The 131,326-nt window shown below is 51.3% G+C and overlaps 1 protein-coding gene across 34 annotated transcripts; it reads right to left on the minus strand.

Moving 5' to 3' along the window:
* Positions 1–3,087: 3,087 nt before the first annotated feature.
* On the minus strand, positions 3,088–100,200 carry NFASC (neurofascin). Of its 34 annotated transcripts, none has more exons than XM_054803992.1 (32): positions 100,097–100,200; positions 62,033–62,208; positions 59,033–59,050; positions 57,958–58,063; positions 57,588–57,784; positions 57,122–57,244; positions 56,746–56,916; positions 53,809–53,859; positions 48,814–48,925; positions 47,973–48,157; positions 47,429–47,560; positions 46,968–47,111; positions 46,448–46,559; positions 46,183–46,349; positions 45,447–45,594; positions 44,728–44,852; positions 43,784–43,819; positions 42,908–43,009; positions 42,597–42,794; positions 41,521–41,591; positions 40,676–40,898; positions 38,536–38,651; positions 37,074–37,278; positions 34,951–35,073; positions 34,129–34,302; positions 32,115–32,129; positions 24,921–25,151; positions 22,518–22,634; positions 20,385–20,540; positions 15,408–15,539; positions 14,766–14,835; positions 3,088–8,623 (listed from the first exon to the last, which is right to left on the minus strand). In XM_054803992.1, the coding sequence occupies exons 2-32, from the start codon at positions 62,124–62,126 to the stop codon at positions 8,392–8,394; spliced, it is 4,086 nt and encodes a 1,361-aa protein (XP_054659967.1). In that variant the 5' UTR covers positions 62,127–62,208; positions 100,097–100,200; the 3' UTR covers positions 3,088–8,391. The 34 variants fall into 34 exon arrangements, with proteins under 34 accessions (XP_054659967.1, XP_054659958.1, XP_054659959.1 ...); XM_054803983.1 differs by having other exon boundaries at positions 32,094–32,129; XM_054803984.1 differs by lacking the exon at positions 100,097–100,200 and adding an exon at positions 99,494–99,791 and having other exon boundaries at positions 32,094–32,129.
* Positions 100,201–131,326: the final 31,126 nt, after the last annotated feature.

A 131,326-nucleotide genomic window follows, 5' to 3' on the forward strand; every position in this document is an offset into this window, starting at 1 on the left:
CCCTCCCCATCCCTCCCAGCTCCAGCCCAGACCTGTTAATGATGTAAGTAGATCAGTGGGCGCTGGGGCTGTCCACAGGTTAATGGCCTGCAATTATAGAGGAGTAATTAAGGCATTAGTATCTCTATTGATTGACAAAGCTCCAGCGGTCCAGACTCCTCCAGCAAATGGGTGCAGGCAGGAGGGTGCCTGTGATGGAGCGGAGCGCGTCGCTGGTCCCATCTCCCTTCCCCGGCTTGCCCCGTTGTCTGCTTCCCACTGCCGTTTTGGGTTGAGACTGGGAGAAACTGGGCACAGCCCTTCCCACAGCCCTCACCTGGGATAGCAGGCGGTTTTGCTGGACAGAAAGGAAGAACGGGGTCGGATCCTGACCCCCAGCAAAAGACCTAATGGAGGGAAACCCAAGGGAGGTGATGAGCCCCATCCCCGGTGGAGGGAGGGGGACCTGCCCTCTGCCCCCTCTCTTCCCCGTCTCTGCTATCAGCAGCTCTCCGAGGGTCTCTCCGCAGGTGACATGGGCATCGGTGACCTCTTGGGTGTTCGACTTGCGTAGACGTGTACCGAGAGCACGGCGATAGCAGCTGGGGGAGGAAGCAGCTCTGTAAGGGCTCCCTTGGATATTCCCGGTGCCGGCAGTGGATGGCTCTTAGCTACAGTAATGGGCAATAGGCTGGAGCTGCCTCTCCGAGGAGGAGGAGGGTAATTGGAGGCAGTCTGCCGGCATCGATCCAGTCCTGCCGCCCCACCGGGCGGGCAGAGGTCAAGGAAGATATGGGTGTCATTATCGTGCCATAAAAAGGGACGAGTGCTAATGCGTGCGCGTCTCCCCCTGTATCGATTGCGAGGATGAGGATGGGTCCGTTGTCGCTCGCTCCTGCATGATGAAAATGCCGTGTGTCCTGTGGGAATGATGGAAGCAGCCGCCTGCGCAGCTCTTGGCGAGGCTGAGCCCTTGGGTTCCCGTGCCTGTGGGCAGTGGGAAATGGTGGCTTTGAGGTACTGGAGGGGTCCCTGGGTTCCAGCTACTTTAAATTTCTGCATAAGGGCGAAGTGCAATTCCTTCTTCGTCCACCCTTGAGGCAGGGACTGAGGGTGGCTGGTTCCTCCATCGCCCCAGTCTGCGCGGGGGAGCTCTCCTACGCTGGGCAAAAGGTGCTTTATTTCCTCACTGCTGTTCGAGTAAGTGGTGGGGAGGGGGCAGACAAAGCCCCCGCCGCAGCACCGGAGCAGGAAGCACTAATACTTCCATCCTCTTAGCGAGGGCCGCAGCAATTACATCTTCATTAGCCAAATAGGCTCTGCTGGTTTTCTCCCTTCCTTCAGCCCGTTCTTGTCAAGGCTTTGCACCAGGGAGCCTCTGGTAAGAGCACTTCAGAGCCTCGGGGCCGGGAAAGGCTGGGGAGTGCAGGATTGGCCCCGGGGGGAGGCAGCACTCACTGCTCGGCTTCCAGGACGTGCCGGGTCAGGAGGGGGGAGCTGCTGCTCCCTCCCATGTGATTGCTGGGCCACGGGGGCTTCGTCTCCAGCTTATGCCGTGCGCTTCCCGAGGGTGTTCGTGCTGCAGCTGGCACGGGCAAGGATGCAGAGCTCGCATCATGCCCACGCTCAGGGCTTGCTCCCTGAGCAACCGTTGCTCCTCTGTGCCTCAGTTTCCCCACCTGGAAGGATGCCATCGCTTGCACCAAGGCCTCACTGGCCTCCGAGGTGGTCGGCAAAGGCTTTGGGAGGAGCGTTGTGCTCCTGCCCAGATCGCTGGGAGCTCTTGGAGTGGCTCCTCTAACGCAAACGGATGCTTCTCGTGGGCTGGCGCCTGCGTGCGGTTATTTAAAACTCAGTGGACAGCTAGAAGAGGAGTTAAACTCTGGCTTTCACAGTGCTCGCCTGGACAGACAGACATCAGACCGGGCATCGGATGAAATCCCGGGGGTGCGCTGTGTCCTCTTGGAGGACGGGCTCTTCTCCCCATGTTGGGTGCCCTGCGTGGTGCTGCCAGCCCACCCACCCACCCGTCGGGCAGCGGCACGGCGCTGGCTGGGCTCCTCGCCTCGACGGGTGATGCGCAGTGAGATGTGCCGGCACCCCACCTCCCCGCCTGCGCAGCCGCTCTCATCCCGTTCGCCCGGGATCCTTCGGATGGACTCGTCCTGGCACTTCAAGCTGCTCCCGTGTTTCAGCCTCTAACAGTTTTTAATGAGCGAAGCGTTTCCTGGGGCTCAGCAGATCTGGCTGTGGGTGGGAGATGTCAGAGCACCCAGTGCAGGGGGGGGCTGTAAAAATACCGGTGGGAGAGCTGCCCTGCTTGTGCCAGCTCAGCCCCGCAGCCTGCTCAGGCGCACCAGGAGTGAGGACCTGCTGCTCCCCAGACCTTTTCTGCAACCTCACGTGAACCTCTCGTGCTGTGTCGCAGCAGCAGAAATGCAGGAGCTGCTGCACGGAGCTTGCACGGGCTTTGGGAACCGTCCCCTCTGCCCTTAGCCCGCCGAACGGCCGTGCTGAGACAAACTGGGGGGTGGGGGGGCTGTGCTGGAGGGTTTGCTCCCGTCCCACCACCCTGGCTGCTGCTTTCACATCTCAGTGCGGTCCGAGCTCCGCACCTGGCTGTTGGAAGATGCTTCTAAAAACGAAGCATCCACGGCGTCTTGTTGCTGCCAGTCTTGGCCCAGGGCTTGTACCGCTTTGCCTAGATAAACCGAGGGCTAACGAAATGGTCTAGCGGGGTAGCAAGGGAAACACCGAGGTTTTTAAGCCGCTCGGTCAAATTTGCTTCGGGAGCAGCGCTGACCTGCTGGGAGGGTGCGCCGCATCTCCGCAGCCGTGTTGGGGCAGGGCAAGGCGTCCCCTTCGGATGGCTCCAGGGCAGCGTCCTTCGTCCTTCGGAGCGGCCGTGCCTGCCTGGGGAGGGGCTGGCGAGGGAGGGTGCTGCTGGGGGACACTGGGGACCGGCGCGGTTTGGTCGGCTGTGAGGGGCTGCGTGTTGGGCGCTGGCGGTGGGTGAGCAGTGGTGCCGGCTTTTACCCCAACAGAAAGGAATCGCAGGCGTAGCATGAGTTTTGAACAATGTTTTATTATATGTTTAGTGTTCTCTATACAAAAAAATCCAGTCTTTTCTTTTTACAGTGATTCAAAAAAAATGATATCTGAGTATTTTGACCTTCTTTTATCTCTCATGCAGTCGGTTTATAAGTCCTTATATTAAACATTTTTTTCTGTAGTCCATAAATCTTCTCGCTGTAAACTGTTAATTTTACAGCTTCAGCTATACATTTCTCATTGGAACACGTGGGTTAAAGCAAAGGTGGGGTGGGTTTTTTTTGCTTTAAAAAAAAAAAGGCAAATAAATACATAGAATACTTTAGAACAACCGGGAGGTTTTACAGAGAGGATGGATGGATGGCGATATATTTACAAATTAAAGAAAAACAAAACAGTCCAATACTTTCTTTCTGATGTGAGCAGGAGGAACGAACATTTAAAACACTGCACTGCAAAGGAAGGAGGCTGTTCTGCGGGTTTCACACGGGGTTTAGACTGCGTTTGACAACCAAAGCCCGATGCCCACTGGCGAAGGACGTGGAGAGACGGGTGCTGCTGGGCAAGGGGGAGCTACTGATGCCGTGGGGTTTTCGTTAGGACCAGAAAAGCATCGTTATTCTCGTTAATAAAACAGGTCTTAGTGCAAGAAATAGAATGTGGTCTTTTTTTTGTATTTTTATTTTTTTTTTTAACAAGGTTTGTTTATTGCTTAACTGAAATCATTTGCTGCTAGTACACAATTAAGCCTGGTATGACGGATGTTACGTTGCAGGTTGAACTCGCAGCTCTGCTGGGACCCGCGCGCCGAGGAGAGGCGTGGGGACGGCCGGTGGCACGGATGGAGCGAGTGCTGCGTGCCAGGTAAGGCACGGCGAGGAGCACGGCTCCGGTGATGGATGGTGCTGTGCGGCTCTGCCCTCACACCCATCCTGCTCCCCCGGCGCGATGGCGGCAGGAGCTGTGGCTCCTCATCGACAGGGTGATCTCTCGGGTCAGAAGCGACCGTGACACACGGACTTGGGGTCTGCCATCTGCGAGAAGGCGATGCTGCCGGGGGGTGTCCGGACCTGGTGTCCAGGGTGGGGTTTCTGTGAGCAGGATTTCAGGGCTCATACCAAAACTCGATTTTTTTTTTTTTTTTCCCCCTTGCCGCTTTTCTGTCTTTTACTGCAACATCACGTCAGGGAGAACAGGAGCAGCCTCAAGATCACGTAAGCACAGCAAATGTCCTCTTGTGTCCCACGCTCGTGCTCCTGTGGTTCATATCAGCTGTTGCACGCGTGCAGGGCTTCACATAGCGCAAGGCTGCGTGTCGGGGGGGGCAGGCTGCGTCCCTGGGCTCGGAGGCAGCGGGCAGAGTCTGGATCCCTCTCCAGAAGATGGATGAGGTTTTGGCTCAGACTGTTTTAGAAACAGGCTCAAATTTGCAAGTTGGGAGTTGGACCCAAATTGCTTTTTCCCCAGCTTCTGAGAGCACTTGATTTTGGGTCTGGCTCTTCTTTCTCTATTTATTTATTTATTAAGCGTTGGCCCCTAATTTAAACACTTTATGAAGATGTATCTTCTGGAAAAGAAAAGGTGAAAGTGTGCCCCAGTCCAGAGAGGCTGTGCGGGTCCCGGGGAGGGACAGTCACCCCTGGGATGGAGACCGACCCCTTTGAGCAGAGGGTGGCTGATACAGGGCCCTGGTTGAGCATCTCTGCTAATCCTGGGGGTTACGTGGGAGACGAGGTGACTGACCCGTCCCCTCCGGAGAGGGACAGCTGGGGATGGAGAAGCAAAGCAGCTCCCACAGGGTGACACTGGGGACAGGCAGACACAACCGCCGGCACGACGCGCACCCAGAGAGGCGGAGACGGGTGGGCAAGACCCGTCAGCACCACCGGTCCTCGTGCGGGTCTCCATCCATCTCCTAGTGCTCCGAGGACACTCACTCGGCGGCAGCGTGGCCACGATGCCCGGGTGGGTGCAGCCTGGCCCTGGCTGTTTCTGGGGGGCAAATGGATTTTGGGGTGGTGCGGGGTCACCCTGTCAGAGCCGTGGTGGTTTTGGTCTCCCCGCGACGCAGTAACTGCACGTGCAAACGTCTACCGAATCTTTATTAGAGGGAGTAAAAACTGCTAAGCTCAGGGTGAGTTTTGTGCTTGGTGAGAATTTTCTTTGGGCTCCAAAACTCTAGGGGAAGTTTCAAAGAAATGGGGAAGTTTTTACTATACCTTATAATTTTTTTGAGTCATTTGTACACCAAGCTAATACAAGGCTACGAGTAACTTACACCGAGCTGTTTGTCCACCGGGCCCTCTGCACACATCTCCTTCCTTTTCCGGTTACTTAAAGTAACGTGGTGGTAGGACTCAAAATGTTTTTGTGAGACTTTTTGGGGCAAGGACAGGTCTGGCTGGGCTGAGTCCAGCTCCTTCCCTCCCCGCTTAGCCGAGGCACGCGCTGCAAAGCTACGGGGTGAAACGCTTCTCCATTTCCAAATGCACGCGAAGAGGTTTGCTCAGTAAAATGGGGGTTCACGACAGGACAGAAATACAGGCTTTAATACAAATGGCACGTAATACAGATACATGACACGGACCGCCCTGCTTCCAGTAATGCTTGACCAATTTTCTTGAGGTTTGGGGGTGTTGTGTGGTAGCCAAGGGTCTTGTGGTCCCCGTTAGCGGTTGGTCCACAAAGCAGCGAGGATCTGGTGTGCTGGGTGTGGATGAAGATGCCCAGCTCCAGCGGCAGAGGCTTTTCCGCCCTGGAGGCTGTAGGTTCTTTCTCTCATTTCCACTGGTGCTTGAGCAAGAAGTTACGCAAACTCGACGTTGTAAGGACAGCCGTAGGCTTGGGAAGCGATTATCCCCGTGACCAAGGGCTGCGTTACGTTTGGCCTCATGTGTTTGCTTAAAAACTGAATGCGTGTCCTGGGAACGGGCTGGGAGATGCTTTCCTTAAACCGGATCAGTGGCGAGTGGCAGCAGTAGAAATAGGCTTGTTGCATGAATGCATTTACAGTGACGGTAGCAGAGCAAGACGTATGGCTCCTACTCTGTAAGATGGCAGGGATGGAGGACCCTGGCAGGTGGGTTCCAGTGCGGTGGAGAGGGGACACCCCTGCGCTGCCCTGGGGTAGCAGGAGCTCCCCCAGCTCTAGGAGGGGGCTCTGCCTCTTAACACCAGCCTAACCCCTCCTTGGCTCGTACGGCGCGTGTAGTTCCTTTGCTGTTTGGTTTACATCCAGCGTTCTCCTGTTTTCTCTGTGTGATCCAGCAGCGGGTGCTGAGCGGGTCCGGGCTCTTCCCCGAAGCGCAGGATAGTTGTGCCATTAGCAGCTTAAAGAATGTGGCAAAGTCCATCTCAACAATCCGTGTTAGTAGAAGTGTTCTTGTTAGCATTATGTCTTCATAGCAAACCAGCTTGAAAGCTAAAAGAATAATTGCATTAATCCTATTGCATTTAATCCATTATGCTGAACGAAAACATCCTCCTTAGAAAAAGAAATGAAAGAAAAATCCATCCTAACATCATTCACCGTCTGTGAAACGGTCCGAAGAAATCCAATCTCTCTCAGCGAAGGTACCTTTGGTTTCAAAAGTGCAGGAAGTGGGAGAATACACATGGCATCGGCCACTAAGTACGGTCTATTATAAAACTCTACCTTCTACAATGATCCATGCTGTCTCAGCTGGGAGAGCTGCCCAGGCGTCCTACTCCTACTGGTCTGGCAGATCGAAGACCATCGCGTTAGGGGCGCGTAAGCGGTGGGGGAATAGTATCAGTTTATTAAACTTCACGGGAAGTTCGAAGCTGTGTAAGGCATGTGAAGGAGCACTCCTATCCGAGACGCTTTGTTACAGCGCGTTAACGGGTTAACTTAAATCGCGTGTTGTCTTGATATGTAAATAAGACAGCGGAGGGGAGTCCCGCGGTGCAGGCGCTGGCTCGTGGAAGGGTCTCGCTCAGGCGGATTGATGGAGGGGGGGGGAAAGGCCACTGTCAGAAATGAGGAGGAGAGTTTAGTGGAAAACACCATCGATCTGGCTCATCCCCGGTGCCTGGGGGAGACGTGGACCTCGGGTCCTGCGCTCCTGCCGTGCGTCTCCCGAGGGACGTGCGTCCCTGAACCCTTCAGGCTGCTGATCGGGAGCTGCGGTGCAGGTCAACAGCGGGGGATCCTCCACCTGATCCCGGCGGGTGCTTCTCATCCTGACCGGGTGCCTTTGATTCTTTTAAAAATAAGTGATTTCTGGTCCCCTCGTCCTGTGTTAATACTGGTCCTGCTTCCACTCCCTCTTGCTACATAAGATTTATGGAGTTGCCTTTAAAAGAAAGCAGGCGTCGTCTGGGGACAGCTTCCCCCCCAGATTCTTACAAAGCAAAGACTAAACCAAAATGGTTGGCCTGCTATTACCCAGGCAAGCAATGCTGTTATCCTGGACTCGGAGCGTGAGCGGCACCTCACTGTCCTTCCACGAATCCCACAAGCTCTTCTGCAACCTCTTGTCCTCTGAGGATGCTCCGGAGCCCCGCGGGGGTGGTGGGTGACCTCCCCGTGGGCTTTGCAGGGGGGACGGACCGCGGAGCCTCGGCACTGATGCGGGTTACGGTGCCAAGGGAAGCCGTAGGGGACCTGCTCTTCCCTGCGTAGGTGCTGCTTGATCTTTCGGGAAGGAGGTTGTGGTGCTGACGAATTTGGGAGAGGCTATGGGCAAGATGCTGCCGTGAGGATGGACAGCTCAGTAATGCAGTGCCGTGGTGTCCTTACCCAAACGTCCACCGCTTGCCTCCTTTCATGCATTTATGTTGCTCTTGCTACTCTGCCCAGGCCCCGCTCACCCCTCTTCCCAAAACTATTTCCTCCCCCCGCCTTTTTTTTTCCTCCTCCCCCTCTTATCTAGAACCTTCCTGTAAAGATTAAAAAAAAAAAAAAAGAATTTTTAACTCCCTCCCAAAAGAACAAAAAGGGCCTTGGGGAGCCTGGGTGGCTGAGCCCATCGTGGCCCCCGCCGGGCTGGCTCTGGGCGCTGGGTCAGCCCCGAAGCTGGGGTGCAGCTCGAGCATCCCGCTCCTCCTCCAGCCCCTCTGGCTCAGCCCAGGTTTCAGCTACAGCTACAACCCATCCGCGCCCCGCGAGTCCTTGCCGTTCGCTCGTTTGCTAAGGATAAGATGGCATCGGCAGCCACCTGGTCTGCCTGTTTGCTTGGATTTTTTCTATTTTTTTTTCTTTTTTTTCTTTTTTTTTTTTTGTCATTGTTGGTTGGTTTCATTCACACGTTTCTGTTGGAGGTAGTGGCGGCGGTGGCTGTTGTTTAACCCCCATCCACTACAAACACCTCGGGCTGTTTGTGGTTTCAGGGCATTGCGCTATGCCAACGAGTAGATAGCATTGACTGGGGAGGTGGCTTCCGAGCTCTCGTTGCCTTCGGTCTCCTCTTTGTCCTTCTTCACCGTGTACTGGCCGATAAAGGAGCCGTCCTCGTTAAACTGCCCTTCGCCCCCCTCTCCATAGTCCACCAAGCTATCGTCACTCTCCTGCTGCTTTATCGTGCCGTCCAAGGAGGTCTGGCTGTTTGGCAGGGGTTTGTTGTCTTCATCGCTGGGTAGCAGAAGACAGACAGACAGACACAGTAAGGGTTGAGAATGGGGCTTACAACCTTCGCCCAAGGTCTGGATATTCAAAGATAAATCCAGTGTGCAAATATACTGACCAGAGACCGCAAATGCGAGGTGCTCTGAGTGCAGACAGCAGGTCGTGATGTGTCTGACACGTACGTGAAGGTGGGGAGACCGTCCCACAGCTGCCTGTGCAATTGGTGCTGTGGTTGGTATTTCTGCACGCCCAGCCTTCGTGCTTTTTCTTTTTAGAAAGCAATTTTTTTTTTAAACCTGTATTACAAGTGATGCTTAGATCAGTCCAACTGGATGTACGTTATAAATATCCTTTCCTTGTCATTGCTTATACTCTTTCTTTCTCTTGGCGTTTTAGCCACCTTGGTGTAACCTGGTTTAGTGAGGTTTGTTTCCAGATTTCCTTGCAAAAACCACACTCAGCTGTTTAGGTAGCTACATGCAATGGGGAGCACTCTCAAAGCACTGCGAGGGGGCATGTAAAGGATGCCAAGTTCTGTGCAGCTTCCAAAACTCATGGGAATTTACCTTTTCAAGCTTATTTCTGAGCATCTAAGCTTGTTTGCTCAATTCTTTATCCTTTTCTTTTTTTTCTACTAGAAAGATTAAGCCAGGTCACTGAAAAATAAATAGTCCGACCGACAGGAAAAAAACCAATCCTTTAAAGAAACCCTTTTAACAAAAAAAAACCAGGGAAAAGCTGTTTTCTCTCTGGAGGGCAAGGGCTGGTATCTCATAAATACAGATAACATTGCGTGGAGGATGAGTGGATTGCTATATATAAAAATTAATTTTCACATCAACTAGTCCTTAGTTCATGTTTGATCTTATGTCCAGCATGCAAATTCTGTAATATTCCTAACGGTATCACATATGTACCTTAGACACTTGTTCTCCCACCTCCATTCCTGTCTTTTTATTGTTGTTGGTTTAGCTTGAGACTCATCAGACTCGGTCCCCACCGTGGCACTCTACTCTGTTCCTTTAGTTTTCTTACAATTGGTAAAAGCACTGGGCTTTGATTCCAGCCCTTGGCAGTCGGTGTCCACACGAAGGTGTTTGCCTCCCGCGAAGGCACGAGAAACACTTTGCTTGGGCCAGGGAAAAAAAATGCTTTTCAGCTGGGGAAGGCATTAAATCTCTCTCATGCCATTTAATTAATGGCATCAGCTCTCTACAGTGGGAGAGGAATTTGGTATCACAACCAGCAGCTTTCTAATGTATTTCCTTGTATCAGCACTTTGTGAATTAAGCGATAATACAAACCCAATATTTGAGGCCTTGTGTTAACTTGGCATCACAATAAAAAATAACTTGTTAGCTTTGAAAGCAGCTTCTTTCTGGGGGGGGAGGAGGAAGAGAATTCAGTCTGCAAGCAGGACTGCCAGTTAGAAAGCCCAATAAATGCCAAGTAGAGAGTGGCAAAACCCAGACCCCTTTATTTGCAATATCCTTTCCCACGGTTTGGGGTTCAGTTAAAGCTGAATCTAAAGCCAGATTTTCCCTAAGGGGGGGGGGGGTGTTTGCAGCACCAAACACCCCGGCAATGCGTTTCCAGAACCTGCCCCCTGGTTTTACCTCTCTCCAGTACTATTTATCCTGTTAGTGCATTAGGAGGGCGAAGCAGATATTCATCAGCATCTTGATGCAATATAACCCTGTTAAAATGGATTTCTGTGGGGTTTGCTGATGTGTGCATTAGAGAACCAGAGCACCCAGATGAAAACCATTTGGGAAACGTTGTCCTGAGTTGCATAAATCATCGAGAAGAGGGGAGAGGCTTGAGCTGGAGGGAGGATTTTCAGGACTGAGACAAAGAGGTGGGCAGATTGTTTAGGATCTAGCATTTTTTTTGCTCGTGTCCCTTGCCACCATCCCCTGGGTGTCCGGCAGCAGGGCGCTGAATGCACGAGGGCATCGTCCCCAGGTCCAACCCTTGGCTGGTCCCGCTGTGCCAGGAGGGATCAGCCTGAGCGTGGGGCTGGGGGGGGGGACCTGGCTGGTGCTCGGGGGTGCCCCCAGCCCACAGAGCATTTCCAAGCAAGATGCAGCTCGCTGGACATGGGGGTACCCACCCCCCCCGATGCCAGCAGGAGTTAGAGGGATCTTGTTTAATGTGTTAGGTGGAGGCAGGTACACAGGAATAGGGAGGGGAAGGTATAGTTTCAGCTATAAAGAAATAAATAGCTAGAAGGAAAATAAAAAAAGCTAAATGTGCCGGACTTCTGGCAGCACGTGGTCCTACCTTTCAAGAGACCTTCATGGTCCATGTGGATAGACCAGGTGAAAAGGAGAAGAAAGAATGGGAATAAAACAGAGAGAAGCAGAAAGAGCCTGATCAGAGAGAGATATGATGAGGTCTGCATTTACAGGGGCAGTGCTAAAAACCAAAAAGAAATGTCTCTGCATTCCTCATGGACCTAATTGCCTCGTTATACCAAATGGAGCCAGTGTAATTGTTCAGAGCTGGATGAGCCTCATCGGCTTCCCCGAGAAAACTGATACAGAGCAGCAGTGGACGGCGCAGGTGGGAAGCGGGCTGTTTGCCGTCGGGCTGTTCGGAAAGGGCTTGTGGTTGAAGTCCGTTAGCGAGCGGCTGTAGGCAACAGCAGTCGCTGCTGGGAACTGACATGCAGCAGGACAAGGGCCAAGCGAACGGGTGGCTCAGTTTCCCCTCCAGCCTTCTGCTGGGTTTCCATGATATAGTCATGCACCAGTACCATGTTATCTGTTAACAAGCCTGCACCTCCCCAGGCTCCTTTGCCCGGACCTCTCCTGCCCTTGCCAGGCTCGGAGGATGGCTGTGTGTCCTCCTGTCTCGATGTCTGCTGAGATGGTCCGTGCAGGGCAAGCTGGCACTGCCTGCAGCGTGTAAGCTGTGCCACAGGACGCTATCCGGAATCTGAACTGGAGTCCACAAGGTAAAACCGCTCAACTTTCCCTTCCCAGCGGCCAGGGTTTCCAGCCAACTCCCCCACGTGCAGCTTAAACATTTGGTATAATGAGGCACAGTCACTGGCACAGAACATTGTCCAAGGATAATGGTCTCCTGCTTTGAAAACAAGCTTCTCAGCTTAGCCTCTGCTCAGGAAAACCATTATTCTGTTAGTGGAACAGAAAGATGTGACAGTATCTCTTAATTATAGGCTGCAGAGATTTGAAAGTTGCATGCACAGGGCATTAAGGACGTGAGATATGATGAGAGCATATCAGACATGCTATGTGGAGGTGGGGAGGGAAACCAATGAAGAACTCACGTCAGCTCAATTCCTGTCCTTGCTTGAAATACTAATTGCTACCCTCCTTGAGCCTAACATCGCAATCATTTTGAATCTTAATCAGCCAACAGCGTTTCATATCAATCCTTCAGGTTCACCTTCCTTTCTGCCTCCTTGCGGGAAGCCTCCTATTACTTCTCCCAGGAAACCTGTTGTTCCTGAGAAGGAGGGGGCAAAGTTTTATGGGTTGTTGGGTTTGTTGTTGTTGTTGTTCAGTTGGGGTTTTTTCCCCATCTAGTCCATGGGACAGTGATTGAAAATGCGGGAGCATCTTGGAGCTTGGTTGTTGCCCTTCTACTGACCTCTGCCTTTAGCTTGCAAACTTTTGGAAATAGGGCTGTCAATAAAAGTTTGAGCTTCAGCTAAGCAGAAGCTGCTGGGTAGTAGCATGAAGGATTTACCCCATTCCTTCCCATTGCTGGGAAGGCAATGCCCCTTGGATGGTGCTTGGGCAGTAAATGCAGCATTGCTGACCGTCGCAATGCTGGCAGCCATGCCAAGAGCTTGGTTTTCCTTCTATGCAAGGCAAGTGGTCCCTGGCAATGCAGCTGCCCTAGGAGCAATGGGGGTGAGGAGTTCTTGACTGCAAACACCTCAACGGACTCTTGAGAAGCAGATCTCTGAAATTGGTGCGTACTGCCAGAAGCTCGGCTGTGGAGACCTTGTCTGAGATCCAGGTGATGGAGCTGAGCCTGCAGGGCCGTGGGTGGGTAGCTCCTGGGCGATGAGATGTTTTGGGCTTGCTACATGGTATTTACACCATCCCACAAATCTGGGAACCAAGAGGACCCCTATCATGACTCAAGGTGTTAAGGGGACTTGTTTGGGTCAAAGTATGGGCACTAGATGTGCAGCGTGCACTTATGGTTACGGCTGGTATCTGCACAGGGAGCGCTGCCTGCGTTTGTAAAATCATGCCTGGGAAGAGACGCATTTGATCCGGGGCAAAGCCTGCAACAGGACCAGGCTGAGCTAATTTCTTCTCTGCTGTTCTCTGCGTCCTGGCCAGGAATCTGAAGGGAACATCCCCAGACTGCGACTTGTTTGTGGATTTAATGTAATTGCCCTGGTGTGGCTCGTCACTACTAGAAGTGATAACCAAATCTCGCAGGGAGGTGAGGAAGGTGTTGCCCCCAGGTGTTGTTTAGGGTGATAAAGAACGGTGACCTTTTCCTACAACATGTCGCTTATTCTGGTTCTTGCTGGGGTGTATTTGTGCTATCAGAAGACTGGGGAGCTTTGCACTTATGACATCCTTTGGAGAAAAAGAGTTGGTACTGAAATAGAGTTACCACGCTGCTAACAATATGAATGCGATCGTATTGCAGGCTGCAGTCGTTCTGCTTCCATTTATGTATTGTGTGCAGGCAGATAGATTCATTTTGCTTCCTCTAAAGTCTTTGGCAGAACACGTGCGTCTTGTTACGTCCCTTACTGAATCGTAAATACATTCTTCCTATCTTTGCTACCTCAATTTGTAATGCTAGGAGTGTTGGTAATGACATGGGGTTTAATTAACCCCCGTTTCGAAGTCAGGAGAAAAATTCCTGCTAGCCTAATTGAGCTTTGGATCCAGCTCAGATGGATAGATGCATTTTAATTCTTTAAAGAAAAGCAAAGCCCACTGTAGGCACTCAAAGGGCAAGCTGGGTGTGCTGCAATACATCCCTGTCACCTGTCAAGTGTGGGCAACCCAATGAGACCTGACATCGGTACCTGCTGCTGCTCCTTGGGGGCAACCGTTAGCAGCAGAGCTGTGAATGCTGCATCGCACCTGAGCAGGCTTGGGAGAGCGCTTGCCCCTTTCTGAAATATCCTGGGAGTATTCCTGGAGTAAAAACGGGCACTGCTGCTCTCCAAAAGATGCCATTTATGTGTGCAAGCAGCTGAGTGGAGGCGGGAGGAAATCGGAGCGGTTTTAGCAGAACCACTGCTCGGCTGTGCCGCAGCCCTCAGAAGGTGTTTCTGTAGGGTTTGCCTGGGGACCTTACGGAAAAGCCGTGATTGGAATGGAGAGAAGGAGACCTTATCACTCTCTACACCTGAAAGGAGGTTGTAGCCAGGTGGGTGCTGGTCTCTTCTCCTAAGTAACAAGTGACAGGACAAGAGGAAACGGCCTCAAGTTGTGCCAGGGGAGGTTTAGATTGGATGTCGGGAAAAATTTCTTCACCGAAGGATTGTCAAGCACTGGAACAGGCTGCTCAGGGAAGTGGTGGAGTCACCATCCCTGGAGGGATTTAAAACATATGTAGGTACTTAAGGACGTGGTTTAGTGGTGGGCTTGGCAGTGCTGGGTTAATGGTTGAACTTGATGATCTTAAAGCTCTTTTTCAACCTAAACAATTCTATGATTTCTCCCCTGGATGCTCTCTTATGGGTAGGAGAGAGGCTGAGCTACAGGTTGGTATACCTGAAATATCCTCAGACTGCTTCGGACTTTAAATTTTGGGGTTTTTGTCTGTGTTAGGAGTGTCATTAAGGTTGATCTGCACGTGCCGAGAGCTGTGTCCGGGGCAGCTGATGCTGGAGTCCCAGCTCTCTGCCCGGACGGATCCCCCCAGGCTGAGACGGGGAAAGGAGGAGACCTTAGCAGCATCCTCGCAGCCTGGTTACTCTTCCAGGGGATTTAAGGCAGGAAATGTTTCCTTTGGTAGAGGGCTTGCAGAGGGAAGGAGGCAGGAGGAGGAAGGTGGGAGAAATAATTTAAGAGGCTGTGTGGCACCGCGGTGCTGCGGTTATGTGGAGGGGTAGCGCGGTGAGGTCTGTGATGGCTGGGAGTGGGGCTGATGGCGAGACGTGGTCGTGTGGGTACACATGCCAATGGAAGCATACCTGTAGTCAAACGACCCGTCTTCTACGTTCTTGTCTTCGGGATTTAGATGCTCGTCTTTATTGTCTCGTACTATAAACAAGCACATCCCCGACATTCACGTTAAAAAGCAGTACAGAAGATAAAAGCTTTACGAGGCCCTAACAGCAGCTGGCGTTGAGGCTGTCTTTGTGAAATCCCTGCGGGGTGAAGTACGCCTTTTCATTGACTCGGTAAAAAACCCACACCTGGGAGGGCTTGCGAAGGGCACTGCTGCTCTGGCACCAGGGCACAGGCGCTCCAGATAGCGAGAGAGGGATGTATTAATTGGTGAATTCTCTTAAGCCTTCGCTTTGGAAAAAATTTAATGTGATTTTTGCCTGAAAAGATCTTTTTCTAGATGAGGGCAAGCAAACTTGCATTGTAGAGGTTGGGTCATGCATAGCAGGAGTGTCCAGCTCCGCAGCCTAATGCCTGCGCAGAGCCCTCACCTGACCTTTAATTAACTGAAATGCTTCCCACTAATAATAGCGTTCCCACTACAGAGAAAGAAAAGCCCTTGTAATCACGAGCATCTATCTGAGAGCAATACAACTTGATTAGCCCCCAGAAGCCTGGAGATGTTTAAACCGCGAGCACAAACGATTGCCATGCAAGGCTCTTACCTGGATATTTCCCGCCTCTGCTCCTCTTAATGAAGCAGACGATCAACAGAATGAGGACCAGGAGAGCTATGGCACACATCAGCCCGATGAACCAGCCCTGCGTTGCGATGTCCACGTGATTCTTGGTATAAGCTGGGAGGAAAATTGAAAGGGGGGGAAAAAAAAAAGCTATAAGGGACAGACCAGAACAACAGAGGGAAATAGATGACTAGTAAGACTCAGTTCACCAGTTTGGAAATTATCTTTAGCGCTGCATTTGCGTGTGTCTGTGTGTGTGTTGACCAGGTTATCTGAGACTGTAGCGCAGGGATCTGTAGCTTTTTGGTTTTGTGGTGGTAGGTCAACTCAACATTTTAGCGGGAGCTACAAACAGCGAAGGGTCACAACATAAAGTAAAACCTAGCAGAGCCTGGTGAGAAAAGTGCGTTGCAAATAATGGCAAAAGAAGCCGGGTAACAGATTTGATCTTTCATTTACTGTGTCCAAAAACTGTCCTGGAAGTGAGAAGGCCTGAAAGAAACGTGCCCAAGCGGGTCCGGTCCCTGGTGTCCGGTGAGGCTGAGCACCATCACTGGATCCGGAGGGTCGCTGAGCCCCGAAGGGCTCATGAGCAGCCTCGAGAAACCCCAATCGCAGAGGGCAGCCTTGCCCAAGCTGCAGAGGCGATGGGCAGCGGCTCTGCTGCCGTCACTGCCGGGGTCCTGCTGCCTTTGGGTGGTTGTGGGGGGTCTCCAGGGCTGAAGCCCACCAAGACTTGGCCAGTGCACGAGTGGGGGACGCAGCGGTGGGAACAGCCCTTTGAAGAATCGCAGCTGGGTGCCGGCTAGTTGAAAGGTGGTCTGAAAGCACTGGGAAGTCTTTTCTCCTGGGGTAAACTCCTTGACACTGCTGCTGCCAGCACCCTCAAAGGCTAGTGAGTATTAATGCGATTAATCCCAAGCAAGGAGGTGTCTTGTTCCCTGAGCAAAGCTCCAGCTCCTAACTGCCGTGTCCTCCCTCACGTACTCTGAGTTCTTGTTTGCAGCTCCCGTACGCGGTCAGACAGACAAATCCACGTCCTATAAATAGCAACAAGCTGCCATTTTCTGGCTCTCATTGACATGCACTTTGCATTCAGCAAGACAGAGCAGAGGAGAAAATAACCTTCAGCGCAGCAGGGGGGCTAAATTTAACCAGACTGCGATGCAAACAGAGATAGGTATTCCTGGCAGGAGCGCGGAAGATCTGAGCTGGATGGGATTGAGCTGGGATTTAGCAGGGCTTTGCCTGAAATGGGCAGGACAGCGCAGTGAGCATCCTTTAGTGGTGCCCCCGTGACAAAACCCAGGATGGTCCTTACAAAGAAAGCATAAAAGATAGCTCTCTGATAATGTCTTCTGAACGAAAGGCTCTTGTAAGAGAGACAACAGCTTTAAAAAATGGGTTGAACTGGTAAACTTTCCTAACCCACACCATTTCAGGGCTGTAAGCGTATACTTATTCCATCAAAATTGAACCCGAGAGAAGAGGTGCTTTCCTTAGGATGAAATCTAAGCCACGTTGTCAATAGGTAATTGCAGCCAAACGGTGACAAAGAAATTCAGATAAAAGAGGAGAATGACAAGAAAGAGTACCATTTGCTAAAGAAATGATGTCGGACCCTGAACGCTCTGTGTTTGTGAGCGGCACCGAGCTCCTGGGGAAGCCGGGTGGAAGCAGCTTCGCCTAATGATGCCTTGGCTCCCTTTGGCTGCTTTTTCTCTAATCCTGCCGCATTTAATATTTACCTTTAGCACAACCTGAGCTACGTAGTCCTCAAAGATGCACTTTTTTTTATAATGGAGAGAATAAGATTATAACAGAGCGGAGCTGAGAACTGGATTCAATTAGCTGAGTGCTTGGGGAGGAAAGGGGAAGAAAGCTTTACTGGAGAGCTTTGAAATGGCAAGAGATTGTATTAGCAGTCCTGATGGGATGGGATTTGTACTGAAACCAACGCTAAGGGGGTCTTCAGGGTACAAAATGCCAGAGCAGCCTGAGAGGTGGGTCGGTGCCACCGCGCAGATTGGGGCTGAGTTTTACAGGGAGGGAGGATTTTGAGTACCGAGTCACCGGGGGATCTTGCAGTAGGATCATGGCACTGCCTATCGCCAAGGTAGAGGTATAATTGCCATCCTTCCCAAAAAAGCAACACACGATGACAAAATTATAGTCACAGCAATCTTGTAGTTAGAGTAAACGAGTGACTGTCATTGCAGCATTCAGAGAGAGAAGATTAAGTACATGGCTGTCAGAGAGGATGTTTTGATTTGCTTTAATATAAGGCCAATGTCAAGGGGAAATAGTGGAAAGCAGCTGTGTAATCCAACAGGTATTGATTTGAAATGCAACTGCAGTGACCTTTTTTTTTTTAAATTAATTATAACTTTGTGGCAGAAAACATGTTACCTAACAGTCATAGTTCCATGCCAATAGCAAAGCTGACTGTGTTCCACCAACAGAAGATCAGCAAAATTTTTGTCTGTCTTTGTAAAGCAGACCGTTGGGTATGTAAAGTCTCACTAGCTCCAGCCTTGCGTGATCCTCTTCCCGGTCTTTGTACAGGCTGGGGAATTTTTTTAATTTTTTTTTTTTATTTATTTAGAAGGTATCTTTGCATTAAGCCATGTTTGTAGTTTCAAAGTGTCCTTTACTACTGGAAGGAACTCTGTTGGGTTATTGAGCTGTCAGTTCATTGGAAGCAAAGCGGGAGGGCAGTGTCCTGCAGCCACAGTGCAGGTGGACTTCTTATTGATCTCCCCTCAAACTGAAGAAACCTAGCTATTTGCAAAACATTTAAAAAAACAACCCCACAAAAAAACCCAAACAGTGCTTTTTTTTTTTGTCAAAAACATTCCTGATGGCATATGATTGTCAGCAGGGGCCAAACACTTGTGTCAGCAGTATCCAGCCAGCAAAGAAATGGATCTGCAGCATTTATGCACGCAGGGACGGCGATAGCTCCCTGCATCCCGCAGTGATAGGGCTCAGGTCACCAATCGGCCGCTATCACAGGGACAAGGGTGGCCCCATCCTTTAGTCTCAAGGATGATATCAGTAGGAACCCCTCAGTTACAGAAAATAGACACATCGAGACTGCCAGCATCAATCAGCCGAGGATATTGCTTTTTTTAATCCCCCTCTTTCTAACGATTCCTGTCCCTCCGTGTCTGTTGTGCAGGGGGCTGCACCCTCTCTGCCCAGATCCCAAAGTGGGCGAAAAGCAGGAGAGAAAAGAAAAGAGACGGGTCCGGATTGGGAAACAGTTACCCAGAAAGGCAGGTTGGGGCTGGGGGCGAGTTCTGAGTCAGGGGAGGGTCCAGAAGCAGAAGTAAAACTGGGGATGCAACACTGCAGCAGGAGCTGTTCTGGAGAGAGTCAGAGTTGAAAAATCGTCTCTGTTATTGTCTGGGGTCAGAATCAGCCTCTGCGATGCAGGAAAGGGCTGGGAGCGCAGGGACTCGAAACCTGCAGACAGTTTGCGTGTCTGCGAGCCGAGCCCTGCCAACGCAAAGCTGTGAAAACTCCCGAGGCAAGGCAGCCGCGCCGTGTGGCACGTACAGCAGCGGAGCGATGGGGAAAAACCCCGGGGAAAATAAATCCTTTTTGAAAACACGGCTCTCTGCAAAGCCGAGCGTGTTCCAGGGGGCCGCTGTGCCGTGGATTTGAGCACGTCACAGGGTGATGGAGCAGTCTGAGGAGGCACGTGGGACCTCAGCACGGGCAGAGGCAGGACAGAGCCAAGGTCAGCTCTCGCTGGTTATTTCTCAGTGTTGGACAGCATTAGACACGCGGAAAAACCAGCGGTTGCCATCTGTCCCTGTGTCCTCTTGGCACGACAGAGAATTACTCGGTGGTGTTATGGCTTGCCAAATTTTTGGACATCAAATGAGATGTGCGCGGGGGTGCGCGGGGAGGGATGCTGCTCCTCACCTCCCCCTGCAGCGCTCCCTTGCTGTGAATTACATTTTCCTTTTGCGCTTTTCGGCAAAGAGACTGGGAAGTGCTTGAGCTTTCCATTACACAGCTGGATCTGAGCAAAATAATTTTAGCTCTTTGAAAACCACAGCCTCTCCCTACTACATCTGTCAGTGTGGGCTGCTCCGGTGTTGCTCGCTCCTTGGTTTTTCAGCTGTTTAGGCCCGTGCTTTGACAGACGTTGTGCACAGATCCCTACGGCAAAACCCCCGGGTGAATACAAAGGGAGTTTGTTATAGCTGCTTTGATTTACTGAAACTCATCGAGTGTGAACGGTGGAGTTTTATAAATGCACAGAGCCCGATTCAATGCCTGCGGAAGTCAATGAGGGTATTTCTCTGGCATTCGGTGGGCAGTGTAGGAAGCCCGTAATTAGAAAGCTGTAAAAATCACTCAGGTGCTAAGCTTGGAAAATTGCTTGTGCAATTAAATGCGAAGTTGCCAGAGGAAAGGTACCTGGAGGAAGGAAAGCCCTAGGCGTACGCCACACGTGGCTGTGACCCAGGTCTTCCGCAAACACCACGTTCCCCCTCCCGGTCCTGCCCCTCCGCCATACCCTGGGGCCGGACGCCTGCACGCTCTCCGGGGCCAAAGCAACCACCATCACCACGAGTCGTAGCGACAGGCGGGTGGAAGTGCAAACGCACGGTGGCGGGGCTTCAAGCAGAGCCGCGCGACAACACGAGCATCTTCTCCAAAGACCTTTCCTTCTAAGGGATCCCCGTGCCCTCCTGGGGCTCCCCTCCTCCTCCTCCTCCGTGCAACGTGGAGCAACCTCCCGGCGATGCTGGGGGTGGCTCTTTAATAAGGGCAGAGATGGGGGTGGGGGGCTGCCGGGGCGGGAGGGGGTGGGGGTGGATGAGGGTTGTTCCATGCAGTCATGGTCAAACCACCTCCCGCCACCACGCGAATGACGTCGGCGGTGATGGATGTGACATGCCTCGGAAACGTACCCCGCGGCGGGGCTGAAGCCCGTCTCACCTGAGCTGGTGGTAAAGGTTATGTACGAGTGTTCGCTGGGGCTAGACCATATGGGGAACACCCACAGCTTGTACATCATTCCCGGCGTCAGATTCGCCAGCTGCACAGAGGAAGGGGTCTGAGCTTTAACAGGGATAGATTTCTCTGTCTTGTTACCTGAGAAACAGAAACCGCACATCAAACCCAGCCGCGGGAGGCTCGGAGAGATTACCGTGTTGACACTGCAGGCAATGCATTATGCTATCCCTAGCCGCTGAGCAGAAGTAATACAGCTTGATGGTCAAGGAGCTATTAACGGCTTCGTGATTATTACTCACTGAGAATAGAAGAAAATCGGCGATGCAGGAATATGGTGTGGGTTTTGCTGCATCCCTGCTTGCCGTACTGGAAAAAATCCCAGTAGCTTGTTCAGATCTCTCCCTACTTTTACGACCCAATAGGTCCTTTATCTGCCCAGCCTCAGGTCTGGATATTTGGGTGTTTACTGCAAAAGGTCTGGAATTTGCCTGGTCCCGCTCAGCTGGGTGAAGGTGCTACAGGACTCAGTAAAGGAGCCAATTCTTGTGCTTTTGGGAGCGTTACCTGCGCAGCAGTTTTGCTGGTCGGTTAAGGAGGCTTTGAATGAGCTGGACGGTGCAGTAAACGTGCTGCAAGACTGCTCGCCCCAGCCGGCAGATTGCTGCTCTTGGGGGCGAGAGGGGTCCAGCCCTTCAGCTCAAGGAGGGATGTTTGTGGGCTGATGGATCCCAGGGTCTATCCAGGGATGACCTGTTCTTTGCACCGTGCCGGGAATCGTTTGCTGATGAGCTTAATGCTGAGCATTAAACCACTGAATTCTAAGAAAGCCTGCAGCGGGGCTTTGATCTGTGGCTCTGGAGGTGCGCGCCTCCCAGTTCGGCAGTGCTGCGGGGAGGGAGAAATGTGGCTTTGAGGCCAAAAGCATGCTCCTTGCTTCAAACGCCACCAGGAAGGGAGGAGAGGCACGGCTGGTTGGGAAGGGCTGAAATCTCCGAGATTTCGTCCCTCTCGGCCAGGTCCTGATGAGGGTAAACCAGGGCACTGCTGCCGCATCCCGAGCCCAGACTCAGCGCGGGGGCTCTGGAAGGGAATCGCCTGCGCTTTGGGCTTCCTGGCGATGGGGAAAAAACCAGGGCTGGCACCAGTTTGGGAGGTGGGATGCATGGCATCTAGGGCTCGGAAGGCTGATGGGTATCCTGAATTATGGAAACCAGTTCAGAGGGGGGAAGGCTGAGCACAGCCCAGCCCGCGCTGCATAACAAATCCCTGCGGGCTGCGGAGCGAGACCAGGCACTGGCTGCGCATTAGGAATTGTCTCAAGGAGAAAGCAAGGTCATCTCTTAAACGACGTTGTAAATGACCGAACGTGGTTTGCTGTTGATGATTACCCCTAGTTGGTTTATTTTAAATGCCGATATAAGACCGGCACACCAGATGATGTGAGGGCCGAAATGGCTGGGAAATAAAGTCGGAGATAAGCAGTAGTCATCACTGCCTATCTATTAAAAAACCCCAACCAACCAACAACATGTAAACATCTTTTCTAAACAAGTACTACACCCAGAAATACTGGCTTTGAGTTTCCAGACTAAGTACGTAGCCTTAAAATTTTAAGAGACAACGATATCCCATACGACAGGAGGTTTGGGATCATAGATGATTCTGCCAACTCCGGGTTCAAGAAGCCCATCTTGAAAGGCATTTAAAACTGCTCTCCAATTTAGGTAGGTTTCATTTGTTTTCCCTCAAAGTTTTGTCCCCTTTCACATATATATATACAGACACACATATTTAAGGCTCTTTACGTAGTGACTGCGTACAGCCCAGCTCAATGAACAGTTCACAAATGAACGACCTTGCTCGTCTACATATCATCAACACCTCGCGACAGTCGGTGCAAGGAGGGGGACTCGCTAAGTGCCAGGATGAGCTCTGGTGCGCTCTAAACAGCCGTGACCATGACCTGCCTTTTCCTCTCCCATCCTCCACGTGGCCATAGAGCATCGTTCCACACACAGTAATTAAGACCGAGTAATAGGTTGCAACCATGGGAGCTGGCAGGATCTCTACTGGCATCACCACCCTATAGAGTTCCCCACGCGATCTGATGCTTACTGGTGATATACTTAACCACAAAGTCAGTTCCTGCAGAGTAATTGTGGCTCCAGGTGATGTTTGCCCAGTTACTATTAGCCATAGCTCTTATGTCCCATATGGACGATCCATTGGTGGCTGGTGGACAGGTTAGAACAGGAGTTAGTATTTTGGATTATACACGAATGAAACCTCACCTAGCATCTGGTGTTGGTAAAAACCTTACAAAATCATTCCTGAAGTTAATGCTTTGATCTTAACCTACAAGCGTGCCTAAGGACGTATTTGTTCCTGTCAAGATCCTTAACTTTAAACTTTCGGGGGAAGTTTGGTAGCAGAAGCTCCTGGCGTATTGGTGTTTTAGTCCAACTGCACTCAGCTTATCTTTGGAGTCTGAAGGCTTCTGTGGCACTTCCCTGAGGATTTCGGTCAGCAGGGAAATCTCCTGACTAACCTCGTGCCCAAACGGACGCGGGAGACGCCTGCATGAGTGCACACGGACTCACTGTGACAACCGGGAAGGAAAGACTGGGAGAGAATATCGTCACGTTACTGGGTCTGGAGACAGCCAGTGGGGCAATGAAGTCACTCGTTTCTGATTTTGAAGTTAAGGATTGTCGACGTTGCTTTGGAGGGCGGATGAACTTCGTTTCTAGCGAAGTAGAGCTAATCCACTAGTTTAGTGGGTGTTTAAGTGATGTCAGATAAATTACACCTTGGTTTCACGATGATGATTCTTATTATTATTTACTCCAGGGTGTAGCTCAGGTTTTGGTTTGACAAAACACGGGTTAGTAACCGCAGTCCCTGGGGCGAGGCCAGCTACGCGGCTTTTAGGGAATTGCAGGGACCCGACGCTGCGGGGTCGGGGACGTGACCTGGAATCCCTGGTACAAACCCAACCTGTGCCGCCCCACGGTCGCCCTGTCTGCCCGCATTACAGCTCAGCACCTTCCCTCGTGTCCCCAGGCTGGTCGGGACGCGCACGGTTTCTCTCGCAGCTCTTTTCCTCCCGTCTCCTCTCCCTGCTCTGCGGCAGCGTGCGCTCGCCACTTAATTGCCTGTTTTCAATTAGCAACGTTTTCCCACATAGTCACTAAATAGTAACTGCGTTGTGGTAGCAATCTTGCTTCGTTGCTATGGCCTGACATAGAGCGATGAAGCTGCCTCTGGATTTCTTGCACCAGTTTTTAAGGCGATTTTGTTTTGAGCTCCCTGCGTGCGTTCCCTTTACTTGCAGCCGGCAGCTTTGCGCAGCGTAAGGCTGCTCTGGCCGGGGAGGTGCTGGAACCCAAACTCACAGTTCTCAGTTCAGGTCTGCGTCTTTAGTAAGGAAATCAGTGCAGAGCAGGAAACGTGCCGCTGATTCGCAAATCTGTTGTACTGCGGAGGGTCAGGCGGAGGCTGGTCCTCCCAGCGTTGTGTTTTTGGTGGGTATTTTTTTTAGCCATCCTGAGCTAATCTTATGCAAGAATATAAAGAAAAGGGTCTGAACTGCTTTAATCAAACTCCTTGAATTAAATGGGTGTCAACTTTGAGATTCATTACTATTATTTTCATTTCCTCTTTATGAAGAGTTAACAAAGATTTCTGTAGCTTTTGCACGTGCGTTTTTGAGTGTATCCTCTCCAGCTGCGTAACGGAATTCTTTTGATTGCATTGCCTTTTGCTGCTAGTTTTATTTAGTTTTTAGTAACCTGACTGTAACTATCCATAATTATTTATTAACTGTAGATACCATTATAGCGGTGTTTTAAAAACAAGGCTCAGCGAGATACATCTCTCTCTACCTCTCAGTAAAACACGTATAGCAGAGAATATGCCTCCACCAAAACAGAGTTTGATCATCCCGCTCTAGCTGATTGCATGAGAAGTTTATCTTGACCTGATAAATACCTGGCACACACCTGCGTGTTGTAACTTAAACGCTTCCCCAGCTCTCCTGTGGGCTATGGCTAGGGTACATCGCAAAGAGCCGGAGCATAAACCAAAAGACTCGTATAAATGATGACAGGTCTCTCAGCTACCGGCCGATGTGCTAAATTTGAAGTGACATCTTCTATAAAAGTAACAGAACCCCTTTTTAATGGCAATAAGAAACAAGATAATACTTTTGTAGGGCCTTTCACCTCCTTCCCAAACACTGATGCTAATTCAGCATCGCGACACCCCGGGGAGGACTGTGTTATCCCTGAGACCGAGACCAGGAGGGTGGCACAGAGACCCCCCCCCCAAAATTGCCGGGAACCACTTGTGCACCTCGATTCCTGAGCCTGTGCCACCTCCGGCTCCTCGCCAAGCCCTTCGCAGAGCACGGGATCTCTTAAATTTTCCCTGTGCCCGTTATTAATCCTTGCTCTGAGCAAGATGCGGGGAAGGTCCCGGTAGGGTTAGAGGGGTTAGAGGAAAAGGAAAGCGCAGTACCCAACTCCTGCTTTGTGGTGGCTGCCGGAGCCCTCTCTGTAGCTGCTGTAGTGCTTGCGACGGTGGTGGCGGGTGGAGAGGTGGCGGCTGTAGTGGTGGTGGTAGTTGTGTCGGTAGTAGTGGTAGTTGTGTCGGTAGTAGTGGTAGTTGTGTCGGTGGTGGTGGTGGTAGTTGGGGCTGTTGTAGTAGTACTGGTTAGACCGATTGTAGTTGGAGGCAACCCAGTTGCAGCTGGGAGAGGGAAACACTGGCTTTTTAGACGAGGTGATGTCTCAGCCCCGAGGGTTGGACGCGCAGGCACACGAGAGAAAGCGGAGCAGCACAGAGCCGGGGGGAACGGGGAGGGAGGCAGCAAACAGCACCGAGAAACACGAGGCTGAACCGCTTTTCCCTTCCCCATCTGCGTGCGGGGACGGCCAGGCGCCGATGGGAGCGATGCTGGGGGCGAGGAGGGGCAGCGAGCGGGGGCTGCCCCCGGCAAACTGCTCCTGCGCACCCACCGCCCACGGTTTGATTCCTTTTCCAGGGCTGAACGACCTGCTTCTCTTTTGCTTTTGCTCTGCTGCTGGTGCCCCCGCCGCCCTGGGCTTAAATCGCACGGAGGGCACGGAAGGGGAAAGCGAGGGGGGGCTGGGGGATGCACAGGGCGGGCTGTCCTCGCCCCGTCCTCCCCCGTGCAGAACTGCACTGAGAGCTCTCAGGGCTCCCTGAAATAAGAAACAGGATTTATCTCTTAAGAAAACATAATAATCCCATTTGTTGTGGGCCGGGCAAGCCACAATTACATTCATTCAGCAGCCCCTGGACTACACCTCCAGCATTTTCGAGCTGCCAATTCAGCCTGCAGCTTCTGAGCTGTTTCCTTCCTGGCTCGTCTCTGTACTAATGCTGCAGTCTGGTGATGGAGCGGCTTTAGCATTAACGTGGGTTTTAGCTCATCGGCGAGTGATGTGTCATCACCGCCCCTCACAATTTACATTGAAATTAGGACAAAGGGGTTGGCACACCCCAAGCTGTCCAGGGGGAAAGTCTGAGCAATTTGTAATTGTTCACATCAGATGCAAACCCCGCAGCGCGCTTGAGAGGGTCCTGAACGCCACCAAAGGGGAGTGCGTTGGCTTGGGCCCGAAAACCCCTCAGCAGAAAACGCAGCTGAAAAGCTGCTTAAACTACCGAAGGTAAATGAGCGGAGATGTACCCTGCGCTGCTTACCTTGAGTTATATTGACTTACTGTAATCAGGGGATTACAAATCCCCCGGTTAGACAAATGAAACCGGCTATTTTAAACATCACCCACAAACAAGAATAGCTCTAGGAAAGTACTTTAAAAGGCATCTCAGAACCGAGCCAGGGCTTGCTGTTTCACCGAGCCCATCCCCAAGGAGGGCCAACCTCTCAAGCCTCAGCCTTTCCAGAGATCCAAAAGCAGAGAAGAGCAGTAGGTCGCTCAGTCCAGCTCCCTGCCGAGCGCAGCTGCAATAAAACCAGTTACCGGCACAAACGGGAAACGCCAGCCCACCCCAACGCGTGCCCGGAGAGGTGGTACCAACGCAGCATCGCAGCCAGCCTCATGCAGCAGTGCAGCCACCGAAATAAAGCACACCCCCCACCCCCCCCACACGCCCCCGAAATAAAGCACACCCCGAAATAAAGCACCCGCCTGGCACAGCCCGTTGCTGCCCCACGGCCAGGCAAGGGGCTGGATGGGGGGAGCGGGGATGGTGGTGACAGGGAGGGGACCCAGCCTGGGTGGGAAATGGCATGGCTTTGTCCTGGGGTGTTGGTCGTGTCGGGGGTTTCGCTGTTCTGCGTTTCTTCCCCCCGGTTCCCGATGGAGGGCTTCGCTGTGTCCTGAGGCTACACATTACAAAAGCCTTTCTTGGGGTGTGTGAAGTATTAACATCCAGCTTTGCTGAGTCACAGCGGGTTTTTTTTTTTTTTTGGAAGGGTAAGAGATCAGTGTCACTAGGTTAACGTCACCATTAACCCGATTAAGCTGCAGCTCCTCACAAGGTTTGCAGTGTACACAATCAACCAGCACCGCAGACACCAGTTAGTAGCTAACGTGGGCTGAGGGGTTCCCCTGTGAATCCCTGGCTGCCCCCTAAGGAAAACAGGACCCAACAAGGCACAAAGTAACTTGCCGAAAGGCAGGAGCTGGTGGGAACCCTAGGAGGACCCCCCCCCCCCCCCCAGCTCCCAGGCCTGTTACACATCTCTGCATCGCGCCTCTCCCGCACGGCACCTTTGAGGACTGGGCGCATCACCTAGCGCTGATGCAACAGCTTTAGCAGAAGGAGAGATTCAGCTTTAATGCACCTCTAGACCCTAGATGGGAAGAGATTATCTGGGCTAAGTCAAGGCTTCACTATCCCTCGCGTAGGGTATCATCATCTTCATGCGCAGGTGAAGCTGCAGCACCGAGACCCTCCTGGGTGCTGCATTGACCGAAGCGATTCGGCATCAGCCTGAGCTGCACTGCTCCGCTCTGCCCGATGGTGAGGCCAGGCAGGATTTGCCCACGCCGCTCCAGCACGCTAGTGGAAGCGATCCCCGCGAGCGGGGCTATCACATTGCATCAGGATAACGCGGGCTCGCTCCCGAGCGGGTCCCTGCATGAGATTGGGGGTGGGGGGGGGTTGGCACCGGGAATAAAAATTATCCTGGCAGGACTAGGAAAAGGTGAAAACGTGGGATTGGGTGACCCTGGAAAGCAGTAGTTGAGAGGGAGGAGGATGGGGAGAGCATCTGCGGCAGCACCGTGCTGCAGGACGGGACCGGGCGGTGGGAAGCGGCACTGCGGCCAGCCAGGGCTCCCGCGGCCATGGGGGGATTTAGTCCTAAGCTGCCCCGGGATTCAAAGCTGCGGCCTCATTTGTGTTTGAATATGAAATGTATGCGGGAGAAAAGCTCAGCTGGGAGATTTGGGGGAGAAAAGATAAGGGGCATTTTCTTGGCTTTGAAATCCATCCCCTAATGAGACCTGATTTCAGTCTGGGAGGAGATGAAGGCGGTCTTTGACGGAGATCAGAGCGCTGCGGTGTCCCCCAAAGAAAAGGGCACCCCACCATGGGGGAGCAGCCTGGTGGGGCCACGGCCCTTCCCGGGGTACCTGGGGGTCCCCGCTCGCTGCCCACCACGTTGGGGCTAATGAAGGAGTGACAGATCGCTGCTCCTGGCAGCAAAGGGGGGGGGACGGGGGAGGGCCAGGCTGGCCTTTCCAGAACTGCTCCTTTTTTGAAAGATCACGTCCATCTAGAAACCACACACATCCTTCTAAAAATGCAGCTGCAGTACTTCATCAGGTGTAACATTTCTGAGCTTTGCGGAGCAGCTGAATTTCTTTTTTTCCTGCATTCCCCACGCGAGGTTCACTCAAGGGCTTTGACAACATTTGCCTCAAGTTTACGTACAGGACCGAGCATCGGGTATTTGTGTGATGGGGGGAAAAAAAGAAAATCCCCCCCTTTTCTGAACGCAGGAGACGGTGCAGAGAAGGGGCTGCCACTTTTTCAAATGCAGGGCAGACCAGCACCCTGCAAACTAGCGTGCCTAAAGACACGGGCTTGAAATAGCCCCGGTGCACCCAGGAAACCCAGAGTAAAAGCCAGCAACAGCAATTCCCGTTCTCTCGCTCCCACCCTAGCCTAGCCCATCTTCCTGGAAACAGCTAACCGACCGGTCAACTCATTAATAGGCCCCATCTTTGCAAGGCAGAGATTGCTTTTTCTGTCTGCAAGATGCATTATTAGCCTTTCAGGTAATGGAGACCGAGGGGCATGGTGGGGAAGAGATACCGTTCTAATGGCCAGAGGATGCAGCGGTCTGGCTGTAGCAATTAATAGGTTGAGTAATGAGGGAGATGCTTGCAGCAGGACAGCTGTTCTCTGCTGCAGCTTGGCTCCTGTGACCATGAATGGACCCATTAAAAAAAAAAAAAAAAAGGAGCCCAAACCCCACACAAAAACTGTGTGAGGCTCAGATTGGAAAAAAAACAAAAAAAACCCCCAAAAAACCACCTAAACAAACAAACAAAAAAATCCAAACCAACAAACCTGAGATGAAGAATCAGAAAAGCAAAAGGGAGCTATTGAAAGAATGAAAAAAGGGCGGGAGCTTCTTAAGAGGGGACTTGAGTCCTGCTCCAAGTAGTGTAGCAGTTCAGGGAGTAGTTGCATGGTTTTTTGCAAAATACAGGAAACAATACACATCCATACTGCTCTTTAATTATTTAAAGGTGCTTTTAATGTGTTGTTAGGCTGTAGTAACAGCTTTCCCTTGGGTGTGCCTACAAAATAATTAGGCTTAGAGAAATTTGATTAATTTTTCATGAATTTTGATGATTAGCCAAATACATTTTCAGAGATTTTTTTTTTTTGTCTTTCCCTCTCCCAGTTTTTAGCAACAGAAGGAAATTATAAAGTCTTCCAAATCTGATGATAACTATAAGAAATTCAAGCATAGAAAAGAGCGATTGAGCAGCCTCTAAAAGAGAGAGGTCAGCAGTTCTCTGCTTCTACTGCTATCCATTTCTAAAACGAACAATAGAATCTTTCTCCTCCAATTCCTAATTATGGAGACAAGAAGGGAACAGACAAAAGTCAATGTTTTTGTCCTTAAAGCCTAGGACCAATATTCTTTATGGTCCCTGATGACGTTTTTCCACACACACTGGTAGTATGGGATCCAGTTTTGATTATTTTTTTTTTTTCCTCATTTCATAGCATAAATGAGAGCCCGTCTTAGATGTCCCCTCTTTTCCCATAGCCCCTCTTTCTTTGTCCAGGTCTGGCTTAGGAAAAATCAAGCCTTTCCTAAGGGAAAGTTCCCTGCACTTCACTGTGATTTTATCAAGCTGGTCCAGTTTCTCATACACGCACAAACCAGCTATATGTAAGGTTACTCCTGGGGGGGGGGGGGGGGGAAGGACCTCTCTAATTTTTTTTTTAGTGCCAGTAGCTCATGGCAAAGAGCATTTTACTGCAATTTAAGACAACTTTCAATGTGAATCCATGAAAAAAAAAAATCTACAAAAATCCAGGTCACTGAGCGGAGAGGAATCTTCCGAGAAAGGTCAAGCAGTATTTCACTCCAACCCCGTACTTGTTAGGAAGAGAAACAGCCTCTCGGGACAAACACCGCTCGAATTGTGTAAGAGCTCCCGCACCCGCTCCGCGCCCTAACGAGAAATGACATCCAGCTCAAGAGCACGGCAGAGATGTGCGCTGGATCTTGCTATGGCGTACGCTGCCTTGGTTTCTCGTGCTGAAGCCTAGCACGGCGAGGAAGCTGCGGACGCGGCCGAGTTAGCGCTTATCGACCTACTACTCCAGTTCCTTGGATGGCTTTCGGCTCTGGCATAGCTTTTCACTTTGTTATTTCGCCTAGCAGAAGGTAAAAAATAGCGGGATGAGGGACTAGGGGGCTCTGTTCTTGTAGAATTATCCTTTAAATGGCAATTCGTTCATCTAGCTTCCAGTGGTGTAAGAAATTATGCCGGAAATGATATGATGGTGGAAGGATAGAGAGATCACGTTGTGTTTTCAAAGCTCAGCAATAGCCACCGCAAGTAGAAAAGTGCTTTAAGAAGGTGATCCTGATCCACAAAGAAAATCCAGATTCTTGTGGCTAAGCTAAACCCTGGCCAAAGTATGAGGTTGAGCAGCAAAACAGCCCTCCTGGACGCGGAGGATAGAGACCCTCTAAGCCAAAAGGTTACGTCCGATTTCAGTTTCCCACCACCCAAAGCAGACCAATCTGTTACCCTGTTTTTCTGGTTTTTTTTTGGTTTTGTTTTTTTTTTTTTTTTAATAGGAAGAGAAAATATAGTAAGGAAAAGACTGGCATCTATTCAGAAAGGAAAAAAAAAAACAAACCACAAAAATAATATTGGGCAGAGAGACATCACCGCAACAAAATAAAAGGAGGAGAAACATCTATGAGGTAGTAAAGCAAAACCTACAGGTGCAGAGAGCGGGTCCTGCACTTGTATCCCTTGGGAAGAGCCTTCCCTAAGAAGCTGTTCCTCCTCGGGAAGCCCCGGGGCCGTGTCCAGCAAAGACAAAGCACGACCTCTTACAGAGCCCTTGGGGCAGGGCAGGCGAGTGCCCTTGCTCCAGACCAAAAGCTTTTCCGCAGCATTCGGGGTGCGTTCTGGCTGGCTGCACGCCCGGGCACTGCCGCTACCCCCCCCCCCCCGCCTCTGAGCGCGGGCACGGGGCTGTCCCCGCTGCTGAAATAGTGGCTCAAAAGGGGGGGGAGGTCTGGAAGTCATGTCTGCAGCTTTCGTAAGAGGTGGGTGTCCTTTTGTTTTGGGCAACCAGAAGTTTGTGCTTTGCAGGTTGGACTTTGCAGGGTTGACACTGGGTAACTGAGGATTTGGGTTTCCTTGAAAGCAGGTGGAGATGCTGCACCCCCCCGCCCCGGTACAAGAAAAGGTTTCTCTCTGCTTCAACTGCTGCTGTAGAAATTCGCAATCGAGGGCAAAGCCAGCAGTAGCCTCGCATGCAGACATGCACAGCTGTGGCACAAACATCGTCCTTAACCCTTTCAATGGGCACCTGGAAACAAAAGGATTCTGCTCTACGAAAGCCCTGGCAGCCCTAAAAGACCCGTGCGGAGGTGGGTGGCTTGTGGTCCCCCCACGCTGCAACGCAGACCTGCGCGGCCAAGGGAGGCAGCCGCTCCGGCAGCAATAGTGCTGCTCCTGGGTGTAACCATAGAGCTTAAATCCTGCAGGGCAGAGCACAGGCAGGCACCACTGAGTCGGGGAGGGCTGGTAAATGTTTTTCTGTATTTCACAGGGCAGGGATGTTAAGGCTTAAAAAGGGAGAGATCTGGGATTAAAAACCTCTTTAATAGCGCAACTTGACTCTCAGTTTTGCTCGTACAGTCTGTGGCAGCCGCAGTGTTTGGTGGGTTTGGCTACCATCAGGCATCTGAGAGGCTGTTAAGCCCTGCTCAGAGATATTTTAATCTTTGCAGACCCCCCTCCCGTGGAGCCTGCCCTAGTCCCCGCTGCCTGCGGGGCTTCCTTTTACCTGCCATTGTTTCGTATGGCCAATTCCGACTGCTGACACTTCACCTTCCCATTGAAAGGGTTAATGGAGCGCATGCTTAATTGCCAGCACAGGCGAGCGAGCGTGGAGTGAGCCTTGCCCCATGCCTGTTACCTCCTCCGGCTGGTACGGTACCTGGGGTTGGCGTGGCTTCAGAGGGCAGCGCCAAGGATAGAGAGGGGAATACGAGGAGAGCATAGAAGAGAAGGGAAGAGAAAAACAGAGGAATATATAAAACAACCAGAACACACCAACAAGAGACTTGGGACCACTTGCACACAGTCACCAGAGACTTGAGAGAGAGGGAATAAATGCGTTAGCTGCAACCCGTCGCCCTCCTGCGCGTCAGAGCACAGGGTGGAGAGAGCAGGGACGTCCCCTTGGAGATGGGGATTACTGGTTAAACACACACCAGCTCCCCAGCAGAGATGCCAGTGGTGTCGATTAAGCAGAGTGCTTAAGCAGGTGTTTATTTCTAATCCCAGCAAGGACCGGTTTTGACGCTCTGAATTTCACCTTAGTTTTTCTAGGGTAATTTTAAATTCAGTGGCCGTCCTGCCTTGTGTGGGTTAGAGCCCTTGGCGCAGAACAGCAGAGAGATGTATTTTATGTAAACTTCTCAGGTGAACGAGTCTGGCAAGCAGAAAACAACCTCTGAATGCATTAATGGGTTTCATTTTCTTAATCTGCCTTTTTTTTTTTTTTTTAAAATTCCAAACTCGTCTTTCGCGTAGCTTTACAGCAGGTACCGTCACATCGAAGCGGGCGTTTAGAGCTGCTAATCGTACTTACATGCCTGTCGTTAGCAGACCTCGCCTATGTCGTGTTGTACCTGGGGGGGTCTCATGCTTTGAGGTCAAACTTTGCCATATTTCTGTCACTTCAGACTGGGGTTTGACTCTTATTTTTTTCTTGCTGCTTTATGGCCGCTGCTTTGTCCTTTTGCTAAGCGGCAGCAGCCCGTCCCTTCGGCGGGGGCAGCCGTGGGTACCACCACCCATCCGCATCCCCGACCCATGGACGGGGAACCTTACCTTGTCACGCTGGCGCGCGCTGTACCTGCCATTGCCTGACACAACTCAGTGAAGCAATACACCCCAGCAGCTGGTTACGGCTATTATTTAGCTGTGCTCTCCCAACAGGCACCGTTATCAGTGTATAGAAACAAACCCAGTAAAGCAAATGCACATGAAACGACGAGAACTGTTGACTCTCAACACCGACAACTTCAGTCCTGTGCTCTAACTGTTCAGCAAAGCTCCTTTTTAAAGCAATGACGTGCCCCCTCTCATGTTTGCCAGGGTGTAACTGAGCTGATTTTTTTCCATAGCGTATGCAGCCCCATCTCCCATCCTGTCACATCAATTAGTGATGCTGGAGCCTACCTAAGAGGTGTCAGGAAGCATTTCATTTCCACTGGGTCATCAGTAGAAATTACTTTTCCTACTCAAAGCCATTAGTTGGGGAGGGGGAGATGGAGGAAAGGAGACAAAACCCCCATTAAATCAGAGTGCTAACCAAATCATAGGTCTTTTAGCAAATGCTAAAGAAAGGAAAGAGCCAGCTTTTGTCTCCCTGAGTTCCCTCAGGGCTCCTGAACTTTCACTTAGTGTGATGAATGTCCCACAATGGGCATTTTATCTTATTATGACTCCGAGAGTTGGGGCTTGGCTTTGGAGGGTCAGGGCAGCTGCTGGTTATGGGGTGGCACTGTACCCCCTGCCTGGAGGATGCAGCTGCTGCTCCCCCCTTCGAGCCACGTAAAAAGCACCCACATCTGCACCTTATTTACCTTTTCCAGAGGCTGCAGAGGGGCAGATCAGAGCCTCACCTTTTGCAAGAGGAGAGCAAGATTCCTCCTGCTCCAGGGCACATGGGGAATGCTAATTGCTTGGGGGTCAGCAAGATGGTGTGTGTCCCCTCCCCGAGCACAGGACAGTCCCCCAGTCACCTCTGTAGCATTTCTGCTGCAGTATTTGGTCCTGGTCAGTCTGTCTCTGCAGAAGATAGTAGCTGTGTGCCAGTTACTATCTTGTACTGGTTGCTCTGCAGACCACCTGATTCTCTGACCTGCAGTTTTTGGCTGACACATGTTCCATCACCCCCCCAACCCCTCAGCAAAGCCAGAAGCTGTTGCTGCTGCACATACCTTCGTTCAGCAAGGCTGGCGACTCCTCCACTATGGTTTCTCCTTCTCCCACCTGGGTCCGTGCCCGCAGGAAGAAGCGATAGCGCGAGATGGGGTCTGTCCTCTGCAGGGTGAACCTTGTCTGATTGGGAGAGAAGTTCTCTACCAGGGTTCGGCCCGTTTTGGATCCGTTAACTGGGGAGGAAAGGCAGGTCGTGGTGGCTTCAGCCTTGTTTCAGAAAAATTCTGTGCCATCTACCTCATCAGCTCTCCCCCAGGACCGACTGGCCGTCGGTGCGAGGCCACGTGTGCTCAGAGCTATAGCTGCTGTTGAACACACTCCATCCTGGGAGCTGGTGACTTAACTGGCTGGGGAAACGCTAGCGGGGACATCCAGGGTTGTACAGGTGGTCAGGGAAGGGACAGCACGAGTGCCAAGGTCTCAAGCAGAGAAGGCTGTACCACCCCGGGCATCGCGCTGGGCTCTGCAGGGCGTGCTGCACTCCGGGCAGCATCTCTTATATAGCCAGAAGCTTGTGTTTGAGTGAGCACGTAAACTACTCCGACTGCGCTTAAAGGTCTTTCTAAATCAGAGATCAAACTTATTTCCCTTCAATGGTCAAGTCTGGAGAACTGCTGAGCACCCGCCACCCTCCCTGGTTAACCGCAGCTGCCCAGCACTGCTCCAGGACTCCCCGCCAGCACCAGTGTGTCTCTTCTTGTGACGAAAGTCTCCAGTTCCTTACAGAGAGCTTTCTGTGCTAGGCGAGGAGGTAATTAGCAGCAAGGAAAATATTTAATGGCTTAACTGTTATCACTAAGAAGATAATATGTGGAACGTACAGGCTTGATATCTAAGGTTGTATCCTGTGAGGACTCCATTGGGATGCTCTGGGTGATCCCACTCCAGATTGATGCTTTCCAGATTTGGCTGTCGGATTCTTAAATACCTGGGGGAGCTGGGCACTTGGGAGGAGGATGGGATGAGGAAGGAGAGAGAAAGAAGAAAAAAACATAGACGATAACATACCTTACCATACTGTATACATTGCAGGCTGACTGATACACTCAAGACACTCATAAATACACACACGCACAGAGATAACACACACGCGCTAAAGGTCAGAAACCGATTGAAGAGGAATCTGTGCCAGAACCCATGCGCCAGCCCAGGGTTTTCAGCAGCGTGCGTGCAGGGAGCAGAAACCAGAGCAGCTCCGCATGCAACCCCGGCAGCACCGTGCCCGTGCTGCGCTGGCTGGGTACCGCTGCCCTCCAGCACGCAGCTCGGTGAGGCACCCGCAAAAGATGCTACAGCCGTGAAGCGGAGCTGTGGCACAGTTCAAGTCCCGCTGCTGCATGTTGTACGCATACTTTACTGGTCTTGCTTACAGCCCCCACCCAGCCCAGCATTTACATCGCATCTATTTATCTGTTGGAATGGTGAAATATAGTATAGCAGCTTCTCTTATTGCAAAGCATCTTTGTGTTATTAACGTCTAGAGATCTGTAACAGGGAGCTGGTGCACGTATACAGTGGTCCTTACCCTGAGGAATGGCTGCTTTTATGACTGCTTAGTCAAAGCTAGTAAAGGAAAAAGCATTATACATTCTTGAATGAAATTATTCTCCTGGTTTACTCATAATTGCAGTATCCTGACTGGGAAAAGAACGTGGCTCTCTGATCTGAGAGACTAGCGATTATTATTTTCTTTAAACAGAAGTTTTGCAGAATATCATTCAACCTCCTAAACATCAATATATAGTCAATAAAATCGCTTAGTGGTATAGGAAAAAAACAAATCAGCAGTTTACTTGTGACAAGAGTATAATCTGCTCTAATTGTTTCAATCAGTGCTGCCCACGTATGCGTGTAGCTACCCCAACTGCGAGTAGCTACCCCAACTGCGAGTAGCTACCCCAACTGCTCCGTGCCTCTAGCACACAGGTAAACAGCTCAACCAAAACCCACCTGACTGCAAAACCGCCCTCCTGGAACAGAGTCCTTTCTTTTTTTTTAACAAGCTTAATTGTGGCTGGTCAATTGAAAATCCTTAGAAAATGGTGACAGCATCCCAGAAAATGTTAAGGAAGAGAGAGGACTGAGAGATGCTGGTCTTGTACGGCAGGAATAGGGTGAGGAGGAAGAGGAAGACCCCTTAGTATTTTGTGTTGAGACAGGATTTGCTTCCAGCCCTTACTGTTTTGTCCTCTTGCATTTTTGTAACGTGCTGCGCCAAAAATGTCTGTGCCATAGGAAGAGTCATTGGCAGCCGCTGAAAGTGCAGCTCCAACAAAAAGTTATTGGCGTGTCTATAAATAGCTCCTGTGACAGCAAGAAAATTAGAAATCTCAAGTTCATCCTTGACACGAGCTCTTTAAACAGAGGAACGAGGCGCTCTTGCCTTAAAAGCCTGACGGGGTATTAGTGCCATCCTTTCAGAACAAAAGTACTCAGGTCTTACAGAGATTTTGCTGCCTTTTCCTGAGCCAGATGAATATATTCCCTCCCATTTGGCCGACCCGCAGCACGGGGAGGCGCGGTGACATTTGCAGGTCAGGCAGCAAATCAAGGGCACGGTGCTGCGCCTCTGAAGAGGCTTTGCAAACATTTCCCTTGTTCAGCCTCAGAGCTACTTGCTGATGTGTTCAAAGTACCCGAAGGGGATTTTTAGATTGATGAGACAGTGCCCGTAGTTAGCTCTAGGTGCAGCTGCAGAGATGTCACCCACCACGCGGTGACGAAGGCAGACAGCAGTGCCGTGTGACAGCGGTGCTGCCCAGAAGATGCTGCCCGGGCACAGCTAAAAAAAATCATCCCTAGTGCATCTCCCCAGCATCATCGTGGCTCTGCCGCAGAGCCGCGCAGCTCCCGGTCCGCTCTGCAGAGCTGAACCACCCAAACCTCTCCCCGGCAGGCGCCCGAGGGACGGGTGCTGCACAGCCCCCCCACCCTGGGAACGTACCTCCTTCTGGTGTGGGGAACTCCTTAACTTCACTGCGTGGCCCATCTCCTCTCCCGTTGGTTACAACCATCTCAAGCTTGTAGTTGCTGTAAGGAAACAGCCGGGACACTATGCCCCGGTTTCGGTCTCCAGGAAAACTCACATACTGCCGTTTTTTGGAGACCCACAGGTTCTTCAGCAAACTACTGTCTCTCCAGAAATAGGCCTTCAAGAAACATGCATGGCAAGTGAAGCTTTTCCCATTTAAGTGCAATTGGTTTTTTCATTAACAAAGCGTAGCAAAACTTCGCCTTTCCAAAGAGCAGCTCTCTGCTGCAGAAACCTTTTAGAGCAATTAATGAAGCTCCACGTCCCCCCAGCGAGGCAGGTCAGTGGTGTTACCCGAGGAAGAGGAGGCAGAGGCATGGGGTTAAGTGCTTACCAAAGGTCACAGAGCAAAAACCAGCTTAGCTCAGACTGAGAAGAGCTGTTTCTGGCTCCCGAGCGCTAGGCATCAAGTGACTCCCCCTTTCTACCCAGATCAGTACCGTAGCGGTGTACAAGGAAAGGTGGGACGCGTCCAGGCACAAAGGAAAGTCTGAACTTGGAAAGTCTCCCATTCGAAGCCCTGACTGTAAATCTTATTTCATGCAGAAATAAGATTCGCTCAGAAAATAGACCAGAATGACAGAGCAGAGGCAGAAAAAAAAATTGAAAGCCGTATTCAGGGAGCTTGCTTTATGCCCAGCGGATTATTGGATTTGAAATGTAATAACTGTTCGCAGGACACGCGCTTTTGGTACCGTCTTAAACTCAGATAGAAGGGGCTCTGTCCAGAGTCTGGCTTGTTTTGACCAGGGTCTGTCCTCTGTACATAAACACTGGTATTTTACCTTAGCAGTAAACGAACAAACAGGATCCATGCTGTCTTTAGTTGCCAGTTAGTACAAACCGCTGGGTTTAGGCTTTGCAGGGGTTGGTGTTCATTAAAAGACGAGGTAGGTACTTTGGGGATGACACAAAACCCAGCCTGTTTGTACCTATCTGAGGCCGTGCCCCCCAGGGTCAGCAGCCCATGGTTTGGGGCAGCTCTAGAGCCAGGAGACACCTCGGTGCATGGGCAGGACCACCCCGAGTCCCTCTCTGGGTGCACAAGGGCAGCCCCACTTGCTTTGTCTGAGCACCCCAGATCCCACAGGCAGGCACTGGGAAGGGCCGGCCCTGCACCGAGCCCGGGGGGAGCAAAGGGACATGTCCCCAGCCCCGTCCCCAGAGCAAACCAAGGTCCTTTGTTTCTGGTGCTGCTCCAGAGCAGAGCTCAGCCCCTGCGGTCTGCACCCAGCCACGGCAAAAGGGTCCCAATGGCCGGAGGAGAATTTTCTGTCATCCCCATTGCAGGCAGCTCCATCACCGGGGCCACCCCGGCTCGTGAGAAGGTTAGCTGTATTAATAGTCAGTGCCAAAGAGATTTGGTGTTGCTCACTCTGTACTCCTTGAGCTGTCCCTGGATGGTGTCCAGGTGCACTCGGGTCCAGGTCAGAGCAACGGCAGTGCTGTTTAAAACCCTTATCCTAACATCCGTAGGCGCAGCCTTGGGATCTGAGCGTTCAGGGATAAAGCAGAGCGTAGGTCAGGCATCCAGCGGTACCCTGGAGGTCAGACAGACGGACGGACACCCCTCCTGCCCCCACCCCTCGCCATGGTTTTCCCATCGCAGCATCGCGGGGTTGCTGCAAACGGGGCGAGCGGCGGCCCCGTGCGCCGGCTCTGCCATCTGCTGGCACCCCGGCGTTTTCATGGGGGTAATCATCTCCTTTTTCTCCCTCCTTGAATTCAATTTCTGAGGATTTCCACACTGGATAACATAAAACAGGAGCAACAGGCCAACTCTCCGCTTCCTGGCTGCCCTTGTTTGAGGTGAGCAGACCCACGACCCTGCAGATACACGGAATAGCATCGCCTGCCTCTGCCCCCCTCACCTTCTCCCTGAGCTATGCATGCCTTCAAAACTATGGGGTTTTTTAGCAGCGCTTCCGCAGGAAAGAGGGGAAACCCCTCGTATTTCACTCAGCCAGCCAGCACGAGAATATTCATGATCCAGTTATCAGCAGGTCTTCCTACACGCTGCCGCAAGAGATCCCATTAGAAGGGGGGGCTCTCGCCTCCCTCTCCGCGTGAAGGGGACCAACAAATCCAGCCCCCTCCTCCTGCTCTTAGACACAAGAGTTACAAAACTGCCTGTTATTTCCACATCCATTAATCTGAATTTGGCCAGAACCTGCTGTTGAGCCAGTTGGGTTTTTTACCTCCTTTTTACAGGTCACCTGCCTGTATGTAGAAATCCGCAGTTATTGGTGAAGCACTTCAGACGTGACAGGGCAGGGACTATTTTGTTTGGTTGGTTTTGGTGTTTTGTTTTTTTTTTTTTTTAACTTGTCCCACCCCTCGGGATAGAGGCAGGAACACATTTGTGTCTGGGGTGCCACACGGGAGCTTTGGTCTCCCTTTTTTACCCCCACACAAAGCACACGTGCGCAGGCTCGTTCAGATCCTCCCCAAACTCAAAATTTTCGCACAAGTTTTCACCTGAAACTAGAACAAACCCCCTGGTAGCGCACAGACAGGTAACGCAGAGACGACGGTGGAGCTTTCCCAGTAACAGCCTCTCAGCTAGGTCCAGCTTGGCTTCCCGTGCTCAGCTCTTCCCCTGACTCCCACCGTTTCTGCCCATTTTCCTTCCTGTTGCCCTGTCTCCTCCGGGAGAAGATGCCCCATCGGAGGATATGTCGTGCCACCTCAGCACCAACACCGCAGATTTTCTGGAAATTGCTGTGCCCTGTTTGTGTCCCCTTGACTTCAAGCCTAGAGTCATGGATGATTAGCAGCCTTATCTGCCTTACTTCTCGATAATCCCAAAGTCACGCAGGCAGGGACCCCCCACTGATGCTGCAATGAGAGGAACTTATAGATATTTCCTTAAAAATAAAGCTACTGGCAGCAAACCACATCATCCTGGCAGGGTAAGGATAATTGTAGTTCAGAGTCTTGACGCTACAGGCACAGGCAGCGATACCAGTAGCCCAGAAAGAAGGTGAAAAGAGTTAAACAAATTCTGCGTGACCAGGTGGAGAGTTTTAAAGAAAGATAAGCTGAGCCGATGGTGTGTCGCAAACAAGAGCCCAAGCTGGGCCCTTATCGGAGAGGCACAAGAATTCAGCCCAGGGTGAACCAAGGTCCTTTTGGCCATTCGTACCAGCCCTCAGCTGAGATGAACTCAGTGTTCCACAGATGTCAGGGGCAAAAAAATTTAATGCGGGTCATTGGAATACAGCCAGAGCTCATCTTAAATGAAATCTTACCATCTTCCACACTCAGAGCGTTATCTGGGTCTTACAGAGAGCGAGGGAGAGGCTAAGTGACTTGGATCATGCAGGCAGCTGCAGGCAGAGCCCAGAACAGAATCTAAGGGCCAAGCCTCTTTCTTCCAATGCCTGGAACTGAATTTTTGTGCCAAATCAAGCAATGCTGTGAACACGTCCCGGGCACAGGTGCCACCCCACTGACCTTGGGCGGGATCCTGCCCTTCTGAAACACTTACGATCTCTGGCTCAGAAAATACTCACAATCTTCCCCTGAATAGCCGATGACGGTGTCAGGCTCCGGTGCTCTACCAAAGTCATTCTCTGCCTGCACTTTGATCTCGTAGGGTACGTAGATGGGTGTGTTCCAGACGATGTGCCGCGGTGTCTTCACTGTCTCATTGTACCAGCTGCCCCGGGGGTCCCTTCTCCTCCATCTCACGATGTACCTGAGGTTGGGCCCATAAGCTTGAGTTGCATTCAGAGGCTTAATGGACCAAAACAGAAAAAGAAAGTGAGAGGGAGAAAGAGCAACTGTATTTCTCTGCCACGGAGCTCCAAAAAATTCTGTTCAGCAGCTGGTTCTTATTTTGTACTCCATCAGCGAATCTCAAAGGAGGTCAATACTTTTGCTCCCACAGAGACATACCTAGTCCTTGCCCTCCAGACCCAAGGCAGGACCAAGAACCATAGCCTTATATTCCAGTCCATACTCCCACTGCAATTTCATTCCTCCTCACAGATGCTGGCTTATTTGTGGATGACACCTGCTGGTCCACGAAGAAAAGCAAGAGCTGGTCTGTAAGCCCTACCTCCTGCTTAAGGAATCAGACTCTCTGAGCATCCTCCCTAACCTGCATCTGTGATCCAGCATCTTTTCTTTGGCTTACATAGTTGCAAATTATTGTTTTTATCACAAACCTTCTTCTAGGCACCAACAATGGCCTCTCTTGTAGGTGAATCTTCTGCTTTTTATTTCCTTTATCATCATCAAGGTATTCTGTGTGGTACATGACACATGCTAGAGAAGCTGGGTTCTCTGTCTCTCAGCATCTGTGACCATAATGGTAAGATGCTGGGTGGCTGTCAAGCATCAAAGAAGAACTCACCGTCCAGGTTATCTCCATGTTGTTTTTTTGGGTCCCTGCACCTTGAACTCCCGTTGGGTTAATTTCAGGACCTGAAATTCACATTGGGGGAAAAAAAAAAAAAAAGAGCAGTTTATAATGTTGAAAAATGACCATTTGAGTGGTTAAAACCCCTTTACTGAGCAAGCCAAAAGTATTTCCAAGACAGAAGTTAATGGCCTGATTTTTCCAGAAGTTCCCATTCAGGTTAATGGAACACGAGTCTCTCAGCACTCTTGAAAACCAGGCCATTTATTTAGGAGCCTCTTTTTTTTTCCCAAAATGTCCTAAATCTTTGAAAGACAGCTATTGTGAAGCAACCCCAGGAGCCGAGTCTGACGCTTTTGAAATCTGAAACACGAAGAGTAATGTCGAAAGCCAACACTAGATGCCAGTAGATATTGCAGAAGCATCTCTGCAATGGTCAGAAGCACCTCTGCAATGGTTAAATTAAGAAATGCAGCAATACTACTAAGCTTCTTGTGAATTCCTCATATGAATATTCCCAAGTATTCTCCAACATAGAAAGCACTGGGCACACAAACTGAACACTCAAGTCTTGGTCGTGGACTGGAGCACACTTTATTCCTGCATCGCTCTGGGCTCCTGGCCAGCTCTAGCAGTGGACAGTGAATTAGCAATTTTGGAACAAAATGCCTTTTGCTTGTGGCCAGTTTACACTCGAGTCTAATTTTCCAAGAGACGTCTGAGCTTCCTGTGGTCAGAAAGGATTAAAGACTTTCTTTAGAAAGCTCCTCTGTAAGGTGAAACCAGGCTTTCCTGCAACAGGTTCTGCTGGAGTGACCTTTGCATAAATCTTTCCATTTGACTTTTGCTGTTCTGCAGAATATAAGTCATAGGCTCGAGGATGTGATATATAAAATTACACCCCAGCACATGCATGGAGCAGCTCATTCCCTCACCTGTGTAAATCTGTTTCTGTTATAGGAGCTGTGATCGTACACCACGAGGGAAGAGTCTACACGCAGAGCGGTGGCCAGATGCTACAAACAACGTCAAGTCACCGCGGCAAGAGGGACCGGGCAGACGGTACTCACGTGCCCCGTTGGTCTGGTATCGTTCAGAGGGCACGCTGGGCAGGCTGCTGCCCACGTCGTTCACTGCAATCACCCGAAACTGGTAGTTGACGTAAGGAGAGAGGCTCAGGACGGCTGAGTTGACGCTCCCGGGGTACCTGGAGTGGTTATGCCACGTGCCAGGTTGGAACCGGTCCTCCTCAAACTGGACGATGTAGTCTGGGGGCAAAGACGGAGAGGTGAGGTTAATGGCTCGGCTCACAAGGGAAGTTTTCCCTCCATGGTGCAGAAGAAAGCAGGAGGGATACGGGGCAGAGGGTCCTGCGGCTGACCTGTGATGGGGCTGTTATTGTCATCGCCAGGAATCCACGTCAGCCGCACGCTCCTCTCGGCCAGGTCTGTCAGCTCCAAGTCACGGGGCCGGTCGGGTCGTTCTGTTGGCCGAGTAATGAGACAAATGAGGCTGGGATTGTCCCAGGAGCTGGGAGTCCCAGTTCCCATCGCTTCTCTGGGGAGGGGAAGCCCTGGCTGTCTTAGCCCAGACCTGTGGGAGGCCACGTGCTCTATGCCACCAGTCGTGTCCTGCAGCTCTTGGTGGACCGGTGCAATTTTTTAAATACAAATGTGCTCGTGTACTAGTTGTGCCTTGCCTTGAAACCCTACCTGCTCCCTCTACAACTGACGTTATCTGGTGGGGGAAGCACAATACAGTGGCTTAGCAGGGGGATATACGATCTTACAACAAACTACGCGTGGCTGTCCAAAAACTAAAGGCAAACAAATAGAACAGAAAAGGCACAAAGCCTCAGTGAAAATACCTGCTAGAAATACAATTCTGGTTTCTTTACCTGGTCACAACCCACATGGTTGCACAGAACCAGCTCATGTAATGACAGTATCAGTAATAACTTCTTTCCAGGTAAAGGTCAAGGGATTCAATGCGATTATTTTTTTTTCCTCCCATCAGGGCTCACCATTTCCAGGTATGGGCAGGAATTGACCCTGTGGGACACAAAACGACGTGGCACGGGACCTTTCTACCTGCGGCCATCTGGATGGGCTTGCAAGGACAGCTTGGGCAGGACTTGGAAGCATCAGCTCCCAGCTCTTTCAGCCGCTACGCCTGGATTTTCTGTTGGCGTTATTGGCAAGGCAAAACAAAATCAATTCCCAAAATAAAATCAACCCAATGAATTAGTGAAGATTACCTTTCGGTAAGTCTCTCAAACGGTTAGCAGGGATGGCTGCAAGGTAAGACATTGGTTGTTAACGGTGTTAGTTTAGTCATTAAGCTTGGGTGGCCAAAGGAGCACCTGGCAAATATAAAGTTAAACACACAGTTACAGATTTCAGAAAGATCCGATCCTGCCTGGGGACCAGAGTAGGTACATCCTTCCTCCAGAGACCTCCAAGGCACGCTCTGCACACCTTTGTTCATACTTCTAGTACACGGCAAAGGGGAAACATCGGCCTGCTATAGAGTTAATTAGCTATTAGGCAAAAAGGAAGGGAAATAAATCAAGCCCAGTCAAATTATTAGGGATACGGGATTCATATTGCACTCTGATTTTGTAGGGCATTGCAGGTCTATGCCAGCGGTCCTGTGAACGCAGCACGTCAGCAAGATCTGAGGTGGCCAAGAGCAGGGACTGATAAATCTGTGTTCTGCGAGTGGATCTCGCACTGTACATAGACGGGTGTGGGGAATGGGCCCGGGTTTGTCACTCCCCGCATGGAAAAGGGATCCTGCAAGGCTAGGAGCAGCTCACTCACCCCTGGTTTCCAGTGTTGCTCAGCACCCTGACGTTCAGTTAGATTCACTTGCAAATTTAGGACTGTTCTCACAGAACTTCCACATTTGGATATTTTTAGGTGTATGTAATAACTACTCTTTTTTTTTTTCGGGCTCAAATGCAAGTTTCCTTTGACTCAAATTCAACTCCATTGTCTGAGCCTGAGATTAGGCAGCGCGTCCTTGCTGAGTCCTGCAGCAACGGAACAATTGCTCTGCCAGCATCTCCCTGAGCATCTCTGCTTCAGAGGAGGATTCTGTGATCACAGATCACCCTTTCAGTCTGACCTTGAAGTCAGCCTGTTCTATTAAAAATAAAGCACTTAGCCCAGCGTCGGTACGTCGGGCGGACAGCTTTACCTAGGACGGTGAGGTACGCTTTAGCTGAGTCCTTGTCCAGCTCCGTGCTCGCTATGCAGGTGTAATCCCCTTGGTCCTTTTCAGCCACGCCATATATTGTCAGACCATCGTCTTCTTTCTTCATCCTTAAAGAGATGAAAACGATAATCGCACAACTCTGCAGTTAGGCAGCAGGATTGAAATCTATGTGTTTTATCAGAGAACAGTTTAAAAAGCCCAAACAGTATGTCTCTGGTCTGGGGATTTTATCAGCTAAGGATGTGTTGACTTATTCTTGGAAACCTCATTTGCTATGGAATCAGCGAATGTGCTCTGGTATATATCTGGAATAATCACCCTTTTAGGAAAGCAGTCTGACCTCTGACTGGCTTGTGTCCCCTGATCAGATCTCACTTGGTGAGAAGGGAGCCAGGCTAAGGAAAGGATATTACAACTCTACCACTCACAGCAGATAAACATTAATTATGAAGTAGCTTGTTATTAAACACACCCATTTTATCAAGATGTCCTGAAATATCTGTAAATAAAACCTATAGTCAAAGTCTTGATTTACTGATAAGTCAATTTTCATTGCTAGGCAGCGTCTGTTGGAAGCAGCTAATAACATCAAAAGTATCAAGAACAGCAAACGTTGCCCAGACGCTGGTGACTCCTGAAATGTTCCGTTAAAAGTCCGCCAATCCCGGGAGAGAAGACCCATGAAACTGTTAAACACAGACCTGTTTCCAAGGTACAGGGGTGCATCATCTTTCAGCCAGGTGACTGTGAGTTTCAGCGTAGGGTCGTGCTTTATACGGCAGTGGAGGCGAGGCATGGAGCCCCTCTTCACCACCTGATCTTCTGGTCCTCTCACAATCCTGGTTGGGTCTGCACAAAGCCAGAAAGAAAGCGTTAGGCACCAAACCGCTGGGTCTCAGCTCAGGAACTCAGTGAAGAGCGGTGTTACTTGGAAAGGACCAAGCATGCATGTCAAGTGTTTGTCCAGCTTGCTATAGTGAACTTGTCTCTGATACAAACGCTTGCAAATAAATTAATTTAACAAGCCATTAATTCATGCTGATCCTTTAAAAAACAACCACTTTTCTGAGTCAGCAATCAGTTTTGCTGAACAGGGAAAGCCTCAGTGGAAACTTGATTCAGAAAATGTTTTATCACTTTCAGTTAACCCTGACGTACTCTGTTATTCCTTTTTGCACTGCTTATAGCATCTCACAGCTCAATATCTACACCAAGCCCTTCTACAGCTTCAATATATCCACAGGCTTGGTTTTTTTCAACATTAAAAGGAAATCTCTACCATTTTCTGGATTCCATCTCCAAATTACATAGTGCCCGTCCTGCTGACAAGCTGCTGGAGCGCACAACCAACCCTCCCTTAACATAAATCATTATTTCTGCTGCAAGTTTCAAAAGATCCAAGAGACCGTTTTGACCTAGAGCCCTTCGCGCCCCTACCTTTGACCTCCAGGCGAACCTGGGCCTCCGCTTTACCCAAGATGTTGGTAGCGACACAAGTGTAGATGCCCTGGTCCTCCTTCCGAGCCATGTTCATCTCCAGGCTCCCGTTCTCGTGCGCCTTGTAGTTCCCTCCATCCAGCGTGTTCCCCTGGCCGTTCTTAAACCTCACAACACCAGAAAGTGCTGTTGTAAGGGAAGAAAGAGCAGGAAACCTCCCCTTCCCACCCCTCCGGACTGGCAGGGGATGTGCTGCAGCTCTTACCATCTCAGGGTGGGGATCGGTGAGCCAAAGAAGGGGCAGTCGAGCCGGGTCCTGTTGTTCTGAATGACCTTGATGAGCTGATTGCGGGGGGCCAGGATCCGTGGAGGTACATCTGCAAACAGCAAAAATCACAGTTGTTGAGAAAGAAAAGAAACCAGCTTCTGGGCTGCCGCTCCCTTTCCAGTCTTTTTTCATCCACCCTCCCTTCCCTTTTGTTCACTCTTCCTTGTTGGCACTTTCAAGACTCAGGAGAGCTTCTCCATTCGTTCCCTCTCATCTCTCCTTCCCCCTCTAGCCTCGCTCCATGAATCAGCTTACATCTTAGCGCCAACAGGACTTGCTCACCCTTGCCTGGCTTTGCAGGTCCATGGCAATGGAATTCTGCTCCAAAGCCCAGTTGCAGAGGTCATGTACAAAGGTACATTGGTCTCAGAGTAGTTAACAACAAAGAGGAAAGGAAATAGAGAACTTCTGCAGTGGAAACTGGAGTATAAGGTGTTCATCTTCCGTAAGTACTTACCCAGGACGCTGACAAAGGCATTGGCGAGGAGGTAGCCATGCTCGTTGGACGCGTTGCATTGGTACACGGCACTGCTGCCGATCTGGGTATCTCGAAACACAATGGTGTCTCCAGCCACCTCTCGGCTCGGGTTGGGGGGAGAAGCTTGAAAACAGAGAGCACTCTTTAAGTTAAATTTTAAATCAAAATTCACAAGACTCTCAATATCATCACACATCTTCTTCTGGTTTCAGCCCAGATAAAACCAGACGATGGTACGTGACCTCCCCAGCTTACAGAGACACGGTTCAACTGGCCTCGTCTCAGACGAGCAGGTGGTTTATGTGCTGCGATGCCAGAGCCCATGCACACCGCTCAGTGGGGTGCCTGGCACCCCGACAGCAGCTCTGGCTCTCATGGTCAGCCACGAGATCCCTTGGCTAGGTTTTTTGTAAAGGAGGTCCAGATTCGTCCTCGCTCACCTTCTATGGGCTCGCCGTTCACCAGCCACTGTATCGCAGGCTTGGGGTTCCCGTTGGCTCGACACACCAGTCTGCCGTCCTCGCCAGGGGCCAGAATGAGGTTTTGGGGTTCATCCAACCAGTACGGAGCAGCTTTGAAATACACCAATGCACCAGTTATAATCGCAGCAGTACTACCTCACCCAAAATCCCCTCCCTGTACTAAGAGATGAAAACACCGTCCTCTCGAGTGGGCTTTCTTGGGTGCAGTGAGAGCGGAGAGTCCTCTCCCCAACTTTGGCCGCGATCCTCCTGTTTTGCACAAACCCACAACTGTCTATATTTGTGAAGCTCTGCTGAGTTACACCGGCTGAGATCACATCTCACGCTGCTTTGAGGTCAGTCTGGACAAGGAGCAAGTGTGGCTGGATACAGCACAGTGATTTCAGCCCCTGCAGAAAGCCCCCGCTCCCCCTTTCAACAAATCGGAGCGTCCCCTCCCGCGCACATCCCCTCAGCTTCTGCTTGCGAAGGTAAAAAAGATGGCAAGGTAAAGATGACGTACCCTTCACTCTCACCGAGATCGTGTGGCGGATGCTGCCCATCTTGTTTGACGCCAAGCAGAAATACTCCCCGGAGTCTTCCTCGGAGACATTGGAGATACGAAGAGCCTTGTTAAAGTTTTCCAGCTTGGTTTTGCCTGCTGGGAGCTCTCCTCCTTTCTTGTACCACATGATGTCTGGTGCTGGTCTAAGGAGAGGGGAGGAGATAAATGCTTTTGCAAGACAAGAAAACGACTCCTAAGAAAAGAATTGATAATCCTGCACTCAGAACCACTCATGCCCAGGGCAAAGAACTGATCCAACTGCTGGGCCACCCTCCTTCTTACCACAGCCCCTAAAGCAGGACCCTGAGCATCACCAGCTGATCGAGAGCAGGGTCCATCTCACACCTCGTGCTTGCGGATGCAGAGCACCGGTCTGGCAGCGTGTGCAGGCAGCACCAGGCAGCACACCCGGGACCACTGCCAAAATCTGATCGCGAGCCCAAGATGCTTGTGCAGGCACATGGACCACGAACATCCTCACCCACGTGGTAAGGAGCACCCAGGAGATTTGCGAATAGCTGTAAGGACAAACCAGTGGGGAATTATCCTCGGACAGCAAGTATCCGGAGACACCTGCTTCTCTGAACAGGGCTGCAAAACTCAGCTCTCCTGCTCGCTCCGTGCTCTTATCCTTCAAGCAGGTTATGAGAGCATTGTTAACAGCAGGAAGGGAACACTCCCTTTTCCTAACCAGAGGTATTTCCACTGGTGATTCAGCATCTTGGTCCCAGGCCATCCCAGCGGGGACGGCAGGGGACCACCCTCTCCCCCTCTCCGCCAGCCGGGAAGCGGTACGTACACTCCTGAAGCAATGCACTCCAGCAAGAGGTCCACCCCTCTGAGCACCATCTGACTGCTTGAGGTCCCGTAGGGATACATGAAGCTGGGAGTTGTTTCTGTAATCCCTCGGGCTGAAATCAGCGGGAGAGAAAAAAACAAAGAAACAAAACAAAGTGCTTTTAAACTCTCCTTTGCCGCAGCAACAGGGAGGGCACCTACAGCGCCAGAAACACACGGTGCTTTCGGGGGGATGCTGTCATGTTCCCAGTCAAGCCTGGGATACTGAACTCACCCAGCAATGTACCTGGAAAGTAGAGAATGACTCAAAGTAATTTTTAAAGTAAAAAAAAAAAAAAAAAAGGTAGAGAGAGGATGCTTGGCAGGCAGGGAGGTAAAGAAGCAGCAGAGGATGGGCGGAGGGAGCTGAGCCGCGGGGATGGTGCATCAGGAAAGCCCCTGAACCATCACATCCCACCGGGGCAGCACCTTTCCTGCCCACCCCTGCCTCTAGCACAAAGAAATGGGCTGAAATCAGATGAGACTTGGAAATACTGATGGACAGAACACGTAATGAAGGACAAAAGGCACAAATGGGCACAGGAAGGGTTTACTCGGATGACTGAGCTGCTTTGCCACGTATTGCTCCGAAATACGGAGGATCCCGGCGCTGTCTGGGGCTCCGGCAGCACCAAGCAGGTTTCCCATCCTTACTGGGAGCTGCGGGGCCAGGAAGGACAGTGCCCTTTGGAAAGGAACAACTTAGCGACCAAAAAATGACAAATTTCAGGACTGGACAGGAAAGTTTAACAGGAGAAAACCAGGGGAAGACACAAGACAACTCTCTACAGATACACACAGCAAAGGTCTCTCTGTAGGGGAAAAATATTCATTATTAATGGAATAAATTCCATTAATAAGTGGAATTATTAAACTAGATCTAGATCAGTGAGGACAAAACAGGATGAGATGGGCTTGAAAGCAGCAGTAGCAGAGACGGAGGTTACGAGATTAGGACAGGGGACAGAATGGCCAGGGTTGGCACAGGGTCACTGCAAATACCGAAGCAGTTTGTGGGGACAGCCCACCCCGGTGCAGGAGCAGGATTTTGGGGCGCAGACCAAGCCCTCTCCTGCTGCCCCGAAAGCTTCGTTGGCTCAGCGAGCAGGAGGCAGCCTGGCGTGCCCAGAGCCGTGGGGCTTTTGGGGATGCCCACGTCTATTTGGGAAGCATCCACCTGAGCTCTGGCAGGGGAAAAGGGGCTGGGAAGAAGGAGAGGAAAGAGGGCAGGGGCTGTTCATGGAGTTCCCACCAGCCTGCCTTAGAGAAAGCCGGAGACGGACCAGGCACATGAGGAAAAAAAAAAAAAACCAACCCCAGGAATTAAATCGTGCCGGAGCACGGCCACACACACGCATCCCACCGCTCCCACGCGCCCACAGGTTAACGATCCACACGTGCTCGTCAGCGGGTTAGTCAATTATTTGATTAATGGATTACCAGGGCAGGCAAATCTTGACCTTATCCTGAAGGGCCAGTTCTCTGGGCAGGCACACGCCGCTGTTTGCTTGCCTGCTTCTGCAGAGGATCTCGTCCCTGGTTAAAAGCAGCCAGCCCACGCTGGATTTAAAGCCAGTATTTATCAACATATCCCATACCTCCGGCCAGACTCGTGAACTTCTCTCTTCTCGTGCAATTCAGAGAGTGGGATATTATTTTATAAGCCAATATTGGCTTTTATTAGCCAACAGTCTGCAGCCTGTTTGAACAGGCTGAACGTTTCACTCCCACAATGAACCCATTTGCTCAGGAGCCCGGGACATAACTAGAAGAGATAAGCAGCAGTGCAAGCCAAATTTTACGAGCCATATATTAATGATGAAAATTAAAAATAAGGGAGATAAATTAGTATCCTATCCACTTGTTTAATGAACCTAACAGCAACACTGCATAGCTGATAAGCTTTTTGCCTTAGTACAGCACTACTAATAAATATTTTGCTATTTGTAATAGGGAGCAGCCAGAAATTCTCTCAGGCAGAGGTACCGCTCCAGCTCTGAACTTGCAGCAGCTACAGCTGGGAGCTGTCAGACAAATAGCAACGTCTCACTCATCTACTTGGATGGAACAGAACTGGAAAAATAAATCCCATGGCTATTTATTTCTGCCCAAAAATAGACTCTGCTTCCAATATATTGCTGCTGTTGTCCCTGCCTCTATGAAATCGGAGCTGTTCAGCTGCGAACAGGGTATCCCAGAAACAGCCACGTCTCACCCCGGAGCAGCCGAGTGCCCCCTCCCCACAGTCCTGACCTGACGGCATTTAAAAATTGTACGTCAATTTGCGTTTCTACTGAGAGGTGGTAATAGGAATATGCGCCTCCAGACACATCCCATCTGTTCGCCTCCTGCACAGCTAGCCAGCTTTAAAACATCTCACAGGTTTGCCAACAGAAAAAAAAAAAAAAAGAACAAAACCCAGACTTTCATTTCCATTTTAAAAAAAGGCGAGAAACTTCTGCTAATAAAATCTTCAATTAATCTGTTTAGATAATTTTTCCTTCATAATAGCAGACTGTTTGCCTGGGCAATTAAGCTTTGCAGCAAGAAAATCATTGCACCCACTATAAGCCATGGGGAAAAGGACTCGGTCACATCTCCCACGATATTAGCCTGGCCCTTGGGTGCAGTTTGGGACGAGCATCCCACGCACCGCTCACGCCCCGCGTCCACGCCAGCAGGTCCCACGTCCCCGAGATGAGCTCGGGCACGTCCATCGCAGACTGGCAGGGAGGGGGACTCGCAGCATCCCGCAGCCTGAGCCCGTGCCGTAGGGACCAACAGCCCAAGGTACATGGTCCGAGAGCCCCAAATCTCCCAAACACCTAAAATACTTGGGCAGCTGATGTCCTCCTTCCCCACTCCCCACCCCTAAGACTTCTTGCTTTGCTGCAGCTGGTTCCGGTGGCCAGTGCAGCCAGACAGGTCATTCCAGGGAGAAACATGGGGTTAGCACAAAGAAAAAGGGCTGAGGGTAAGAATTTTTTCACCAGTTCATTAACTATTAAGAAATCGCTGGTTTGGAGCTCAGATTTGCGCAGGGGTGTGAGGGGGTGGTTTGAATCCACTGGACCCGTAAAGTGTTCCAGGGGACGTTAAGTGCAAATAGCCCACACGGTGCAAATAGCAGGCAGTTTATCCTCCGACCCATGGAAAGAAATCTGGAGAAATCTATCAGACTGTGCAGAGAAGATCTCATTTTCCTAATGAAGTAACTATTAAGCATCCCTTTGCCCTGAACAAAGATGCGCAGCGGGAGATCAAGAAGCCCACGACCACCGTGGTGACTTTCCCCCCTGAACCGGCGAGGGCTGCGCACACAGCAGCGGTGCACAGCCAGCGTGAAGGCAGTCTCTTTGAAATGCAAGCATCCTTTATGCTGTTGAGGTGCAAGACACATTTACAGGAGAGCTCGCCACTGGATTTCTCTTTGGTCCCTGGCCCCGTGTGCTTGCGAGGGAGGCATCTCCTCCCGCTCGCCTCTAGTTGAGGCATGATGCAGTTTACGCGGCTCCCACTGAAGCTAATTTTGCCGGCAATCCCCTTTCCCAGCCATTTCTACAAATATTTTCACACTATGCCCAGCCCATTTGCTGCCACCAGCGCTTCCTCCACGGCTGGTTCCTCTGCTGAGCCTTCCCCAGCTCTGCAGCATCCTCAGAAACCTCCCACTCGTGGCTGCCGGTGGGATGCAGCAGGAACACCCCAGTTCCCTCGGTGGGGAAGGGATGCCCGGGCTGCCCGCCGGCACGGGAGGGCTCTTGCCAGAGACACCGAACCCAGTGCCCTCACCTGGCACATCCTCCTCTTCTCAGCTCCAACCCTCTCAGCCCTTAGCTGGCAAAAGCACTCCTTGTCCCCAGAAGTCCCCGTGGAAGAAGCAAACGCGGGGCGCAAAGAAACCTCTGGCTCTGGGTGGAAGAGGAGGAGACAACGGCCGAGCAGGATTTCGCTGTAGGGCTCGGCTGGGGTTGTCCCCATCCCGCTGCCGCACAACCCTGGTCCCTGTAAGCAGCGAGAGGGGCAGAAAGCAAATCCTGCCCACCACAGTGGCTGGCCTGGGGCACTCAGACTCCGCGGTGGTTTTGGCGAGGCATTCGCATCCCTGGTAGTGCCTGCGCTGTCAGCATCGCCCGCAAACAGCCCCGTCTCCCTTACAAACCCCTGCTGCTGCCCAGCTCTGCCCGCATTATCCCATCACACCCGTGACACTTCCAATCCATTCTCGGGGCAGCGATCGTGCCCCAGGGAGCCACGCGGTTTTGTGTCTGAAGCATAATTTATGAGTTTGGGATGGGCTTCTCCCAGCGAACGCAGGCTCCGGAGGTAATCTCCCTGCCCAGACAAAGGGCGAGGGCCTCGCAAAAGCATCCAACACAAGTACAACCTCACCACAAAGAAACAAAGCACCCAGCTTTTGAGAAAACCAAATATTCCTTTTTTTTTTTTCCCCTTTCTTTTTTCTCCCAGTCACTGCCCGTGTTTAGCCACAAATACAATAGATGCTCTTTCTGAAGACGGAGAGAAGAGGGATGGTGGGTCTTATCTTTAAATCATGAGCCTTTGCTGAGGACAAGCCACCTCTTCAGCGAGGAAGCAAGCCGGGCTCGCTCAGCCACCCAGGCTTTTTCACGTGGGCCAGATCCTATTAATCCAAACGCCTCTCAAGCTGAGCTCCGCATATCCAGTTAATTAGCTTAAAACTCAACAATTTTAAGATGTCAAAACTTTGAGGGGATTTTGTCGCCGTTTTGGCTCGTTTCATCCCACCCACTTTTGCAACGTTAACCCAGGAAGGGGGACACGGGCACACACACGGGGGGTGCGCGGGCACAGGCGAAGGGCAGCCGATGCTGCGAACGCGGCGGCTCGCCGCCCGGTTAGCGCGGGAGATCAGTCGGGTTAGGCGGGGGGGGGGTTAAATCGTGAAGGTCTCCAGAAGCCAACGTTGACTCACCACTGTACATGTCAGTGTAATTTCGTAAAGACGTTTCGTTATGGGGTTTCTCTGCAATAAACAAAAGACCGTGAGCGTACCGAGTGCCACACAGCGTGCGGGGGGGACAGGCGGTGCGGGGCGGGGGGGACATGGGGGAGCAGAAAACAAAATAACTTCCCGAAACACAAGAGCAAGGTGGACAGGCAACAGCAAGGATAGAAAAGCACTCTGAGCACAGCTGCCTTCCGGGACAAACAACATAACACAGCAATAAAGGAGAGGAGCAGAGGACTGTTTTCCTCCTACGAGACGAGAGGACAAATAAATGTAGGAAAATTGTATCATAAACATTTCCTTGAAGTGTTTTTCTTTTCGGCATAAAGACATTTGTATTTTTGAAAAGAAAAAAAAAAAAAGCAGTTCAATTTGGAGAAGAAAATGTTTTTTCTCTCAGTTTCTTAACTCTGAGGGAAACATATTCTGGCTACTTTTTCCCAGCATAAAACATAGGTTGGACACAGCTAGGCAGCAGCGTGACGATGCAGAAAGGCATGGTGAAGATGAACAAATAAAAATAATAATAATAATTAGGCTCTAAAGGTATAATCTGCTGTAAAATCCCTTTTAATTACAAGGTAATTAAAGCAGATTGTGTCACATGCAAAATACCAGCTCTTCAATAACAGGCTGCTCTCATTTATTGACAACCACCGCCAGCCATCCCCTACAGTTGCAGAAGAAAGCTAATTGCCACCCGCGCCCTGCGAGGAGGCGGGGGATGCACCGTCCCGGCCCCCTGCCCTTCCCAGCTCACACCATCCCCCCAAAGACCGTTTTGGTGTCTGAGAACACCCCGGGTCCCACCAGGATGTGACACAGCCGTGCTACGGTATCGTCAGCCCGACAGACGTGAGAGGCTATGTTGGCTACCGTGCAGTCGTTGCCCTGAGCCTTAGGTCATTGGCCACACACCGGGTCTCTGTGCCAGGGGGTTAAAAGCCCAGCAGATGCCCAAGAGCTCCTGGGTACACCAGAGAAATGCTCTGCAGGGAGAGGCACGGGTCTGTCGCTCCCCCAAGCCTTTCCATTTGTCTCTTCTTGCATCCGAGAGCAAGGCAATCCCGTGCAATGATTTTTCAGCAGCTGGTGAACTTTTTTTTTTTTTTTAAAGACAGCCAATGCTTGTGGCTTAAGGCTGAGATGATTGAACAGCTTGAGAAAATTACAAGCTCGTCTCCTTTGAACGCTGTACGTACAAAGAATTTTTCGTATCATAACAGATGAGAAATTAGAGCCTCAGTTCTTTAAATTATCAGGGCCTCTGGGGAGCTCATAGGGTGGCATTTGCATCTGATAATACAGCAGAAGTTTCCAAAGGAAAACTTAAAGAGAGGGCCCAGTACAGTTGGGAGCCAATTCTACATAGCCTGGGAGCAAAACGCTGTGATGGCATCTGAGTGTAGCAGGAGAGGGAGCTTGTATCTGTCTGCACAGAAATCTTCCAGGATTTCTTCCACATTTTTTCTATAGCTTGACAAATATGTCAGGCTAAAGCCTTTGGATGCTCAAATGACCACAGATCTTTGCTTGCCAGAATTTCTGCAGCTCACACTAATTTAGGACTCAGTCCTTCCCTAAAAGGTAAACGTTGGCATTGTTCAGCCAGCTCTGTAAACAGACAAATAATATTCAGAATGAATTACCTACACACATTCCTCACCATTAGCTAAGAGCCTGTGTATAGTATTTACATTGCTGACTGTCTACTCATGCTTTGCACAGAGAAGCTGTTACAATAAAAGTGCAAAACACTCCAGGGCCCGTGTACTTCTCACATCACTCTTAGGTCATTGGTGTCAGAACGCTTGAATTGTGTCACTTCTAATTTGAGCTGCTGCAAGACCAGATTAAGCTCCTGAGATTCAGGAGCACTACCCCTTCCTCCCAGTCTGACCGTACTGGGAGCAGGGGATGGCTCCTGTCTGATGACTGGGGCCCATAGATGCTGTTTCTGTGTCGATTGCTGGTTGTGCCGGTGGTCTGCACATCCCTCCCCCACGAGAATGCCCACGCTCTGCAGGACCTGCATCAACTCAAAAGCATCATGTCCTGCAGCGCTCAGCTCACGTCCCCCCTGCCAGCGTCCCCACCGGCCAGCTGGCGTGAACTGCGTTAGCCCCAGGAACTCGCCCTCCTTCAAGCACTCTCGTTTCTAGAGAAGAGACTGCCGGTGGCTGGACCTGCCCGTGGAAAGGCTCTTCACGTGCCTGGAGAGAGCCATGCACGTGCTCCGTGCGTCCCCCAAGACGATGCTCTTCACCAAGGTGAAGCTGAGATCTGAGATCTCTGGCCATCCTGAGCACGTCCCACGTGTACACGCGCAGACCCCAAAGGCTCAAGCCCTGCTGTCAGCACACCCCAGAGCCAGGGAGCTAAACAGCAGCTCCTGCTCGGTGCGTAAATCCTGAGCGGTGCAAGGCTGACACACGCTCAGTCCCCCCGTGCAGCGCCAGCATGGCCGGGGGTTCCCTGTAAACCTAAGCCTGGAGCAAACCAAGGCTATTTCCAGCTTTTCAAGCTAGGGAAAGATCGCTTGATATATTATACATTTCCCTAAAGATGGGGGGAACGCCCCATCTGTGTTGAAATGCTTTCCAGTTTATCCCAGACGCAGGGACTGAGCGCTACCTCTGCAGCCCTCGACCCGTGCAGCCGCAGAGCTCTGAGATGCTGGAGGGAAACCAGCCCCCCCTCCCTGCCAGGTTAGCCGTCTGAGCACTATCATTCCTCATCCAAACAGGTTCCTGTAGTATCCTAAACAAAATGAAGGAAGCCACTCTTCTCCCTTGGTAGGTCTCAGTGCTGTCAAGAACAGAAACAAGGTGTCTGGAAGGAAAAACCCTGCCCGGGAGAGGCCAGGGAAGAGCCGTCCCGAGCGATCACCGTGACACTTACTGGTTTTCACCTTGAGGGTGTAGGGGTTTTTCTGCTGAATGGTGTGGGTGAAGTGGAAGCGCGCGTTGCAGCTGTAGTCGGTCTGGGCATCCTGCAGCATGACGTTGGAGAAGTACAGGTCGCCGTTCTGGCCCTGGGAGACGCGCTTGTCCTGATGGATGGGCTCCATGGCTGCAGGGGAGAACGGGCATTCAGAGCAAGTCAGATCCTCCCGCGGGCGGCTGTGCAAAGGAGAAACCCCTGACCCAGGCCACATGTGGGTGCCTCCAAGCTCCGAACTAGCAGTAATGACCCTAAACATTTAAAACAAGCACTGCGGGTGACGGAAAGGCTGCCCAGGGGGTTGAAGGTGGGAAGGGGGGTTGCCCCGACTCACAGCTGCTCATCCAGAAGATGACGGGAGAAGGCAGGCCAGGCGGTGGGTTGCACTGCAGGCTGAGTGGAGCACCTTCATCCACCTCTATCACATCCACCTTCTCCTTGGGCCACAGGGGAGACTCTGCCATAAGAAGTAAAGACACCATGTGAGGAAGGCAGAGTAGTAACTGTGCAGATCTCTTCCCACTGGACCTGGCCCGGTTTCAACGGAGCGGCCTCAACGCAAGCTTCGGTTCTACGTGTGTGAGATTCCCTTAGACCTATACCGAGTATTTCCCTGTCCGCTGCAGCCATAACCCCCTGTGACTGCATACATCCCGATGCAGGTAACGGATGAAGCGGGCTGAGATGTTTGAGCACTGGATATTCTCCATGCCTCTTCTACAAAATCTCGTACGATGCAAAGAGTCCTTGTTCCCCTTGGGGCAGCCGGCTGCTCGCTCTGTGCCACTGCCATTACTCACTAGAAACCTGGAGGTGGATTTTGCTGGAGAGAGCAGTCCCGTAGTCATTCCGGGCAAAGCACTGGTACTCGCCCTCGTAGTCCTCTGGCCGTCCCCCGCTGTGGAAGTCGATGACCAGTGTCCCCGACCGCCGCCGCATGGACACCTTGGGGTCCTTCGCCACGTTGAAGAACTTCCCGTTCCGCGTCCAGGAAAATCTGCAAGCACAGAGGTTGGTTTTGTAACCACGGACCATATTTACCTGGTGAGATCCTTACCTGTGCTGTGCTGGTGGTGTAAACGGTACAGCTTGACCGGAGGGGAGCTCCTCCAGAGCCAGCTCTAACGAACAGCAGAGCTTCAGCGTAACAAGGGCTGTAGATGCACTTACGTGGGAACAGGGTTCCCTTTGGCTTCACATTCAATGAAGATATTATCCCTTGGGTCGACGATGTAGTCCTTCACGGACTGCTTGGTGATTGTGGGGGGCTGAGGCACTGCAAAGCAAACAAAAAGCCATGAGGAAGGTCGTGCAAAGAGGGTGAATCCCCTCTCTGCCATCCTGCAGCAGATCCTGATGGGATCTCAGCTTTTTCCCCAGGCCGGACGTGCAATTTGCGGTTTAGAGCCCTTCAACACCGGAGGAAATTACCATGAGCTTTTGTGGGGTGTGCTACTCATCACCCCTCAGACCGTTGGCACTGTTCAGACTCCCTTTTGGTATCGGGAGCCCCTGTTTCTTGGTACCTTGGTCTCATTAAGAAATTTCACAGTTACATCTTCCTGCTACCTCGGGTCATTTGAATCAGACCAAACGGCATCCTGGCTGTGCAGCTCAAAGACAGGGGCTGCAGCTGGGACAGGGAGCCAGAGAGCCACCGGAAGACAATTACAGGTACTCCCCTCTGCAAGAAAGAGGCTCAAAACCTCCCAGGTTTACCCCAAAGGAGCGCAGCACCGGTGTTCAGAAGGGCAGAGCTAGCGATGCTGCAGACGCGTCAGCTCGCGGAGCTGAGCTTGCACACGCGCCCGTGCAAAGCAAAGGAGCCTGCTCTCCCGCGTTAGCAGTAACAAGCCTCTGCAGAAACGATATTTGCATCGCAAAGACACTGTCCGGTTCCTCGACCTGCTCCAGGGAAAGCAGCAGAGCCTAAGCACCCCTCCCAAGCTGCTCCAGCACCTCCCGTGCCTCTCCCAGCCGTGCCTGGCTGCGCAGGAGCGGTGGCTTGTCCCGACTCTGGCCAGCTCTGTCGCAGGAGTGGCAACGCTGCCACGTACACCACGTGCCAAGCAACAGCCACCGCTGGCCCCCTGCTCAGTGCGACCCCCTGCTCGGTGCAGACCCCCTGCTCGGTGCGACCCCCTGCTCGGTGCAGACCCCCTGCTCGGTGCAGACCCCTCGTGCCCTGTTTCGGCCATGCAGAGGAGACGGATACGGACACACAGAAGGCGAGGGGAACACTTACATTCACTCTGAATATTTGCTGTTAGTTCCAAAGTGCAAGCGTAATGAAAAAAAGAAAAAAGGTTAATTGAAGAACAAACCTATATGCATCGTGTACACAAACATAAACGTGTAGTTATTGTAGGGCTTGCAAATACTACACACAAATCATCTTACGATTCAAGCATGTTCTAATCTACCTACGTACTGTCCGCGTGGGAGAAGCTGCTGCTGAACGGTCCTGTTAGCTGTCAGCTGTCTCTGCAGCAGGGTTTGGGGGGCTAAAAGAGGGCATAGGCATATTCGCACCATTTTCCTGTGGGCATTGGTGGCCCCGTGGTCCAGTGGGTTGTCTGCAGGAGTTAGCAACGTTCCCCCCTTCCCTGTGGCCAGGCTTACCCTGAGCCCCCCCAGTTTCATCCCCCTGAGTGAGAGGCTAATACGTGCCTGATAAACCCTTAGCTAGCTTTCTAGGTGATGCTCAAACTCAGAGAAGCTGCCTGCAATACAGGGAGATACGTATCTCCTGCCCCCAGGAGAGGGGCAGGCAGGATTTTATCCAAAGCAGAAAACTTGTTAGGGTTGGGGCAGGGAAAAAGCACCTAGGCAAGCTTAAAAGAAAGAGCAAATAGTGCAGCTGCCCCTGACACGGGGTGAGCGAGGGCTGTTCCCTCCGCCGTGAGGGGACCCTGAGGCTTTGCCCACACATCTGCCCTCTCCCGAGCTGTTTCTGCCCTTAAAACCTAAGGTCTGGGGAGCAAAACGCCTCCCTGGGGAGATCTCTGACCCCCGAGCTGTGTCAGCAAGGGCAGCTGGGTGCCCACCAGCATCTCGAGACCCCCCAGGGCCACTGGGGGGGGGTGTTCCCAGCGCCCTCCCGCACCCTAACACCTGGACAAAGGAGCTGATCTCTGTGGAGCAGGGAAGACTCTCGCAGCTGGTGGTACGTGGGGGGATAGAGCTCATACACTCACGGAGCCTGAGATTTGCAGGTTTATCAGCCCCTGCACAAAGCCGGAGCAGCTGGGGCTGTTGAGACACCACCCGGTCAGACCTGCAGCCGTTCGAGTGCAGGCGATGCTTTCGGCAGCTCGGTCTGGCAGAGGAGCAGCGGGTAAGGGAGCCCTCATCTCCAGGTGGCTTAAAGAGCAGCTGAAAGCAAAGCCCTGAGGGCTCTGAAGGTTGGCATGGAAGTAAAATGAACCTGATGCTCCACGTGTCCAAAAGAGCCACAGGAGGGCTGGGGAGGGTCGGCTGGCTGGGACAGGCATCGGCAGGAGCTGGGAGATGCTCCTCACCCACCTGCTCTTGGCACTGCTGCGTGCAACAACCTCCGCACGCGTTATTTACAAATGCCTGTTGTGCGAGGGACCCGTTCAGGAAAGGATGACAAAAGGACGCTCTTCGTTACGATCCCAGTTTCCCACCAGTGCCGGAGGGGACGATGCTCCCGTGCGACTCGCTGCTGTGCAGCAGGGAGGAGGAGGAGGCTAGAGAAACGGTGAGCTGCTGCGAAATGGGAGCTGCTGCAAGCTGCCTCGAGCATTTCTCCACCAGCTGTCAGCATTTCTCTTACTTTTCTAAGGTCACATTACATTTAAGTAGCAAAATCTCTCCTCTCCTGATGCAAGCACAAGAAATGACAAAATGTGGCTGTTTGCAGACCCACTCAGTTTTCCCCAACTGCGCCGGCCTCTACTTCCATGCCGGCTGCCTCCGTTTCTGGAATATTATAGATGCTAACAAAGCCAGGCCTGAAGGACCCACCGAGCTGTGTGCATCAAATAAAATTCCCATTGCTGGGAACAAGAGTGCCCTGAGTGTGCTACAGCTGACTCCAGGGACACAGATATTTTCATTCACAATCATCAGGAGTGGAGCAGAGCAGGGACTCAGACTCGAGTCTTGCCCAGACAAGCGATCGCACTGGGATCCCCTCCGTGTGCTTTCAGGTTACACAAGTAACTCAGCAAAGCGCAGCTTTCTCACCCTTTCTTTTCAGTTCTTTCCAAATTTCACCCAAAAGCCACTGCCTCCAATTTTGCCATCCCACGTTGCTGCCCGGAGTCAGGGATGAGCTGAGGTACCACGGCTACGGCCAGCACGCTCGGGGCTCCACAGAGCAACAACCCCCAGGGCAGGAATTTCTCCTATCCAGAGCAACCCGGGCACTTCAGCCTGAATTTAGACCCCAGCAAAAAGCTTTGCTTTTTCTACTAACGCACTGCTCGCTGGAGGATTTCTGTGTATTGCGCTGTCGGAAGAGATTCCCTGCAGCGACAGGCTGATTATTATTAACAGCCGCTACAGGAGGAAGCTGGGACACAAAGAAATTATGAAACTGGTTTCCAGAACAGTGGCTGCGCAGCTCTCGGTACAAACCTCCGTCTCAAGTGCATTCAAACAAGTCTGGCCCGAAGATGCCCATTCAACATCAGCCCATGTCCCCCTTCCTCCTCGCTCCATATCCCCCAGCTCCTCTGAATAAAACATAACTCCCACCTCGTAATTAACTGAAAAGTCCCAACAGAGAGGGAGAAAAATCACATTGCTCTGCAGGACCTGCCCGCGTCCCCACTGCCCTCAGGGACCTGGGTGTCAGATCGTGGCACCATCTGCCCGAGCAGATGAGCAACAAGCACACGTCCTCGGTGAAGGAGCATCCCAAAGCCTGCCCGTGCTCTGTAGGAACAGCAGGATGCCGGGATGCTCCACTGAAACCCACAGGCTAAAGACTTGCCAGGACCTGATTTCCTCACCAGCTTGGCTCAGATGCTCTGTCCCAGTTTGATATGTGGTTTCGAGTCCTTTGCTCAGCTTTTGGGATAGATTATCTAAACCAGGGAGTGATTTAGGTGACTTTCTGGAGGACACGTTGTTTAAAAAGAAAAATAGCCCCAAAGAAATAACAGAAAAGAAATCCTCAGGCTGGACCAGGAAAGCCACCTGGGACGTGCACACCTTCACTCTCTCTCCTTGACCATTCCAGCAGGAGTTTTTAGAGGGGTAAACCGTAACTTACAGTCCAGGGGGACTTCGATGGTGCTGACGAGGTGATGAAGGCAGAGAGCGAACGCTATTCCTGCGCAGGTGAGGTGGTGTCTTCGCATGACCATTTTGGACGCCTGGGCAGCGTTAGGACCTCAGTTGTGTCCCCAGAGGCGAGCAGACCGGCAGCAGGCGCAGACGGATCCTCAGCTGCAAAACAAACACAAACCCAGCAGTCACGGAGCCGTTACAGCTCCATTTCTGTCATCTTCCTTTTGGCAACTGTGGAGGGAGAGTGTTTCCAATCCGAAATATTTGTATGGAGGGACAGGGGTGCCAGAAATAATTTACAGGCTCTGGTCACCCAGGTACGAGCCCATGGTCACAGTCCTCCCAGCCCCTGGGTGGCTTTGCTGGCAGAAAAATCAGCCTCGTGGGGTTATTTGTGCTGAAACCCTGGAGAGACCTCTTGGATGGAAGGAGCAGGACCACGCTGTCCCCTGGGACCGAGGGAAAGTTCCTCAGAGCAAGCAAATACAAAAGTAGTGAGCAGTCCCCATAGGATGAAATGAAAATAATTATTTGCTGTTTAAAAAAATAATAATAATTGTATTTGATGCACAAGAAATACCTAGCAAACATCCGCTCCCTCCGGTGGGAGCTCTGCCTCCATGTGCAGCCTGCCAAGAGCAGGGGGGCCGGCTCCGGAGACCCCCTCGTGTATCCGAGAACCCGGCACCGACCCGGCACACCTCTTAGCAGGAGTCGGGGCACGGCGGGACCTTTCCCGACCGGTCTCTAAACGAGCCCGTTTCCAACCACGCTCCAGCCGCTTCCCTCCCCAGACCGTCCCATAGACTAAATGCAGATTAAAAAAGGGTGAAAAGGAGGATCGGTTATCCCACCGGTACGATAAAAGCCGCCTTAGAAAGGCTGCCGTGGCCCAGAGGTTGCGTCATGGCTGAGTTACAACTCCCTGTAATAGAGTTATAAAAAGGGCATCAGGCGCGCAGACAGCTCTCTGGGCTGAGAACAAAAATAACGCCAGGGCACAAGCAGTGGAAAATCCCCAGCCTTGCTCCGCGCCGCTCCTCCCTGGCCCTCACACGGGCTTTCGCCGAGGAAGGATGTCGCCAGGCAGGGGAGCAGTGCAGAGAGGCCATTTGGCAAGCAAGGAGAGCCCGTCTCATGAAATATAAATAACCGGCTGCAGCTTCGGATGCTGCGACCCCTTCAGCTGCTCCCGGGACGACGCGGTTGCGGGAGGGAGGGGGGACCCAGCACGACAGACAAAACCCGGCGAGCGCGGGGCTGCTGGGGGGGCTCCGGGAGCTGCAGGGAACGCTGCTGGGAGCCAGCGAGGAGCAGATGTCACGGAAAATAAACAGCCCTGACACATGGCCCGGGAAGCTCTCCTGAGCCCCCGACAGGCTCCAACCCAGCACAAGACAACTTTTAAGGATGTTTTCCCCCGTTATCCTTATGGGGAACAAGACGTGCGTAATGGTTTCTCCATCCAGCCCTCCTCAGGTGCGATCGGTCCTTGCTCTTGGGCTGAAGCCCGAAGGAACTCGCCGTCCCAGCGCGTCCCAGTTACACCAGATGACAGATTGTAGGTTGTGAAGGGGCTTGGAGGGGAGTGTCGCTTTGATATTTTTTGCTCGTTCTAAGGATTTTCCAATCCAGCTGTTGCAATAAAAATAGTTGAAGGACAGAATAATTATAGGACTGGGCCAGTAATTAAAGTCATGTCCAGGACTTCCGCAGCCCTGTGATCAGGTCATGCTGAACAAAGCTTTTCAAATTACTTCTTTAGATTTCTGTCTAAGGGAAGATATCATTTTGATCTGTAGCCTTCATTTTTTAAAGCGGTTCATTTCTCCAGTTACAGCTTAAAATGAGTAATGGATCAGCTGGTTTTATGCCTTTCTGTTGCTAAGCGCGAGTCTGACTTATGAACTGAATCAGCCAATCCTGCAAGCAGAGATTTAGCAAGGCTGAGATTTCTGGTGTCCTTACTATGCTCGTTTACTGACGCTTCACATTGCTATCACAAAATGCTTTAAACCCCTCTTCATTCACAGATGTAGTATGGGAGGGAAGGTGCAAGCCAGCAGGCATTTAAATAGCGAACATCTCTGCGTGCTGCTTTGAGCCTGAAAAGCGAAGAATATGTTGTTTTCTTTAGGCTGGATACTAGTTAGCATGGGAGAAATGGCTGTGACACGAAGGAGTAGGTTCCTGGCACAGACGCTTGGCAGATAATTGTACATACCTGCATTTTGCATTAAACGGGAATACAGAAAGGGTTGAGCCCAAACAACGATGTATATATATAATATATGCAGGAGGCATCTCTGCATCTAACTCATGCAAAAAAGAACATCCTACCCGTCAGCACATGCCCTGGGACTGTAAAAGCAAAGGCCGTGCATATCAGGAAGAGATAAATTTGCAAATAACTTTTGAGCTGGAAAAGGGAGCAGCAGGGACACGGCAGCTCTGCACTGAACTACGTGGGAACGAGCCGGGCCCTTCCAGTGCCGGTGGACCGGCCGGGGAGGACAGCCCGTACGGCCACGCATCCACGCAGAGCAGCACCGACCGAGAGCGAATAATAAAACCCACGACAAAGCACACACACAAAATGCATCCCCGCCTTTAGAAGAGCAAACGCCGGGCTCCTCCAGGGCCCCTTTGTCTCGGGGCAGATGTGGGTGCGACTCGCCGCGCATCAGGAACAATCCGCTGCCGTGCCGGCGCGTGTAGGTGGGTCCTGGGGACAGGCAGTGCCGCGAGCCCCCGGCCGCGCAGAACACAGCCCACATTGTCAGGGCTGCTCCTCGCCCAGGGACAGGGACATCTCCCCAGCACGCAGAGCTGGAGCTGCACAGGGGCACAGATATGCTTCTTCGGGGGTGCTAAGAGTCGTGAAGCTGTCTGACGTCTTCATCTGCCTCTGAGGCTGACTCAACCCAAAACGACCCATGCAAAGGGGCAGATGAGACCTCTTCTTACCAGACTTAGCATTTCTTCATCATTGCTCCCGGCGCCGTTGTGCAACACAGAAAAGATCTGACTCCTGCCCAAAGAGCGGAACGAGCCCTTCGCCCTCGTTATCTGCAGCCGCTGAATGGGATGGCCCGAGCCGTGGAGTCAGGGGATGCTCAGGAAGCCTCTGAGCTGGCTGGACCCAAATCCAATCCAAAATCTGGGCCCAGTTCAGTAAAAACACAAAATGGAGCAAAATCTCACAGAAATAGTTGCAAGATCGTGTCGTCATCAAATAGGAATTTAACTGCTTAAATGCATTTCTCATCCAGCATTGTGCCTGCACCCAAGCACCAACAAAAGCCACGTCCCTGCTCCGCTCTCCTCCAGCTACAGGCGAGACAGCCGTGAGACGGACTCAGATGCCTTTTTCCCCAGATACTTATCCAGAGTTCAGAAGTGTTTTTCAGACTTGCGGGTGCTTTCCATTTCCCCCGTGACCTACTGCAACATCAGTTCACACCAACTGTTTGTCTGGGTTGAGAAATACATCCCAGACCTTGGCCCAGACCTCCCTCCAGATGCATCAGATACTTCTGTAAATACATTTTTCTCTAGACAAAAACATGAGTTACCCGAGGACAGGACCTTTAAAACCAGAGACTGCTCCTCTTGGCAAAATCCAACCAAATACCCACACAGCATGGGGAGCATCTGAAATCAAGAGGTGGATGTGCAACCTTACCTCTGCTCGGTTTGGAGCCTCCCTCCTCTCTCTGAACAGGCACCGGAGGGGAAAAAATTAAATGCAAGAAAGACAAGAATGGGACAGACACCTGGGCATGATGGAGACACCCACGATGGGGCCGAAAAAACAGATGCTGGGACTCAGAGGCAGCAGTGCCTGCCCCGGCTGAGGGCTGGGCAACCAGGATGGGAACCAGAGGGTTTGGAGAGGATTTGTACTTTCCATAGAAAAATTACTCACAATTTTTATTCTTGTACAGCAGTCAGGACAAATCAGCTTGAAAGAAAAAGAAGTTTCCAGAAGGAATCATCTTGTCCTGCGTTACAAAACACACGGGCAGAGGACCATACCCTGGCATCGTGGGTTTTCTGTTCTGTTGTAAAGGCGGAGGGTGACTGTGCTGCTTTGTCAAACGTTTTCCAAACAAATCTGGATTTTCAAATGATAGTGCAACAGGTAAGCGACTGCTCCAAGGGTCGGTGGAGTCAAGGGCTATCGGATGCTCGTGTGGCCTGGCAGAGCCCTGCCTGGTCCCAGGGAGCCCCACGTGCACCCACCAGCAGGGACGAGCCCCCCACGACACCCTCTCCCAGGAGGTGCCCGCGGTCACGGCACCCACCAGCCCAATGTGCCTTGATTATCCGAACAGGCTCGTGGCGAACGGGATGCCACTGAAACCGTCCCTGGCCCATCTGCTGTTACAGGTCATTGCCCTGCTCTGCCGCAAGTTTCACGCTCTCGAGTTTCTCCTTATGCAAAGACAATGCTCGTACACCAATAATTAAAATATAAAACATATCCAAGTGCCTTATCTGTAAACCACTCAAAATCTGCAGTGAAAGGGGAAAAAAAAAAAATCAGCTTTTAAAATTCTTCCAGGTCCTTCTCCATCTCTTAAGAGCCCTGCCCCAGCATCAGGAGTGCTGTGGGTGGCACCACTAGAGAAGGGTTTCTCTGCAGGCACTGCCTCCTCTCCTCGCACCTCCTTGGGGATGCCAAGCCAGCACAGCGGGCTCTGTCCCAGCCTGGCAGAGCTGCAAACCTTCGCATCCGTGCAGAAGAAACTTTGAATCTCTATTTCTCCACGCGCAGTTTAACACATACATTGCTTCCTCCCTGCCTTGAGATGGAGGAAATCTCTCCTTCCCACAGATGATGGAGAGCTGCGCTAGCGAATCCCTGCATCCCAGCCACGGAGCATCCCTGCTTCCCCCCACACCGGCGAGCCAGAGCTCCCATCTGCTCTGCACCAACAAGTTTCCCGCTGGCTTCGATTGGCACGGCCAGGAGAGCTGGGAGGGGGGAGAGTTTGCCTATCGCAGGCTCCCCCCGCCAGCAGAAAGCGGCCGGACGAGGCTGCCGACACGCTCCGCTCAATAGCGGAACATGAACCACGTGCCACGTAATCCGCTCGCTTCTTCTCCAGCCGAGCTCTGGGCTGCCCCTCCAGAGCTCCATGGCTTCGCAGCGCCGGAAGGCAAATGATACGGGAAAATATCTCTTCTTGCTGCAGAGATGCAACCATCAGCGAGAACCCACTCTGAGCCAAGGCAGCAAAAGCTGGCACCCCGATCCCCCAGGCCGATTTGGCCAAAACTTGGCTTTTTGTCATAATTCCCAAACCCACATCCCTGCAAACCGCAAGACGCGTGACGTCCTGCCCCAGCCCCGCTACCCTTCATCCTGCCCTGGGGAAGCTGGGCGTGCTGAGCAGAGCCCGAGGACTTCCCCCGGGTGCACAAATAACACCAGGGAAGGGCTGAAATTCATTTCCTTCTCAACAGCTTAATGAAACAAGACCTTCCGGAATAACGATGGAAACAAATCCCTTCCCTGTGCCTCACTCCTGCAAAATGACCACGGGCATGAACTGAGGCACATGGGGGGCTGTAGTGCAGACACAGAAACAGTAAGCAAGGGGAATCTCTGGTTGAAGTTGAATAAAATTAAATAATTCCACAATGAAGGACTGTTTTTAATCAATTCATTAGGTCCAGCAGGACGCTTTCAGTAGCAATTAGGCATTTATCCTTATTTATGGTTGTAAGAGGAACAGTAAAACCTGAGCAGCTAGTGTTCCCAGGAAGATTCCTACGGCACCATTTAATGCATTTCAGCCGTTTAATTAATACTGATTGAATAGCACAGAGCAATGTTTCCATAAAGAGAAAACCCTTTTGGTTTCAGATAATGAAAAACATTGATTTGGAGGGAATATATGTATGTGATTCCCTAACAGCGACTAAAGGCTTCATTTTGCTCCTGCTCCGTTCAGCTTCTCCGTGGCCTTCCCCCCCCCATACATAACACATCAGATGGGTTTCTGGGTCGTTGACTTCCAGGCCATAAATCTACACCCCCTTTTGTTCGGCAGCGATGGGACCTTCTGTCACACCTGGTAAAAGCCACCAACGCTGGTGCCGGACCCTGACCCCCACCCCGAGGAACTGCTCCACGTGGGTGAATCCCCATTGGGAACCACGCAGGGAGCTGGGACCCACCCTGCAACACCAAACGTGTGCAGGATGGACGGACACATCCACGCACCTTTCCATTTCCCATCGGACGCAGACGCACGCCAGTAAATGTACGTACAGCTGCGTCCCTCCAAGCCTGCTTACAAAGCCACTGAGAGCAAACGTCGCATCACAGCGCGGAAGTCAGTGGAAAGAAGGAAAGAAACGAGCACAAAGCAGCAAAGAAATGATCACGAAGAAGGAGTGACACGACCATTTGGTATTTCCATCCCGAGGGATGGACCGTGCCCTTTCCCGGGGACGGCCGGCAGCGCGTGGGGAGGGCAGCGCTTCCCGCTTGCCTCTGTTTGGAGGAGAGACAAGCGCTTTGTGTCTGTTCCTGAGGTCGGGTACAGCTTTCACAATTGTTCTGCCAAACAACTGGCAGAGCAAACACCAGCAAATTCATTTGCATCTCGTCTTCCCCCCCTTAAAAAATAACCGGAGCCATCCTTTCAGCAACTGACACTCCAGACCTACATACCCTCTAACCACAGGCGAGAAGGGAAGTCAGGCTTGTCACGGGAAACGGGCCCTAGGCTAAAATTACTGATGGTCCAGAGCCTACCCACGATCATTTTCTATACCTACTGTAACCCCAAAAGAGCCCCCAAACGCACCTTTGCTCCTGTCCTCTGAACAAAAGGACACTTCTCAAAACACTGCCTCCAGCAGCAGAGGTTTGCAGACAGGCGCTTTGGACACCATCACTGCCAACCCTCTGAAGAGCTCCGGGCAGACCAATTCGTTCGGGATATCTGCCCATACACCGCTCCCATTACGTTTCCAGCACGTCTTTAAGAAACACATCTTTAAGAAACACGCACAGGCTGTTCCTCGCAGCCCCTGGCTTCTTGTCTCACTCCTCCACGGGATTTTTGCCGTACGCTGCATTTTCCTTTCACTCCCTGTAACTCTCCTGCATCACACGTGGGTGAGTTTTCAATCCCAAGCCCTGCAGGCTGTACGAATTTTAAAAGAACCGAGCAAACAAGCAAGCATTGAGAAAAAGCTCCGTGCTATCACCGGGAACAAGGATGGCTTCCTAAAGTCACCCACCAGCACATGCCGGGAAGAGCTGTGGCAGCATCCCTCCAACTCCGCGTAGGGCAACACGTGGGAAGTGGGAACGAATCCTTCAATCCCCTGAACTTTAGAGCTGATGCTGGCAGTAAGGAGATTTTACACTTAGCTTGTCTCAAAAGCTATCAGCCAGCCAGAGCGCACCCGACCTTCCTCCTGCACCACTCGAGTCGCAACCAGCTGCACCCGGGCTCCAGTTTCAGAAATATTTAAAAAATGCAGGAGGAAGGGGATAATTGCATTTGCGTGCAGACGGTGGTTACGCTTTGGGAAGGTAATTCATTCCCTTGTAGAGCTGCGTATCACTACCGAGAGCAGGGATAACTCCAGGGACAGACTCCTAATCTATCACGGTCATATCTTGGCACTACATAAATGTGAATTAATTTATCATCCTGTCCTTTGGTAATGTAAGGAAATACTGTCATCCTATTACACAGAGGGACTCTAGTCCGGAGAGGTTAAGTGTTACCCCAAGGTCAGACAAAAGATATGGCATGAGTGGGAAATGAGCTGAGATCACCGGAGTACTCAGTTTAATCAGAAAACACCATTTAACCTTTACAAATCAGTCACAGTCGGGGGGGGGGGAAATAATGGAAAAGCATGAAACTTTCCATGGAAGACAACGACGTGGCTTTCGTCACCCACAAGCCGGTGCCGTCCCCCCGCGGCAGCTGGGAATTGGCCCCGCGACAGCTGATCCGCAGGCTGCCGGGGCCGCTCCAGGGCACCGGGTCACACCGGCCCCGCTAATCAGCTTCCCACCCTCCCGGGGAGCAGCTTGTTTCCGCATCTTTTCCTTTCATCAGCAAGAGGGAGAAGCGAGTAATGAAAAAAAAACCAAAACCCCAAACAATTCATGGGAGTTATCCTTGGTAGAAAACAAAGGGGCTCTGGAGCATCGTTTCTGCACGGGCTGCATCTTGGGCTGCCAGCGCGTGGGGCGCGATGGGACTTTTAAGGAGCACAGGGTGGGTTACAGCTATGATGAAAAAGCAATCATTTTTACTTTTGATTTTTTGGGGGAAAATATTTAACAACTCTCCTTACATTGCAACCTATTTGGAAAAATACACGGTCATTTACTTAGTTCAGATGTTGCTTTGTTTAAGAGGGACAAGGAAGGGAACTGGTGTGAAAGATATGGATTAAAAATGAAAAAAAAAAAAACCAACAGGTGGGAAAGTTTCTCAATGAGAAGCTTTAAGGGGCAGTTTTAGGGCACAGGACACAGTGATGACAGCTGTGCTGGCAGCCTGGTTTGGTGCTGCACGGGACCCTATGAGCACTTCCCCGGGCAGCGGGTGATACTGGGGCTGGCCCGGGAGCTTCTCAATCCGCGTTTCTACACCAGAGCAGGAGTCCCAACAGCCAAACCCCAAAGTGGCTGTCGGGTGGTGCCTGTGAGGAACACTCCGGGCATCTCGTCCACTTCCTGATGGAGCAGCACCCACGTGCAAACCCAACGGCGGTGCTGCTGACCCCCCCGGCAATCCCAGGAGAGGTGGAGACAACAGGGTACCAGTGTCCCCCCCCTCACGGCAAAGTTCCTTTCCAAGGCCGTCCATCCAGAGCTAACAGCAACGGGGACACCCAGCCCGCGAGCGGTTAATGTCTGCCCCCGCTCAGGGACGGCAGCATCTGGCCCCTGGTGATTAGCCAACTGCTAATCACGCCGGGCAACAGCTATAAACAGCAACTGCAGGACGGCCGGTGCACAATTGCTCCGGAAAAGGGAGGAGGAGCACACAGACCTGGGGGTTTGCAGCAGGCTGAGCCTCTCTAATAAAGACGATGGATGCAGCACCCCGAGAGAGGCAAGAATATTTACTTCTCTAATCGCACGGGGCCAGGAGATGGTCTGGCTTGTATTCGTTAAGGGCACCAACCCTCGCTCCCCTGCTTGTACGCTGGTCATAACCCGCGCCTCACCCACACCGGTGATGTGCTTTGAGACGCGCAGGGGGGTGGTTGTGGCGATGGGCAGAGCCACTTTGGGCAGAGCACCCCAGCGCTGACCTCCCACCGCCCGAGGAGCCTCCAGGCACGGGAGCGAGTCAGCGCTGATCCCCGTGCCCTGCACCGCAGACCCGGCTCTGCAAGGCAGCCTGCAGCTCTCAACCCTGCAAGGAGCGTCAGGCACGACTTATCCCAGCAGCAATTTCCTCCTGGGGCTGCTTCTCCTCCATGACAGCAAATACAGTGACCCAGGCAGGAGCTGTGTCTCGGTTCACGTCTCGAGACCGCAGCCAGGGTTCAATAGCGGTGAACTGGCCGAGCCTCCCAGACGCACGCTGCTGGCCGTGGTCAGTCCCTGTGGCCGGAGGAGACCGCAAGACATGGCAGGGGACACACTGCCCGGGCAAGGTCCCCTCCCTCTGTGCTTTCATTCAATTAAAAAGCTGGAAATGTCAGCAAGACGTTGAGTCTGCATTTGGTCACACAGAGGTCCTGGGAGGAAAAGGGTCCCACGGGGTCCCAGGAGCTCGGAGAGCCACCCTGCCCCTGCCCAGCCTCTCCCCTTCCCATGCCAAGGGCTTTCCCAGCACCCACAGCATCTCCCCCACCCTCAAGTCATAACTAAACGGTGACTTAGCCAACTGTGCCACCAAAGCCCCTCTTTGGTACACGGCCCACCAGCTGCCTGCCTTGTCCTGCACGTGGTGCCAGGCAGGGCAAGCCGCCCGCGCAGGGACACGATGCACCTTGTCACAGATGTGCACGCCCCGACACCGCAGGAAGGGTTCCCTTTACGCAGAGGGAAAAGGTTGAGGAAGGAAAAGGGCCTGACCCGCAGCGTTGGGGTGCCCGGGGGTTAAACGGCCCTTGGCTGCTCCTACACCAGGAAAACGCATTGGTAACTCAATGGAGTATTTGTGTCTCTTGCTCACTTTACCGAGGTCCTGGTCCTTTGTGGTCACTAAAGAGCTTGGGGAAAAGCCAGTAACCCTTCCATTGCCCTCTAACTCCCTCCCAGGGACCCCCAGTGCCCTGACGATTCTTCCTTTCAGCCTCAGCAGGGTCCACACCGCAGCCCAGAGTGGTCCCCAGCATCAGTGAGAGATGCTGTGCCCCTGCCCAGAGCCGATGTCCCCAATAACCCGGTTTTGGTGGCCAGAAGTGAACCTGGGGACAAGGATGAGCCAGGGGAGCAGCGTTGGGAGCATCCCCAGGCAAACGTGGTGACAGAGGGACCTGGGAGAGTCCTGGTCCTGCCCGCGCCTCTGCAAACGTAGATTGTTTATTCTATGGGCTTTCTTTTCAAAACAATTCACCCATATTTTTTATTTAGCAGATGGAAAAGGAAACAATTGCGTTAGTACAGACTACCCCTGATTTTATTAAGCTGAACTCTCCCTCCATCAGGGAAATGCAGTTATTTCCATAGCATAACCAGAAGGAAGGTGACTACTTTGGGGTTTTAGGGTTGACAAGTAGAAGGTGCCACTCGAGGGCAGCCGTCCAGAAGCCGTGCAGGCAGCAGGGCCAGGCTGGGGGCAGAGCCGGGCTCTTCCAGACCTGCACGCAGTCATGAGTGCCCTTCAGGATGCACTGAACGGGCACAATTATTCAAGTGCTGAACATTCCCCACTAGCAATTATAGTATTCATAGATGAAGGAGGACTTGAACACAAAAGCTTTGATTTTCATGGGGTAGTGTAAGCACAGAAGAGGAGCTGGGACAAGAGCTACCAGGAGGAGCAAGGACGGTTTTGCCCCCAAGAACAGGAGGCAGAAACAGCACCGAGGGCTGCGACCAGCTCCGAGGAGCTGATGGGTGTTGTGGGGCAAATCCTTCTGCGCCTCCTCAGAGGGCTTGGGGAACAGAGCTGGACTGTGCGGCCACCCGCCCACGCAGGAATGCACCTTCCGAGAAGCTGGAAATGCCACATTCCCAGCGGGAGCACAACGCGGCACGGGCTGGCCGTGCCCGGCAGAGATGCCGAGGTCCATGGGGACCCACCTGCCGCAGCCCCACGGGTGTTTCCCCAGGGGTACACAGGCTCTGCTCCGCCTGTACAGTCTCCCCCATCCTTTTGGCTGCTTTCGGCAACGCTCCCGCCCCAGCCCCACCAACCATGGCAGGTCCCCAGACACCATCTCCCCCCGGTCTGTAACCGGATCAATCACACAGGTGTCCCCGACAAGGCAGGAACACGCCTGCTGCTGATTAATCCCCTAAGTGAGCTGTATTTACAGACACCGGCTCTTCCCCAGAGCCTGGCCGAGGGCCCTCAAGCTCTTGTATCCCCTTACAGCTCATCACGATGTGCGGGCAGCTGCCAGACACCGTATCCTCCATCCATCACCCTTAGAGCACGGCTCTCCAGGACCACATCCTTACGCTGGGTATCAGCCCAAATCCAGAGATAAGTCACCCAAGAAGAGTCACTGTAGGTAATTAAGCTGTTCTGCTCTTCCCAGACAGAGTCTTGGAGCACATCTGGTTCCCATGTTCTGCAAAACGCCTTTGACATTTAATTTCAAACCCCAGGCGCTTCGACAGCGGTGACGGAGCAAAGCAGCAGCAAATCTGACATTTCATCCCTGAGCCATCTGACGTACCGCCTTTAGACGGGACTGCAGCACACGACAGTGTGGAGAAACGGGAGAGGATCGAGAAATAGAGAGCAATTCTTGAAAACCTTATATAAAAATGCAAACAACAAGGCTATCTGGAAGTCTGCCTCTCTCAGTAGCGCTGGCTTTGCTTTTGCAAAAAATGCTGTGTAACGGGTTTTCCTTGCCCTGTGCACACTTAGATCTTAATTACATGCAGGGAATCAGAGGAAGGAGATCATTACCTCTCCTCTACACTCCCTTAACAAGTCACATTACTACAGTATAATTGAGCTTATGTCTGGGAAATCTGATTTTCAATGACTGCCCACCTGCCGTAGCTTCACAAATCTTCACCAAAAAAAAAAAAAAAATCTTTTACTGGACTATTCATCAGTCATAAAGTGTGTCTTGTAATGCTTTTCCAAAAAGGGCAAATCAAGTACCACAAATCCACATTTTCAGCCAGTTTTCCAAAGGAAAATCCCTCCCTGCACTGCCTGGCATTCAGTTGGTCGCTGCCAGGAACTCCTCAACCTGTTGGCCCATTTCAAATCCAGCTGGGGAACCCTTTGCCTCTGCTAGAGACATTCGATTCCTCCAAATTTAGCGAAAATGGCTTGGCAGGGTGCTTTCACCTTGTGGGGACACTTTGATGCACAGACTTTATTAGTTATGCAGTTAAAATCAAGGCAACCCCACTGCATCCCCCGGCATGCCTCCACCACCCCGACCTGGGCAGGATTGGCACCTTCATTCTCCCTTCCTCCCTCAGACCCCACCACCGACATTTTAAAATAGTTTATTTCTCAACAGAAGCAGTTGCTGACCCAAAGTTAACGGTCTACGTGTCTCCCACCGCCTGCCTGTGACGTTTTGGTGGCCCCTGTTCTTACTGCCTGTCCTCAGACGTGAAATATCGACAGCCTTTAACGACAGACAGCGCGTTTCGGCCTGGCATCGCAGAGATGCTGTGAAATCACACATTATTTATTACCCTGAGCTCAGAACTAGAAGGGAAACACCATTCTCTGGTAGTTCTCAGCAACGCCTTCACAAGTTTGCCAGCACATTTTCACGTTACTCTACATAAAATTCTCACCCCTTGCAGCACGGCCATTAATATTGCCGGCGCAGTCACTCCATCTGTCTTTTGAGCCCCCTCCAAAACAGTAATAAGTTAATTGGTAGGAGCATTTGGCTTCTACATAATGCAGTTGGCACAAAACCAGCTTTTAACCTTCAGGACCGAGTACAGGATGCAGGATAGGGATTACTCGTTCACTGTGCTTAAAAAAAAAAAAAAAAAAAATAAAAGGGATATGAACGCATATTGAAAGACCAGGCTGGCCTTTGTATTTCTTTTAAGGGATTCAAACTGACTGCAAGGGTGGTAAGGCTGAGCCTGGCGCTGGGCACAGCATCCTCCCGTGGAGCTTCTCCCGCAGGCTTTGCTGGAGAGGAGCTGCTCCGTGCACCGCTGCTCCCCAACAGCCCTGCCGATGGATCTGCTGCCACCGGCACCAGGCGTGACACCCGCGCCGAGCCGGCAGCATTTCTGGCACTAGCTGTGAAAATAGGAAGGCAAAAAGCAACCGGTTCGTGCCCTGAGAAGGTACAGATGGGCACAGGAACAGTGCAGGTGTCAGCAATAAGTGATATATAATAGGAGAAAAAAAAAAATAAACCAGCTGCAGGACTAACCTCTGCTTTGCGATCTCCTGCTGTGCAAGATCAATCCTGAGCCTGCAAGCAGTACTTGGGGGAGGTCAGTTTGAGCCAGGGGATGCGTGAGCTAAGGACCATTATCATCCCCAACATCCCACAGGCTGGAGGATACGAAACCCGTGTCCTACAAACCCTTGCAAATACACATCTCCTCTCGCTGGCAGGGACTAGAAGCAGGGGAAAAGTCCACAAGATAAATAATGGAGTTTAAAGACAAGCAGAGAACAAAGGAAAACTTCGATATTCAACTTCTCCACTGTCTCTCATCTCACGTTCACCCAGCTGAGCTCTCCGTCACGGAGGTGAACTGCTGCAAATGTTAAATGCAAAATACCTTTGTAAAGCTATGAAAATACTGTAGAGCTAACAAGAAACAAGGGGTAACGAGAAGGGTTTGGGAACCGAGGGCTGAATCAGCAATTTTCTTGAGTTCCGTGTACCAGAACTGAAGTCTGCCTTTGGTTTTCCAGTAAAATACTTAAATGCTTCCCCCCCCCGACAGTACTGGAGGAGAGGAGGAGGGATCAGAGTAAGACCCGAGATCACCTCTGGCAGGAGCCACGGAGGGAACGTCGGCACGGCTGGTGCTCAGCACCGCTCAGCCGGAGCATCCTGACCACTTCCCGTCCCCGGCACCTTGGCCACGCTCCAGCCGGGCAGGCTGCCTGCGCTGCCTGCACTCCTGCCTGAATAGGGCTCAGGAGGAACCAGCGCTCAGCCAGGCACCGGGCTCAGGGCACGACCGGTCCCAGGGCTTTTCAAAAAAAAAAACAAAAAACCCCCCCAAAAACCTGTTCCCAAGCTCCTTTCCTTGACTTCCCCCAGGACAGAATATAACATAGAAATGCAGAGCATGTTCCACCTTGGCTAAAGGGATATGGAAAATAGTAAATGTTTTTCTCGTGGTTTTTGAAAGAGTCTCTTTCCCTTTTTTTGTAGCACAAACTGCTGACATTTTCCAAGCGACATTATTCTTACACTGAAGGAAGTATGTGAGCTTGGGTTTTGTGTAGCGGCTTTAGGAGTGGAACAGAATCCAAAGGAAAGCTACACACTGATTTTAAAAATGGAGTAAACTGAAGTTTCTTGAGCAAAATGCACAGAGCGCCATGTGGAGCTGGATCACTGTAAAAGGAAAAAAAAATAAAAATAAAAAATGCAATACACTGATTCCAAATTTGCCAATATTCAGCGTGGTGCTGACTGCAACGTCCCCAGCCTGCAGTTCTTGCTCGCCCTCAAGAGCCAGTACCACGATGTACGCACTGGTACCGCTGCCTGTGGCTGCGGGCTCGAAGGCGAAGGCTGGTTTCTTCCACGCTACCACAGAGTTACGCGCTCAAATCCCACTGAGAGTTAACGGCGCTGAAGAGCCTAACCCATTTAGACATTTCCTCACTTTAAGACTTTGTTAGAAATGTTGATAAGGCAAGCATACGCTTATAAGATAGCTACATTAAAAAATCATCTCTCCCCAGAGATATTTTCACAGCTCATTTATTAAACCCCCTCCAAGAACAGAGGGGAAAAGCCAGCTTCAATTGTTTTTAAGCTGTAATAAGCGATGAAAGAGTTCAGTTTTGCCTTCCAGCCTTGCTGCTAGTTTCACTCCTAACAAGCTGCACATCAAGGCAACGCACTTACCACACGAGTAGCTTTATTTCGAACCCAGCGTGAACAAAGGGAGAGCTAGCCACAAGTCTGATCACTTCTGGGCTAAGCCCGTATCCCCCCAGCTGCATCTTTATATCCCATTCAACCAGAGTCCGGGCTCCAGAGTTACGCTTTAATTTAAGGATGGGATTTTCACGCTCGTTTGCGGACAAGCCCATGCTCGGTACTACAAAACGGTAAAGCAACCCCGTCCCCGTCAGAAGGTACCAAGGGGCTTCTGTTACTGAGCTCTGGCTTGGTCCCAAGCAGGGTCACTTGGGTTTTTTCTTGCCTGAATAAAGGCAGCAACAGCATTTTCCAGAGGAAAATGGATTTTGTCAGAGGAAGAGCGTTGCTGCCCGGCTGCAGGAGGAGGTGGCAGCTGCAAAGGCAACTGCTACCCGGAGAGCAGGCAGGGCTGGGAAGGCAGCTCCTGGGCGTCCATCACCAGCTGAGAAGGAAATGCAGTTGTAAAAACTGAACTGAAATGTTACTGTTACAAATGTGGACAGAGGAATTGGTTCTGTACCGTTTCGGACACAGGAAGATGCCCAAACCCTGTTTGCTCCCCTGAACTCGCTCTCATGTGGCGAGCGCTTCCAGAAGTTAACTCGGGCAATCACAAGCCTGTCAGAACCCAGCTCACTGAAGCAGCTTGATAAAGCCATAAATTTTCTTTGCTACTCATAAAACACTCTTTTTTTACGATCTTACAATTACAAACAGCTGTTTATTTTGCTAGTTAGCTCTTTTAAAGCCTTCTTTCCAATGCATAATGAAAAGTGTCAGGCATTTTCCAGGAATTTTCAGAGCAGAGAAAGTTTGGCACACTATTATTTGAGAACCACTGAAAGGGTGCAATTAGCTGAAGAACAAGCATCTATTCTGGGTGACAACCTCAGGATCCTTCCCCTGGCATCCAAACAGGCACCATGTGACAAGCGGATGCCAAGCCATGAGCCTCCCTCCAGCTCAGGCATGCATACAATTCCCATAATATCTGCCTCCCAGCCTCGCTCGTAGCTCAGAAAGCTGGTCAAAACCTGCAGGCATCTGTAACCCTTTGTGTGCTTTGCATCGGCTGAGAAAGCTGCAGAGTTTCAGGAAACACGGAGCAAACCCAACGCCACAGCCCCCATGCGAGGTGCAGCCGGACCCCCCCCCCCCCCGCCTGCAGGCTTTTCTGCGGCTGCAAGAAGAGGGTTAAACTACAGCGGCATTACATCAAGCCAGCCCCTCGTCCACCCCTACCTAACATGTTTCCATCAGCAAAATCTCGAGGAATTGCAGAGAGATGAGCTTTGAGTTTTGGAGAAACGAGGATTTCCATGAAGGAGGAATGAAACCTGCAGGATCGAACCCTGCCCGAGAGCACACGGGCAGGCACGGAAACCATTTAGGCTTTAGAGCGTCACCGAATCACACGCCAAGATCAGAGGAGGACGGTTCGGAGCAGCAGACACCCTTGCAGGACATCGGACCCCTTTTTGGGGGTCACGAGCCCCCAGCGCTCTCCCCAGCCGCTCGCTCGCATCCCCCAGGAGCGCAGCACTTGTGCGTGGCCATAGCAACCCGCGTTCATGCGCAGAAACACCCGCCTGAGTGAAAACGGGGGGGAATTTGCTCCCCAGCTCAAAAATTATTCATGAGAAATTAGAGCGCGCTACGACAAGCCCTCTGAAGCGTACTCCCCCCCAGCCCTGCCTGGGAGCAGGCAGGCAGGGGACCTTCCTCTCCATTCCCCTGGGCAAAAGGCTGTTAATTTAATATTAAAAAAAAAGGAGAAGAGGCCTTTCTTGCGATGTCAGTTCTGAAGCACCAGTCTGAGTGCCTTTTTTTGTTGTCGTTGCTCTTAATTAGAAGAAAAACCTTCTTGAAGGGAGTGTCTGAGCAGTTGGCAGAGGCCGGTCACCCCATCGCTGCTTTCAGACCCCTTCTCCTACTCCTCTAGCTCAGCTCCCATTGCAGCCTAAGCCAGCAGGAGTTGCTCACATCAGAGATTTCTGACCCCGTTTGGTTTTGTTTTGGGTTTTTTTGGGTTTGTTTTTTTTTTTTTTAACTCTAAATGCCAAACCTGATCTTGCACCAAAAGGTAACTTGAGGCTGCGGACTGAGACTCGCAGGGATGCGGCAGTGCCACAGGGAGGGATGCAGCCCTGAGCCGTCCCTTTCCCCATCCCTCTGCCCCCAGACACCCACAGCCTTTTGCTCGCTTGTTTTCATCTGAGCCCCTTCCTGCACCCACGTGCAGTCAAGCCAGCGAGGGGCAGAGAAATCCCATTACTTACTGCAGTGAATAAACTGACATGGAACAGAAAATAAAATACCCAGTCAGGATACGTAAGAAATTGATTCAATTAAAGGACCACGATCCGCCCCGCTTACACCGATGGTTGAGAAACCAGAAGCCTCCTTACCATTCCCACCCCACCAGAGCTCAATAAGCATTTCCCACTGGGGTGCGCAGCTGGGGGACCGCTTCTCCCCTTCCCTCCAGAGCGGGCAGAGGGTTTGCTCAAGCCGTGGCAGGAGGAGTGCGTGTGCAGGGGGGCCAGCACTGCCCAGGGTCCCCGCTGCACCCCCGGGAGTCTATTACCCATCCAACAGCCTCATTTCAGCCATTTTATGCCAATTATTTTCTGTACAGCTTTATGCAAATTATTCCTACAGAGAGAGATGCATGGAAACGTATTTGCCATACTCCGAGTGCCGGCAGCACAATCAGCTCGTCACGTCAGCCTCTGGACACGCCTGGTCCCGCTCCATTTGGGGATGCCAGTACCATCCTGCCGGGTCACTGCTGGGGCGCAGGCGAGCTTGCCACCCTTCACACCCTTTTCGCCACCCTTTACACCCTTTTCGCCACCCTTTACACCCTTTTCGCCAGTTCCCAGCAAACCAGCTCCTAGATATTACATGGCTCTTGTTGCATCTCCACCACTACAGCCCAGCGTGGAGCCCCGGGGGTATAATTTTGACCTGTCTCTCAACGCTGGGACTGTACTGTGCAATTATGGGTATGGAAGGAAAGATGCCAGGGCAACGGGGGGAAGAACACAAAAGGCAGCAAAACTGAGCTTATCCAGAGACTTCTGTTTCTGCTTTCCCAAATTCAGATGCTTCACAGGCAAGAGAGAGGCTGAGACTTGAGCCACATGCAGGGGAGACCGACCTGCGGGCAATTGTGGGTCCGTGAGAGAGAGCCCCTCCTAACAGACATCTGATGGAGCACAGACATCTGATGGAGCACGTTCTGGAAACAAACCAGCAACACACGCACAGTTGTTGCTATCAGGGCTTTTAGGATGGGTTTCCCCAGTCAATCTTTCAAGAGGTTTTCATTTTAATCAGGTCAAATTACAGCAACGGACAGGTACAACTGATGTATGTAACTCGACGCAGCATCTCCAGAGCAACACAGCTGCAATTACACCCAAACCATCTGACCGTGTGGCCCGTGTCAAAACCCGGAGCAGCTCAGAGAGCAGCTTTCCTCCCCGCAGCACGAGCGGGGCTGGAGGGAAAGGCTGAATCTGTGTGCTGGGATGTGCCGACCGTTGCTGGGGGCAATGAAGATGCAATATCCTCCTTGTACCACACAGCTCACAAGTCCTCCTGGATGGATGGAGGAGAGCAGGGAGGCAGATTTCCAGGTCATCAGCTCGTACGTGCCTTTTGCAGTCCTCCAAAGCACAAAGCCAGCCCAGCGGGCTGCACTCTCCTCCGTGCACTGAGCTTTCTAGGGCCTCAAGAGCCAAAGCATCTCAGTGCAAGGAGGGTTTGGGCAAAGCAGAACAGACAATGCCTGCCATTAAGTAGTAATGAATAGTGATGAAAATGCCCAGCACAGGTTGTGGGATGACACTAATCACCTCCCCAAGGAGTTCACCTCCATCATCTCCATCTCACGCCCAGAGGCTGCAGGCTGCTTTAACCTCGGGGCTGCCTGGAGCGCAGGGGTGCGCAGGCAGACCCCCCCCCCCCCCCGCCCCGTACAGGGTCTGCTCCCACTACTCGATGTCTGTCCTGGGGGATGCATCTATAGGTGCTCTGGAATAACCTCCTTCCCACACCAGCTTGGATCCAAACAAACCCACAGCACAGGGCGAGGGAGCAGGAGGCTACAATCAGCTTACACCCAGATTACTGCAGAGCCACCAACTCCTTTTGCAAGAAAAAGCTTATTAGTAACCCAAGAAGTCAGGATAGCACTTTTACATCTTGCCCTAAAGCTCTCTGGATTAAAAGAGAAGCATCCTAATTAAATCAAAAGGTACATATGTGTCTGATGAACGCTGGTATTTACGCCACCGCCTTCCCCCCCGCAGAGGAATGGGCTGTTTCCATCCAGGCACAGCGGCAGCACCATTCAGCTCCGTCTCGGTGACAAGCAGCCCCGAGAGCAGGAATTAAGGGGTCAGATGCACACGTCGTCCCTGCCTGACTTGGAAAAGAACGCAAAGCAAGAAAGTCAGAAGACACGCTCTGCTAACAGAGATCAAAACCCAATTAACTTGCCCCAGGCAGCATCCACGGCAAAATGAGGGGATGGAAGAGCAGAGGGGGTCTGGGTGCTGGCGGCCGTTCTCGGCACGCTGCACAGCAGCAGGACAGACACGGATGGAGCCGCTGGCAGGTCTCACCCCCAAGGTGACCCACGCCGTGCCCTTGGGAGGCTCTCGGGACACGGTGGCAGCCCTCAAGCAGCACACAGTAGCACTTTCCTGCCCATCCTACTGCAAACATCTCAACATCCAAGGCTTTTACAGAAAATCCCCTGCGCCGCCGCCTCCTCACAAGTTCCTCCAAAGGCAGGGAGCTGCCTACCTTTGCCTTTCCCATTTAAGACATGGGGTTTCCTCTCCAGAGCTCGGGTTAAGGTTCTCCATCTCCTCTACCCCAAACACAAAGCGTCCCCATGTGCCGGGCAGGATGCGCTGAGCCCCTCGCAGAGCTGCGAGCCCCACAGCTGGGCCAGCATCGCCCAGCCCCGGCAAGGACCCGACCTGCCCCGAGACGAGCCCAGAAATCGCTGGGCTGCTGCCCAAGCCCCTTTCCCCATCCTCCCTGTGTCTCGCCTTGGCACGGCGCTGGGTTATCTCCAGCCCACCCATCCCCACGGGTGGTGAAGGGGAGAAGGCACAATAGCCATTATTAACAACTCTGACTTTCTTCTCCCTTCCCTCCCTGCTCTCGCTGGCTTTTCCTTCATGAATAATGCAGGAGCTGTGGTGCAGGACACTACCCACTCTGTCCCCCGCCAGTCCCTGAGCCAGCGGGGAGCGGGTCCGAGTGCCAGCCAGGGCCTGTCCCCGTGTCCTGGGTGCCAGCGCCGCCGGTACGACGGGGTTTTGTCATCAGCTTCCTTTTGTTCCAGCCCCGCTGGCAGCAGCATCCGTGGCGGTGAGACAGAGCCGCACATCCTGCAGCAAAGCTGCCGAGGAGGCAGAGCGGAGATCTCACCGACACCAGAGCCAGCCCACAGATGGACACTTCTAAGCCAGGGATTTCTGAGTATTTCACCCGTGTTTCAGCACAATTTCCCCCCCTCTCCAGCAGCAGCATCTCCATTTTACAGCTATGGAAACCGAGGCAATAAAGGTGCAGGAGGGTGAGGAGAGTCGCAGGGAGCCTCAGCTTCTCCCACGCTCACTTGGGCGACTCTCAGATTGCTCACGTACTGACTCTGCAAGTGCAAGAGAGTGATTTAATTAACGCTCCCTTCCCCTCTGCCCTGTAGCCACAGCACCAAGCACAGACTCTGCTAAGAATGCTACTTATTGCAAGGTACAAGATGAAGCCTGAGAAGCCTGAACCCCTCCAGTTCAAGCAAGAGAAGCCGAGGAGGAGGCTGGCCCACATTTGAGAGGACACGCTTTGGATATCACAGGCTTTTTTGCCCTTCTACCAGCTGGAGCGGAAAAAGAAAATTAAAATTCACTTTGAACTCCCAGATCCTGCTCTTGCAACGCAAAAAGCACAAAACACGCTGCAGAACCAAGCTCCAAATGCCTCCTGCGAACCCCTCCCGCTCCCGAACACAAACTGTCCTTGAGACTCTGTGCCCGGTGCAAGGCGTCCTGCCTCAATCTGCTGCGTGCTGGGAGCGCGTGGCGTTCCCCCCACCTAACACCCGCCGGACCGCGACGCATCCGTCCATCCCCTTCCACCGCAACCATCTAACGACACGCGAGCAAGGCTCAAACGCAGCGGAGCACAAGCAAAAAGAGCAAAGCAGCTGCCTCCTCCCAAACCCGCCCGGCTCCAGCCGTTCTGCTGAATCACTTACTGCATTGCCGGCACCGCTGGCGGGACCCGCACCCAGCCCTGCGAGGCTCACGCCCGAGACGCAGCGCCCAGCAGCATCAGCTGCGGGTTTAACTCCTGGAGCATCGCAGCACACCGAAGGAATTCAGAGCCAAGGAGAGGATAATTACCTCCCAGCAGGTTTCAGCGGAGCCCGAACTGTCCTGCCCTGTGTATAATTAATTAACTGCATCCCTAACGGTTAAATGCTTTTCTGCCAACCAGACTGCAGCTGCCGGGAAAGAAGCATCCTCCCCATGAGGGTGGCTGCTGGGGTGCAGTGGTACCCGGGCACGGCTGCGAAGCGGGGTGACTCCCAGCACGGGGGAAGAGGCAGACGCGTCTCAGCTCGTTCCCACGCGCCGGCAGCGTGGGCTGAGCAGTCAGACGTGAACAGGTTTTCCTTGTCGTGTCCCCCACGGTGCAGACGAGATGACTCAGAGCAGAGGGGAGGGCAAGGCAGGGTAAAAGAGAGGGTGAGGAAAAGGGCAGAGAGCGGGCAGGAGGGAGGCAGAGAGCGGGCAGGAGGGAGGCAGAGAGCGGGCAGGATCCTGGGGCCGGAGAGCACACGATCGTTTGCAGCTCTGCAAAGCCAAAGGCTGCAGCAAACTCTGCACCAAGTGGGTTTTAGTTCCCACACGGATCCCGAGTCCCCATTGCAGGGCACTCCTCCTCCTCCTCCCAGTAACACCAGTATGGATGCATCGCCCCCCCCATCATCACCCAGGGCCTTTAACAGCACTGTGCTTGCAGGAATGGAGAGCTCGCAGGCGCGGCACGGGCCGTGGCACCCCCAAAGCTCTCGGGAGGAAGCGAGATGGGGCAGGCAGGACAGCCTGGGCGAGGACACAGGGACACGGGGATTTTTTTCCTTCCCAAACAGAGCTATAGGAATGAGCCGTTCCTCCCAAAAACACTTCCCTGGTCCAAAACCAGCTTATCCCAGAGCTGCTCCGGGCTGAGACCTCCTCGGGGTCCTGGGTCACTCAGCCTTCCCCTCCAGATGACTCAACAATTTCTGATCCTCGAGAAGGACTGAAGTGATTCTGCATTCCAGCTCTGATGTGAAAAAATCCCCAAAATCTGAATCTCAGACCCTTTTCAGGCTCACTCACCCTTGTGGTACATCCTGTGCTTTACTATTTTCCCAGTAGCAAGACACGGCTTTTAAAGAGCCAACCACAAAACATGGAAGAGAGGTGATTTAATTAAAAAATGGGCACAGTCTGCATAGGTATCCCAGTTCCACTGGTAATTAGGAAACAGATGGGGGAAGGAGAGGAGAGAGGAACCTTTGTTAGGTTAATTGTTTGAAGTCACTAAATGAAATATAGGTGGCCTGGTTTCTCTGGAGGATCATACACAAACTTAAGGATAGACTTTTGCAGAGAATACAGGAGGGAGTTTCCCAGTGAAGGACAGCAGAAGATTATGACTAATCAGGCAAGAACAGGAGTGATAAACCCAAGGAAAAAACAAAGCTCCTCTTTGTAGCTTCAAATGAGGAATCGAACCAATCTGATCCACAACTTCATTACCATCTTATTAAAATGCTATTGCCATTTTCCTGATTAAACGGGTGCGAGCAGAGAAGTCTTTGTGGTCCTGGCTGCCCTCCAGGGAGGAGATGCTTCGGTGCAGAGGGGTCTAAGCCCTGGGGACAGTTCGGGTAACACCTTTTTGAGCAAGCACTTCAACCCTCTTGCTTCCCAAGGTGCTCTCCAAGGACGCACCTTCCTCCCAGCTCAGATGTACCCAGAACCTGATATTTCGGAGCAAACGCAGCAACATCTCCCTCGCCTCTGGCTCCTGTCTGCCAGGCGTTCGCTATTAACGCTCACTGGTTGTTGTATGCCGAGGGGTACGTTCTTATCTCCACCACCGAGAGCACACAATTCCCCGCAACAGTGCTGAAAAACGTACCCTTTTGTAGCAATTACCGTGCTAATAACTTTAAGCCTCAAACTACTGATCAGAAGGTTATTTATGACAGCTAATTTAATCACAAGCACAATGCACCTCAGTCTCCATAAACCCCCCCCCAAATCCTTTCTCCCCCCACGAAAGGGCATTGTAACCACCACAACCCGATTTCAGTTTGACTCTGCTGTCTGTATTTCTCATTAACTCAGAGTAGCTGCCGAGATAATTAAAGAGTCAGCCTTGCTGATCCGGATTATTGCCCAACGGGCGAGCCAGCAAGCCCAAACAGATTTCAAACCACTGGGAAATTAGAGTGGGGCTGGAAGGGAGAAGGATAAGGAGTCCAATGCCATGGGACAATGAGAGCAGGACCAAGCCTTGGGATTTGAAACCATAAGCCACATTCCTACCAATTGATTAATTACTTCTGGTTTCCTCTGCATTCAGGCAATGCCTTCCAGCTATCTGGTGAAATTAAAACATGATCCAGCCTCTTGAAGAATAAACATTAAAGAGATATAAGTAAGATGCGAGTTTAAAAACTGAATTACTTTTAATCTGCAAAGACTGCCTAATGCAGATCCTCAGCTGAACCATCACGATACCGGAGAGACTAAACGTGGTGCTTGAGAAACGGTGACCAGAGCTGTGGAACCCAGCATCGGTCCCCCCCCGTGCCGAGCGGCCGCTCGGGTGGCTCCGCAGCTGCTGCAAGAGGCTGGCTACGACGGCACGTTCCCCGCTGCCGGCCGTGCCGCTCGCCCCAGACCCTCCACATCTCACACTACCTGAAGGGCTTCTCATTGCAGAGCTGGTCCTCCTGCAAGCATGTCAGACTTAACAGCACCCAGAAATCTTGCCAGGTGCCCCGAATTGCTACGTCTGGTCTTGCCATTGTGCCCAGCCTGGTGAGGACACGGCATCTTAATTTCCCCGCGCAGGAGCAGAGTGGGTTTGGCTCCGTCTGCGTCTCTCTACAGGGCTGCGACTGCCCGAGGCTGCAGTATCCACGTGGCATCTCCTAGCGATGCCCCAGGACGTTACCCCGACCCCAGAGAGCGAGCACCAAACCTTTGCTGATAATCCTCGATCCTGACCTTTACAACACAGCGTACTCCCAGGAGACAAACTGATGCACGGCGCGCATTAGCACCATCATCCTCACGGTACAAAAGCAGCCTGAGAAATCTGCTCTCCGCACGACTCCAGACAGCAGCAGGACACTGCCAGCACTGCAGTCTGAAAAATTTCCCATCGTAGTGGATGCTGTCTGCTTAGTGATGGACAGGCCAGACAGCGCGTTACAGAGGTGCGGAGGAAGAGATGCAAAGCCTGGCAGGAGGCGATGGCCTCAGTCGTGCCACAGAAAGCAGCGGCAGGTGGTCCGAAGCAGAGCTGGTTGCCAGCAAAAATTCATCCCTGCTCGAAGATGAATGAAGCCACTGGGGATTAACTCAGTCCAATATCTCTATTGCTTCAAGTTGGGGACAGCACAAGCTGCAGACTTGGGAGACAGGGAATAGTGAGGATGAATAAAGGCTCCCCGGGGAAGAGGGGCCACGTTCTCTTTTCAGGACCCTTGAAACCCCCGTGATTGCTTACAGGCTTACGCTGAGCAAGAGAAGTCCACTGGACCTGGTGGTTCTTTCCCCCCGAGAAGGCCAAAGAGGCTTTTGGAACTGGTCACGTTTCAGGGATAACGAGCTGCTGGGGAGGGCACGAGTGCTTTCGGGGGGGGACGGACCCACAAGTCAGCGGTGATGGCAGGGAAAATCCTGGGCTCCTTTTGCACCCCAGGCTTGGTGCTTTATCAGGGACTAGACGTGCCCGGGGCAGCAGCTAGGAAACAACTCTAACTTAGCATAAAGCTATTTAGTAAACGAGATGCACTTCTTGTTCCTGGAAATGGCAGCGTGCAAGAGTGAACGTAGCGCTGCCGTCTGCCTGATTAGCTCTGCAAACCTCCTGCACCGTCACACAGAATGAGTTTGCCAATCCTGCAAAGTTTCTGGCCAGAATAAACTGACCGTATTCCTCTTCTGCCTTTGTCCCGAAGGAAACTGCTGAGGAAAAGCAGTTGGTTTCTTCTAGTATTTTCACTCGGTGCGGTTTCTAGGTATTGCTGTCCTGTTTGCTGCCCCTCTTCACGGGGGCAGCCAGGACTTCAGACAAGCTGTTGTCCATGCAGACAGCAGGACGTGTTGCTGTCATGCAGGATCACTTCTCTTCCTCTTGCAAGCTCACAGACTGCCGTAACTCAGTGATAAGTCTGAGGAAGGGGCAGGACTATAGCGTGAAATCCAGGAATTCCCATCTTACCTGTGTCTAGAGGCAAACCACCTCCTCTCCTGCCTCAGCTCCTCTCCAGGAGGAAGATGCCTTTTATCTGCCTGATTAACACTGGAGGCTGTATTCTAAAAACCCTCCAGAAGTCCCAATTAACAGTTTAGTGCGTCTTTAACTTGCTCTTGAAACATTGCTCCTCTGCTACCGGAATCCCAGCTGTAACTATATTCTCATTTCAATGATCTTTTCTAGCTTAGAAACTTGTCACCCCAAAACCTCTGATCACATTCTCCCCCCCCGCCCCAGCTCCCATCCAGATCCTCAGCCACAGGGCAGGACCCTCTTGGTCCTTTGCACCCAAAAGGCACCCAAGAAGAGGGTTTTGGCCACTGGCCACAGCCCAGATGAGCTCAGAGGTGCCAAGGATGTGGTCAGAGCAGCAGGATGAAGCCCACACTGTCGTACCAGGACTCAGGTCCATGCCGCTCCATCCAGCAGCGCTGATCCCTGCTGCTCCCTCCCTCCATGGGAGCCACGGCTGCCGGCACGGGGCTATAATTAGCCACCATCACATGCTGATGGCAACCCCACTCCAAAAGCCTTTCTTTCACCCTCCAGAGCCCCATGCTGAAGACGACTATGGATTTGTCACAGATTGCGATTCAGAAATAGCAAGACGGTGGCACACATCGCTCTGAGCGGCGCGGGGTCCCTCGGCACCAGCACAATTAGGATTTTTAGTCAGGTGTCAGATTCACTTGCCCGAGACCAGGACTGTGTTTATCTCCAAGGCACGTCCCCCTCCGCAGCCTCTCCCACCGCAGGCTCGAAGGGAAGGGCTCGCTGCAGCCCGGGGCTGAACCCGAACCATCGCACCAACCCCACGTGGCATCCGGCCAACGCTGCCCACCCCGTCGCGGGAGGTAATTGCGCTGCAGGGCTCCATCTGCCTCCCCACGTCTCAGCATCTGCTCAGAATCAATACCAGGAGCATCGCCAGCGCGGCTCAACAAACCTCTTTTTACCGGACAATAGGCAGCATCAGGCAGAAACTGCGTTTCCATTGTAGAGAAGCATTTTTTTGCTTTCTGGCATGTAACTTCCATGGCTGAGCACACACTGCATCCCTGCTGCTTGCCTGCACTATCGTATTTTGCAAGAGCTCCTTCTGATTGAGAACCAGGATTTATGGCAAATTGATGGACATATGTTGACTTGAACCAGGCAAAGGCAGTGATGTAATGCGTTCAACAGCCCACAGAACGAATATTTAGTGCTCACCCAGGGCCTCAGTGTTTCTTGACATGAAAAGAAAATACATACCAGTCCCTGTGACACAGGTAATACTCCTTGCCCACCTATGGGGAAACTGAGGCAGGGTATCTAAATGACTGGTTCAGGGTCACAGCCTCCTGGTAGCAGAGCTGGGATTAGAATAAGGATTTTTGCCCTACAGAATATTTTCTGTAACCTTTTGGCTGCGTTTTAGGGAACAATCTTGCAATAACAGAGGATGGAACTGAGCCTTGAAATGTAGCAAAAGCAAAAACTTTCAAAAATTCTCTTTTCAGTTGTTTTGTCTTCAAGACTGTGATCACAAGAAGGTTAAACCAGGTGCCCGCGGTTGGCTTAGCGCTCTCAGCATACAACCCCATCACTCTGCACAGGGCTGCTCCATCAGCAGGACTCCTGAAGGCAAAATCCTCCCCTACACCGAGCCGGAGATGTCGGGTCTCACGGGGCATTGCTGCCAGGGATGGCTGGGAGGTTGGGAAGGGGCACAAATACCTGGTGACCCCAGCCACCGCGCTCAGGGCCAGCAGCTACGAGGGTTTCCAGCGCACCAGAGGCCAGCCGAGTCTCTCCTGGAGGTCGGAGCACGGAGCTGGGACTTGTGCTTTATAAGCAACCCCCCTCCCTCCTGCGTCGTGCGGAGCAGGGCTGCTCCGAGAGTTTGTCACTGCAGTAAAGCGGGGAGCAGTGCGCAGAGGAGGTCTGGTTTTCAGGGATTAAGAAGAACTGAAAGTTTTGCCGCTCGATCCATCTCGTCCCTCGGCCGGGCTGTGTCTGGAACCAGCCCTCGTACACCCACAGCCAGCTGCGGGGCAGGGAGGGCAGCGCTGGGGATGGCTGGTCCGGGACGAGCGCTACTACACACATTAATGCAAAGCACTTCCAGCCTCCAAGCCTTAAGCTCCACAGATGCTCTCTGCCACCGCAGGCAGTCCAAAGCCATCCTTAAGTCGAGTCACACCACCCCTGCCTGAGCATGTCAAGGATTAGACACTGAAGAGTTCGTTAGTGCCATTTCCCTACTTATCCCAGACTAAGGCGGGCGCTGCCGTTACTCGCTGGTCAGCTGCGAGGGCACCGTCCCCGGCTACGCTGAGTAGAAGTGACGCGCTGCTGCTTGCTCTGTGCTGCTACAGGACGCCGACACGGCGTACGTGCTGTCTGCTTGGCGCAGGAGGGCGATGCCAATCTCTGCCCGTGACACGGCCGTGCTGCTCAGCGCAGGTCAAACACCCTCCCACGACAGCAACCTGCTGCGCCGCTTCCTACAGCGCTTCCACCCATGGAAGCCAGAAACGCAGCGAAGCGAGCTCACCGGTGTGGGGAGGCCGTGGAGGGGACGGGGAGGTGGCTCCTTGTCCTCCCTGGGAGGGATTGCGGAGCTGGGATGTCCCTGTGCTCTGCTCCCAGCTCCTGCCTGCAGTTACGCAGCAGCCTTCTCCACAGCGGCTGAGTTTCGGCTGCCAACGTACCCTCGCACCCAGAGGGACATCCTGCACCCACAGACCAAAAACTTACAGGGACCCTCGGAGTTTCTCCTCATCCGCTCATTCTGCGGGAGGAGGTTCTCCCCAAAGGGTCCCTGCCTGGCTGGTTCAATCCTGGTCCAGGCCAAGACTCCAACAAAGTAGCTCAAAATACTTCATCATCCCGAACTAGCAACCTGAGCACAGGCAAGGGCCACTGTGCAGAGGGGAGGCCCCCGTTACCCACCCCCCTGTGCCCCACCAGCCCACCCCATTGTGCTCGGGGTGCCTGCAGCAGGAATGCCGGTGCGCAGGCTCATCCCACTTTTGGGAAGGCACCTCCAGCGCTGGAGGGACCTGCAGGAAGGAGCAGCCGCTCGCAGCAGCACTCACGCAGCATCAACCGACCCGAGATTTCAGTTTTCAGAACTGCACAAAGCAGCTTGCGACAAAGAGACCACTTTCTTCTTTTTTTTAAATCCTGACTGCCAAGCCAAAGTAACTAAGGAAAAGACACCTGCAGTTCTTTTCTCACCACGCTGGCCTAGGAATGGATACGGCGCAAAGCCTGTGCTATCAGAGCAGCACCCATGCCTTAGGATGTCAGCACGAGGCCAGGAGTCCCGCTCCACCTCCTCAGCTCAGGGAGCATCACTTAAGTGGCAACTTCAGGAAAAGAAAAGAGCTTAAAAGAAAAAGAGGGCTGTCGTTCCTAGGAAACATCCCTTTACTGCGGGGTCATACGTCATAACGCTTCTTTTACCTTAAACGAACGTGGTTATAAAAGCACGTGCTGTTACTCAGAGGACTAGCAGAACTTTCCAGCCAACTACCAGCAGCAGAGTCAGCAAGTTGCAAGCGTGACACGATTTTCCTCCCATCGAAGGGATCTTCAGTTGTCCACACATTGCCAGCTCTCCCCTTGACATCAGCAAACAGAAGCCTACATCATAAAGCGCACGTAACAGCAGTCCTTATGGAGCCACCTCCGTTGATCACATCTGGATCCCGGTGGCCAACTAGGGCAGCTACACAGACATCTCGCAGCGTGATTGTATCATCACTTGCAGCAAAGGGAAAGTGGCTGCGAGATTTTCTCAGCCAGCTGACGCACTGCAAGCCCTTGCAATCTGCAGGACAGTCTCCTGTTGTTTCTGCTGGTTTTTTTTTTTCTACCCCTGGAAAGACTTTTTTTATTATTATTTTTAACGTAACCCAGAGGACTAATATCACATTCTAGCAAGTGAGACCACATCCAAGGTGAAAAAAATCAGGAACTGGGCTAGCAGAGATTTCTGAGGACAAGGAAGGAGAAGATCCTTCCATGGTGCCGGGAGAGGGAAATGCCATTTAAAACCAGACACTGCTCTGGCAAAGCCCAGATTGAACGAAGACTAAATAAGAGCTGACAAGCTGACATTTGAAAAATGCAATTAGCTGCCTTGTAGAGCCACCCTGTTATCTTATTGTTAATTACATGTTTGCTCCGTCTAAGAGGCAATACACTTATTTAAACTTCATTCTTAGGCTCTCCTGCTTTGACTAGTCCCTTCAACCAAGAGCTCCTGTCCTTCCCCCGCCTCAACCCTACCTCACATGGTTACAGCGAGTTTGGTTTCCACAAAAGGACCATATTATATAACTGCCATTATAAACCTGCTCTTTGGGAAGCATCTAGAGCAGCAAGTGAATTCCCAAGATAAGAAGTGCTTGGGAACAACTGGATGCCAAGGAGAGAGCCGAGTCTCACTGCATTCATTTCCCATTTATGTAGTTCCAGGAAAGTGCCGTCCTTCCCCAGAAGTGACAATCCCAGTCACCCCACTGAATTTAACTAACCCGTTTCTGCAGCACTCCACCCAAGCTCTGCAATCAGAGATGTATGTATTCTTATACAAGTCCCTAACTCTCTTAATTGTGATAAAGTTGTCTTTTAAACATATTAGCGTGCGTCATGGACCAGGGCCATTTCATGGACATAAACATAATTCACATTTCTCTGTCTTGCAAGGCAATTTAGGGGGAAAGAAGCAGCATCACGGCTGAGCAAACACAGCGATCTCCTGGGTAAAAAGCCTGCCAGGAACATTTAGAGCTCCCCAGATCATTTCACACAGGAACCAGTCCCACCTCCATTCCAAAACCAAGGCTCTCTAGAAAGGTTGGTCTATTTGGAGGGGAAGGTTAGAGTGGCAAGGCAGACAAGGAAGACGGAGTTCAGGAAATACAACGTTAGAGAGAAGCCTGCTATACTGGGCTCAGGCCAGATTAGCCTCACAGCTGTCACCGTGGCCAGGAGAATTCAGACGAGGTCAACCAAAAATACATAGCCGGGTACCCAGCTGCTGATATTGCTGGAGAATAAAACCCTGTGGGCCTTGGCATCTGGATACCAGAGCTATCAATAAGAGAAGTCAGGCTGTGATATGCAACACAATATTTTGAAGGACACTTTTACTGTATACGTATTTGTCTTCTAATAAGTGCAGCCCATGTATTTTGTGTAAACTAATATATGTATGAATTAACCCTAACTTCAGCTTTTCTGGGCATAACGGAGGGAGCACTTAGTTTCGACAGCTAGTTCAGTCTTAAGACATTTTACATAGGAATCCAAATTTACCAGATATAGTGGAAGAAGGAAATAGGATTATCAATTTATTAAGTAAGTTGATTTGATATGGTTTTCAAGAGGTTATTCTCAGTGCACGCTCACATACATAGCTTCACTACAGAGGGCATCAAATCCTACCTAGCCACACTCTTTTGAATTTGCAATGGAAGAAGCAAAAATAAGCCAAGATTTAATTCCCCAGACGTGCAGCAAGACTTGCAATTCAATTACAGACAGACTGCTCAAAATGACAGTGCCAAAACATGGTCTGGGGCATGCCAGATGTAGCATGAAAGGAGGGCTGGCCCGAGAGGAGCTTCAGGGGTCCCATGCATGCTGTCACATGTGCATGGCTACAAAGCCTCGGTTCTCTCACTCCCCACTCCCTCCCACTTGCCTGCACACATCTGTGAGCACGTCACAGGGATTCAAACAGAAGCCAATGAGCTTGCAACAAGCAGTCTTTGTTGCTGGGTCTGGTAGGAATCTGAAAGCAAGATTTCACGAATCCTGACACTATTTAAGTGACAGCAAGAAAGAGAGCTTTTTCTATGTCCTTAACTCAATAAGGGTACAGCTCAGCATACAGATGTGTCTTTATCAACTGCAGAGCCATGCTGTGCTGTCAGGCATATTAGTAACTCTCCCAGCTATCACAAACAGGGCTGTGTAATTAAATGTGAGGCGGCTGGTGGTACCATACCCTACTGTGGAACTGTTAAGAGCCTGTGGAACTAGATGCAGGCTGGCTCCAAGTACTAATCATCTAAATTGCTTGAGGAAGAGTGACATTTACCACCACTCTCACGCTAGAGCACAGGCAGCTCCTCATTAACTGAGTAGACTCTGTGTAAAGCTTCCAGGACTAAGTCAAGAGTCAGGGCTGGTCTTCACCTTTTCAGTTTGTTGGGTGAGAAGGAAATGCTGTAATTTCTTTCCCTCCCTCCTGCCTCCAGGTTGTGTGAATATCCAATAAAAGCTGCTGTGAATATCCCATAAAAGCTTCTTCACAGCAATATGAGGATGGGCAGTCAATCTTTGTACATGAGAAAAGGTTCTCAAAGTGATGCAAAGAGGAAGCACGTTGTTTTGCTTCCTGGTGGTGAAAACCCTTAAAGTAACAGCATCACGAAACAATTCTGTCTGGAAGGGACCACAGCAGGTCACCTAGTCCAACCATCAGCTGAAAGCAGGATCAGCTATAAGGTCAGACCAGGCTGTTCAGAGCTTGATCCAGATGGGTCTTTAAAACATCCATTTGACAAGGGTGGAGACCACCCAGCCTCTCCGGGTAACCTATGCTACTGCTTGGAGCGTGTGTGGGGAGGATTTTTCCCCCCCCTTGCATCCTCTTGTTTCAACCTACGCCTGTTATCCCTTCTCCTTACCAAGGACAGAAGGAGCGGCGCAGGGATGAACGCGGAGGCTCCGGAGAGCCCCCCCATCCCCGGGGCGGGGGTTCAGCACCCTGGAGAGCGGCCGGGCCCGCTCCGCTCCCACCCACGGACACTCGTTTCCTTCGAGTTCCCCGCCCCGTGGCCATTTTCATCCTTCCTTGCTAACTCCAAGTAAATCGTTCCCTAAGCATCTTGTTGAAATTTGGGGATGGGATACTACCCTCTCAGGCTCACACCATCATCTATGCTTTTGTGTGCATCTTCAGCGTAAATATACAGAGAGACATAGAATCGTTTAGGTTGGAAAAGACCATTAGTGTCATCAAGTAAAGCTAACGCTGCCAAGTCCACCACTGAACTATGTCCCTGAGTCTTGCATGGAATTAAAAAAGTTAAAAAAAAAAAAAAAGCAGGGAGTGTACATCCTACTTGTGCACCCAACATATGCAGGATAATAAGCAAATTAAATGGAGAGCCTGAATGCTTGTTCAAGAGCGCTGCTCTCCGAGTAACCCCCAGAACTCAAAGGCCACTTTTCCTCCTCAGAGAGGAACTACTTAATACAGATAAAAAACATAAATAAGCCAGTGCCTTAGGTGGTCTCCTCAATTTTAAAGGCCCTACATTTTCTTTTAACTTGGAGCTTCTTGAGGTTACCAGGATCACTAGAAAAAGTAAACATTTCATAGCAGAAATGTGATTTAAATACTTTTTCTGCAGATTCAAGGAGAGTCCTAACCACCTCACAGCTCACACTGCATTTACCAGGCCTGCCCATCTGTGCCAGGGCATTTCAGGAGGAATGTAGTATGCAGGCTGACAGTGAGACAGTATCATGCTTGCTGTGACTTAGAAGGTCTGTAGGAACCCATCAGTCCCCATGCTGGAAGCTAGCAAAATCTACTGTCAAGGAGGCATAAAGCAGGAGAAAAACTGCCAGGAATTCAAATGAACCTCCAGGTTCACCTTGCACTGGGTTATGCTCCCTTTAACTAGCCATCTGTAAGGATGAACAATTGCTTCCAACGGTGGGAAAGCAGCATCTAGGACAGCCTGTGCTAGTATTTATCAGCTATACCTATGTCATGCTTTGAACATGAGATTATTTGTTACCTGTGACAAGGAACAGCAGTGCCTGTTGGAGCAGGGCATGGCAGGAGGTGGGTCCACCCTGGACTGCACAGGCCTTCACATATGAAGTTGTCAAACCCTTTCAGATTCCACTGGAGTCACTGGAAGGTGCTCAGTACCATACTAGATTGAACCTTGACTATACAAAGCACCCTCTTTCCAGTGCTGATGCTTCTCTGGCAGCCTCAGAAGTCAGCATCCCTGAGTTTACACTTAATGAATAGCAGAGGCAAAGTGATGCTAGCAAAGGATTTCCAGATGCTGCTTTTTGCAGCAAAGCCTCCATTCCCTGTTGCCAAGGCCTGTATCCTGTCTTTTGTCCCGCTCTGCCTGCAGCCTGGGCAGGATGCTTTGCTCTCCTGTGCCCTTGGGCTCTTCTCTCTAAGCTGCATTCCTACAGTGAGAATAATAGGACTCGCTTATCACCGGCAGCAAGAGGATGGGATGAGATCCAAAGGACTCTGAACGGAGGGGAGCTAAAGAGGCAAGGCAAAGACTTGTCCCTGCATAGCGTCCCGGGGAACCTCCACCTGGTTTAGCCACGCAAAACCGTTTCTATTTGTTCAGTTCTTAATCCTTCTCCTCCTATCTCATTAACTAGGAATGGTGATCCCTATAAGCAGGGTTGAGGTCTAAATCCTCCTCTATTTTAATCCATAATAACACAGCATGGTTTCTTTCAGATCTGGATTAAAAAAAAAAAAAAAAAGGAGGGGAATTATTTAGCATAACAACAACTTCAAGCAAGTTCATTCTGAGCTGGATCTCTAAAATTATGCAACAATTATCCTGGAAAGCAAAGGTAAAAGAATGAAGGTATAACCTCCTTCAGCAGGGAAAAAAAAAAAAAAAACAGAAAAAAGACAGACAGAGCAGAAGTCACCCAACAACATTTAAAATAAAGAAAATTATTTTTGAAAGGAGTTACCCACAGGGCAGGGAGACAAGCTAGACCTCTCTGACAAGATTTGCTAGAGCCTTTCAAAAACTGTAACTGAATACAATCCTTGGTTTGAGCTGCCTGCTCGGTTTTAAGATACAAGGGAATATTTTGATAAGGGCCAATGAAACCCAAGGAACAATAAAGATTCAAAGGGGAAGTACCAGAGTTTAAGTTCCGTTCTTGGATTTTGAAAGTCTCCTCCCAGGCTTTACTTTTATTCAAATTCAAGTAAAAACTGATTTTCTATACATGACTTAAAGATATTCAATGTCAACAACTGTAATGGATTTAAATCCTCACAATTCAGCTGCATTCTCATTTCACCCAAACAAGCAGAGCTTTGCAACTGTGCGGAAACCAGGGGATTTCTCAGCTCCCTGAAGTCCTGTAACAATACGAATGAAGGAGCTCTGCCTTGCCATTCAGGTTTATCTGCATATAAAGTTAAGTGCTGATGAGATTTGAGAGCCCGATGCTGCACAGACAACTAAATTAAAACCCCATAAAAGTCAACACACACTGCTTCTGGCTGGAGAAGGAAGTAATTCAACAACTCCAGCTGAAGGCTCACAGATAACATCAGAAACGCAGAACCATCCTGGGAATCTGGCTATTTAATTTCCCCAGATTTCTCCAACAAGCTCAAGCACAAACCTTTTACTTGTGGGCTCCTCCTTACCAGAGCACACCAAGAACAAGGTGGAGCCGACACACTCAAGCTCTGAATAACCCGTACAAACCTTCCCTCTACCCAGGTAGGCTCCATTTCTAGAAACACCGACATCTATCCAGACAGTATTTTGTTAGAGATGCCCCATAACTACATTTCTGCCAAGCGGGGTTACAGACATGACAGGAATGGATATAGGATTCAAGTCTGGCAAGGTATTTGGTACGTATGAATAATTCACCCAGCAAGGCTTCTCCCAAGGACACCAGGTCACCCAACCAGGCCTGAAACAGAGCATCGAAGTAAAAGTCATTTCAATGGAAAGTTAAACCACTTAAAAAGCCAACTATCTACCCTTTCCCATCAGCCCAAACCAAGCACCAGCAAAGGTCCTTTTGCCTCCTGTCCACGTCCATTCTTCCTTCCCTCGTGATCACAGGCAATGCCAACAGCTGCCTGGGTCTGCGTTCACAGCTTCTCAGTTCTGTTCCCACTCAGTCCCCCCCACACACACAATATTGACACGTTACTGTTCACACCTGATCTCAGCACCTTCCCCACTCACCTGGCAGCTCACCCACGAGCAATGACGTTCAGTGGGATGCAACCACGCTAAGACCTACACACAAGAGCCTCGTGCGAGTAGCCTCCTCGCAGTGCCTCGGACAGCTGCCAGCAACACATATGAAGTATAAGGCCTCATTTCTTGTTATTATTATTATTTATATATTTGACCATCTTTGCTTGTGCACTGCAGAAGCCTTTGCGGTGGCGCTCTGCCAGCAGCAGCATCGATTTTATACACAGGACCCATGAAGACGAAGACAATTAGATCACAGCTAGGCAAATAATTCATTATGAATTAATACCATTTGAGAGCTTGGGATATCTTCCATTTAATCATTAGCTGGGAGAAGAGATGATTGGATTGACTGACTTAGTTTAAATCAGATCCCTAGCCACAGCTAAAGCAACACAACTTGGGAAACACTGCGGCCTGCAGTAACACCCAGCGAGACGCTGAAGATGATGTTGGAGCTTTGTTATTACGACAGCCAGCCCTACCACTCAGCTTTAGCTCAAGCAAGACAAAGCCAGTCCCCAGGTCTCAACCCCTGTAAACAAAGTCCGTTTTCAAATTTAACAACTCGAGCCCATCCTCCGTCAGCTGAGAAGACCTCCATGCATTATTTATGTTGTACTCGCATTACAGCTATGCAAAAAAAAGAAAAAAAGGAAAGTCAGCAAGGGCCCAGCCTAAAGCTGTTAAATAGAAAGAATGTGATGCTGAATTTGAGCAGTTATCTTTCAAGGTAGGCCGTGCAAAGAAGTTTTCTGGAAACAAAGCAGTCACACTGACAATCAATTTAGCTGTCTGCCAAAGGGTAGGCATTTTATAGAAAACATGGTCAAGAATAAAGGAGTTGGCATCTCAATAAAAGTCACTGGATCCTTGCTTTTGTCCTCAGCATCTGATAGGAGAACCCTGGAAACACTGACAGCGCCACAGTATCCATCTTGAAACAGCCAGGCGTCTGGTCTGCCTTTCAGTATCCCAGTTTTCCTGCAATACACACGTCCCCCTGCCCTTTTACACTGCCCCTCTCCCAAAAAAGCAGAGACATCCCTGTTTGACTTTCAGAAGTACTCCATAGCCCACATGCTATTCCAAGGACCCGACCTTGAAAAAGAATCTCAAAGACAGTATTCAAAAGGAAAAAGAAAAACCTACCCAAGCAGTAAGCCTTTCCCCACTTTTAGAAGGGACAAGTTTTTCTAGGGAAAACCTCCCTCCATCCCTCCGTAACCCCCCCCACCCCTGCAGTACCGTGCCCAGAGGCCTCACCGAGATGCAAGCATGCATCTTTCCTGCGTCCTATCCTCCAAGGAGCAACTAAGGCCACGGAAGAAGATATTACGCTATGCTCAAGCCAAACGGTACCTCTTCCAGGCCCCCAGGACTCCCACCTCAGACACGGCCACGCACGCGGAGCAGAGTTTCCTTCAGCCTCTGCAGCCCATTTCTGAGCATTTGCCGGAGATCGGGAACAGCTGAACCGCCCGTACAGCCGGGAGTACAAATGATTCAGCACTTTCCCCACCTCCAGAAGCCTGATCGATAGCAGCGAGCTGCTCTGCAGGCACAGCCGGAGCATGCAGATTAAAAACACGGCAGTCACTAACCGCTGCTCTCCGGCGAGGCCCGGCTCCATCGAACGCAGCATCGCAACCCAGGTGTTTCCAAAGAGGCCTCGCCGATGAGGCCGGGGATGTACCTTGCCAGCACAGGATGCTTCAGAGGGAGAACACGGGTCCACCCCCGAACACGAGAGGGAAGAAGCAGGGTGCAGCCTCCCCGCAGAGCAAGCCCTGCTCCCCAGGAGCGTTCGGGGACCGAGACATGCCCTGGCACACAAAGGTTGTACCCGGGCTGCCTTTCCCCTCCTGCACCCCGTCCCCCCGGACTGACACATCAGGATTTTATCGCACGCATAGACACGATGTCATGACGTAAGAGCAAAAATCCTGTCACATGCCGGTACCCAGCTCCCCCCACATGCGTCTCCGGCCCGGGGAGGGAAAAATGGGGGGGGGGGGGGCGGGGAGGAACCCCGCAGGCAGTGGGGTCCCAAACCCACGATAAGCTGCGGGGCCAATCCCCCCCCCCCAGCCGTGCCCCAGGGCTGCCGCGGCCGGCCCGACCCCAGAGCATCCCCCCGGGGGCCGCCCGCAGCCCGGTACCCCCCCGCCACAGCCCGGTGCCCCCCCCCCCCCCGCCCCGCCTACCTGATCCGGCAGCGCCGGGCTCGCCGCAGCCGGGGTTCGGTGCGCCGCACTGCGCGCTCCCGGGCGCGGCCCCGCCGCACTGCGCGCTCCCGGGCGGGTGAGCGAGCAAGCGAGCGAGCGCGCCCCGGGAGGAGGCAGGGAGGGAGGCAGGGTCTGGCAGGGAGGGGGGGGTGTAAGGCAGGGGGAGGGATTCATTAGCGGTGCCGTTAATTAGCAGCTGCAGGCTCTTAGCGCGCTGCTGCCCGGCACCGGCTCTGCCCTCCCGGCTGAGCGGCCCCCAGAAGTTCCCGCGGACACTGAAAGCACAACCCGGGGTTACAAACCACGCGGGTCCCATCTCCAGATTTTTCGGGTAGGAAAGGACTAAGCCTTTCCTGGGCACAGGGGAACACCCAGAGCTGCGGAGGAGCCCCCGGTTACAGCACCCCTCACTGCCCCCCAGCAGCGGCATCGCCCTTGGGGGGGGATCTTTGCCCCGCAGGGCGTTGCTGAAGAGGAGCAGCAGTATCACAGCTTGGCTCTGGGTGAGGCGTCAGCTGGTGGCTATCTGCAATCGGGCACTCTTCCCCCGCCGAGTGACCCAGCAGAGGCTTCTGTTAACATCACAGCCCAGACATCTCTTCAGTGACTTGGTTATCAGAAATGTCAGTTTAATTAAAGCCTCCCCCATCTAGGAAACACTCACAGCGAGATTTGCCGCTTCCCTCGCCATACATTTTATTACATTACAAATATTCTGCTGAGGTTGTGAAACTTAAACTAATATAGACACATTCTGCAGAAGCAACACGCTGATCCTTATTGATTTAGCATATCTTCTAGACAACATATATTGAACATGCTGATGCACATCATATATTTAAGGCCTTGAGGGGTTTTCACAAAAAGGGCTGAGGTCCCTGGCTTAGCCCAAAGGACACATTTTACATTTACGTGTGTCGCCATCCCAGGAAAGTCAGTAAAGAATTCATGTGTCAGAAGTTAAATGCGTGTCCTGCAGGGTCTGCTGGACCACCACAGAAAAGAACCTTCCTCAGGGGATCTGGAAAAGAAGCTGGAGACTGCAATTTTACTATTGAGTTGTAGATGCAGTAACACAAAACCAGATTCAGAAATCAGGTGCTGCAGAAGAGCTACAGCCCAGCTGCTGTAAATGAAGGAAGATAAATCAATGAGGCAGTGCAGGATCCAGTGCTGAACAGAGCTCCAGCCACCCAGCTGCCAGGGTGCTGGTGAAAGCACCGGCAAAAGCTGAGCCATACATGGGAGCAAAGAGGGATCAGTAGCAAAGTAACCAGGTGTCTCAAGCTGGGGACCTTTTACTATTAATGTCAGTCAGGCACGGGCTTACCTCCCTTACCCTGGAGCTGCTCAGCACCCTTGGAAACAGTAGACTTCATCAGGCTTTGCCATTTCTGCAGGGATCCCGTTGTACAGCTGTATTTAGGGCAAGAGTATGTAAAGTCACCTTTCAGAGCTCCTTCTTAAAGAGTGTTGAGTGCTCCTCCAAGATGCTGATTACCGTTAACTCCAGAGGGATCCAAGAACACGCCGTACTTCCCAAGAGCTGCTCAGTGCCTTACAGAATTCACTTCTTGTTCCTACAAGTGTCTATCCCTTCTTTCCCGTTTCTGGTGCTGGTTGCAAACCAGCCTGCTGGGAAGGAGCTAAAATATCCCTTCGTGCTTTTGGAAGTCTCTTTGCAGAGAATCCCATCCGGAGGAGAACACTGCCTCCCTGCAGCACACAAATACTGATTCGCAACATACAGTGCTTGCTCTGTTTGTGCTACGAACAAAAATTTGCTTACTCTTCTTTGTAGCTACCTCTGCAAGATGTACTGGAAGAAATGGTGAGCGGAGCACTGGTGAAAAACTTGAAGGCTGTTCAAGCATGCATCCACGGGGGAAATGAAACGGAGCTGTGTCTCCTGGCATGCATCTCTGTCTAGAGATAACCAAATCTGGTGCGGCAAGGATCAAAATGGTCAAGAGAAACAGTTTGTTGCAAACCATTGGCAACTTGAGATGAAGCATGTAAGTGCAATGGAAATTGCACCCTGTACTTGCAAGAAACGTTTGTGACTGTTAACAAAATTAGCATGAAGCTAGGCCCAGGTGCTTGGTGTTTCCCAGCAAGCATGTGGTTCAACTAGGAGGACATCCCACACCAACATAGACAGACATATGTGCATGGGTTATTAAGCCAGACCTTCCTGCTGGGCAGAGCCCAGTCATGAGAGGTGAGGGGCTGACTCCTAACACCGCCACGGTGTGCTCCCTCCTCAGCTCTTGTTCCTTGCTGCATCCACTCTGGGTATTTGTCCTCACTCGAGAGCTCATAGAGGGTCCCCTCCTTTGCCTTCTCTCTAGAGAATCACTGCAATCAAATTAACATGGTTAACCAGGGAATGGGCAATGAGGATAAATTAGATGAGTTTCTCTCCTCCAACCAATCTCTTTGAAAAAAAGTATTGATTAGCCTTAAAGCATTTGCACTTGAGAAGATGGATTCATGGGCACCCTGCTATGACACTCAAGCCTTTCAGGAAAAGCTCGTGATGGATGCACATCCCAGGCACTTTGTTTTAATGGAGCAGCAGCTTTGCTTGCCCCTAGGACATAAATCATTGCGTTGTTGCAGCCAGTCTTTGCTTCCCTAGTTGAGAGCACAGGACGGGAAGCCCTTCCCATCTGTAGCTACATGAGCACTGGCAGAGGTGTCTTGCCTTGTTAATGAGCCTGCAGTTTTATTCAGAATTGATGCAGAGGATTTAGACCTGGACTGGCACTTAAATTCACTCATCCTGTATTTGCTAAACCACTGCAAACATGCAATGCAGCACAGACTTCCATTTCTTTGGAGCCAACAATTTAAAAGGGGAAGGGATCCTTCAGTTCACGAGCATCCAACTCCAGAGGCCTCGGATCTCACTTGCCAGCAGTACCAGACCTCTGCAACTGCAGAAGGATGCAAAAAACCACCTGCTGCTACCAAACCACCCGTACGACTGAGGTTGGTGGTGGATGCCCAGGACTGACCAGCCAGGCTGGAGCCTTCCAGCCCTTGCTCACCAAGCCCGGCAACGCCGTTGGTTATCCGGTGCTGCCATCTGCTGCTACAGCAAAACGGTGTTTTCCTGCTAAGGGCGATCATTTTTAGTGTGCCCAAAACCCAACCCACAAAACACACACTGTCAGGCGGCTGTTGTAAGTCTCGCCCAGTGCTCGCCTGCAAATCTCAGAGGACTGGGAAAATCTGCAGGTGGTTTGCAGCAAACTGGGAGAGCGGCTATTTGATCTCCCTGCAAATGCTCAAAGAAGATGAACTCCTTGGCACTGGGAGTAAAGCTTTGTCTCTGCCCATATTACATGCACAGAAGCGAAGGAAAATAATTGCAGCAGGGTAAGTTCAATGGCTCCAGTAAAGGAGAGAAAAACAGCAAACTTGAGCTGTGCCTGTGGATTAAAGGACCTGCACCAGATTAAGAACCCTCAGCCACAGCTGTACATCTGAGCAATCCTCCAGACCTCTGTTCTCGCTGCGATCCCATGGAGCATTTCAGTCTATCACCCTCCTCGGAGCAGGGACTGGCTGGATTTATTTTCTGTGGTGTGCCTGGGGCTCTTTGGGAGTGATCTGTGTCCGGGCAGGCTCCAGGAACAGAGCCTCGCCGGCACTGGTCTGACACCTCATGCATCAAGTGTGAGACTTATTTCTCTGGTTGATCTTTACTTGCCTCCTGCAGTGCTTCTAATACCCAAACTGATAGCAAAGAGCCACAGCTTCCTGTCGGGAAGGATGGCTTTGCTTCCCAAGAATCGCCTGCTTTCCCTCCCCAGGGCTGTTAACGTGTCTTTGGACAGGGGCTGCCTTAACCGTGTGCCGGCTAGGTGAGTACTCTGCATCTCATGCAGGGATTTGCTTGGTGTCAGCCAGGCAGGCTCCAGCCTTCATTCCAGGAAAGGTTTCCTTCAACTTTTAGATCCAGAAAAAAGACCTTTATTTGCCAGGTTGAGACAGTCAAGACTGCACCCACCCCAACAGCAGAAGTGGGTGAAATCCTGAGATGTATCATCAGATAGATGATAAAATACTGACATTTCTGTTCCCAAACCAGCAGGGACACCAACTGAACTTGCCCTAAAGAAGTTCTTGCAAAACAGCATCCCAGAGCAGTTGTTTCCCTAAAAGTTGCCTCTAAGAACTCCCTCTCTACCTGGCTCAAATTCCTCCGCACCGATTGCAGCCCCAGGCTCACAGCTCTGGACCTGGTCCAGGGAACCGCTCGGTGGGATGCTGGCTGTGGGGAGGCTGCTTGGGGGGCCCAGGGGTGCCATCAGCACACGAGTGCTGGCACCGATGACAGGTAGGCAGCCACCCAGGCCATCGAAACCTCTCTGTTTCACAGCTCCGGGCATTCCTGGAGACTCCTGTGTCTAACACCGGCTTACCATGAAATATTAAGCAGCTCAATGTGAACAAAGCTTTGCTCTGATACTGCTCTTTCCAGACAGATTTCAAGATCACAGATACAAGAGTCCAGGCAGTTTTGCCCAGCATCCTTCCCCCCGCCAGACAGATTTGCATCCCTGTGCTCACCAGCACTTGCCCTCTCAAGCCTCCTGTTTTGCATGAGGGGATGGGAAACAGATGAAGGTAAAGAAGATTTTTTTCAAGGGAAATTATGTCATTCCCTTACAGCTCCTCAGGGGTCCAGGGAGGGGCTAAGGGGAAGTGAAGAGGGAGAGGAAAACCCTTTACTTCTCCCCTGTGCATCTCCATCTCTTTCTCCATCTCTCTCTCATCACACCCTTTAAGCCCTTCTCCTGACTTGAGGGGCACGGAGTGCCTTCATTTACTTTTTCGCTGCCAGAGGATTCAGAGCTTGCTCAGCTGGAAAAGACTAGGCCAGCTTGCCTGTGCTTACATCACCTTGATTTCTGTTATGAGTCAGCCGCTCGTTATGCACGGAGTCCGTAATATTGCCCCATCATAAAACCTAAAGATTTCCAGCACTCTCCAGATGGCAAATTTAAAAGGTTATGCTTCCTGAAACACCTTTCTGCATCGTGTATCTTGTGCAGTATTCGTCTCCTCCATTGCTTAATATGAAAATAATGTACATTGCTTTTGTTTTCTTTCATTTGATGAGGGAATTGTTTGTACAGAGCACATACACACAAGTGTCTCTTCGCTGCGGCAGAAGTCAGGCTCTACCTGTTAGAGCCTGGGAAAACCTGCGTGGGAGCCTAACTTCAGCCTGAAGTGAATACCGTGAACCTGTTCCATGTGCTACACCACTAGACTGCAGCAAAACACCAATTTCTGCTGCCAGCACACTTGCTGCACAGGAGAAAGGAGCAAACAGAACTGTGTGCAGCACTGGAACATCTTGCAACCACTCCAGCAAAAATCTAGGTGAGAAATCCTGCAGAGAGCAAGCCGCAAAGAAAACCATTGCCTTTAGGATGCACGCAACCCACAAGAACGCTCGCTCACTTGGTTGGGCTGAAAGCACGTCGCATAGGTGCAGCAGTCAGCATCGTGCTGCCTCTCGGCCAGTTTGCCCAAGGCTTGGCATCGCCATGGAGGTGTTACAAGCCAGTCCCTCTGAAACCCAACCGTTGTTTTCTACTGAGTTGGTACAAACACTTGGCAAACGTGTAACTTGGTTGTGAACCCTACAAGGAAAAGGTGACCTAGAAGAAACCAATGAGCTGACAAAGACAACGTGTTCCGAGAGCTGGAGGGACCAACAAGCAGCGGGGGCTGCCACCAAACCACTCCTCTGTAGTTCTCTTTGTGGAGTGAAGTCAAGAGGACTGTTAGAAACTAAGCGCTCTTGAACTTCAACCCACCGAGTCCTTGAGCTGCGATCAACATCTTAGAGCTGAACCTTAGGCTCTTAACTCAGATATCTTGGTCTCAAAATCTAAAGGTTACGTTCTCCCCCCAACAGCCCGCACCACAGCTCTGCGCAGGAGGGGATGTCTGCAGCCCCTCAGTTTGCAGTTTTGTCACTGGGGGGGTGATCCAGACGGCAGGAACAAAACCGGCTTCCTGCAGCTGCTAGCGCAGGCAGACGTAACGGAGCAGACCCGCAGAGCAAACCCGTTAGCTGCCAAAGGCACCTTCCCTGCTGGCAGGTTTGGCCACGCGTTAGCCACGATCTGCTGCATTTCCACTGGAGCCCCAAAAGGACCTAGGACTTTCACCGCTATCGCTAGCCTAGCAGATTTCTCACCATTATAGCAAATGATTTTACAGGGTTGTCTGGAAGGAAGACATTTAGATGTGAAAAGCATTCATTAATCATGAATAATTAATAATTAACAATTATTATTTAAAATACCAGGGCAGGAAAAAATCCCGGTGTGGATATTTTTGATTTGTAAATGCCAGGCTTTTAATTAAAAGAGAGGGAACATAATCATCAGTCAACTGTTTTTAACAGCCAGCATTCTGGGGTTTGGCTGCTAGATGCTCTAGACAGAAAAGGGCAGGGGCTTCGCCGGAGCAGCGGGAAGTTTCGAGTCTGAAGGACGTGTCCTGATGGAAACATCCAGGCCTGGGGCTGGGAGCCTGGAAGGATTTCTCAGCATTTGGGCCATCGCTCAGGTAACCGCTGCCTTGTCCCTAACGCCTTCCAGGGGGCTTTAGTGCCAAGAGGGGAAGCGTCCAGCTGGTTGCACTGTGTCAGTCCTAAAGCAATCTCCTGGGGATCGGTGGGAAACTCCGGGATTGTATAATGATGAATTGACGGGTCCAGAGAAGACAGCAGAAGCAAGGGACAACGGGGAAAGCCCAGGTTAAAAGCTGCACAAACAGTTAATTCCAGGAAAAGCAAGGAAGGAGGGAGGCATGGTAATTGCACCAGGTCATACAAAGTATTTGGCTTCCTTCTTTAAATGGCCATGAACAAAAGTAAAGCACACGGGACTTGATCAACACTCAGCAATGTTTTTGCTTGACTTGAAAACACCACTCTTGCTGAACGTCCTACTTATATGAAAAAGAAAAAAACCAACCAGACTTCTCCCAGCACTCCTTAGCCAAGCAGTGAGCTGAAAAAGATCCCCCCTGCAGAAAGCCTGTGCTGCCAGGAAGGATGAATGCCCTTGCAGAGTCACCCGCTTTAAAAACCGAAGTCCTCACTGAACAACAGCAGGATGCGTGAAACCGCAGCAGCACAGAGCTGCCGTGTCCCGGTGTCAGCTTGCGGGGTGGGGAGGAGAGCCCAGAGAAGACGCCGCGGGTCTTCACACGTACTTACACCCTCGCGAGCTGGTGCAGCCCGTCCGTTGCACAGGGATTCCCACACCCTGCCTTTGAGAGCTGTCTCACACGTAGCACTCTTCTCCAGGGTGCTTCATGGGCTGCTCACCACATCTCCAACCCTGATGAATCTGCTAAACCTACCATTCGTCAGCCCCATTCGATAATCAAAGAACCAAATTTTTTATCCACAACATTGGTCCCCCCTCCGTCACCACCCATCTACGCCAAGCGTTTTGTCATGCCCTGGCACAGACAGTTCACGGTCTTTCAAAGAGCCTTTTCAGGCGAGAGGCTCATAAAGCCACCCCTGGGAGTGCTCGACTCGCTCACCATTTTGTGTGACCGAAGGCAGCGGAGTAACACAAGCACGCAGCCGCAGGGTTTGCGCCGAAGCTTGTGTATAGGTTATTGGTTAATTAATCAATAGGCTTGATCCTTTTCGGACACTTACAGAAACCTGCCTAAGCAGAGCAATTAGTATTAGGTGGGTTTCTGGTACCTATATTCCCACTTAAATTAGCCGTGGTCGAGAAGCAGCTGCAGGCTGGGTCTCTTCAGCATGAGCTAGCTTGTAAAAGAAAGGTCGCAGATCCATAGCGCTTGTTTTGCAGGTGAACAGCAGCATCCCATACTGAAAGGTAATAGAGGTCTTTTGTGCAAAGAATTCCCACCTGAAATCCTAGAAATCATATAAGTAGACTGCATTAGCTACACATCATAAATATTGATGCTGTTGCTAAGGGGAAGGAGGGCTGGGTTCAATGTTAATGGACTGATGTTGGTATGCTGAAAACACTCTGGGGAGCAGAAGGGACAAAATACTGCTGTCAAAGAGAGAGCTAAGCGCGTCTCTGTGGCTTTCAGCAGGACTTGTACAGCTGGCCCCGGGAACGTGCGTAGTTTGATATGTGCACAGGTCCTTCCTCGTACTCTTTCTCCGAGTTTTGGGTTAATCATGCGACCTTGTGACAACAGCAGGTGGTTTTGCACCTGATCTGAGGTAGAGCACACACCGTGGCATGGGCCACGTGTCTTCACACCTGGACCTTGCGTGTGCAGCACCGGCATCTGGCTTTGGATGTATCCCCTGGGGAGGGGGATCTGCGAGGCTTTGGGTGCACCAGGCAAAAGCTGCCTTCTGCACGGGTTCTTGCTGAACGTACTTGATGAGCTTGTGCAATTGCTTAAGGAGGATCCAGCTCTTGCATTTTCACCACTGGGCTTGCTGGCACAGGCAGTGCTAGAGGGTCTAGCAGGGTGACGGTGGGTCCAGTGGAGAATAACATCCTTCCCAGTGACCAGAGGCTGGGCTGCGCATGGAGAAAAAGCATGGGGAGATGGCCAGAGCTAAGCACCATCCAGCCACAGGTGGACTGATGGAGTAGGACGGTTTTGGCGAGATCCCAAGAGATCTGTCCTTGGGAGTTTGTCCTTGTTCCGCAGAGCTGCAGGGATGGAGATGTCCTGCCCCGTGCAGCTCAGCTGCTCAGCATCCCCTGCCCTGCAAAGCTGTGCTGGAGAGGAGGACTAATTAAAAAAGGAAGCTTTTAAGGAGAGAGGTTCCACACAAAATAAGATTATGACCGACCACTGCAGCAACCCAAGCTGTTCCACAGCCCCGGCGGTGACCTGTGCGGCCGGTGGCGGGGGCAGGCAGCCGGTGGGCAGAGCCCGCGCTGTCCTCCCCCTTGCTGCAGAGACACTTTCACACCCCGCTGAATTAGTTGCCCTGTTTGCCTGCAGCACTCGAGAACCTGAAGAACCCTTAATGGATTAGGTATCTGAGAAGATGATGCTGCCAATCGGTGGCTGGAATTCCCCTCCCTCCTTTCCCCCCTCCGTGTTTTTCCGCTCCCTGCCTTTACTGACTGATGCGGTCCCTGATGGTTTCCAAATTTCAAGTGCACAAGGTGTTACGCAGGCCAAGCTTCCATGGCTGCTTATTATTCACAACGGAACAAGACCGAGACAGCAAATTGCTTTGTTGATCCTGTGAAGGAAATCGATCCTTGCAAGCTTAGTGCATCTGACATGTTTATCGCTGGCCAGGCACGGGGAAGGATGCTCACGGCGGGGCCGGGAGGGGTGGCCCAGCTTGTGCAGCCCTGGTTCTCTCAGGCTCCCTGAGCTCCGGTGCGGAGCGAGCATGAAGGCTGGGATTAGCTGATGGGCTTTCCAGGCCAGAAGGCACGGTTCTGGTTGTCTGATCGCCTGCGCAGGTATTGACTCTGCTATTCTGCCTGCAGACACTGAGCACCGTGGGTGCGAATGTGAATTGAAAGGTGTGAATTAAAAACCGAGCGCGAGAGGGGTCTTGGGGTCATCCTGAGAAATGGGGGGGGTTCTCGCATCAAGGAGTTTGCAGGACCTCTGGAAAGCATCTAGGTGTTAACGCTTTTCACTGTGCCAGCACCTTTGTCACTACGCCTTGGGCTTTATGGTGCTGAGGACCTGCCCACACCAGAAAGGTGTCCCCGCTTGCATCCTCCAAAGAGCAAGTCTTGTCCTCACACCCCCACGGTCCCGGGCTGCGTGAGACTCGACGAGATGAATCCCCTTCGGTGCAGAGAAACCAAACGGGCAACAGGACCGGAGAGGGGAGGGCTGGCTTTTGTTCATGATTCCTGAGACCGCACAACACGGTTCAAAGCTCACTCCCAGCGAAAGAAAACAAGATGAGAAGCAAACGCAACCTGAATCTGGGCTGGAGAGAAAGTGATTACTCGTTAATGGACCAGACTGAGATGAGGCTGTCCCAACCCTGCAATTCAGGCAGTAAAACCACCCGCTGGGAGCCTCTGCCACAACTTTGTAAGAAAACCAAGTTCTTCAGAGAGAATAACAGATCATAAAGCTGCAGGACACACACGGATCATTAACGAAGTGGCAACGGCTGAGCCTACGCAGACAACAGGCAACAAACCCGGCAGCGCCTGCCGGGGCGGGTCGGGGCTTCCCAGCACGAGCATCCCCAGAGGAGATGATACCCAGACACGGAGGTGGGGAACGCACGTATCAAAACAGCGCGAGTAATCGGCAAAGGATGCGAAGCGTAAGCAGACATCGCAGGCAGACAGCTACTCGTGGATTCCAGTACTCGCACATAAATCTCACCGATGGCAAACAGGAGGTGGTGTGCAGGTTGTGCCAGTGTTTAGTCAGCTTCAGGTGAAGTCAGTAAATCAAATGATTTTCCAGCCTGCACGTGTCTCAAAGGCAACTGCAAGCGTCTGATGGTGCCTGATTTGACTTTTACTTCTGCTGATACAGACCCAACGCTTTGCCACTCCAGCATCTTTCCCCCGACAGTTCATTGATTATCAAGCTAGAAGGGACAACAGTCATAAATTCATTTGATCTTGTTTATAGTATTCGTCTGTCAGACTTCCCTGAATCAATTCCCATTTAAATCAGAATATTTCTTGCAGTGGGAAAAAAAAAAAATAAAATCCGTGCATGGCAGAAAACTTTCCTAAAGCCCCCTCGCCTTTCCTCGGTCACAGCCAGCCACCCACCAGCACCACTGTGGCCCTGGGGAGCACCCAGGGCTCCCGCTTGCCTTCGCTGCCGCGGGCAGGGATTCGACCCATCAGTCGGTGGGAGGGCAGCGGAGCCAAAAATAAACTGGTGGATGGTGAGCAATAGCCCCGGAATCACAGCGGGCCAGGATTTGGGGTTGCTGCTTTGGTTCAGTATCTGCCAGGGGCTCCCGTTGCTCCAACACAAATAAGTTGCTGTTTTCACTCCCACGCTCCCCACCTGTGACAGAGCAGAAATAATTGGGTTTTTTTTTCTAATTTTGGTGTGTATAGCATGAGATTGCTGGGGCAGGGGCTGTCTCCTACTTCTTACAACAAGTAACAGCCCGGGGGCCCCCCGCGGGGACCCTGCCTGTGACCCCCGGCAGCAATGCCCTCCCTTCCCTAAGGAGTTCAGCCAATTAACAGGGCACCCATCGTGCTGCTGTAATTTCAGGCTATATTGCTCTAAACAGTAACAACAAAACAAAAAAAAAAAAAAAAGAAGGTTGCTGGGACTAGAGACTTGAAAATCCATTAAAGGATTTATTTTTTATTTTTATTTTACCCAATACCTTGGGGGTTTGAAAGCTCATCTGTGTGTTACTGCTCCAAATGGAAAACCAGAATAAATGCATATTTGAAGTAATAAAAGCCCTTTCGTACTAAATCTGAGTACAAATTAACAATTACTAGTGCTGTCTAATGCCTTTCTGCCTCAACATTTTCATTTAACAGCCGTTCTTTTATCTTCAGTGCTCCAGTTATTTTTTTTCCTCCAAGATACTTATTGTTAGGTTAGGGAGAGGAGTATTGTCTTGTTTGGGGTTTGGGGTTTTTTTCCTTCTTTCCAATTTAGCAGCAGGAGGAAAGGATTTTATTTTCTGTTCAGGCAAGAAAAAATAAAAAAAAAACCTGAAGAAGAAGAAAAAAAGAGAAGCCAAGGAAGGGATCCACCACTCTGACTCCTGGCACCGAGCCCTCTCCACGCTGGATGGGCTGGGAGCTGCTGGGGTGATGCTGCACCCCTGGACCACGGGGCCTGGGACCAGCATCCTCCTGAGCATTATTTCGGGAGGAGGAGATGCTGGTGGGCACCGTGTCCCCCTCACCCTGCAGGCGTGCTGCCACCGGGGCTGGGGGTCCCTGCCCACCCTGGGCATCGTGCTGGCTGCTTGCAGAGAGACGTCAGAAGGTGGAAGGGTCTTCTCCTGGGAGAAGGGAAATCACGGCACTGATTATCCACCCGCCAGCAGCATCGCAGCACAGATACGCTGCGGGGAAAGAAGGCGCGCAGGTAAAGTCTGTCGCCTTTCTCGAGGGCTGAGGATCTCAAAGCACCGATGGAAAACGAGCGGAGGAATCAGCAGTGGAGTGAACTGCGGGTATGCAAACAGAAGGTTACCCCCAAGCCCTGCTCAAGCGCTGTGCACGCTTCCTCTTCACACGCCATTAGGTTTATGGGGAAGCACACGACACAGCTGGGCTCCGAATAACTGCTGTGGGTTAGCGCTCTGCAAACAAGCAGGGCTGACGGATCTGAGCACAGGGGCTTTGGCAGAGGAGAAAGGATAGTCCATGGGAAATCTCTCGAAACGCAGAAAGGGGTGTTACCTGATTTCCAGCTGTCCCCCCTGACAGACCATGCATCTCTGCAGGTCATGGGAGGGTTTGGAGCCATGACACAAACCTCATCCTGCGCGGGGACACAGCAAGGAACTGGCTGCCATCCCCAGCCATCGGCACTGATGCGCGTGAGTATCGTCCTGGCATGTAAGGAGAGAAGAAGAGGGATCCTGAAGAAAACTCAAGTTCTAAATACTTTCATTTGTCTCAAACTTTTGGAGAAGGGCATGAAATATATCTTTAAAAACAGAAACCTATTTGCATATTTTGCATAACTCAGCAGGAGACGCTGTGTGTTTTTCTCTCCCCCAAGAGCGGTATCTAGCTTCTCTTTGATCCGGTTCCTCACATCATCGATAAAGCACCATGAGGGATGCCTCGTTTGGAGGAGCAGGGAGCACCCCTGGCTCTTACCTTGGCTTGAGCCCACCCTGGGACCCCTCACCCTCCTCCACAGGGGGTTCTGCCACAGCAGCTGGAGTCAGAGCAAAGTCCAGCTCAGGCAGGGGTCAAGTAAGGAAGTTTGGGGGGCATTTCCTTGGCAATTGAGAGCTGTCCTAGCAGTTAAAAACCCCGAGCCCTTTGGGACTCCTGAGCCCTTTCCTGAGAAGCAGTGGGACCCAGCGGCCAGGACACTGGCCGGTATCTCAGGAGACCCAAGGGCCTCTCCTAGCTCTGCTGCTGGTTCAGGAGGTGACCTCACGATTGCCTCTCCTGGCTTGTACCCATAACACGGGGACAGCGGGATGCTCACCCCCCCGCTGTAAAGCACTCCGAGATCTCAGACAGCCGCAGAAGGGCTCCGGCAGCCCCTTGCTGGGGGGTTCCCGTTGGTTATTTGGCCTGGTTTCAATGCAGTTCCTATTCGTTGCCTCTCTCTCTCTCACTAGGACGCACGATGCGCTCTCAGCGAGGCTGCATCATGCTTTGAAATTCAATTCATCGCAATCAGCAGCAGCGGCTCCGAGGGCAAATGGAGAAAGCCAAGAACGTCACCTCAGTTAATAAGATAACAATTTAACATGTGGCGGGGTTTCTTTCCCTTTGCCTCTGTTCAAACAGACCAGCAGACATTTGGAGTTGCCTCTAAGTAATTTAGTAGAAAGGCTGCTATGATTTCAATCCCACATCCACTCTGTTACCATCCAGCAATGCTTCTTGTCACCAGCTAACGGCATTTAAAATATTTACAGCCCTGTCTTTCCCCTGGGGAAGGATCAGAATAAATCATTGTAGCCAACAATAAATCAAAAATTAATCTCCCAAAAGTGCGAGGCCTGTCCGATCCCTCAAATAACAAGCAGCAGAATTTATCAAGTAAATTGGTACTGGTGTCTGCATGGCGTTGCGGTGGGGCATAATGGATGGGGCGCAAGGGCAGGCAGCTCAGCCAGCCCGGGGAGGTCAGTCGCTGGGGAAAAGAGTCGGGGTAGGGCGTTGGGGTCACTAAATGCCACCTTCCCTTGTCACTCGCAAGGGCTTGTTCCCCCGCTGCCACCTGGAAGCGAGAGCTCCTGCTCCTGCGCATCCCCAAGCCCAGTGCAAGCCCCCTGCTCCGGCAGCACCGGCCGTCCCACCGCGGAGCTGGGAGAGCTGCTGCTCGGATGGAGCCACAGGGACCAAACACCCGCGGATTTCTTTCCAGCCTGCATCCCTGTGCCCGTGCAGCCCCCGCGGGGACGGCGCTCACGGAGCTCGCAGGGACCAGCAGCTCGGGCTGAGCACAGCAAAGGGCGCGGGCAGGGAAGTGAGCAGGAGTTTCCTGCTCCGAGGAGATGGGAGGCACAGGGACTGACCATGGGCTCTCCAGCAGTGACCTGCCCTGCAGAGGGGTCTCTGCCACGAACGGCAGCATGGGCTCCGGCTCAGCAGGCAGCATCCTCCACCTTCCTGGGAGAGGCTGATGTGTCAGGCTTGCCTGTGAGGAGGAGCAGGTCTCTCTAGATTTCGGCTTTGGGTGGAAACAACTCACTCTGCAGTTAGTGGAGCTCCAAATAGTTCTTGGATGCTTTGATGTAGATCACATGTGAAAGCAGTGTGAGGCGGGGAGCAAAGAGTTTTGATGAAATTCTCTCCTACAGTCTCTGGAGGATTTTTTTCCATGGTAAGAAGCCCATGCAGAAGTGATGCTGCCCAGCCATGCCGCCGCAGGACCGGCTGTAAAACTCCGCTGCTGCAGGCAATGTGTAAAACCACACACTGAGCTGCCTGCATCCTTACTCCTCCGCTGCTCTCTCACAAAGCTACGCCAACCTGCTGCCCTACTATCGCAATAACGATCAATCTGCAGCTCTGTCGATTACTGCTCTTTAAAAAGCTGATTCATCTGCATACCAAAATAGTTCTTCCCCCCCCCCCCCCAGTTCACAGCCATTATATCTGCTTTTCCTGCAGTGGAGGAAAAATTTCCTTTTGATCTTTTTTTTTTTTCCCCCTCCTGCAACAAATTAAGACTAAACTCATCTGTAGTAATTTGCTCCCAACAGACTTACTGTGGGCACCTCCTCTCTTTCTGCTACAACCCAAGATCTAGATGTTCAGTCAATCTTATAAGAGCAAGAGACAGACGATGAGATAAGAAGAATTTATAGAGATGACCCCAACTGTGCAGAGGCAGTGCAAATATTTAACTGGAGATTGTCGCTGGGATGTGTGCTGGAGTCCCCTGATGCACAGGGGGACAGCTCTGACACTTCTCTCAAACTTGCTTTTTGTTCAAGCTTCTCATCACGTTTGGAGTCTCTGAACTGCAGAGAGCATGCAGATTTTTTGTGATGTTACTGATACGTGTACGCAAACATTAGTTTTTAAGAAACGTGATTTATAAGGTGTCATAGCTGTAAGGCTGGCTAACCTAGGCAGCAAATTAACTTGGGAAGTGCCAGGGTGCATTAGTTTGACTGACAAGCAAACAGCCTGAACCGGGTCAGCAAATTTGTTAGGTGCCTTTGCGTTTCCCTTAATGGAATCAGAGAGATCTCTTTAACAATAAATTAATCTCTGTCAATAGCACATGTAATGGAGTTTTCCTGCTAGCTTCCCAGGATGAGTCTCCTTCCTCTCCTGCACAGGACCATTTGCAGCAACGTGCCCTTGGGTAGCAGCAGTCCCAGGTCCCCGTCCAGAGAGCGGCGGGGTATCCCGGGGGGATCGGGGGGCTGCTCCCAGGAGGACACCCTACTGCTGCATGGGTCCCTGGGGCTGGCGCTCAGGGGAGGATTCAGGAGACCGGGGTCTACCCACAGCTCGGCTGCTGGAGAAGAGACCTCTCTGCTGAGGTCTGAGCACAGCACTCAGCACCACACAGTTTCTTGGGCTGTATTATTGCATTTTGTCCATAAACAGCCCGCTCTAAGTTTTCTATTCATTCTATTTTCTCTTAACTTCGCCAGAATAGACTAGACCTGCTATTCCTCTAGCTGAGCCCAGCAATGAGCCCCCAGCTCAGCTCCGTGCCAGCAGCCCTGCTCTCCCCGGAGCTCTGCACCCCCTGCCAGGGCGACGGGCACCATCCATCCCTGAGCTCCACTGCAACGGCCAGTTTGCAGGCAGCAGGATGCAAGCTCACAACTGGAGATTGCACAGAGGGGGCGATGGCAACAGGCTCCTTCCTGAGCGATTGATGCAATCCCCAAAACACACTGTTCTACGCAAAAGCCTTGGGCGCATCCCTGTTGCCTTGTAAACTGCTGCATAAGGAGACAGGCTTCAACACTCCTGTTTTCTTTCTCAGCGCTAAACATCAAGACAGCAAAGTTTTTATTTATAAAGTTATTCTGAGGTTCTAACAGGATTTTACAAAATTTGCCAACTGTATACGCACGTGGGTGTGTGTTGACTTGAGTGTTTTTCTTGTCGTGAATTACACAGACAAGAGATTACTCCGTTCAGAAGAAAAGTCTCCTTCCATCTCTTCACACCCATTTATCTAGTCATCTCTATCCAGCTATCAATCATATTTCTGTGGCACATCTATCTACCAGGTAATTATCTACCTATGATATTTTATGGCTCGGCTATCCATCCGTATTCCTATTTATCTTTCTCCACAAGCACCCATCTAATTGCTCTTCCAAGCCTCCCCTTCCCCTGGAGGTACTGGTTTGCCCAGGGGCCATTTAGCTTGGGTCTCACCCTGAGCTGCAGGCAGACCAGGAGCTAAACCCAAGTTTAAACCCAGCACTAAGTCTCTCCCAGCAGCGGGGAGCGTTTCTCAGTCACCCTGGACATTACAAACATCAGGTACCCTGTGAACGCACGCAGCATCCAGAGCCAAATATGTTTGGAGGGGATCAAGTGCCCCCCTACCCAGCCGCGCTGCAGAGCAAGCTCCAGCAAGGACACAGGTACGCACACCCTTCGTACAGCCAAATCTAACTGGTTTTCACCCATTTTTCATTGGAAATCAGTCCGGGTCCTTACCTAGTGGTGCATGGAGCCTGCCAGAGATTCTGTATTTATGGTATTACTTTTGATTTACACTTGTTGGATTTTATTCTCACTGCATTCCTGTTTTATGGGGTATTTCCTCCACCCCTATTTGTCTCTTTACAGATGGACATGCCAGAGGCGGGGAAGACTGGACTGTAGAGCTAGTTGCAGAAGAAACATCTCAATACATCAAATCTGGGTCTCCAGCAGCCCTGTCCAATGCCTTAGCCAGACTTTCTCCTCAAAACAGCAGGAATTTGTTTACAATTATACAAAGATGCTCTTTATTTACCACAATTACTACCAAGAATGTATAGAACAAAAACAAATTATGAAAAAAATTGCTAGACTGCATTCTCCTGCCAAAATGAAGGCTGCTTCTGGCTCAGACTTTGGTCGTCTTGTATCATGCAGATCAATTTACTCCTTCCCTGGAGGAAAAGGGAAACTCTGGCCCCATCGGGATGTCACTCACATTTGCTGGGGTGGTGTTTCATGGTCACCCGAGGAGAGGACAAGCCAGAGGAGGGATGCACTCTTTGGCTGTCACTGGAGATGGAGACAGAGAGGGGAGGACAGAGCGCGCTCCCTCGGAGCATCTCAGCTTGTCAAGGCATGAGGAGCTAAAATTGGTGCCTACCTGACATGCTGAAAGGAACCTGAGGCTGCCACACAATTACTCTTCCAAATACAGTGATGTTTATCCTGCAGCAATTTTCCATAATTACACTGACAGTACCTGACAGCCCCATGTCAGCCGCTGCAGGAGCAGTCCCTGGCAGCTGACGTTCTCTCTTCATTCCCACTGCCACACTCCTTTTTACCCCCCTTGGTGCTACTCTCCAGCTTTCTGATTATTTCAGTGACTTTTGACAAGAGATCCCAGGTCAGGAAAGTTGACTCTGGATACATCTTGGCTTCACCAGAGATGGGGAGGAGTTCAGCCACTGGCTACAGGGGGACCAAAGACACATCCAACCACTCTGGATGGGTGCAAGCACCTAGCAGCAGCATCTGCAGTTAGCAGCCACGTTTTCCAGCAACCACGCAAGCTGGAAGGTGATGGGATCAGGTTTATCCTGGGTCTCAGCTCTGAGGCTGAGCTGTGTAAATCACTGCCAGCCCACTGACTCCAAGGTAAAACAGCAGATTATCCCACCTGGGGTCCAGCTCCCTGCAGCACAAGGATGCTCTTGGCCACAAGGCACATTCCTCCCCACTCAGCAACTCTTCCAATGCTCAAACATCACCTACAGCTTTTACATTTTGTACGTCTGGTGACACGAGTGTTTCTCCTGGAAGAAAGCTCACACAGCCTGAGCTGGATGCAGTACAGTTCCTCTCTGCACCAAAAGGATGGAGAGCTGGGAAGGCATCTCCCTTTCTGCAGCCATCCCTTCCACATGCTTCCCTGTGCAGGCACAAAAATCTGGGCACATCACTTCCACTAGAATAGAGTTTTCTCTGCTGGCTCTAGTTGGATTCAATTTTAAATTGCCTTGCTTCCTTTGAAACCACACTGGGGACTTTCCCATAAGGCTCATCTAAAATTTTTCATCTCTACTTTCAACTCAAAGAAAATTTTTCATGGAATTTTTCCTCCTTGGGAAAAAGAAAAAGCCTGGTTTTTATTAGAACAACAAACAAAATAATAAAAGTTTGAATTTCCAGATTAAATGTTTCATTTTTCAGGCTGTTGATGAAAGCAGCATGTATAAAGTGAAAACCCAAGCCCCCTAACCATGCAGTCATCCTGGGGATCTTGCCCATGCAACCTGCCCAGGTCCTTTTCCAGACTCCACTTTGCGCTGCTCTTCATGCAATAATGCAGAAACCCTCTCCAGCAGCCCCATGCATCAGTAACTGCTCCTGCACCCCAACCTTCCCTCCTGCACTCCAAATCTCTGCTGAAAACATTACACATGGCTTTTCCCTTCTCCTTGCATCCATTATTGATGAGCATGGCCGTGTTAGACCTCTGCAGAGCTTCCTGTGCGTGCAGTACAGCTCCAGGGCTTGCTTTTTGGAGGCGAGGAAGTCCTAACAATTTCCAGTGGTGCTGCCAAGTCAACTGTTCTCCTGGTTCTTAATTGGAAAGCTGGGCTCCCCCCCCGCTTCCGCTGGGGAAGCCATCTGGAGAAGTCTGGTGAGAGACGAAGAAGAAATGTAGGGGACAGATGTGATCTTGTCTTGAACACACTCCCAGAGAAGCTGCTCCATGCTTATTTTTGATCAGGACAGTGGGTAGCTAGACAGCAGGTTGGGGGATGTAAATAACCTCCTTCAGCAAAGTGAACTAATTTTAAAAACTCAGCTGAGTTTCCCTCTGTGCTTGCTCACTACACATAAGCCTGAGCTGAGGCACAGTCACAGGACCAGCAGGCCAGATCCTCACCACCCCTCTGTCTCCAGTACGGCAGTGCCAATTTGCACCAGCCAAAAATAAGGACCCCCAAGGGGCTCAGTGCCACTGATGACACAGGGCTGCCCAGGTGGTTTGTGCAGGGAGGTGATTTAGGAAGACACTTCCAGGCTTTTGCCCAGCATTTAAAGTGCAGATCAGCAGGAATTTCAGTGTCCAGCTCCCTGTTGTCCGTGTATCTTTGGCGGACTTCAACAGGAGCCACGTGGGCAGCAGAACCTCCGAGCTCTGGGTCTGCAGGGGAAGGGGGAGCACGGGGGACCCCAAAAAAGCCTGTCCCTTGCCCTCACCATCCTAGGATGCTCAGCAGAGAAAGCTGCAGTACCTGGGGGATGGGAACCAGCACAGAGCTCCTGTGCCAGGGCTGATATTTCTGGATGGATGGACCCACCAAAGCAATCATCCCAAACATGCCCTACACATGCCCTCCAGTTCACCAAGTATTAATCTCCCCTGATCTTGCAGGGACCATTTGGGATGATTGGGCCACATGCTTTCTCAGGCAATGGATTCTGACAGCATGACATAATGGAAGAAAATAATACAGCGAAGCCTGGGGGATGTGGTAATGGAAGTTTTATCACCCTAACTATCTCTTCTTCTGACCCCAACAGCTAGGCAGATAATTGGGTTTCCACAGTTAGAGAAATAATTGGGATTAGGACCGACCAGGATGCTGAGGACAGCTTGCCCTGGGTCCAGAGCAATGCCCAACGTCTTGGTATTTGTTGTCAGCGGCAGCACTCGGTGGGCACGTTCACACTCAGGCAGCAGGTGAAGAATCCACCCTTTGGTTTAGGCGCTGCTACGTGATTTGCACAGCAGCAGCTTCTCCAGTTGCTTGGAGGACTTGGGGCCTGTTTGCACAGGTTTCTTCACTGAAAAGAGAAAAATCTTGCCTGGTAAGCAAATGGCAGAAGGAAGTCTAAAAGGAGATCTTCAGGGGTTAAGCAGAGCCAAACACTGTGGGTCATTTCAGAGGCTGCGAGGAAGAAGCATCGGGCACGTCTCAGATGGGGGGGAGGGCTGTGCTCTACCCAAGCTGATGGAGAGCTGCTGATTTACACCAGGGAGGGACTAACCCAGCTCCTGCTGCTAATAAATTGCCCAGCAGTCACAGCCACTGGCTCTGTGCATGGCAATAATTCATGCCCCCCTCAGCCAGGTGCAGGGAGCTGCAGAGCACACAGGGTCTCAGGGAGACGGACCAGGCCAGCGGTAATTACTATTCATGCAGGAGAGGATACTTTATTCCCACGTCAACGGCAAAGACGCTGAGCAAGTTGTACAGAACGTACATACATAACTAACTGCCTCATTATTTATAATAACCCAGTTTATTCTATACTCAGTCCCATATACAAAATGATTTGAGGCAGTTGTTGGATGAGGATTAAGAGCAAGTCCTTGCACTGAATCAGGAAACAAGCCCTATTAGAAACCTCCTGTTCCTAAATACATACATCTGACCCAGGTATTTTGATCAAATTGTGGAAGTGCTCACATTGAATCTTCTGCTGCTTTTCTGGTTTTTAAGGCAGCAACTACCAACCCACCCCTCCCAGGTCTCAGGTTCCATCTACAGTTGCCTCCATGCATACATCCAGAGCCATGCCTGGACAGCGCTCAAACTTTCAGCTTATAAACACTATAAGGTACAAAATATATGCAGTTTACAGGCTCCCTTATATTGCCCAGAGTGGACCCCCAAGATGCTGCCAGCCTGGACAGGGATTACGTAGCCGCTGCGGGTCCTACACACAGTTGCAAGTGTTTTCTTACATAGCTGCACACCCAACACTAACACACACCTTCATGTGCATTGCACACTCACACTTATTCATACAGGCAGCTTCTTGTGCCCAAGATTTAAATGACAACATAATGGCTAATATTTAGCACTTGTAGCATGGCATATTCATTTGCTGTATGCACAAACATGAACTAATTAGTAGACTTAATTAGCATGATGCTGCAAAGTGAAGAAGAATGAAGGAGGGACATAGAAAGGAGAAAAGACAAACCAGAGGGGGGGATGGGGAAGAAACAGGGAACACAAAGACCAAGACAGTTGAGAAAGACAGATAGATAAAAGGTCTATATAAAAATAGAAGCCAACTTGTTCTCCCTTATTTATGCACAGCATGGCTCTGCGTATCAACAGCTAAAGAAAGGATTCCCACCTCAGGCTCCGAGGCAGCCCTCCAGGGGAATATCCATTGCCAGGAAGCAGTGACAGACAAATCCTTCCTCTCCCTCCTTCCCCATAAGAAAAATCTGTGTCCCCAGTATCATCTCTCCACCCTCCGGGCACTGCTCCTGCCAGCTGTGGGCTTTTGGCCCATGCATCCCAGCACAGGAGCTCCTGGCTGAATAAAAGTTTGGCTGAAAGCAGGCTGGAGGACTGACCTGCTCATGGAGGGGCTGAAAGGGAGGAGGTCTGAGAAGCAAACAGGGGCTAAAAACATTGCAAGGCAGACCGATGTGCCAGACAGCACAGGAGCCCAACCATCATCTCTTCCAGCAACTTGCATTTAAGACCATTCTTAGGCAACACTTCAAGCATTGAGTCCCAGCCACGTAGTAGGAACATGCACTCACATACATTGAACGTGCATTAAAAACTCACGTACAAAAGCCCACGGTATGAACACACTGACACGCACATCCATCCTCCGCTCAAGCACACCTCGCCATCCAAAGTTTAGTTAAAGTGCTCATGGTCCCTGGTCCTTGTTGTTGTCAATCCACTTCTCCCCAGGAAAGCAGAGCACATTGAGGAGAATAGCAGCACTCAAAATCTTACTTCTCTCCCCCAGGGAGAAGTCATTTACTTTTCCAACCAGCAGCACAGTTTGGGTTTTCATCCTCCCCACTACTCATCCGAAAGATGAAAGAGCTTGAGGATTTCTCTCTGCCTCCCGGTCTGTGTTGGCCTATACCACACACTGTGGATGATAAGGCATTAAGGCACTCAACTGGAGAATTTCTCAAGGCAATATTGACTAAAAGGTTTCCTTAAGTGTCCCCTGATAGGCGGCATTTGATGGGGTTTAAAGGCAGTGGCAAGCTGAGGCTGGATTTAGATCTGCTCTCAGTGCCTCTCAGGTAACCAGCTTGCAGACACAAGTAACACACACACCCCCCGACCTGAAGCACAATGACATTTTAAAACAATGATTTTGTCCCTGCATGTCTCAACAAGCCAGGTGTCGTGGTTCAACCCCAGCCAGCGACTCAGCCCCTTGCTCACTCCTCCCCAGTGGGATGGGGAGAGAAGCAGAAGAGTAAAAGTGAGAAAACTTGTGAGTTGAAGTAAAGACAGTTCAATAGGTAAAGCAAAAGCCGTGCACGCAAGCAAAGCAAAACAAGGAATTCATTCCCTGCTTCCCACTGGCAGGCAGATGTTCAGCCATCCCCAGGAAAGCAGGGCTCCATCACACATAACAGCGACTTGGGAAGGCAAAAGACCGTAACTCCAAACATCCCCCCACCACCTTCTTCCCCAGCTTTATATGCTGAGCGTCACATCATGTGGTATGGAACGTCCCTTTGGTCACCTGTCCCGGCTGTGTCCCCTTGCCCCTGCTCCAGCCTGGGCTTACCCACAGACTGCAGTCCCTCAGGGGTGTACCTGCTCCAAGTGGAGCCTTATCTATGACGGCAAGTAAGAGAGACCATGGGGGTGTGAGGAGCCTGGTGCTCAGAGCCAGGGAGCTGCCACAGACAGCACGGGCAGGTGCAATGATAGGGTGCTCCTGCTGTGGTCCCTTAGCACGGTCCAGAATTAACCAACAGCCTGTATTTCAAGTTTTTAGGCTAAAACTAATGCGATAACTTGCATCTAAGTCTAGCCCAATTTGTATGGGAAGAGAGGAAGGGCCAGACCCCAGGTGACACCAGCAGCCTGGGACAGAGGCAAGGAGCTGAACTGCCTGGCCCCTCTCCTTTCTCAATGCCGGTCATGCAGAGGGGGAGCAGAGCTCCTGCCCATCTGCCTTCGCAGGCAGCAAACCCCACGGCTGCTGCGGCACCGCAGCGATGATGGAGATAATGCCTGCCAGCCCCAGCTCTGGCTGCGTGGGAGGGAGCTCTGCCCTCCCCTGCCTGCTGGCAGGCAGCAGTATCAGCAGACACACACAGGTTTTAGGAGAGCGGAGCTGTGGATAGATATCCCCTGACTATTTCACCATCGGTGTCTGCAGTTAGGGCTTAAAGCTGGCTATTGTCGGTCCCACTCCACTAAACCTGGTGCTGATGTGTTTTAAATGTTATCTATCCTGTGCAGGAAAAGAGGCCCCTCACGGAACAATAACAACAGCTTCCACACATCCCTCCCAGACCCCCTTTTCAGTAAATCTTTAATTAAAATTCCTTCTGGTGCCCATCCTCATTGATTAGCTGAGGGGCTGCTGATGGAAGCAGAGGAGCCCAGGGAGAGTCAGCCCTCGCTCCTGCTGTGCTGCCGTCCCACGGACTCGCATCTGATGGCTTTTTGTTATTGCTTGCTGCTGAGTACCTGGGCTACAGCTTTAACCTCCCTCCACACAACTCCACCTGCGTTCCCAGGCCCTGCCACAGGGCTCAAACTTTGCAACGGGTTTTCAGGGGAAGGAAAAATATAGTATACATATACACATACAGAATGAGCTATAAAACCAGAGCAGAATAATGATACCAAATTGAAAACAGAGTCCCAGTGGGTCCAGGCCACAGAAGGATGCCTACGAGTGCCAGAGGCACCGGGCACAAAGCCCCCAGAGCTCACTGGGTCTGAGTTACAAAGAACTGGAGCAGTCTGCCCTAGGTTACAAAACACAGGAGCAAAGTCACTCAAAAAAGAAAGCAAAGCTGATCAGTGTGATCTGTTAAGCTTCAGTGTCACAGACAGACAAAAGACCAAAAAATAAGAAACAACAATGTTTTGAAATTCTTCCTTATTAATACAGTCTGGAAACAAACTGTAGAGCTGGGACTATATATAGATGCTGGATAAACTCTTGCCCATTGTAGGATGGCACAGTACAGCTGCTTTATTCTAGGTGAGGCTCTGCAAGCTGTTTTAACCAGGTGCCTGTGTGATATTGTTATTTCAGTATGTCATTGTGCTGGGCTTTTGTCTGAAACTACATCTACAGGTGCCTGTGCTGCTTGGAGTCTGCATGGGTGAAAGCACTTTAAACTGGGGACCCAGCTTAGCATCTCAAACCCAGAGCCTCCAGACAACATCTAATTAGCTCGAGCATCAGGTGCTCCTGGCAGGACCGGGATCTCAGAGGAAGATGACTTATCACAGGCAGGCTTCTGCCCAGGTACCCGGGTTAATCTCTCCCTAGTCTGGCACATTTGGGAAGCTAAAAAGCACCGCTCAGCTGCAGCTGCTGCATCAGCCTTCGGGCATCTCAGCAGGCATGTCCTGTCCTGCCCAACCAAACCGCCTGGCCCAGTGGAGGAGCTGCTTAGGAGAACAAGGTTATTAAATAATTTTCTCTTGCAGGCATTGGCATGGGAGTGGATCAGTCCTTTGCAAGCAGGAGCTGTGCTCAAGGAAGGCAGAGCTCTCAGGAAGGGGAGTGCTGCAGAGGAAAGCCTGGTTCATCAACAGGACACTCCATGTGGACCCAGTCCTACTCAAAAAAGGATAAACACGAACGCTGAAAGCTTCGCCCAGCCTCCAACGTGCCTCGCAGGCATTAATTAATTTTCAGTCCTGTGTGGGAGAGGATAGGAGTCGTGACTCTCCAAAAGGCAGCACTGGCTCCCTGCAGTGGTGGGAGTGAGGAAGGAGGTGAGGATGGGATGGAGGGACCAGACCCAATGCTCAGCACCAACCCACACTGGACATGGCCCCAGCACCACAAGGCGCTCCAGTGGAAAATCCCTGTGAACTGACTCACCCAGGTCCACAGAGTCAGAAACAAAACTGTTCCTTCTTCCTTATATTAACAATTCAGAATTCCAATTATTTACATAAAAGCAGGGACCTGAAAGTGTTTATTTTTGTTGTTTCTCCCTTAAAACTCAAGCATCCGATTCTCCAGTACAAAGAAGATCCTGTCTTGTCCTCCAAGTATTACACTGAACAGAAGCTGACCATTAAACTCCTCTGTGCAAAGCATTTTTGTTTTACAATCCACAGTGCCACTGTAATGTTTAAACCCCGGTAAGGAGAGCTTTGTTCGCCGAGCATACATGCCTCCTAGCAGACGTCCAAGCAGCGATGCATGATGCAGCCGTCATTTTACCGCCTTCCCTTCCACTTACTGGAGAAAACAGCGCAACCCTCCGAGGGGAAACTTGCCAAAGCGTGGGGCTGAAGAAGCATTCCTCGTGGGTTTGATCTCCCCTCTAAGTACACAAGCTGCCAAGAAAGGGGCCCTGCCATCTGGCCAGGAGATCAGCCAGTGCATCTCCCCTTGCTATCGCACTATAAGGACAACCAGCTGCTTAAGATGGGGTGAAACATCTCGCATTATTCTGGCTAAACCCAGTTGCTGTCAGCAGCCTGAGCGCAGTTACAGACTCCCCTTTCCCTCTGTGATAGTTCATCTGCTTGCCCTAAAGACTCAACTACCTCACCAGGCTTGGAGATCACCAACGCTTTGGTTGGGAAGGGAAGCTCTGAGGATCAGACAGGGTGTCTCAGAGTCATGCCCTCAAGATGAGAGGGACTAAGAAGGTGACTGTTGAGACAGAGGTAGCAGCGGTGACTTCTCTAACTAATGGCTGGCTGCTGGCAGAGCTGAGCTCTTACATCCTTCAGCAGCGATGCTTTGCCACAGCAGGCAGCAGCACTTTAATACAAAGCACCTTTGTCACCAGAAGACCCAAGCACAGGCTGCACAGCAAGTCCCCCCACATGGCAGCGGCCAGAGCTCTCCTTGCCTCAGGATTACATCTTCCCAAATCCCACATTCACTCATTTCCCACCTTGCCTTCTCCTATCAGCCCCCGTTATCTGATAAGTTTGCTGAGGCAGTCAGGAACAGCTGATTAGCACTAACAGGAGAGAGCTGACACCTCACCAGAGAAATTACAAGGAACACAAGAGATAAGCAAGGACCCTGGGTACACCGAGATAACACAGGTCTGGGTTGCACTGCACTCATCCTGCCTAGGTAGCGCAGATGTGAGCACAGACACCCTTTACGTGGTAACATCGGCGCATTCACCAGAACCTGAAGATACATATTTATCCTGACAGATGAATAGTCAAGATTCAGTGGAAGAAGCAGTGTCAGTCAGCAATGCTGTCTTCTCCACAGATTACAGGAGACAGGGAAGTCCATCAATAATACCCCTTTAATCTCCCTAGCAGGACCTAGGTGAGACCCTTTGCTACATGGGAGGCAGTTACCCATCTCAGAGGCTCTCCAGGGAGCCCCGAGGTGCCAGCTCAGACCTACTGCACAAGGGAAAAACGACTGGATTTTACAGGCTGAGCTTGGTGGACCTGCTGGCACACCCAAAAGCTGAGGGACCATGGGGACACCTCCATTTGCGTCCAGTAGACCTGGTGCATAGAGTACGGAAAGCCCAGTGCCTGGATGAAGCCCTCTCCAGAGGGAGCAAGACTTAGTGCCTGCGTGCCATGAGCTGACTGATTCATTTGTGCTGCAGGGAGATACAGAGCTCGAGTGATCCATGGCTTCGGCTGCTGCAGCAAATCCTAAATCCGTGGCCCGCAAGACAAATCTGAGACTCTCAGGCTGTAGAGTTTTGTGGCTCTAGTTAATGTGCTTCCCTATCTGTGCGCGAGAACAGCTCAGACAAAGGCATAGAAATGACAAATTACACACCCTCCTGCAATTATGGTCACAACATGCAGGATGTATTTTTGACCTGGCAGCTCTAGCAGGCCCCCTTTTGAACACATAAAAGTCTTTCTCTTTGTTTATTATGAGACATCTGATGACACCACACACATCAGAGTGGCTAATTGCCTGGAGTATTCCAATGGGTGCTGCCTGGCCAATCATAAACTGTCAGTGAAGGAAAATTACTGATAAACACACTATCTTGCCTCATCATATAAATAATTGGTAGTATTATGAATGCATGAGCCAGCACAATTAGGACCTGAAGGTTGTGCCATATGTCACAGCAAAGCTAATTTCTGCTAGATTTGCAATGAGGCTTATTACTCAATGTCACAAGCTTATTTAGAAGTAGATTCTGGCTTGATGTAAATCAGCATAACTATGTTAGAGAACGGGGCGGCTCTGATTTATGCCAGGTGATGAACTAGTCCATAATGTCCATATGGGTCTGTAATTATCCATATGGACACAAATACAGACATTCTGCACAAAACCACTACTGTACCCATTACAGTTATGATTCAAGATATTAAAAAAGGCTAATTGTGTGTTATATGCCCATCAAAAGTCTCAGGTTAGTAGGAGAGTAAAATTTTCCAATTCCTACAGGCCCTAAGTAGACAAAGTAATGTCCACTTTGTTTTGTGGGTTGGTTGAAGCTGAATTAGTGAGAGAGATATTAAGTTAATAAATACAACATTCCAACACTGGAAATGTCATCTGCTGACAGCAGAGATGGACACCCTAGTTTAAGGTTAGAACCGGCACTGCCAAGCATGACTTTACAGCATGGGAAATGCATGGCAGAGCAAGAGACCTGGAATCCAGACCTCCCAAAAGTGTCACTGGTGCCTGGACCAGCTTTTCACCCATGCTGCAAGCCACTCGTCTCCAGGAGGTGGGAGGGGGCATACGAGCAAGGGGGAGGATGGCAGGAGATGACTCAGCCTCCTCTGTACTTCAGTAGAGACACAGCACAAGCAGAGGATGTTGTGCCTACCCGTGCGCAGGGAATCCTGAGGAGCGCAGGATGCTACGAACAAGCACACACACTGATTCAAGTGAGAACCTCCAGACATCCCAGGGCCCAGACTATGTGGAGTAGGTTCAAGACAGATTTAGAATAAACTAAGCACAGAGAGCAAGATAGGTACAGGATGCTTCTGGATGTATTGTGAGGATCAGCAAGCAAAGGAGCTGTGCTTGATCTACCTGGGGATCCCATCAAGTCAGTGGGATGCTCCCATCCCTGCTGCTCACAGGGCTTTGAAGCACACGGACCTGGTTATCCCCCACCCATCTGACAGCAGCCTCCCATCCATCAGGGGAGCAGAGCACCACTGGCTTGGGTCACTGACAGATTTGTACAGCAGGAATTTTAATCTCAAGCCCAGGGACTACTCGCTTTAGCCAACGAGGCAGCCCTCCCCGGTCAGCGACCGTCCTGGGCAGCAGCAGAGCAGGAGGACCACAGAGGTCATCCTGTCCCTCGCTCCAGGCTCAGCGAGAGGCTGTGCCGAGGCTGCAGAAAGCCATGCCGGGGACTCTGCTCCCTGCATCCTTACAGAGGCAGGGTCTGGCTCAGCTTCTGGAGCAGGACACTCACCAAATTTCATGAGACACACAAAATGGAGGTCTGGACCATTCCTGAGGACTGATCTTCCTACAGGAGTGCGCTTATTAAAATACCGATAGCCCACCTACTTGCTGGCAGCCTTTTCACACACTCAGCACTCCTGATGTCCCCACAGTGCCCAGCATCGTTCCCGGGGGAGCGTTTGTGCTCACCCCAGGTCTGACGGCGTGGAGGTGATGGACGGACAGGTGCCTGTTCGGCTGATTTATCACATCACCTTGTGTCTTAAGATTCTCGATGGCTCACAGGCTGTGCCATAGAAACACAGCTTTCTTCCCGCCTCTTCTCAAGCCATGTGAACCACCAACAGGACTGGATAGCTTATTTTATTCAGGACAGGATAGCAGAGCTAATAAGCACCAGCAAAGCAAGCGTTAATAAGGTACTATAAATATCAGTGTCCCTCTCGGAAGCAGCAAGGGGGGCTCAGCTTTCAGTTATATGCCTTGCAGCAAACCTAAGGCTTTAGCCTACACAGAAATCCCCTCTGATCTGTTATGGGCTCACATTATCCACAGCACTAGCTCTTTTAATTTGACATTTTCCTCCAGCTTTCCCAGCCTGATTCAAACTCCAGCCACTGAAAGAGAGAATTTACATTTCCAATTCATAGGCAATACAGTCCATTAGGTTTAACAAGTGAATGAACTTCACATGTAACCTACAGCAAGCATCAGCTCTGTGGCTATTCATTTTAACTGATTACCTCGTTTGCTATATCTAGGAGCCCCTGGCGTGGCCATGGCAACTGGTTTTGCTTAAATGCAGCTGAACAGTAAAGTTAATTTTAGATTAGGTGAGGAGGAAGCTGGTGCACCAAGGGAAGCTCAGTGCTAGATTTCTCTTCATCTTCTCTAGTGGAAACGGCTCTGCAGTTGGCCATGCCCTTGCAGTCATGCACCAGGCCCCCAGTGCTTGCACATCCCTGCTGGGGATGCCAGGCTTCAGGCATCCCTGCACCAGGCCAACCACATGCAAGTTCATTAGTCCATGCCTGCTTAGACTCTGCTGGTGGGATGCCTCTCCTCCAGCCAGCCCTCTTCAGAGCTTTTCCGCTCAGCTTTGTATACAGTCGGAGGAGAAAAGCAGATGGTGCGGTTTCTCACATCCCAGGGTAGGTCTCTAACCCAGGTGGGCTGGCTTGCCCTCTCCCTTCCAGCACTGCATATATCACCAAGATGATTTCCGCTTGGTATATCGTAAAGGTGTCAAAAACATCTTTAAAAACCCAGGCCTGGGGATAGTCATGTTCCAGCTCAGTACACTCATCTATATATATTGATGTGAATATTCATGCCTTAGCCAGAAAAACCCATAAATAAGCTAGTAGTGACCTTAAACATAATTAGTACTTTGGACCTACAAGGTATATTTTGGTTGTTCCCATGAGAATGAGGTAGGTGGTAGATGGGCATTTCTTTGAAGCAAGCCTGCTTATTACTCGAGCCCTTCCTCCAGGACAGCAGGAAGCAAACAACGCAAGGCAGCTTCAGAGCCCAGTTTCCCCAGGTCTCTTATTCCAGCCAGTGCTCACCCTGGAGAGCCTTCTAAGGGTGGGTTAGCAGGGCTTCCTTGGCTTGTTTGGGCTTTTTGCCTTCTTCACTGCCTGCTCCTGTGATGTTTCTGTCTCCCTGTGCTCACCCAGACTGTGCCACCCGTTCAGCCCTGGGACCCTGTTGCACAGACATCCCTTCCCTGCCAGCTTGGGCTGCTCCTTTCATCATTTCAGCTCTATTACCCCAGCTGGAGCTTAACCACCTTTTACACAACACCTGAAGGAAGGTCAGCTGCTACAGGCACCAGAGAGTTCAGTCCCAGCACAACAGCATGCTCTGAACTCGTACACCACCCGCTCCACAGCCTGGCTTACTGAGAAAGATCAAGTTAACCCCCCTGGGCAGGCACACTGCAAATCCACAGGTGGGCAAACAGGTCAAACAGATCCGCATCAACCCAGTGGCATGCAGTATATAGCTATACATGCAATACGTGCATATATATAGCCGTATGTTAGCATTTTTGTTACATACCCATACACTGTATGCAAACCATCACTGCCTGTTAATACATATATACATATGCTCACATAAGGAAGCAATATTGAAATAAAAACAAGATCAAAGCATGCCTTGTTTTGGCTCCAAACTGTTGCCTAGCATAAAAAAATATGCCTGCCTGCATTTAAATTGTACCATTACTTATAAAGCTTTATATTTACTTGGGCAGCAGCTCTGCTAGCTCACTGCAACCCCAAGTCCCTGCATTGCCCACCACGTCCAGCTCAGCCCAAGGGCTCTGGGGGACTTTGGGTTTGGTGCACAGCCTTTCCCAGCTCCAGGGCTCCGAGAGAGATTCTTGGTGCTTGCACAAGGCTTGGTGCTAAGATGAGCACATTAAAGTCCCTTTTATTTATTTCTTTTTTTTTTATTTGTGTGCAGGCCTCTAGCTATGCAGCCCAGGACTTCAGAAGAGTCAAAAATAACGAGGATCTCTCTA

Source organism: Grus americana, chromosome 25, assembly GCF_028858705.1.
Source record: "Grus americana isolate bGruAme1 chromosome 25, bGruAme1.mat, whole genome shotgun sequence".
NCBI lineage: Eukaryota > Metazoa > Chordata > Aves > Gruiformes > Gruidae > Grus > Grus americana.

Excerpts from the sequence above, each read along its gene's own strand:
- NFASC (XM_054803983.1), bottom strand. The coding sequence starts at position 62,126 with ATGGTCATGCGAAGACACCACCTCACCTGCGCAGGAATAGCGTTCGCT. Across the intron at positions 42,795-42,907 it reads CAATAACAGCCCCATCACAG|ACTACATCGTCCAGTTTGAG; the intron begins GTCAGCCGCAGG and ends CTTTGCCCCCAG. Across the intron at positions 20,541-22,517 it reads TGTGGTTAAGTATATCACCA|GTAACAAGACAGAGAAATCT; the intron begins GTAAGCATCAGA and ends TCTGTTTCTCAG.